The sequence below is a fragment of the Emys orbicularis genome, chromosome 3 (assembly GCF_028017835.1).
Source record: "Emys orbicularis isolate rEmyOrb1 chromosome 3, rEmyOrb1.hap1, whole genome shotgun sequence".
Classification (NCBI taxonomy): domain Eukaryota; kingdom Metazoa; phylum Chordata; order Testudines; family Emydidae; genus Emys; species Emys orbicularis.
In genome coordinates, this window is record NC_088685.1 from 206,825,076 (window position 1) to 206,946,971 (window position 121,896).

General features: G+C 43.2%; 1 protein-coding gene across 1 annotated transcript; it reads left to right on the forward strand.

Annotated features, from left to right (window-relative positions):
- The first annotated feature begins 30,120 nt into the window (after window positions 1–30,120).
- Window positions 30,121–120,540, forward strand: PAK5 (p21 (RAC1) activated kinase 5). The gene is made up of 10 exons (XM_065400816.1): window positions 30,121–30,150; window positions 32,956–33,037; window positions 48,749–48,963; window positions 82,786–83,583; window positions 96,065–96,556; window positions 97,740–97,873; window positions 102,641–102,767; window positions 114,801–114,926; window positions 119,535–119,669; window positions 120,385–120,540. Exons 1-10 carry the CDS (start codon window positions 30,121–30,123, stop codon window positions 120,538–120,540), a joined length of 2,295 nt encoding a protein of 764 aa, XP_065256888.1.
- Window positions 120,541–121,896: the final 1,356 nt, after the last annotated feature.

The following is a 121,896-nucleotide window of genomic DNA, read 5'->3' on the forward strand; positions in this document are numbered from 1 at the left end:
CCTAAAGGATTCTAAGTGTTTTGTTTTGTTCTCTTGCGTGGGTCTAACAAGGATATGTCAGTGTTTTGAAGCTAAAGGAACTGGCTGTTCAGGAAATTAAACTTCTCTGTTCATCACAAGGAAGCCTTGGTGGAGGCATCCTTCATAATTGTTCCTCCAACCAGCCTCTCTAGTGACTTAGCTCTGATTCAATCTCTATACTGTATCAGAGGTCTCCTGAGTGCAGAGTGTCAGATGGGCAGAATTATTTAAGGTGGTTTATGATATGGGCTGCTGAGGACACAAAACTCATCTCTACTAAGAAAACAGATTGGAGAGGCCAGAAATGAAAATGGGACTGTTTACATCACTACTCTCAGGGTGACTTTTTCCCCCCCCTAAGTTTTCATCGAACACTTAGGTTTACATGCATGTGGGGAGTGTGCATTTGCAGGGGATGAGCGGGGTTTGCTTTTGAAATCTGTTTGCAGTGGCAAGCATTTCCTACAGGCAAGATAAAGTTTGTGAAAGCTGTTAGATTGACAGCCGCGGAGATATTAATTTTAGATTTGTCAACAAAGGGCCTGATTTGTGCTGAGGTAAGTGAAAGGAGAATCAATCCCTAGATGTCTAAATATCAGGGCCAGGTACTCAGTTGTCTATATGATAGATTTCCTATCCAGGTAAAAAAAAAGGAAGTCAGATCAACTTCCCTTTAGAAATCACAGGGTGGGCTTTAGGTGGATAAGATACGCAGAATCAGGCTCACGAGATAGGCAGCAGCAACAGAAAAATTTGAGGTACCCCAAATATGATCTGTGTGGGACCACCTCCGTGGGTGATGGGGTAGTTCAGTCTCCCTGACCATTCAGTGCTTGGCTTCTATTGAGACTGCCAACAATTGTCTGAGACCATTAATTCACTTCAGGTAGGCCACTAAATATCCATCAGATGACTTCTGGTCCCTTCAAACTTGGACTTGATTCAAAACAGTGACCTAGAGGAGAAATGATTTGTACTCATTACCAATCGACTGAGCCCTCCAGTCTCCCTAGGAGCAAGACATTTTTTTAAATCCCTAATTTTTACAGTGTCTCATCACTAACCTAATTCTACAGCCTTTCTGCCTACGGAACTCCTGTTCACTCTGAGAGTTAAACACACCGATGGGCTGCAGGATCTTCCCACCACCATAGATCTGATCTGATCTGATCATATGTCATCCTCACATAGCACGTGTGCATGGCTAACCTAACATCTCATGCATGTTATGTGAAAGATTGATCCCACCTCCACTTTGCCAACGATACCAGTCTGCATCCCATTTGTTACATTTTTCAAACAAACACCTTCACGCTCTCAGCTATGCCTGCGCTCATGCCTGGGGTGAGCGCTCCGTAGTCATTTGCAAAGCCACCTTCCTCGCCTTCAAACCCCTCTTTCAAATCCCTTAAAACTCTCCTCTGTCCTGATACCTACAAAAAGCATGACAATGGTGAGGCAGCTGCTGTGTTGTGACCACTGCTTTCCATACTGACTAGTATTGTTTCATTGTTAATGATTTGCTCTTTGCTGCGGGAGCTGGGTGGCATGCTCAGCTGTCAAAACTTCCTGGAGCTTTGAAAGAGGAGGAGCGCATGTCTGTGTAGCAAAATGCAGAGCAGCCGAGTTCAAAACAGTGAGCAGAGTGGTCACGGCGGGCATTGTGGGATACTGGGGGAGGCCAGTTATGGCGATATAATGAACGGCAGTGTCTACATTGATGCTTTGTCGCTTTAAGTTTGCCATAGAAAGCCCTAGGCCTCTCGTCGAGGTGGTTTTATTTTGTCGCTGAAACTGAAGAGTTTTGTCGCCAAAAGTGGCATTGCAGTGTGTATACCTTCACTGTTTCGTCGCAGAAAGCTGCCTTTTGGAGACAAAATTCTGCAGTGTATACAAGGCCTTATGCTCCCTCTGTCTATTTGTTGTCTCTGTTGTGTCCTGCCTTATACTTAGACTTTAAACCCTTCAGGGCAGGGACTGTTTTTTGTTCTGTGTTTGTACGCAAGACTCTGACCCCCATGACTGGGGCAGTACAAATAAATAAAAATAACGACTGCAGGATTGTTAATTAAATCATGCTTATTTTTTAATCACCAACATGGCAAATATCATTTCACAGTAATTAATTTCAAATTTTATAACATTAAGGCAGGTCAAATTTGAGACCTAAATAAAATGGTTTTGGTTTCACTAAATGCGATTTGAGATTGCAATGTTTTAATAATGATGGAATTATCAGAAGCTCAGAACTGATTCATTAAATTGTCTTTCATCTTTTTGGACATCTTTAATATTTAATATTCTTCTCTATAGCAATTTACATTCACTGGCGTATTTTCCTTTCTTAAATTGCAGTTTGATCTCAACAGCCTCTGGCTGACCTAATGAGACTGTTTTAAATTATTCACTTTAATATGGAAAAACGACACGCATATAAATATTTGTACCATCAAGAATTCCAACACTGTTATTGTGAGACATGATGAGCCAAATCCTGGATCAGCCAAAAATGATGAACATTGTGCAATGCAAAGATACGCACATGAACATTTAGCAATGCTACTCTCTATCCTGCTTACCACTGGCTGGCTCAAGCATGCAGCTGGGCAACAGTAATGTGGTTGGCCAACAATGGCCCCTGTTTGCTTGAGTTTGGAGGCAAGGATGAGATGCAAAGCGGTTCATCCCACCTCCCTCTCTCATTTTATGCATGAAGGAGAGTCCATACACCCGGACATGCTCTGGGCTCAATCTTCAGCTTGGGAGTGGACAGTGAAGGCAAAGTAACCAGACGCCTATCATGGGCTAATCATCATTTACCTCAAGCACAGCTCAAAGCTCTCCAGCATGCCTGCTGAACTGGTGGATGGAATATGAAGGTCTGCTCCTGGGACTTACAGAGTCAGTGAGTTTGCAGCCCTCTCTTAGGGGCATGTCTACACAGCAGCTGGGAGGTGTCATTCCCAGCTTGGGTGGATGTGCACATGTAGATATGCTCGAGCTAGAGTCTACAAATATCCATGTGGCCACAGTGGCATGGGAGGCAGCTCGGGCTAGCTGCCCAAGTATGTACCCAGGGGTCGGGTGGGATTGTACTTGGGCAGCTAGCCAAGTCGCTGCCCATCCCACCGCAGCATGTTTAGCATGCTAGCTTCAGCAGAGCTAGCACATGGCTGTCTCTGTCAGCTGGGAATTACACCACCCAGCTGCAGTGTAGACATATCCTCTGAAAGGGCTCACTCACCACCCACGGGAGCAGTCTAGCAGTGGGATACTGCAACTCCTCTCTTTGGGCAGGTATTTTCATGAAAATTAGGTCGTGTCTCCTAACTTCTCTGGAGTAGGACCCGGCAACCTATGCTGGGAGAACTTCACTCATTTGTGACTATTCTTTGTGTACAATTGGTTCTGTAAAGAGTGTCCAGGCACAGAAGTGCCTAGCTAACAGAAATAATAATGATAAAGGCACAAGCCTGGGGAGCAGAGGGAGGCAAGTTAGGAGTGTGTCTGTGCTGAGCACATTTAGCGCAATGCGGAAACCTCCTGCATTCCTTCTACCATGCTGCACCAGCCTGTGCAGGACCCGCTGCAATCAAGACTACCAGGCACGTTTTGATGCTATAGCAATCACCACACCAAATTCATGTGACTAGTTCAGCCACCATTTCCTTGTGAATGAAATCAAAAACATTCTCACTGTGGAGAACTCAAGTGGCTGCTTTTCTGCTTTGTTTACACTAACCGTTACAATAATCAGATGATTAATGAGAATCTTCATCCCAACGTCATCTTAATGAGAATGCGCAGAAAAACAAAGATCTAGCACTAGTGATTAAACAAACCAGCTTGCTGTATATTTCGTGAACTTGAACAATTTAATTTGACTGTCCAGGGCTGAAATGCGAAGTAACTCCCTGCTCTCCATGTGTCAGTATATAATGCCTGCATCTGTAACTTTCACTCTATGCATCTGAAGAAGTGAGGTTTTTACCCACGAAAGCTTATGCCCAAATAAATCTGTTAGTCTTTAAGGTGCCACCAGACTCCTTGTTGTTTTTGTAGATACAGACTAACACGGCTACCCCCTGATACTTGATACATTTTCCTCTGTGGGATTTTGCAACAGTAACATAGGGCATGGGTTTATCATTATAATTTTCAAATGCAAAATACAGAATAGAGGTACAGATGAGCATTAATTAATGAATATCCGTTATTTTAACCTCAAGCTTTAGGACCTAGTCTCAAACCCACTGAAGTCAATAGGAGTCTTTCCATTTACTTCAGTGAGCTTTGACTCATCGTTACCATCATCTGCTGTCCTGCAGGAGAAGAATTAAAATATCCAGAAAGAAAGTGAATACAGCATTAAAAATCAGAACAAATGTCTACTGAAACAATGAACGGAACCTTCTTACTATCTTTCCTAGTATGTGAAGTTTCTTTCGCCTGAAGATATTGGGGGTGCTCTGTCACCTACCAGCCCACCTCACTTCTATAATACCTCTGCAGCAGAGTTAAGGAACCCACCACCTCTGAAAGGTCACCAGTTCTTTTGCAGCTTATTCTCTGTCTCTGTATACTAGCAATAGTTCCCTATCAGTCTAATGCTGCAGCAACTGCACTTTCTGTTAGATTTCCATTCTGGTATGTTACTGCCGCAGGCGGACTGGCTCCTGTGATTAAAACAATTTCAGTTCCCCTGTGCCAGACTGGTGCTGCACCTGGGCTAGAAAGGCCTATCAGAGGCGTGATTGGGATAGGCTGGGCCTAAGGAAGAGGGATCACAGAGGAGGGGAGATAAAGCCTCTGGTGGGTGCCTAGGAACGTTGTCCTAGATGAGCAATAGACTTTGCTGTGACTGGGAAGACAAAAGAAGCAGGATTACCAGAGGCCCCCACGAAGGGAGACTGTGAAACCCTAGGACCAAAGGTGAGCTGAGGGACTGTGGGTGGTTGGTTGTTTTTCATGTTGTCCTGCGTTTAGACAACCCACCTATTTAAAGGAGACTGGGAGAGGTGGTGTATGCCTGTCAGGCGGGAAATAGTGCTGCCATGTCACCTGCTTCTGGAATTAGCGCTACGTGGAGTACTACTAATTAGCCTTAGCGCTACTTGGACTTTTTGCTAGCAGCTTAGTCATTTTATTCCTCAGAACTTCTGGTTTATACCAGCTAGTCCTGGTGACTGGCTGCTTTCTTATTCATCACATTTTTATTCTTTAGAACACTTTCTTCTGACATCTCAATCTCTTCTGGTACCTCATCTCTATTATCAGACAGGAGTAGATCTGATATTGCTAACATTGTTTATAGTGAAGACTGATATAAAGACATTAGATTTTTCAGCATTGTTATTTTCCTTAATTGCTCTGTTTACCTCCTGGCTGTCCTCTAGATCAATCTATTTTCTCAGGCTGCTATTTATACTTAATTACTTGTCACTTTGTTTTCATACCTCCAGCTATTTACTCTTCAAGTTTGTCCCAGCCCTTCTAACTGCATTCTTACATGTGGCTTGCTGAAACTTATGCTCCAATCTTAGTGAGGCCACTTAAAAAAAAAAAAAAAAGTCTAAATTCTGATTAATCATCTGGCTTGGAAAAACCTCTTGAGCTTTGTCATTGAGCCATGTTGGTTTTCTTATTGCCGTCCATCACTATGCCTCAGTGGGTCACAGCTGAGAATACCAGATTCAGGACAAAACCCTGAGAAACAGGGTAGACACACCCCAAACTGGTAGTTATTCTATCATTCAATATACCAAGTCAGTAACAAAAGTGAACTTCTGTCTCATCAGGAAGTCTTAAATGCAGTCTCCTTAGGCATTCCACGCTCCAGCCCTTGGCTCACCACCCAGACACTAGAATTTATGATGAGTGGCTATTGAAAACCAATTTAATCAAACAAAGGGTTCTTCTGATCTCAAGAGATTTATTGATCTGGCTATGTGGCTAATAACTCAGACCTTACCCAATAATCATGCGGTTGCCAATCCTTTAGTACAGTGGTCCCCAACCTTTTTTGTCTGGCGGGCGCCAGACGACAAGCCACGGAGGACCGCGGCAGTGGATGAGCATCCGCCAAAATGCCACCGACAAGCGGCAACGTCAATAGGCGTCGCCGCCAAAATGCCGCCAACAAGCAGCGTCATTCAGAGGCGTCACCGCCAAAATGCTGCCTCTGGATGACACTGCTTCTCGGCGGCATTTCAGTGGATGCTCGTCCGCTGGCCAGTACGCGGGCGCACATAGATGCCCTGGCCGGCGCCATGACGCCCACGGGCACTGCGTTCAGGACCCCTGCTTTAGTAACTAAAATCTAAAGGTTTATTCACAAGGAAAAGAAGATAGTCAAAATGGTTAATAGATCATATACATACAATCATTGCAAAGTTCTCATCTCAGGTTTGTAACAGTGATGGAATACACTAATGGCTTGCAAAATCTCTGGTAACTTCAAAAAGATTGGAAGGTCCATAGATTAGAACGGGGGTGGCCAGCCTGTGGCTCCGGAGCCACATGCGGCTCTTCAGAAGTTAATATGTGGCTCCTTGTACAGGCACCAACTCCGGGGCTGGAGCTACAGGCGCCAAATTTCCAATGTGCCGGGAGATGTTCCCTGCTCAACCCCTGGCTCTGCCACAGGCCCTGCCCCCACTCCATCCCTTCCCACCCCCTCCCCTGAGCCTGCAGTGCCCTCGCTCCTCCCCCCCCAGAGCTTCCTGCACGCCATGAAACAGCTGATCGGGAGGTGTGGGGAGGAAGGGGGAGGCGCTGATCGGCGGAACTGCCGGTGGGCGGGAGGGAGGCGCTGGGAGCGGGAGGAGGGGAGCTGATGGGGGGCTGCTGATGTATTACTGTGGCTCTTTGGCAATGTACGTTGGTAAATTCTGGCTCCTTCTCAGGTTCAGGTTGGCCACCCTGGATTAGAACGTTCCTTTTTAGTTGCAGAGAATCAGAGCAGGAAGGAGGCAACATGGAGATGATTCATGGGTCTTCTGTATTCTTTGCCAGGTGCTTGAAATTTTACTGTCCCAAAACAAAGCCCACAGCACAGTTTTTCGGAAAATTACTGGCACAAGAGGCAGTCCAAGGTGTAGCGGGGTGGTTACCCCGCTCCTGCCCTGAAGGGCTTAAAACAACCCTGGGAGAGGGCTGTGGCAGGGAAAGCATCTAATAGGCTAATTGGGGAAGCAGCCGCAGCTGGACCACGCCCCAATCAGGCCTCAGCTGGCCCTATATAAGAGGCTGGGAGCCAGGAGCTCAGTAGACTCCCTTTAGTTTCTGAGAGGGAGGGACCTGGGCAGAGTACCTGAGTGGAGCAGGGCTGGGGAAAGGCCAGAGGGGCTGGGGAGCTCCAGGCTGGCAACTCCCCAGGCTGCAGGGCCTTGTCCAAGGCCCCCGTAGAGGTGCTGGGCTGCAGAGAAAGGCAGCAGATCCAAACCCAACCTTGCCTGTGATGAGTGACTTATATTGCAGTCTGCCCCAGGGCGTGGGGGCTAGTTGGTGACTGGCAGTAGCCTACGACTGAGGTGAGGTGGGGATAGTGGGTGGGGGGTCCCTGGGGGGGGGGGACCCTGAGAGAAAGGGGTTACTGCAAAGGGGCAGCACCCCAGATAATGGGGCACTGGGTCTGGGAGGGACATGGGGGGCCAAGCACCAGTGGGACACTGGCCTGCAGAGGGTGCTCTGGAGGCTGGATGAGCTAATTCCCAGAGTGACCAGCGGGAGGCGCTGCGGTGGTGAGTCCCAACCCTGTCACACAAGGTCACAAGGGCAAGTCACATGCCCTTACTTGGCTTGCTGACTCACAGGGGCAGCCATTACCCATATTCTGGCTGGGAGGTCCACAGGAAGACTTGCTGAGAGTGTATGTGTGTGGGCGGGGGTTATGGCCAGGGTGACCGTATGTCCCATATGGCCAGGACAGTCCCTTTTTTAAACCCTGTTCCAGACATTCTGACCTTTTTTGGCAAAACTGGGCATTTGTCCCATTTGCTCTTGCCAGCTGATGATCAGCTGGCAAGAGCAAATGGAACAAATGCCCAGTTTTGCCCCAAAAAATGGGGTGCGCTGCCTGGAGGGCATAGAGGAATGTTCAGGGGCTGCACAGGCGGTCAGCCCCGGGAGGGGACAGCGATGCCAGGTGGCTCAGCCAGCCCTGTGCGGTGTCCCCTATCTATGGCCCCTTGTGAGAGTTAATTGTCTTTAATGGGCCATCAACACAAAGCTGCCTGACTTCATTGTAGATTTTAATTGGTGGTTGTTACCCCAGGAACAAACACAATGGCGACACAGGTATATAGCCAATATTCATAACTTCAGATACACATGTGATACATGCATATAAACAGGATAATCATACTTAGCAAATCATAACTTTTCCATTGACACCTTACGTGATCTACTTTTGTACACATTTTGTTGCAATTGTCTAACAAGTGGTATCATTGATCTAAAGGTCATATTTCAATCAGACAGCATCAGACCTTGTTTCCCCCTTTTGTTCGGTGGTATGGCTGCTGTCTGTGACCGTTTCCTTAAATAGTATCCATGCCAAGTCTAACAATTTTCATGTCTTTATTATTGACTTTAGCGCCTCTTTATCTAGCTTCTTCTTTTCTTAAATCCTTCTCTCTAAAAATTAGTGATCATGGTAGGTTTTTAAACCTTTCATTTCCCCCCGGGTGTTGAACTTTAATTATGTTAAGTAATCTATGCAGTTGAACTTTATTATATAACATTAATTATAACTTCTTTAATATAGAATATTAGGTTTTCATTTTCCACTGTTAAGTATAACCTACACTAGGTATCAAGTATCAGAGGGGTAGCCGTGTTCGTCTGAATCTGTAAAAAGTGACAGAGTCCTTTGGCACCTTATAGACTAATAGAAGTATTGAAGCATAAGCTAGGTAGATCTGCCAATCCTTTCAAAAGCTAGAAAGATAATTGGTGTTTCATTAAAGTAAATATTATTAGGGTTTGATCCAGATCTTACTGATCAATAGCCAAACTCCCATTAACTTCCAGTATGAGCAAAATGGAGCTGTTAAGCCAAAGTTTTCAAAAGTGGCCTCTCATTTTGCCTGCCTCATTTCGAGGGCACGAAATGTAAGATACAGGCCTGGTGTTCATCAATGCTGCGCTGCTACACTTCCTGCTTGTCTAGTCTGGGAGCTGGAGGTGTTCGGCGCATCTGAAAATCAAGCCAGAGGTATTGAAAGTTGAGCACTGGCACCCAACATTGCTAGTAACCCTTCAGTTGATTTTGTGAGGTCTGGTAAATATTCGTGTTTTGTGGGGTCAGACTTGTGGAGAGGATTTTTTTAAGCTCTAGAATTAAGTCAGATACAGCTTTGGTGAGGCAATAGCTTTATTTAGAGTAAATCTGTTTTCTGCTTGTCTGTGCTGATTGCCACCCAGCTATGCCATTTGTCATGGCTGAGATCTTCTGTGAAGAAGCCAGAAGGAGTGCCACAGAGTTTCTTTTTATAGACTGCCTTTGAAATCAAGCCTTCGTCTCCTCTTTCTCCTTCTAATGTTAGATACGTGTTGGAATAAATACACAGCCTGCTACGGCTCTTAAGGAGCTCTGCAATGTTTTGCCGTATTAATGTTGGAAAATAGTCTGTAAACAGTTCTAAGTATTCCCAGCAAAGTGATTTCTGTATATATTGTTAGCAGTTGCACTGTCAGGCAGCCAGACAAAACTAGGATAAAATATTATGTGCTCTCAGCAGGGAAATAACCTGCTTCGTTTTGTCCACTGAGGCTTGCTCCTCTGTTCTGACTGAATTATGATACTATAAATGAAGGGTTACTGCCTCATGCTGATGCTGTGCAATTCTTATAAATTTCATAGGAGACTGGGGAAGAGTGTCAACCTAACCAGTCCTAACTCTTTCTCCCTGGACCCCTATGAGTCATCATACTGTAAATGGTAGTCAAGTCCTACCTCTAGAGAGAGAAGGTGTGTGAGGTAATATCTTTTATTGGACCAGTTTCTGTTGGTGAGTGACAAGCGCTCTCCAGTGGCATCATTGATGTATACACAGGGCTCTGAAGCTGTGACCCGAAGAAGAGCTCCGTGTAGCTCAGAAGCTAGCCTCTCTCATCAGCAGAAGTCGGTTCAATAAAAGATATTACCTCGCACCCCCACCTCTCTTCTCTCTAATATCCTGGAACCAACATGGCTACAATAACACTGCATACGTCCTACTTCTGTAAACCAACTGACCACAATAAGAGTTCAACCATCTATTGCAGCTCACGGCCGAGGGCTAAGTGGAAAAGACAGTTGCTTATTTTGTCCACTCCATAGTTGCTGGAGTGTGCAGTTTTTGTATGAATGTTCATTGGGAGTTACCAGACTCTGCGTGAACACACCCAGCAGAGAAAATAAAAAGGAGTTTTATGTGTCAGATTAATGTTGGTTTCTGAGCACAAAGCAATACTTGCAGAGGACCTCTCTGGCTTTACTAAATTGAAACAAGATGAATTCATCTTCATTATTCAAAACACTGTGAAAACTTGCTTATACTGTCATGAAACTAGGTTTTTTAACTTTAACTGTTCATCACATTCATGGTAAGTGCCAAAACCTGAACATATTATACTGCTAATTTTAAATAAAGCATGGGGTGCATGATGTTTAACTGATATAAATTCGGGCGGGGGCGGGGGTAAGGAATATTTCTATGCAAATTGCATCAAGTTTGCTAAACCTGTCTTAAGGAAGGTCTAAATTGCATGAGCCTTCTAAAGCAGTTGAAAACTGCAGTCTTTTTTTTCCAGGGGGAGACTTTAGTGTTGATTAAGAATGTTTCATTTATTAGAAAACCTAATCCAACTCCTGGATTATCTTTTTAAAAGAATTAAACTGGTATGATAGTTCAAAAGGAGATCTTCTCTGCCATAAACTACAAGAGTGCAGAACAACACAGCAGCAGAGCTCCGAATGTGAATTCTAGCAAGAAGTTTGTGTACTGAGTGTTTATGGTGTGGTAAAATGCTATATGGAGAATTTTGTTTAATCTTTTAAGCTTTAAATGATTATCCAAACATTGAACTAAGACTGGAATGCTGCTTCCTGTACCCTTTCTCCTCCCTGTCCTGAAACTGCGTGTGAAAGAGAAAAGGACTAAACATAAATATTTGACTGGTCTAGGAAATCGGGTTTATTGGATTTTTAACAAAGGGACACAATATCATAAGCCCTGTAGTTTGGCTGACTCTTCTTAGTTGACTCAGATGCTCTGTTGTATAGTTTGTGTACGTGGCACTCTGTCAATCACTATGGTCCTGTAATGCCATAGCTGTCAATGTATTGTTATATGGCAAAACTCTCTCTAACTTTATAAGTCCTATAAAATCTATGCAAATAGACAAGCTACAGTATGAACAGGAGTCTTCAGTTGCAGTAGTAAAATATTCCTGTTCAGAACGACTGCTGTCTCTTCCTTAGGTAAAGACCTGGCTTGTGTATTGGCACCACTGCGCATGGGAGTTACATTGCAGCCACCCAACTGTGTGTCCTTGGGCTGCATTGGATCCGCCTTTAGCTTAAGTGGTAGCAACCTTCGCTTTTGAAGCACAAAGATCTGAGAACTCTCCTGGCCGCTGTCATGAAATTGAGCGGTCCTGGCATGCAGCATAGTGACTACCATGAACTCCTAGTTGGCCATGAATTTGACACAATTGTCCTAATGTATTCACAAGTAATAGTTTATTACTGGACTGGAGTAAAACAGTTCTTTTTAATAGCTGCTTTTTAAAAAAAACAAATGAGACTTGCTCGTATCTGGGGCTCTGTTTCTTCGTTTTATCTCTGGATCACTTATCCACAAATAGCATAGTGGTAGAGTTTTGCTCAGATGAGTATTGAATTACAAAATTTAAGATGTGCAGTGACTAGTTCTAATGCCTTAGATATAGAAGAGTCTATGAACTCTACTCATGTATATCAGCAAGTGCTGCCGTTTCCCTGCTACTTCCGAGAGGGAAACTGAGTGTCTTGTGGCTCAGTCTGAGCGACACTCCCATAATACATGGGTGGTGGTGGGGGAATCCATGTATCTTGACTTCACAAGCAAAGCACAGTGGATATGTTCAAAAAGCTCAATTTAGCTAATTTTTGACCTAAAGTTTTTTTTTTCTTTTAAAAAATGCAGCTCCATGAAAACTGAAATGTTGTATAAACAGTTTAGTTTCAATGAAATCTTGTGCGCGTGTGGGGGGGGCGGAGGCGGATATGAAGACAAAACGCCTTTTTTCATTGAGAATGTTTTAGGCCTGGTCCACACTAACCCCCCACTTCGAACTAAGATACGCAACTTCAGCTACGTGAATAACGTAGCTGAAGTCGAAGTACCTTAGTTCGAACTTACCGCGGGTCCAGACGCGGCAGGCAGGCTCCCCCATTGATTCCGCGTACTCCTTTCGCGGAACAGGAGTACCGGCGTCGACGGCGAGCACTTCCGGGATCGATCCGGGATTGATTTATCGCGTCTAGACAAGACGCGATAAATCGATCCCAGAAGATCGATTGCTTACCGCCGGACCCGGAGGTAAGTATAGACGTACCCTTAGTAACATCTAAATTTCAACTCAACTGCCTGGTTCAAAATTGATTTTCAGAAATCAAGCTGGATTTTTCAACCAGCTCTGTCCAGTATATGGAGCCAAAACCTGTAGAAATTATGTTGTGGAAGCTGCATAGTGGTGCATATCATGCGTTTGCCTGTTACAGATGGTCAACAGGCTACATGTAAATTTACAGTAAGAATTCTGAGACTTGTCTGATGAGCTGTCAGCACAGATGATCCCGGCATGCCCCAAACATTCTGCCATTGTTATACTCTGATCATCAAGACATGAAGGCCCCTAAGAGGAAAATACTTCAGTTTTATCTAGGATGCATTGGCTTTATAGGCAGTATGAAGTATTGCAGATTTCCCAAACTCCACCCATTGCACCAGTTTCCTCCCAGTTTGTTCTCTTTCATGGCTCTGAAGCTGTTTAGCTTTGCATCACAACTCAAAAATGTTACTCTCTGGCACCCGGCCGTGTCACACTAGTGCTGGAGATTGTCAAGTATATTGAACTAACTATCCTTTACACCAGGGGTTGGCAACCTCTGGCACGCGGCTCATCAGGGTAAGCACCCTGGCGGGCTGGGCCAGTTTGTTTACCTGCCGCATCCGCAGGTTCGGCCGATCGCGGCTCCCACTGCCCGCAGTTCACCGCTCCAGGCCAATGGGGGCTGGGGGAAGCGGCGCGGGCCGAAGGACGTGCTGGCCGCCGCTTCCCGCAGCCCCCATTGGCCTGGAGCAGCAAACCACGGCCAGTGGGAGCCGCGATCAGCCGAACCTGTGGGCGCGGCAGGTAAACAAACTGGAGCAGTATGGGTGATTTTTTATACCCAGAATAGGGGGCAGATTAATAATGGGAAGCAAATGTCGAATGTTTCAAGCGGATGTGAGGAGGTTTATGCTAGAGGAACTTGCCCATATTGCCTTTTTCTTCCCCTTGCATTAAATCAGATGACACAATCTGTAACTCTTTAGTTTACCTCACATGTGAACATAGTGAACTGCCACTTCACATTTCAGGTAATCATGGTGAATTTGTATTAGCATGTTGAGGAGCTGCAGTGTATGAATTATAAATGATGCATGAATACACAAAAATGTTTCTAAATCAATACGTCACCTCTAGAAAAATGAGTGCCATGGAAATGCACATCTGGCTGAGTTTATCACAGTAGAAAATATTTTCAGAGCATATGAATTCTGATTTAAGCTAACTTTATTTTTCATGCTTTAAAGCAGTTCTACCAATAGTAATTTGCAAATATTTAAAATACACAGAATCCAGGAGAAAGAACAAGAAAAAGATAACTAATTGTCCAGGTAAATAGAATCTGAATCAAGCCACTGTTTATCTCCAATAAGGAAATCAGGCCTTGATCCTGCAAACACTTAACTTTAAGCATGTGACTACCTCATTAACTTCTTTAAGCAGATGCATAACTGTTGGCAGGATCAGGGCTTAGTTCATCTCCACACCTGGCTGCCCCCCATTGCTCTATTGTCTGACCTGTTATGATGAGTTTGAGCACCACGCTTGCAACTGCAGTAGTACCTGTGACTAGTGTGTAAAGCTCAACTAGCCAGATCCCAGACCGCTGACAGCCTAATAAGAACTGAAAGTCCACACATAAACTAATCAGAAGTCACTCCAGATCAGAGGACTAGTGCAGTGGTTCTCAAAGCTGGTCCACTACTTGTTCAGGGAAAGCCCCTGGCGGGCCGGGCCGGGCCGGTTTGTTTACCTGCCGCGTCTGCAGGTTCGACCGATCGCGGCTCCCACTGGCTGCGGTTCATCGCTCCAGGCCAATGGGGGCTGCAGGAAGCGGCGCGGGCCGAGGGATATGCTGGCCGCCACTTCCCGCCACCCCCATAGGCCTGGAGCAGCGAACCGCGGCCAGTGGGAGCCGTGATTGGTCGAATCTGCGGACGCGGCAGGTAAGCAAACCGGCCCAGCCCGCCAGGGGCTTTCCCTGAACAAGCGGCGGACTGGCTTTGAGAACTGGCTTTGAGAAGACTAGTGTATTCGGCTGTCTGTATGAACCACTGTTTAATAAACTTGCTCTTGTGTGCTGCCCTGATGGTTCAGATCTTGGGTTAACCTAAGAACTGTACTCTGCATGGATTTTACAAATAACAAAGAATTTGGGGGAAGGGATAGCTCAGTGGTTTGAGCATTGGCTTGCTAAACCCAGGGTTGTGAGTTTAATCCTGGAGGGGGCCACTTAGGGATCTGGGGCAAAATCAGTACTTGGTCCTGCTAGTGAAGGCAGGGGGCTGGACTCGATGACCTTTCAGGGTCCCTTCCAATTCTAGGAGATAGGATATCTCCATTAATTTTATTTATTTTTAATTGTCTTCAGCAAATCTATCCCTGCCGCAGAGGACTCTTCTCAGAGCTGCTCTGTGAAGTGATTTGAGCATCAAACTAGTCCTAGCTGAGCTTAAAATTGGACTCCCATAGAAGATGGACAGTGATCTGGAAAAAAGGGGTAAACAGTGAGGTGGCAAAATTTGCAGATACAAAATTACTCAGATAGTTGAGTCCAGTCCAGACTGAAGAGTTACAAAGGGATCTCACAAAACTGAGTGACTGGGCACAAAATGGCAGATGAAATTTCATGTTGATAAATGCAAAGTAATGCACATTGGAAAACATAATCCCAACTCTACATATAAAATGATGGGGTCTAAATTAGCTGTTACCACTCAAGAAAGAGATCTTGGAATCATTGTGGATAGTTCTATGAAAACATCCATTCAATGTGCAGTGGCAGTCAAAAAAGCTACAAATGTTGGGAATCATTAAGAAAGGGATAGAGAAGACAGAAACTATAATAATGCCTCTATATAAATCCATGGTACACCTGTATCTTGAATATTGCATGCAGATATGGTCACCCCATCTCAAAAAAGATATATTGGAAAAGGTTCAGAAAAGGGTAACAAAAATGATTAGGGGTATGGAACAGCTTCCATATGAGGAGAGATTAATAAGACTGGGACTTTTCAACTTGGAAAAGAGACGACTAAGCGGGCGTATGATGGAGGTCTCCATCTCATAACACAAGAACTAGGGGTCACCAGATGAAATTAATAGGCAGCAGGGCTAGCAATTAAGAAATACATATTTTGATTTGCAAACTAAACATACTTGATCTGGAACTTGGTGAGACACAAGAATACTGCCATTTCCACGGACTCCCTTTTGGGAGTAGATCTTCACTTTCAAGAAAGACACTCACTACAGGTGAGTGAAACATCTCTACTGAAAGCAACCAGCTGTGTACTGACATCGATGAATCCACACAGTGAACACCTTCCAGTAAGTGCTTTGTTTCTGATCCCCGGGAAGCCAGTTGCAGAGTTAGCTTTTGTGAACAGCAAAGCCATATGTGGGGTTCTCCATGTGGGCCAGGTAGGTCCTTGTGTGGCAGAGGGCTGATGGACTATAGAGACTCAAAGGGGCTGAGGCCATGCTTCAAGGGGAGAAGTAAAGAGAGAGGACTAAATGCAAAGGAGCATAAATGACTGATGTTTTGTGACCTAGAGGAGGAACTACTTGTACTTACTGTGTGTCCAGTAAACCAGACTCCAAGCAGGAGTGTTACTTGAACCATGTTGAATGTGAAAGCACACCTACAGGAAGCTAAGAAGGGGAAGCTGAGGGAGTAGATACATGACCTGATGGGGTAAACTAATCTTGTTCCACATGCTACAGTCTAAGCAAAATGCTGCTGCTACTAATCTCTTCCTTGCATGTCTGTTTGATCACATCACTCCCCTTCATGAATCCCTCCATTGGCTTCTCATCTGATATTGTATCAATTTTGGCTTCTTACCACCACCTTCAAAACTTTACATAATGTCCCTCCTTGCGTATTCTCCCTTGCCAAGCTTTGTGCTGCCTTTGTCCCCTCTGCTTCGCTCGTCCTTAGTCTTAAGGATATAAAACGTGGTCGGGGAGAGAACCTAACATCTGCTGTGCTGCTTGTAGTGAATCATGTTGGTAAATTAGATACAAATCTATTGTTGTTCCCCATTCCTTGACCTCTGTCTCTAGCTCATGAGCTTCTTTTGAGCAGAGACTACCCAGGCCTAGCACATGGTGGGCATTACTGCCAATAAATATTTATCCAAGTTCACGCTCCTTTACACCATTCTAATTGCACAGTATCTACACCATGTTCATTTCTCACCTGTTATTGTATTGTTCTCTGAAACATCTCCTGAGCATAGCCTAGCAAACCCTTCCCCTTGGGTTAGGGGGATAAAAGCTTGGTGTCTGTTTAGTAACCCAATAGATTTATGGGTATGGTGCTAAATGATACCACTTCCAATTTTTCTGACTCACTAGGCTAGTGAGAGTAGCCATAATATGCAGAAAACTTTACCTTGAAGATCACTTAGCAGACCACTGTGTAGATAAACATAGGGCTAACAGGAAACACATTAGTGGAAAGCAGATGGAGAGCACGGTATGTGGTTGGCATGGCCATTGTATTATGATTGTAAACCAGGAGGTGAGTTATGGTGGGACAAAAGAACAAGCATTTAAAACAATTATTTAGAAAGTCAGAGGGAATAAATATACTGAACTAAATGACTGGTAGTGACTAAGAAAGCTAAAGGGCAATGTATTCAAATCACAGCTATACCATTAAACAATGAGGGCATGCAGACAAAATGGAGTGACATGATGATTTGAGAAATGGAAGGCTTCTGATTTGAGGAAAATAAATAGACATGGTTCCTCTATGACCATCTGCTTATGCTGTGACTGAAGAGTCCAGAGAGAGAGAACAAGCCTGGTTATATGTTCTGAACTTGTGCCAAAAATTTCCGTATGGTTACCTTAATCTGTACAGAACGTTGCATTAAAATAATTCAGTAATTTTATGAATCCCATACTTTGATTCATCTCATCAACTCCATTCCAATTGCATTCTCATGTACATCTTTCTGAGCTGAGAGCAGCTGTCTCTTTGTTGCTTGCAGTTAGAAGCATTTGCTATACTTAACCAATTTTTTAATTTAAAATCTTGACTCTGTAACACATTTTAGTTCACCAAAGAACATTATGTGAGGTTTCAAATGAAAACTCCAAGTGTGTCAATGGTCTTTCATAGTGTGAAATGTGTATACACATACAATGTAAGGAGAGGTGTGTTTGTTAAAAAAATATAAATATACTGTGACAGGGTTAGGCCAGATGGCTACAGGAGAGTAGTGAAGGTAGATACAGTAGCCTCAGATTAAGCAGGTCCCTTTTCCCTGGGTAAGATAACAGGGACTATTCCAGAACAATCAGGAACCTGCTAGAACCAGTTAAGGCAAGCAGGCTAATTAGGACACCTGGAGCCAATTAGGAAGTTACTAGAACCAACTAAGGCAGATAGGCTAATCAGGGCACCTGGTTAAAAAGAAAGACCTCCCTTCAGTTAGGGTGAGGCACGTAAGGAACTGGGAGTGAGAGGACAGGCTGCTGGAGGACTGAGGAATACAAATGCCATCAGGCATCAGGAAGAAGGTGAGGACAAAGAAGGTGCTGGCGGGAGGTCCAGGGGAAATGGGAGACAGGAAACACTGTAGACAGCTGCGATCCACAGGGCCCTGGGCTGGAACCTGGAGTAGAGGGCAGGCCCGGGTTACCCCCATTCCTCAACTCCCTATTTGACACATGAGGAGTTGACCTGGACTCTGGGTCCCACCGGAGGGGAAGGTCTCTGGCCTGTCCCCGACCCACTAGGTGGGACAACAGAGACCGCAGGGATTGTTCTCCTCCTTTTCCCGCATGCTGGCCAGTGATGAGGTTAGCTGAGTGAATGGCAGGTTTGAGTCAGTGGGAAAAGTGGCCAAACTGAGGGCTGCCGTGAACCTCTGAGGCGAGCAAATCTGCCGGAAAGCGCAGACCTACCAAGGCAGAGGAGGAACTTTGTCACTATATATATATATTAATATATATAGTGACGAATTTCCTCCTCTGCCTTTATATATATATAAACATTCAAGGTATCAGTCACTAGCAGTGGTGTAAAACAGTTTTTTTCTCAGATGAGATGTCTGTTCACTTAACTGTCTGCTTGTAAATTGAGCCTTGTAAGCCAACACAATTGATGCTCATTTACATACAAAGTCAACAAAGATGTAAAGTCAACTGGGAAGCAGCACACAGGGAAAAAAAAACAAGCCCTGGGTGGTTATCCTGGCTGTGTACAAAGGCAATGAACTTTAGGGGTATAATGTATAAAGCAAAGAAAAGACCCCATAATCCTGCAGCTAAGAAGCAAATGGATCTTTGTTAATGATAACTGGATCTCATTTTGAGTTTTGGTTGAAAACTCTGAGGAAAGCTTTGGGTGAGAGAACCTTCTGGCTAAAGCCATTTAATGGGTTAAGTTTAGTTTCTAGAAAATGTTATGATTGTTTTATAGGTACCCATCTGTTTCCAATATCTTTCCTCACTATCTCATGAATCTCGAGTCTTTGATAACAAACTTACTCTTGTGTTCACTATCAATATATCTCAGTGCTGTGATGTTAAGCAAAATGCTGGTCCTGAGCTGAATCTTACAAGCTGATGTGTACACTACTCCTTTTGGGACAGCAAAACGGACGGTTGAGTAGCCAGTGTCAGGGGCTGGAGCTCACAGGGGAATGCTTCACAAGGACTTGGACTGGGGCGCACCTATTGTTTAACTGCAAGGCAAAGTAAGGCCTCCAGAGGTGAGTGCTTGAGTGGCTGATGGGCTGGTGGTATCAGGGAACTAACAGCTAGCTAAGAACAGACAAGACTTTTCACTGAAAAGGCGGGAGAGAACCAAGGTGATTCTCAGTCCCAGGTACCCTGAGAACCATCCTATTAACTTTAGGGAGTCCAAGGTTCTGTTAATCTTTTCTGGAAAACTGTGGATGGGTATTAAAAGCACTTACAACCTATTAAATTGTAGGAATAGTATAATGAGACACCACCTACCTACAACCATTGGTTAAGCCAGTTTGAGAGAAACTTTTTTGAAAGCTGAGCCTGCAGAGAAATGAAAATCAATTGCACTTCCCTTGAAACCCTGCCGTCTGTCAGAAAAAGCCTATATATCTTTCACACTCCCCAACAAGTCATCCTCCAGGCATTCACACTCGCTTGCTCTGGGAAATGCTGGTATAGCTCATCATAATATGAAACTTCCTTTCCTCTCATTTCCTCGCCCAGGAAAGCATGTAGCTAACAGCACTGACTTAAAGTATTGCTGGCATCTGAGAAATCCAATGAAATGAATGGGAAAGTTCAAACCTCAGAGCTAACATTTCAAGCTCTTGGCATTTCAATCTCTCAGCAGACTCAGAAGGATAGTCTGCAGCAGTGACACTGCCTTCAGATTTTGAAGATTTTATTTGTGACCATAACAGCTTGAGACTCTCCTTAATAAAAGCTGAGACTTTGGAGAACAATTGAGGCTTGTTTGTACTACCCACTATGTTAATCCTTCAGGCCTGCTCCCCAAGGAGACCCACCCCACACTCTGGGAAATACTGGGTTAAATATCTGATGGCAAAAAAAAGAAACTGAGATGATAAATACAATGGCACGTGATCCCACATGGAAGATCTGAATTCCTTAATTCATGAAAGGTGCCATTCACTCAGCTCACATCAAGCCTGAGTAATTGGGCTCTATACCGCTAAAGTGAGGGGTGGGGAATAAGATGGCAAAATCCATCCAGCAACTCCGGGCAAGAAGTGAGACTGCAACCCATCTCCCCATCTTTATAGCTGCTGCCCTAATGAATGGGCTATGCTAGTAACAACCCCTTCACGCCTCTTGCATGGTGTTAGTGCTATCCCTGTCTGCCCTACTACCTCAACGAGGTCAGGGGCCCCATCATACACATCACTATACACGTGTATAGCAAATGGCAGACCTTGCCCCCAAGGAGTTCAGGTGAGATCACCCAGAGAAAAAGGGAGAAGAGAAAGTGCTCAAAGGGAGGAGAAGACACTGAAAATGGGCAGAGGTCTGAGAACTAGGAGAGGGTGGTACCTTGAAAGACAAGGGGAGGACAGGATGTCAGAGGAAAAAAGCAGTGGCCAGGACGAGGCAGATGAAGTATGGTCCAGAGATGTAGCCAGTAGGGGTTTATTTCTATTGTTAAGAGTAGCTTCAGTGGAGTGATGGGAGCACAAGCCAGATGAGAGGATCCAGGATGGAGATAGCAGGAACTTAGCGCTCAGTGGCCCATTCAATGAGGTAAGAGGTGAAAGGAGATGGGGCAATAATTGGAGGGACAGGTGGTTCTGGTATCTGAGGATGCGGGGGCCTATGGTCAAGGGGTGAAGTGGAAGGATTAGAAGTAGAGACTAGGTGAGAGTTCGGTGCCTGCAAGACTGGGGAGGTGGAAAAAGTAACAGGTAGTAGTAAGGGGAGTGGGAGATTTGTGATGTCATCTTGCTTAGGTTTTCACTGACTTCAAGCTAAAGAGAAGGGCAGGGGCTGAAGTAGTTCTTAGAGGGAGATCTAAGGTGGTGAACTGGTGGTAGAAGCCATGAAACTCAATCACCTTGGATAAATAGAGAGACTTGGGCTGGAAGACGGTAGAATGTGCAGAGTAGAACATCCACATGGCTTCTTGACTCTCTCTTGCTCCTGTGAAATAAACACAAAGAAAGCAGATACTATTATGTTCCCTTAAAAACTGAAGAGTTTAAGTTTGACTCCAACAGGGTGTCAAAGATCATTGTTTGTTTGGGGATTTTTTTTCCCCTGTGATCCAGTTTCTTTGTTCTAATTACCAAGTGTCCAGAGCATTTGCCTCAGCTTTCCATTGGCATCTATTAAATTTACTATCATCAAGCTAAAGAGAAAATATCTTGTTTCCTGTAGCAGTTTAGCAGACCATTTCAAATACCGGAGTTCTGATTATTTGTATGTAATGTAACTTTGTCTCTCTAAATGAGAAAATAGCTGCTAATTGATTGCAACAAACTATTCATATGTCATACTGAATACTTCATCTCTGAATGTACCATTATTTAACACTAAACAATTTATTCATAATTAAGGAAGACTTTATTTACAGACACTTGCTCTTTGGGCTTCCAAGTGAGAAATGTCAGTCTTAATGCTTTTTTTTTTAACTTTGAATTTTTACTAACAGTTCACAACAAACAGCCTGCAAGTCCGCCTTTGTTAGGGTTTACAATATGTTGAGTAAGGGATGCACATTAAAATTGATGAGCCTTGATTTTCCTTTTCAAGAGTGGAGGTACTGGCAGCAAACAGAGGAAGCTGAGAACAATCATGTCATGTGATAGTTTTTACAAATGCTTATTCTCAGTGAGAATTTCTCCTCCCCAATTTAATGGAGTGACAACTCTGCATATGTTTAGAATGTCATGTGGCTCTAAAAATGGATCCAATATATGTAATGAGTATTTTCTGAACTTTCTTATTGTCCAATTGCATACTATCCTTACCACATAATACTTGGCACATTAAACATGTAAAAGTGCTAATGTGCAAACACTAGTTATGTAAACCAGACACAAAGCAGGTATTTCACTGATGGCCCTTTTCATTTAGCTAGTCTTATGACAAAAGAATAGCCACTCAGGCTTTCTCTACTAGGTTTTCTATAATTATTACAACGTTGAAGTATGAACATCCATTTTAAATAGCCTATTACATGTATATGTGTTTAGGTACATGATTACAGCAAATACATAGAAATGGGGATTGTTTTCATTTTGAAAGCAACAAAAGGAAAGAGAAGAACACAATTCTAGATAGCTTTTTTTTTTTTTTTCCTCCAGAGGCTCTAGGTGAGAGCAATCAAGTCCCAGGGCCAATTCTGACTCCCACTGAAGTCCAATGAGGGTTGGATCAAGCCATTCTGAAAGCAATTGAGTCACTGGAATGACCTAGCCAATAACATTCACATCAATGCTGCTGATGAATTAGAGCCTTGGGCACTAGCAGCACACTCAGCAATGCCTCTGAAGCAGAAGTTGTTGCAGACTTTGAAGATAAGTGGCAGGGGAAGTATGAGAGACCACAGTATTACAGTAGAGGCTTAACTCTGCTCTTATTGGGGCTGCATGGGTCCAAAATTTTGCCCCTGAATGTCCAATGGATAAGAGCTTTTTTCATAATGTTACCAAGGAGGCCTGGGCCAATAAATCAGTTCCTGTATAGGAAGCAAATTACCACTAGGGACCAAATACCCCCTGTTCCATTCCTTTGTAACTGTCTTATTGTCTGTGTTTTGAGTTAATATGATTGACTGAGTTTTAAATAACACTTTACAAAGGGTAGGTCCACTTGACAGCTACATCATATATGGCTGATCCTAAAAATTCAGACCCTGACTCTCCCCAAGCAGAATGAGTAACTTCCACTCACTTCAATCTGAGTTACTTCTATCCTATCCTACGTGGGAGAATTGAGCCCCTGGGCTTTACTATGATTCAGTTCCTTTCAGGCACAGACTGCAGTTAATAAACACATGGGAGGAGATTATATTACTTTGGTCTAAAGCCTTCAGCTGATGCATACTAAGGAGAAATAGTATGCTGCAGGCAATGAACTGTATTATTAGCACTACTAAAGTAGAGGTATTATAAAGTACAGCATGCTTTGCATAATCACATGAAAAGCCAGGCATGGCTCATTGTTGCTTTCATCACGAAGAAGCTGGACATCATTTAAAAGAGTACATAGATGCTGCCAGTATTGCTAAAATCAAGACAAGCTACTGGACGCCTTTAAAAGTCCAACGGGGTTGCATAGGGTGTAAGTGAAGGCAGACTCTAGCCCCATTGTATTTGGGTTTAGTAATTTAGTGGACATTGTCAGGCTAACAGCATGTGATGTGCCTGTAATGAACTCTTCTGCTGAATTATGCAGAGCTGATTACACTAAATGATCAGCGGAACATCTTTGTCAGGAAGGCCTCTGTGTTAGCTTTCCATTTCTTTAAACAGTTGGGAGCCAATTCTGCCTGAACTCGTGTGGCTATGCAAAGTCTCAAAAGCAAGGGTAGAACTGGTGTATTGTTGCATCTTAAGGGGCATGCCACAGAGTAGTGAAGATCTGTCCACGGCAAGGTAGACAATTGGCCTGCATGTGTGGAAGCAAGGGGAGGAGCAAGGGCAAAGCCACTTGGTCTGTGACTGTGCAGATCCACTGGCCAAAACTCCCCCGTAAGGAGCTGCAGGGGGAGCAACACTTCAGTACTAGCTGCCGAGTGACACACTATGCAGTAATCACACAGCTGCCCTACCTCTCAAGGTCATATTGGTGTTGTATGAAGCTTGTGACTTTCCCCTTCCTTTTGTGAGCTGGGGTGAAGGGGAAAAGTGCCAGGAACGTTCATTGATGGGGGGTTAATGGAGCCTACACCGTGCACACTAGTTGCTTATCCCCTACCCCAGGGACTGAATTGTGAAGCCTTCACAACTGTAGATGTACAGAAATCCTAAATTAATGAGAATTTTGCCACTGCCTTCAATGGAAGCCAGACAAGACCCTCAATGGGCCTGATCCAAAATCCATTGAACTGAATGAGAAAACTCTCATGGATTTGAGTAGACTTTAGATTAGGCCCTGTCATCTCAAAACTAACTGGTAACAATTCTGCTTGTTTCTGATATGTAAACAGAGCTGAAGCTGAGTTCTGGTACCAATACTGCCCTAAACTTCTTAGAACTATCTTTAAACACCACCTTTAACCACCTTTAACTTTCAGAATGTTGCTGGCTATTAGTCCCTTACATCCTCTGTGTGTGTGTGTGTGTGTGTGTGTGTGTGCAGTGTACATATATCGGTCTTAAAATCATGGTGGTGAATGTTATTCACAGGCCCTGGTCCAGGAAAGCAAGCACACACTGAAGTGCTGGATCAGGGTCTTTTTATTCACTGAGTTTTTTGCTCAGCTTTCCCACTAGCACCAAGAAAATGAGATTGAGATATAAAGATCACGTTAAAAAAAAAAAAAAAAGCCTGATTATTACAGCAGCATCTAGGATCCCCACTGACAGACCAAGAAGCTACTGTGCAAAGTGCTGTACAAACACACAAATCCTGCAGAACTTCATTTGCACGAGGAATCTTTTTTTTTTTTTTTTGAGAATCCCTCCAATCCCTCGTCTTCCTGCCTCTGCAATCTGGAATGGTGGGGTTTTCTTGTTTTTGTTTTTTGGCTTTTCTCTTAAGCTAAAGTAAGAATTGTATCTATTGAATGGCTTTGTTTTATGAAAAACACTATGCTGGTGAATCAAATGTTTCCTGTTTATCAGTACACATCAACCCAAGTATCATTTGGCTGCACAGACCACTATTATACTGGTTGATTTATGCAACATTGTTGTCTGAAATTGATGATGCTGTGCTAAATTTCCTTGTTTTGCAAGTGATGGAATAATAAGTAACCTTGTCGTGGGTGGGAGGGGAACAAGAGTTCTAGAGGGAAACAAACCAAGCACTGTTATCTGCAGCTCTGGGATTTTCATTATTTCTGAACACAGAACTGATTCTGACAGCTTGGTACTCCTCCAGCGTGCCATATGCAAAGGGCTGCTCCCTCCATGGGGCAAACAGCATGTCACACCTGTTCCCCTCTCTGTTCTCCCTCTACCCACCTCCTGCCCACAGGAGTTTAGCAGTTGGATCTGTGTAATTAGGGATTCCCTAGACCAGCCCTAACCTCATCCCCAAAACCTCTTTCAATGCTGGTGGGAATGGAATCCCATGAGACTCTGCTCCAGTTCAGTCACCTGCTCCACTTCCATTGTCTGTCAGACCTTCTGTGCCCATGGGTGGTGGAATTAATGGGATTTGCTCTTCAGATATTCCGTTTACTTGTACACATTCCAATTCTCCAACAAGTAGCTTCAAACCATCCTGCCCCCCACCATTTTTTTTTTTTTAATTTTAAGCAACCTAGCAGAAGGGCAACTAAAATGATTAGGGGTTTGGAACAGGTCCCATATGAGGAGAGATTAAAGAGGCTAGGACTTTTCAGCTTGGAAAAGAGGACACTAAGAAGGGGATATGATAGAGGTATATAAAATCATGAGTGGAGAAAGTGAATAAGGAAAAGTTATTTACTTGTTCCCATAATATAAGAACTAGGGGCCACCAAATGAAATTAATGGGCAGCAGGTTTAAAACAAATAAAAGGGCATTCCTTGCCTGAGGAGGTTGTGAAGGCTAGGACTGTAACAGGGTTTAAAAGAGAACTAGATAAATTCATGGAGGTTAAGTCCATTAATGGCTATTAGCCAGGATGGGCAAGGAATGGTGTCCCTAGCCTCTGTTTGTCAGAGGGTGGAGATGGATGGCAGGAGAGAGATCACTTGATCGTTACCTGTTAGGTTCATTCCCTCTGGGGCACCTGGCATTGGTCACTGTCAGCAGACAGGATGCTGGGCTGGATGGACCCTTGGTCTGACCCAGTACGGCCATTCTTATGTTCTTAATAATATTCCCTATTTCCCCTCCTCTAAGTGACACACACAGCCTGAGGCCTGGGTTGGACAAATGTAGTTCTGCACTAGCAGTAGGTTTAAGGTGCAGTGTCTCACAACCCTGAGGAGCCAAAAACAAGCTTCAAACCATTGGAAAGAGCAGATTGCCAGCTTCCTAGAAGACATAAATTTCCTTCTAGCCCTGAAGAGACCTGAAATCAGCTAGTTTTAGGTGGAAAGGAGCTATTTTAGTTCACCTTCAACACTTTACACCTGGCTGTGAGCACTGTACAGAGGACCTGTGCTAAGTCAGTTGTTAGGTTTTACAGGAGAGCTATGACAAATAGTCCCAATAACGCTTAGTAAAACTCAGTAAAATAGAATAGCTCTTCTGTGACATCATGGCATATAGAGAACAGCCTAGTACTGTAAAGTCTTTATCGCCAGTGGTTTGAAATCCTCACACTGAGTAATGCAGCCTTCCTAAACGCTTGCTTGTAAAATCGCACTCCATCAGAGGTCTAGAATACAGTGGTGAAATGTCCTGACATATATATACAGTATATTTGTGTGCTTAATTACATAGCTTCCCCATCAGTTCCTTTGTTCACCACCAGTTTGTGATGGTTTTAAATGAACTTTTGCCTCCAGACTGGTAGCAATGGAAGATCACGTGAGGGATGCTACAGTGACCCCTCCCAAAGCACAGAATTGGCTGAGCAGACTGGCTGCTTGAACAAGGTCTGGGTTCTGTTCCCAGCTCTGTCACTCACCTGCTCCGTCACTTCCCCTCTGTGCTGCTGTTGCCCCCACCTTGATCCTTTCTCCTGTTTGTTATCTGAACTGTAACACTCCAGGACAATCAGTGTCTCACTGTGTTTGTATAAGGTCTTGCACAATGCAGCCTTCATCTTAGTGGGGGATTGTAGGCACTGCTGTCCTCCTTAAATATTAGGAAGCATGATCTGGTGATTAGGCCGTTAAGCCTAGGACTTGGGAGACTTGGGTTCCATTCGCTGCTCTGCCACAGACTTTGAGACCTGGAACAAATCACTTAGCTTCTTTGTGCCTCTGTTCCCCATCTGTAAAATGGGAATAACCGCACTACCCTACCTCCTGGAGAGGGTTGAGGCTAAACACATTTAAAGATTGTGAAATGCTCACCCACTAGGGTGATGAGGTGGGCGAATTGTTTCGTGATGCCACATATGGCGATCAGTTAGACCCTGAGCAAGAACCAGCCAGCCAAGTACATGAGAGAGAAGATGCTCAATGCTACCTCCAGCACTGGCCCACCCTATCCAGCATCCCATCTCTAGTTGGGGCCATTTCTGATGTTTCGGGGAAGGGGGGGAAATCCCCAGCATACCATCCTCTCAAATCTGAAATATATGGTACCCACCTGTAATTTTGGGCCCTAAAAACTCTTTATGTTGGGTCCACTTCATTTAGTAACCATCACCTGCAATCATTTGGTATTGGTGGCTTGATAGGAAAACGTTCTTTAAAGAACTACATATTCTCTTCTTCCCCAAGAAATCGATGTGATGGTAGTAGAGGTGAAAGAATACATACATTTAAAAACACAAACGGGATGATAAAAAAAATGCTGTCCCCTCAATGCACTAATTCTCAAGTGCTGGGTTGGAACTTGGTTAGCTCAGTTGACCAGCAAGGGGTAAGAATCACACTAAGAATTTTTTTTTTTTTTTAAATCAGGGCCATATGTTTTCTGCAATAATCTGCGTTTCAAGGAGGGACAGTAACACTAACAGTAACTATGATATTTTGTATCGTTCACATAAACCATGTTGTGAAAGAAACTGGCACAAAAGAAGAGCACTCGGGCTTCACTGTGCAGATGATCATTGCTGAAGCCTGAATCCCTTCCATAGGGGGAATCTGAATTGAATACTCTGAATCAAGGGATACTTGCCTGTCAGAGTCCTGAGGTCTAGCTACAGTGTTTAGAATATGGCCATCATGCAGGCAGCTACCAGTCTAGAATTAGAGGCCACTCAAGAGGTAAGTGAAGCTTTTGACTTCTAGAACGACCCCCCTCTGTTTATTGTGGGGGGAGTTTTCCATTAAAGACGAGGTTTCTATTCTATTTATTCAGGTTCTTTCTTATACTGCACTCATCACCCAGGTATCTGCCGTTCTCCCCAGGCTGGCACTCCGTTGTCATGGGCAAGCATGTTTGAGGCCTTCCTTTGACACACGTTGACATAGTTGGATCTGAATTCTTTCAAGGCAAAAGACAGTAAAAGACCCTTCATCTTGGCCAGAGATTTCTGAGGCAAAAGTGCAAGTAGTTCCTATTAAAGATATGAAGAACGCAACCTCTCTGAAGTGCAATATTTCCTCCCCATCAAAAAAATAAGGGTTCTCAAACTACGGGAGAGGATTTTACCTGCCTTTGCACACTGCTTTACAGAGTTACCTCTGAAGTTATGTTTTTAGGCTTGGCAGGAGTAGATTTTTTTGAGGGGGGGGGTTACTATAGATCGGAGTAGGCAACCTATGGCACACGTGCCAAAGGCGGCACGCAAGCTGATTTTCAGTGGCACTCACGCTGCCCGGGTCCTGGCCACTGGTCCGGGGGGCTCTGCATTTTAATTTAATTTTAAAAGAAGCTTCTTAAACATTTTAAAAACCTTAGTTACTTTACATACAACAATAGTTTAGTTCTATATTATAGACTTATAGAAAGAGACCTTCTAAAAACGTTAAAATGTATGACTGGCATGCGAAACCTTAAATTAGAGTGAATAAATGAAGACTCAGCACACCACTTCTGAAAGGTTGCTGACCCCTGCTATAGATTTTGTTTTTTTGAGTATTTTCCAATTATAGATTTAAATTTTCAGTTGTGCAAAATTATGGGAGGGAGTGAAACAATTATTGATGATGCTGAGATTCAAAAAGTTAAACCATTATAATAATTAAAACACAAATTGTCAACACCACATCAAAATATGCTACGTACATATCCTTAAATCAAACTAAGTTCTCAAGCATCATTTTTCTCACTTTGCCCATCTGTACATTTCTTTTATCAATGCAAATATTTTTTCCTCAGTTTGTGCGCATTTGATAAATGTCTATTTCACCAATAGAAGTCAAATCCTTCCAAGCCTACGTATGCTCAACCCAAAAGGCCCCAGGTACCTTCCTCTAGACATTCTTTGCAAAATTATAATTGCGCCAACTCCCAGGATTCCCAGGAGGGAATACAGTTAGCTTGGTCAACCATAAAGATGCCTCCCAGGGATGTACTGACATTTTGACAGTTTCCCTGAAAATGTCATAGCTATATTAACTCTGGATTTGGTTCTTCAGCAGCTACTTTTGGCATTTATAAATCGATTTTTTCCTGGTAACCATCTCATCTGTTCAAAGCTGAGAGCTTTGTCTTGCCAACGCTCCTCATTTTATTTTGTTTTGTTTTTTTGTTTTTGTTTGTGTTTTCTTTTTTGCAGGCCCAAAGTGTCCCTTTGCCTCATTCCAGAAAAATCTAATTGTACCATTCAAGTAGAACATGCCGTTCCAAAAGACGGGAAAATGTTAGGCACAGCAAGATGTCTTGTAACTAACTGACTGAATGCTTCGTCTGAGGGACCATTCTAGGTGAAAAAGTAAATCTGCCTCCATGTGAATTTTAATCCATGGCCTTTGTTTTAAGGTGTCATGGAGGCAGTCTGGGATGCAGTCCACTGGATTGAGACCAAAAGTTGTTTCATATAGGTCATTGAATAAACATCAACTGATGAGAGTTTTCGATGGCTACTGATTTTAGTAGGACTGTACATTTTCATCTCTGGTAAATTTCCCATTACTAACATCCAGTCCAGTTCTTGTTAACTTTGTGTCATGTCATGTTGCTTGTTCTTGCAGTTTTTTGATGGCTACAGAAGCCTCCTAGAAAGAGCTGTCACTGCAGTAAGGTGAAAGATCTGGATTTCTCCAGAAAGCTTACTTTTATCAAAACTTACTTACATCAATATCAACCAGTCAAATCAAGGATGAGCAAGACCTATTAGTCAGAATGACAAATGGTGATGTAAAAATCCAAAATGTAGGTGACACATCTCATTTAGCCCTAAAATATTTGCATGCAATGGCTCTAAGACTTTTTTGAGATTCAGTCATCACTGAACGGCCTAATGGGAAGGATTAAGTGAACAGTGTTTTTATAATAATTCAGTGTTCTTCACAAAAGATTGTGGGAAGTTTTCTGGATTAGTTGGATGAAAGAGTGAGCTCTAGTAAACACTTCGGGAAGAACCATTATATTGCTTGACAATATATAGTAAGGAAAGAAAGGACAATTGACTTTCCAAATGCTCTTACAGATCAATAGAGTCAAATATCCAAGTAGTAATAACATAGTGTAAGCATCTGCACTTCACTGTAGAGTTTACAAATGTCTTTCTTCCAGGCATACTTTAGTAGGTACACTGTGTCATACTGCACAACAACCTGCAATTAAGATGATCAACCTGTACAAAGGTTTAAAATATTTCTATTACTATCACCACATTTGTTAGGGTTAATTTCTAATACTTTGGGTGGGGCTAATTTTTTAAAATATTGATTAAATGTGCAGGTACTTGCTGCAAAGCCCTTCGCCTGGAATGCAAACAAACTTGTGCTTATAGCAACCCTACAATAACTAATACAGACTGCCGCACTTTCTTAGAAAGCGTGTCTATTAATTTCTGATTCCTTAGGAAGCATGACTATTAATCACTGATTATCAATAGTTACCTATAAAAGTTGTCTTAATGGAAAGTGTACTCCAAAAATGGGTGGAGAAAAGAGAACAGATCCTTGATAGCCAACATAACACAGACCATCCTCAAAAGTGAAAAATGAAGGTAATCCTTTTCCAGGAAGGCTGAGATTACCTTTATGTATGAGTAGTATTACTGCATATATCTTAATGTGTGTATGTATTATGTTATAGCCCAGATCATCAAAAGATTTTTTGGCAACCTCACCAGGTTCAGACTATTGTCACAGAAGTGGTGTTAACTGTGTGCTGATATTCTGGTTGGCCATAGCACCCACTTCAACATTTGAGAAGACTGCTTATTCATGGCAGGAGAATAATCTGCATTATTGTTGTTTGCTTATCATGGTGCCAGAAAGCTGCAGCTGAGATTGGCTCCCCATTGTTCTAGGTCTTGTACAAATATCTAGTCCCTGTACCAAAAAATTTACTGTCTAAATAGATGAATAAAGGTGGGGGAGTAGGGGGAAGAAGTAGTATCATTCCCATTTCACAAATGGGGGAACTGAGGCATAAAGACTAAATGACTCGCCCAAGTTCACATTAGGGAGTTTGTGGCAGAGCCAGGAACTAAACCAGCATCTCTTTTGGTTCCTGTCTCTTACCTCTTACCTCTAACTCTTCCACATCCTGCTTGTTAGGGATGCATAGACACATGGCACACATGTCTTCAAACATATGCTGTGCTCCTGGAGTCCCTCTGTGGGTGGTCGGCGAGCCAGACTCAAGCTCCAATTTACCCATTTTGCTTGTAGCTTTACTTGCAGGCACCCTCCACTATTAGGTGAAGGGGGCGGGGACTCTTCTCACTAAGAGAAATTATAAATATAACCTATGTAATGTGCAGAATGTTTGATCTTCCCTGTGAATTGAATTAAATATACACTGAACTGTTATTTGCAACCTGCCTGGTCATTGGCACACTTGTAATGCTGTCTTTGTCTCTATCCACCAGCAAGTGAGGTGTAGGTGAAATGGATTTAGGTGGATTAAAATGAAAGCTTTAATTTTTAAAGGTATCCTAAATCCATAGTGCCATATTCTCTGCTGATGTAAATTGGTGTTGATCCATTAAGTTCAATGGGCCAATGTCAGCTTCCTCCAGCTGAAGATCTGCCCCTTAATGCGGAGAAGATGGCAGCTGATATATCAAATTGCAGTGCTTCTTTCCAAATAATTTGTCTGGTCTCTTGACAGACTTATGATTTCATACCTGTGCAACTATTATGCTATAATTGCTTCAATTATGAAAACGTTGACAATTTTTAATATTCAGAAGTAAAATGTCTTTCAGATCTCTGGCTTTGGTATTCCCTTCAGGCATTCCAACCATATCATATCTTCTTTCCCTGATAAATCCCCATCTTTATTCTTGACAGTGTTGCATCTTCGTAACGTAGCCTGAATTTTTCTCCTAATTCAAAACATTCAAATAAATGGTGACTACTCTCTGCTCCTGTAATGTATTTTTATAATGTAATATAATATAGCAGTAAGCAAAACATCCTTGGCTTATTTTCAGAAATAACTGGTGATTTTGGTGTGTCCAAATTTCAGGTACTCACCTTCTCATGATTGGGTGGAGGATGCTCAGCACTGCCTTTAAAATCAAGCTTCTTTTTTAGATGTCTTAAATTGGGCACTCAAAATCACTATTCATATTTGAAAATCCTGGATACTTTTTATTTAAAAAAAAATTAGAAACCAAATATTTAAATTTCATTAGTATGTAGAGCATCTTGACAATCAATAAATGACAGGGAACCTGCAGGTAACTTAATATATATATTTAAAGATAATAGAGTGCCTACAATATGTTCATTTAAACTACTTATGATGGCTCAGTTCAAAATTACTGTGCATTAAAATCCACTGAATGCCACAAGGCTTCTAAATTAGGAAAAACATGTCAAACGACATGTGGAAATGGGCTCTTGTGCAAGAGTAGTTTGCAGTGAGAAGAATGAGTATTGTTCCCTGGAGTAAATAAATCCCAGTTTGGTAATTCCGTACCAGCTTTTACTATTTCTCTCCAAGCACTTGTTGTCTTTTGGTTTTTTTATTTGTTCCATTGTGCATCTCTATTAGATATTGCTCATGGGCCAGCTATCAAGAAACACCCTGCTGTGCTGTGGTGTGGCGAATGAAGGCATTTTCAACCATAAACAAGGTATTGTGTGGTTTAAAAGAAACCCTGACAATGACAAGTCTCCGATGGCTTGTAATTGTTTAAATGTATCTTACTTGTATTGCTTAGAGATGCAGTGTCTTTGAGAAACTGACCAATTTGACAAAAGCTTTAAATGATCAGGCTGCTACAGTGTAGATTAGAAGGTGGTTTTTATGAAGCATGTCGCATGCTTATTTGGTGTGGTCTGTGAATCAGTCTGTTTATATCTTTTTTCCTAAGTCTCTCTTTCAAAACAGACTTAGATTCCTAAGTCCTATTGACTGTCATTAGAGTTAGGCACTTACCTGTATGGGACTTAGGCTCTTAGTCAGTTAGGGACTTTAAAAAGTATGGGGGTGAAATTTAATTGAGTTAAATTCAAGAGTAAGGCTTGAGAAACTTTTTATTCTCCTGGATGAATGTTTACTCACCTGTGGGATTATTTGCATGCATAGGAGATCGCTAGCATGATAAAATTCTGTAATATTGCAATATATTGGCTGGCTGAATTCATTATTTGCCTTTGATTTTTATTTATTTATTTATTTATTTTTTGGCTGCTGGATGGTTATTTTGTGATTCTCAGTCTGATTAATTGCTAGGGTGCCTAGAACTTTTTGTAAGGGGTGTGTTATTTGTTGCCTAAATTGCAATGATTGACTAATGGATAGCAGTACAGGAAACCGTATTATAAAGATGAAGGAATAGCAGGGCATTCACTGCCTATAGTATAATTAAGAATGCACTCAAATATCAATTGAGAGAAACAATATTAATGAGGTCTAAAACCATTGTCTACAAAGAAGTAACAAGATCTGCCTCTAGGTAACAAATGAACACTTGGGACCTACATTCATAATATTTGTTTAGATGCTTTAGAGAGTGTGTGTGTGCCTGGTTCCCGTGCAGATACTTTGGCTGGGGAAGGACCCAAGGGATATCCATTCCTTACACACCTGCACTAGGGCTGAGCACAGTAGTAGTCCCTGTGTTTATGGTGTGTAAGACAAGTGCCACAGTCAGCACTTACCTCCCCGCAACTTGTTCCACACTGGCCAGGCGTGGAGGGAAGCACAGTGCTATGTTCTCCAAGGATGGCTGCATTACCTGGAGCTCTGGGAGGCAGGGTACCTGTTTTTGAGGTGTGAGTCTGCCAGAGCTCCCCTTGAGGTGATGAGCCCCTCACTCTGCCCCAATATGGGGCGGTGCCTTCAAGTCATATTAGAGCCCCTACTTTCTCTTGTTCATGTCACAGTTGAGTGATATCTGAATCAGAGGCCACTCTTGACCATGTTGGCTCTAGTAGTCTTGTTTTCCATTTGACAGTTCTATCATGGAAACGGCATAATAGCTTGAGGTTTTGAGTGATCCATTGGACATTAGTTATGCCTGTGTGCAGCCTCTGAGGTGAGGGGGTGGTATTGCTTCAGAGTCAGGCTGTACCAATGCACAGGCATTACCAAGAGTTTATCTAGAGGCACATCTTTGACCCATGGGTGAAGTCTGAGAATAGGCTTAGCACAGAGGATTTCTGCAGGGCTAAGAGGGGCAGAATTCCCCTTCCCCCACCCCATCCCCCAGACAGGATATAGACTACTTCAGTGCAGCTGATGTTGCAGCCCATGGACTACACACACTCGCTCTGTGGCCAGCTTCACCCTGCAGTGAAAGCACAATGGTTCTGTTGCATCCAGGAACATCTGTCACCCAGTGATTCCTGCATCAAGCTTGCATCTTGTGACTGAGCTACAGCATAGTGTTTACAAATAAGGATAACATGGGTGTTACAGAAAGGGAAATCATTCCGCAGCTTCTCTCTCCTAACTACTGCCTGGGGAATTCAATTCCGTTTCCTTTTAAACTTATCCCTTGTGAGAAAGTTATTTTCAGTTTCTGGTCACTGTTGTAGTCAGATCTGTGACAAGATCAACCAGTGGTTGTCACTTTTTTTAGTCCTCCACTAGGTCCTCTCATCTTGCAAACCTCATCCCTCTTCCTCCTATATTCGCATTTAGGGCCCTGGAGATCAGCCTGTTCAGTCTCGCTTTCATCTCAGGCTCCCATTCTCCTCCTGTGGCTTCTCCTATCTCTCTCCGGTAATCCCCTCTGCCAGCTTCTCATACAAGTGCAGCTCTTCTCATCTAGCAGAGGAAGGTAGAACACGATCCAGTGGCTGGAAGCTGGAGCTAGATACGTGCAGGCATACATTTTTGAGAATGAGGGTAATTAACCAGCGGAACAATTTACCGAGGGTCATAGTGCAACCATTTTAAAATCAAGATTGGATGCTTTTTGCCTAAAAGGTATGCACGAAGAATTATTTGGGGGGCAGGTCTCTGGCCTGTGCGCTACAGGAGGTCAGACTAGATGATCACAATGGTCCTTTCTGGACTTTGAATCCATGAATTCCCCTTCTCTGGTAACACTACCAGAGACCCAGGAGATGGAGATACAGAAAACCATACTCACAATACAATCTGCTGAAGGGCTGTCTGTCTGTCGGCAGGAGTGTAGAGCTGCAAATCCTGCCCCGTGGCACAGCACACTTGTTGGTTGTTTTTTAACAAAACAAATATCAGACTTTTTTTTAAAAGGCAGTGGACATGCTTGAATCTACTGCCATTTTGAATACAAGCTTCTTAAGGTCTTCAGGAGAACCTATAATACCTCCATACTGCAGAGGACTGTATCTGCCTTCTAAAATGAGTGACATGTGGGACCTGATCCAAAGCCCATTGAAGTCATAGGGGAATTTTTCCACTGACTTTAGAGGCTTTCATTCAGGCCCATGTTTACATGGTCCATCTATTTCCTTTGATTTTCCCCCACACACACACACCTGCCCCCCAACACCCAATGTTTGTGGTGATTTTCACTTTAACTAAAAATTTAGCATTAATTTATAACTTTAAAAAAAATTGCATGTGCACAGTAGAGAACACGCATTTGATTAAAAAGAGACGTCAGTTTCAAACAGTGAGGGGAAAATACTGTCAAGGTTGGAGGAAGAAGAAAAACCACAGTGGGTGCAAAACCCAGTAGCTACGCAGAACCCTTTTACTGCTATTCTTCCCTGCCCTTATCTCAGCTGCAGAGCTGAGATTCAGTGGATTTCTTTGAAACAAAATTAGCAAACGAAGGTTATGTCTACACTACAGCTTATGCCGGCATAATTTATGTTGCTTGGGGGTGACTAAACCACCCCCGAGTGACATAAATTACGCTGGCATAAGCACTCATATGCACAGCACTATGTCGGTGAGTGTGCTTCTCCCACCAACATAGCTTCTGCTGCTCTCGGGTGGGGGTTTTTTATGCCAAGAGAGTTCTCGCCCATTGGCAGAGAGCGTCTTCGCCACACACACTACAGCAGTATAGCTGTCTCAGTACAGCTATGCCACTGCAGCGCTGTACGCATAGACATCACCTTAGTTTGACTTGCTTGACAGAACATTGTTTCAGGTTTAACAATAGCAAAACCAGCTCTGTGTGTGTTGCACCAAAATTTACTGTAGCCAAACATAATCCAATTAACTACACTGTATGATTGAATGCAAGATTACTTTTAAACAACAAGTATATTTGTCACAGCTGTATGGAGTTGCTCAGTTTAGCCATGATCTCATACTGGCACAGAATAGTGGGTATGACTTTTTGTTTTTCATCCCTTATTTCATGGGTCTTTGGTCTGGATCAGCACTCCTGTAACTTTAAGGGTGATTACATATTGGTTACTTGGCCCGTCATTCATTAACGTACAGTAATGTATGTTTTTAATGATAACAAGGAGGACTCCTTGTTGTTTTTGTGGATACAGACTAACACGGCTACCCCTTGATACTTGACACCACGTTTTTAATGATGTAATTCACTCCTGCCCTGACAAAGCCCAAGTGATCTGGTTTGGGGCTGGGATCAATAGACTAAAACTGATAGAACTCTAATAGTGCAGGGCCAGATTGTGGCCTGGACTGTACATAGGCGCATGGGGGGAGCACTAGGAGCTTTCCCCTCATTGCCTTGCTTGCATAAGGGCTGGACCCAATGGTGTGGGGGGGAGAGCACGGGATCCTGAAGGCACCAAAGATGGCACAGGGAGGAGACAAGCCATGCTGCTTATCCATACCTCCACTCCAGCTCACAGAGTGGGGATAAGCCTGCAAGGGGAGTATGCTATACCCGGTTATGGAGTGTAGCAGCTGGTGTGTTGCCACTGCGCACTCTGGAGCTCCCAGCGGCATTCTGCCTGCCTAAAGCAGAATCCCGCCCACTGCAAAGAGCTGTCCCTTTCAAGGCACAATTGAGCCCCTAATTAGTTACGGGGGAGATTTTTTTCCAAGGCACTCGGCATTGGCCTAACTCTGCTCCCACTGAAGTCCACAGTAAAGCTCCATGGCCGCAGAGTTAAGCCAATGCTGAGTGCTTTGGAAATTCCTCTCCATTCTGAATTATTTAAGATTTACTAATTTTTGTGGCCTTGCTGCATATCAGAATCTATGAGCCTGATTCTCCTTTCATTTGTATCAGCATAATGAGCCGTAACTCCATTTCAGTCAATGCAGTTACACCAGCATGAGAGGAGAATCAGAGCTTGTATCAATGTCTTAGCTTCGCTTTCAGTGTACTTCCCTAGTGATTTATGCTACGATGAATCAATAAGAGGACATTAGCTTCCCCTCGGGATTGAACACTTGCCCTGCATACATTCATCTGAAGCACTAGCTACACCATCTATCCTCACTTGAATTTGATTTGTTGCTCAAGTCATATTCTTTAGTTTATGATCAAGTATTGGAAAAGGGCCCTATTAATCAGAGAACACAAGCGGAAATTGGCAGGCTAATGGCGCACTGTTGCATTGTTTACTGTACAACAGAATGACTGAGGTCACTGTTACGGAAAGCCATTAAGAAATGAAAAGCTTATTAAAGGGAAACTGCTAGCATATCAATTGCCTGTTGTAAGCACACATTTCCTTACCTTCGCTACTAACAATGCCCTGGATTCTTAAGTTGTGGTTTTTGTTTTGTTTTTTTAAAGTTTCACTTTTATTTGCTACACAATTCTCCCAGGGTCTGATTGGGTTCCCAAGATGACCATGTGGATCTTCCCACTCCTGATTAGAAAGAGGGCTTGGCGAAATCCAGAGCAGAATCTCCTACTGAGGGCTGTCCAGGAGCCTGGGGGTATGGGTTGGGGGAAGGTTGGTAGGCAGTGGACTGGCCATGGACAGAATGGAAATAAGCATCATCTCCCCCCAACGTTTCCCCTCTCACCCAGGCAAGTTCTTGGCAAAACAAACAAAAGGAAGTATTTTTTCACACAATGCACAGTCAACCTGTGGAACTCCTTGCCAGAGGATGTTGTGAAGGCCAAGACTATAACAGGGTTCAAAAAAGAACTAGATAAGTACATGGAGGATAGGTCTATCAATGGCTATTAGCCAGGGTGGGCAGGGATGGTGTCCCTAGCCTCTGTTTGCCAGAAGCTGGGAATGGGCGACGGGGGATGGATCACTTGATGGTTACCTGTTCTGTTCATTCCCTCTGAAGCACCTGGCATTGGCCACTGTCAGAAGACAGGATACTGGGCTAGATGGACCTTTGCTCTGACCCAGTATGGCCATTCTTATGTTCTTAAAACTAACAGTCAAAGGCTGTAGTACACTTTTGGCTGTGATAAGGATCCGCCTTTAATGGGGCCAGGGGGAAAGGGCAGCTAAGGGCAGCCACTGGCTAGCAAAGCACTGGCCGCATGGACGTGTGCAACCAATGAGCGTGTGCAACCAGTCTTGTTGCCAAGGTCACAGCTTGGGTGGAGGCAGTGTGCCTCTGAACAGATGGTCTGATCTCTGATCTCCCAGGAGCTAGGGTGGAGCCTGTTCTGTGATAGGGCAAACCCCGCCCCCCAGAATGATGGGGAAGACATCTCAGCAGAGATTTCCTCTCTATTAGCCTTCCTGTGGAGGAGTGGGAAACTGGACCCTCAGTTTGAACAATACAAATGAATGAGATCAGCTCTGCTTTCAGGTGTTAAGTGAATCAGTGTTTGGGGTCTGTCTTGTGTAGAAATTTAAACTTCCACCTGGGGACTCATAACTGTGGGGACGTTGTTGTTCCTAGGTTGTTGTTTTTTATGACAGCTTGGAGTTGGGATCAAATGGGAGCTGACAGTGTCCCTTTAACCTTATATAAATATGCGTTTAAGCAGTATCTTGTACAGTCCCTTTGTGTAGTGTATAGCCATTCCAGCGTTGAGAGAGATGAATATTCAAAAGTGCACAGAGCTAATTTTCAAACACTAATAGCTAGCCCATTTTAATACTAAAAGGGACTAATGCTGATTACATGGTAATGACCCGCAGGGAGTCATTGGAAAAAATTAAACACTGGTGAACTTAATGTGTTGTGCTCTTAATAATTGAAAATGAGCTCAATTTTTAATGGCTAAAAAGAACATGTATTCTGGGGCTGAGATGCAGTAGGAAAAATGCCACTCTAGAGTGAATCTTTACAATCCAGCCATGTGTGTTTGAAGAAAATAGGTTTACGTAAGAACATAAGAACATAAGAATGGCCGTACTGGGTCAGACCAAAGGTCCATCTAGCCCAGTATCTGTCTACCGACAGTGGCCAATGCCAGGTGCCCCAGAGGGAGTGAACCTAACAGGCAATGATCAAGTGATCTCTCTCCTGCCATCCATCTCCATCCTCTGACGAACAGAGGCTAGGGACACCATTCTTACCCATCCTGGCTAATAGCCATTTATGGACTTAGCCACCATGAATTTATCCAGTCCCCTTTTAAACATTGTTATAGTCCTAGCCTTCACAACCTCCTCAGGCAAGGAGTTCCACAAGTTGACTGTGCGCTGCGTGAAGAAGAACTTCCTTGTATTTGTTTTAAACCTGCTGCCTATTAATTTCATTTGGTGACCCCTAGAAATATTGACCTACCCTTCCTGGCAGTGTAGCTGTACTAACAGTGCTGGCATAACATGGATGATTCTACTGGTTCACTAGGACGAAGCATCTTATTAGTGAATTATTGTAGTGAGAGAAAATTGGGGTTTCTGTAGTTCATACAAGTCTTGCAAAAGTTATTTTTTGGTTTAAAATTATCTCAGTGTATACATATTAGTAGGCTTCATGCACGTTTATGAGACAGGTGTTTTTGTTTTTTAAATGACTGAGTTCTTTTACCTAGGCACTGCTCTGACCTGTGCCACCTGGCACGAGTCACCAAGAGCCTGCCTGACAGCTGGGGACAGCATATACCCTCTCCATGCCACCTAGCCCTGGACTGAAGTAGAAGGGTGTTGGAGCTGGCTCCAGATCACTAAGGGGCGAAGGGGACCTTCCTAGTGCAGCTGATGTCTTTCCTTTCGGTGCAGGGGAGGGGCTGGGAAAAGAGAGTTTCTCCCTTGAAGTTCCAGACAGTTACTAATTTGCGGAGGAAGCAGGGGGAAGAAGGGGCAGCATTAGAGTGTCTTTCTCCCATCTCCTGCTCTACTCTTTCAAATCAACTGCAACCACTTCAGGTGGAATCTATTGCCCCTGCCCCTCATGAAGATGTAGGATTCAGCCTGGTGGGTCTTTCAGCCTTGGGGGGAGGGGGGGAGAGAGGAGGAAATGAGGTCATATGGGGGGCCCTGAACATTCACTATTAATGTGTATCCATAGAGTATAAATGTTTAAAATTATTTTTAATAAAGCAATTTAAACTAGAAGCCCCAGTAGCAGAGGGAGAAAGGACTCTGAGTTGGACCTACATTAATGGTCTGTAGCCTAGAGCAATCTTGTACTGTCCTAAGGAAAACTGTATTAGGAAGGGATGCCGTTTAAGGCACTGTTGGTATAAACAATGAGTTTCCACTTTATGAATACTCAATGACTAATTCTCTTCTGGGGTAAATTGGTGCAGCTTCATTGACATCTACACCAGCAGAAAATTTGGCCCTCAATCTGCAAAGAAAATATGGGTCCCCTCCTAATCCCATTGGTTTCACCAGACAGTAGGATTGAGCCCTTTGATTATATAAGTAACTCAAATGCTGGGATTCCTCCCATAGGCATCAGCTCCACATCTTGTGATCTGAGAGATGGTATCATTCAACCTTGCTCTGAGGTAATAAGCTACTTCAGTGGAGTTACTACAGATTAACACCATCATGCCCCTCTTTTCTCTGCTAGGAGACAAAGGCAATCTCTAATCTGTTCTACAATGTCTTGGCTTACTCCATAAATCAGGAAGACCTCATAAATCTGTGGCACTGCAAGCAGAGTATGCGTGTTATAAAATAAACATGGGTTTCTTGTTAAAGTTGGCCACTGCTAGAGTTATTATGGCACTTTTATTGATACCTTTTATTTTTATTTTATTGAGCCTTATCACCAGACTTAATGTCATCTTCTGCAATAATTGAAGGATTGTCTCCTTGACAGTCCTCCCAGATGAACATAAAATGAATAAATGCGCTGTTTGCAGACATGTTTTAGTACAAATGAAGTATAGTTATGATAGAAATATCCCCATGTGACTGGTTTTTCTGTGGACATGCTTTCTCTCCTGGAACTAGTTCAAAATCAATGTAGCTGTCATTTGGACAGAATCTGCCACCCATACTGCCTATCAGTAGCACCTTGCTCTGAGTGATCCTATTGAAATCAGTGGGATTATTCACAAGTAAGGTACTAGTAAATGTGAGTGAACTGGTCACCTACTTTTTTTGTTTCTTTTAACAACAGTACCAAATTCATGAATCCATCAAGTCCCATTTCCTCCTTCTCCGGGGGGAGGATTCACAGAGACCTGCAAGGGAGCCATTTATAAATATAGCATTAATTTAAAGGCAACAGAATGCCCATGAGTCTGTGGGGATGGTGCTAAGAATTAAATTAGTAACTGGGCACACTAACGTGGGTGGTGATACCAAGAGATAGTAGACTTCGTGGGACTTTTTTTTTTTTTTTAAGCACTTCACAACACTACCTTTGCCTCTGCTAATGGATCCTGGTTACCTGAATTTTTTATTCTTGGGCTCAGGATCAAATTCTGTTGTCTGCAAAAATAACAATGACGGGATTAAAATTCCGTGGGACCCAGAACTGACGTTTACCTGGACTATGGTTAACTTTCAAAATAGAGGGATATTTTGCCTGCAACAGAGATTTTGCGAGGCTTAAGCACAAACTCCTCCAATTATTTATCTTCAAGAGGTGGAGATGCGTCTAGAGTTTATTTCAAAAACAATGTATAAGCCTTAGGACTCTTGCTCTTCCATTTGCTTAGTATGCTCTCTGCTTCCCCAACTTGTTACTAAATAACACTGTTAACTCGTGTAACAGTAAGTATGGCAGAAAACCTCCCTTTAATTTTGCCTCTCCTTTCTGAAGTGTGTAGATGATGGTTGCCATCTTGGCCAATGCACCAAGAATTGAATACCAGGGCCCTCAAGAACTAGCAGCATGAGCTGCCAAAGCTCTCTAGCTGGGGGTGTGACACTCATGCTTTGTGGATTGGGCAAAGATGGGGGACCAGTTGCACACACTCACCAGTATATTACGTATAGATGGAATCTTCTGGTTTGACGGTAGAGGACATACATTCCAATCAGCAACCATGCCATTTGTTGATCTCATTAAAGAAAAATGCAACATGGAATTAGATGAAAACAAGCTCTACATGAACGGGGGGAGGGGAGTAACAAATTTCCCCCCCTTTTCCCATTCGATACAGTAGCAGGCTCCAATCAACCACAACCACATGGCACTGGAAGGATCAGAATGCATGCATTGCCAGAAAAGCTTTAGAGCCACTGGTCTAGATGGTTTTGATGGTTTTATCCTATGTTCACTTGTGGCAGGGGTAAAGCTGCCATTGACTTTTTAATGGAGCAAGTTGAGGGCCTAAGTCTAAGAAATTATTTATTAGTTTTGTATTACTGTAGCAACTAGTAGCCCCAGTTGGGTCCCATTGAGGTAGGGGATGCTGTACAAACAGAACAAAGACAATCCTTGCCCCCAAAAAGCTTACAGGCTAAGTATAAGAGGGTGGATGGGGGGAGTACAGTCAAACAATAACAATACTGGTCAGCATGATTGGCAGTGGTTTCAACACACTAGCAGCGTATCTGTTGTCAGGTTTTTGTAGATTTCATGGAAGAGGAGAGTTTCAATTTTGCAGATGTTTCTCCCCAGTGTGGGGGCAGCATGGGAGAAAGCACAAAGACACGTGTTAAATTTTTAAAAAGTGGGTGATGGAAGCTAGTATCATGGGCTGCTCAGTGGTGGGAACTGAGCTTTTGATACTGAATGAAAAATGGTAAGTAGGGTGGGGATACGTTATGGAGGGCCTTGAAAGTGAAGACAAGTAGATTATGCTTGATATGAAAAGAGGGAGCCAATGTGGGGGATGCAAAGAGGATTGCCATAATCAAAGCTACAGGATAGGAAGATGAGCTGTGTAGCGGCATTCTCCATGGACATGAGTGGGGCACAATGGCCGTTGTGAAGGCCAGAGAAAAGGATATTGTGTAGGAACGTAATGTAGAAATGCTCTCTAAAAGATCCACCATACACCAGTCATTGGCTTCTGCACAGGGCGTCAAGCTGGAACAGGTTTGCATGTGATTTCCTACAAAGGAAAGCTGGGGTATTTCAAAATAGAAAGAGTACATGCAACCTCTCGCATTATCTGAAAAATTCACATCAGTTGATACTACCTGAGAATCCTGCTAGAAAAGTCAGTGTTCACGTGACAAAATGTTCTTGCACACCTGATGCATGTAATCCTGGAGCAGGCATTGAACTGCACGACTCTCAAACCCAAATTTAGCCTAGCTATAAATCTACCAAAAATTATGGTCTCCGTCATAAAGCCTGTACATTTGTGGCATTATATAAAATATTAATTTTTACCTAATTTTGTGTTCTCTCTGAGAAGCCAGGAAAGATTACTGAGGAATTTAAAAAAAGGGGGAAGGGGAACTTTTTTTTATAACAAAAGGAGCTTTGCTTTCCAGGATGAAGAAGCTCTGCTGGCCAATAAATGGAACATGTATTGCTTTTCTATTTATCTCTCAAGAGCTACTCCAGTCTCTGATCAGTTCCATAATACGGAACTCTTTGGCTTGGTATGCCCTGACCAGATGCTCTTTAAGGGCTTGTCTTCACTCCGGAGCTAAATTGGCACTGCTGCAGTCGATGCAGCAGCATTGATTTAGCGGGTCTAGTGAAGACAAGCTCAGTCGATGGAAGAGTGCTCTCCCGTTGATTTCTGTACTCCAACTCAATGAAAGGGGGAAGCAATGTCAGTGGGAGAGCGTCTCCCATCAACATAGTGTAGTGTAGACCCCGCGTGAGTAGATCTGAGCTACGTCGACTTGAGTTACGCTACTAACGTAACTCACATTGCATAGCTTAGCTCGATCGGCAGCTGTAGTGTAGACCAGGCCTAAGAGTCTGGTGGAAATGAGCCCCTCTTCTGACCTCTTTAGGAAGTACAACGGCAAGAGTTCTTCCTTTTCCGTTCAGGTTTCTTCCCTAACTACAGAGGAACTTGGCCACATTACAGCAGGGCTCAAGCCCTTTGCACCTTCAGTTCTTCAGCCACAAGCGTATCTACCAATTTGCAGCAATATATTTCCCCTACACTTTTGCCCTTGTAGCTAAATTAGCCACACACACGAAAGGGTAAATGCTGCTTTACGTGTACTTAGTGACCATATCTGTGCATGCTCAGTAGGTGACTTTCACAGAGGCATAACTCTTGAAAAAATAAAGGCTCTTCTCCTGGCTGAGGGCTATTTCCATGCCAGATTTTAACTTTCTACCTCCAGCCATTTCAGCTATTGTGTGACTCAAAAATCATGTCATTAGAGCTGGTCAAAAATTTTCCAATGGAACATCTGTCTGGGTGAATACTATCTTGTTGAAATCAAAGTTTCATGGAAGCCAGTCTATTCTGACTGATTTTTAAAAATGGAACTGAGTGTTCTGATTGCAAATGTCCATTTTTAATGTTTTCGGAATGAAACATTCAAACTTTTTTGTTTCAAAATATTTCATTCCAGTTTTTGTTTATATGTATGTATAAATAAAATAAAGTCAAAATTAAAATGAAATGTTAAAATTTAATTAAAACAAAATGACACTTTTTGGTTTTGTTCTGGAATCTTGTTTGACAGGAAGTTTAATTACATTTTTTTATTTTTTTGTTGTTGTTCCATTTCAGAATGGAATTTTTTTTGAAATTTCATGTATAAAAGGAAAATCCAATTCCCACACAGTTCTAGCTGCAGTATCTTTTTTATGAGGTTCTCTTGTACTCAATATGGAAGGCACTGCAGTGTTTCCAACTCTCATGATTTTATTGCAAGTCTTGTGGTAGTTGATGTCTTTCTTAAAGCCCCAGGTCCTGGAATCATGTGAATGCCTGAGAATCTCAGCTTTGATTTTAAAAATAAGTACGTTTCTAGCCCAGAGGGTTTCAGATAAAAGCTTAAAACCATTATTCAAGTGCATTTGAAAGCTTCAGCCGTCAAAGAAAATGAACCCCAATTTTTATTTTTATTTTAAATCTTGAGATTTTTAAGCTATTAGTGTTTGTGGGGAGGGGCTGACTTGTGTTTTTTTTATTTTTTTTATTTATTTATGTATTTATGTATTTATTTATTTATGTGAATGCTAGAGGTTGGCAATATTGGCATGGCTTTTGTTTAAACTTTTTTAAAAATTGCCAGTGGCTAGAAACCAAAAATGAAAAATGTCAACCCAAAACCATGGGTTAGGATAAAAATATTTTGTGTTACTGTAGCACCCAGAAACTGGAGTCATTGACCAGGGCAGCCTTGTGCTAGGCACTGCAAATACACAGAACGAAAGGATGGATCCTGCCCCAAAGAGCTTACACTCTCTAAAGATAAAACAGAGCTGACAGGTGGATCCAGGTAGTCTGCTCTTGCTGTCAATAGGATTCCACTGACATGGGCTCCCGCTTGTTATTGTGTTTCTGTTTTGTTTGTTTTTTAATTTAATACTGACCAATAATGAAGCAATGGCTGAAAACTTGGAGAGTGCAGGTTTACAGTTAGGCACCAGTGGAAACAAAATAAGAGATCAGAATGCTAAGAATTGGAAAGGATGGGAGGAGCAGAGTGATAAGACTTCACAAAAGGAAGCTAAAAATGACTGTAAGTAAGATCTTAGCAGGAGAGAGAGAGAGAGAGACTAAAGGGCACTTGATTTCAAACAAGACACAATAATTAGAGAGAGCTCAGAAGAGAGGAACAAAAGCGATGAAAGGTTTGGAAGATAAGACCTATGAAGAAAGGTTAAAAGAACTAGGCCTGTTCTATCTAGAGAAAATAAGCTTAAAGGAGACATAATTGTCTACAAGTATGTAAAGGGAAGGTGTAAAGAGGACAGGCATCAATTTATTCTCAAGTCAAGGAGGATAAAACTAGGAGTAATGGGTTTAACCCTTAGAGGGCCATGGAGGAATCATAGAATCATAGAATAGCAGGGTTGGAAGGGACCTCAGGAGGTCATCTAGTCCAACCCCCTGCTCAAAGCAGAACCAATTCCCAACTAAATCATCCTCCTATTTGCTATGTACTCTTTACAGAAGACCTGGAGACTTACATCCTATTTCCAAGCAGCAGAAACACTGCCTTTTTCTCCTCTGTCTCCCTCCCCTCCTCCAGCCCCACAGCCAGTTCCCAGCCCAGGGCTAGACTAGCTTCCAATGAGCCCAATGTTCTCCAGACCTCTACCCATCTTCGAGCACTGCTGGCCCCACCTCCCCGTTAGCTCAAGCTGCCGCCCCTGTGCTTGCTCCAAATGCTTCAGGTCTTGCTGGTTCCCAGTCCAACAGACGCGCTGAATACTGGTAGCAGAGATAAGTGGGTTATTTCAGGACCATAGTCTTAGGTGGAGGAGAGAGGGTTTGTCCAGCATGAGGCAGCAGGAATGGCTCCCTTCCCCCCCCCCCCCAAAAAAAAAATCCCAAACCTATCCCACTCCCTAGTTGCTTGGAATCCTTCCTCTTCCCTGGTATAATGGCCCCACAGCAATCTGGCTAAAGCCCTAGAAACATCGCCCTTCTCCAAGATGTCGAACACACTGTAGGCTGGAATGAGTCATTAGGCTATGCTCAGAGTAAGTGGTGGTGTGGAAGCTGTCCTGCCCTGGCAGTAGCCTGGGTGAGACTTGTGACCGCTGCACCTCCCTTGCTGCGGGATCTGGAGTAAATTACTTCAGCCCTTTACAGGGTGCAGTTTATCCATCTTTCCCCTGTGCATCGGGCCGCCCACTCCTTGACCCTCTCTGGCCACCCCTTGCAAGTACTGGGCAAGCAGCCTCTGCTCACCTGCTGCCCCTGCTCGCCGTGGCCAGAGCCACAAAGGGTTAGGGGTAATCTAGCCCCGGGAATGATTAGTCAGTCTCTTGAGGATTAAATCATAGCAGCAAAAAAAAAAAATGTTAAATATCCCAAAAGGCATTATCAGAACAAACCCTGGAACCAGTTGTCCGGGGTAGCTGTAAAATCGCCCTCACTGGAGATACACAGGGCTAGATCGAACTCCCATCCAAGGGCACTGGAGATTGTTGGAGAACGATAATGAACCCAGTCCTGTCACTGTGCAGCAGGTAAACAAGATGACCCAACGGCGTGCTCTTCAAAGCAAACGCTCCAGTGGTCACGGAAACAGCCAGCTTCACCATGCAGCTGAGGTGGGGCCTTGGGGGAAGGGGTGGAGTGGGGGGTGGGGCCTTGGGCAGAGCAAGGGTCGAGCACCCCTCTGCAAATCAGAAAGTTGGCTGAATCCCCCCCTCACATGCTAGCCAGCCGTGCAGGAGACAGCAAGCTGCTCCTGCAAAGGGACGTGGGAGCAGGTGCTCAGCCTCAGTGTGCCTGATGTTTCCTGGGCTCCCCCAAGGGCTGTGCAGCTCCACTCTCTCGTTTGCTATGGGCTGTGTCTAAACGGCACCGTCAGGCCCTCGATATTCTCTTTTCGCAGGAGATCATTTCTCTCCAAAAGGCGAGCTGCACTGCATGAGTGCAGATTTTGCTAGTATAGGCGAAGACGCTGAAGGGTGGCTGGAATCGGAAGCAGGATCTCTGCTTGTCTGGCATTACTGAAATGGCGAACAAGCAACGAACCCTCTTCTAACTTCAGCAGGATGCAATCTAAGTATGGATGTATTAGGACCTGATGCTCGGCTGGTGAAAACAGTCCTCCTGCCAAGATTTAAGCCTGATGAGCATCTGGCCTATAGTTCTGAGATGCAAGTTCTTCTATTTACTTCTGTTCCGTATTAGGTATCATCATTATCATGACATAGCTAATCACTTTGAGGATAAATACAGAAAGGACTATGAGGCGTTCAGATACTACAATAACTGGGGCCAAATCATAGAATATCAGGGTTGGAAGGGACTCAGGAGGTCATCTAGTCCAACCCTCTGCTCAAAGCAGGACCAATCCCCAACTAAATCATCAGACCTCCAATAGATCCCGGTGGGATTATGTGCAGAGTAAAGCACTACTCCATGTGAGTAAATGAGGCAGAATTGGAAATTTTGAATCAGTAAAACTTAACATCCGTTTTATACTCCGCAGGTAATGATGACAGATTAAAAAGTTGAGACAATGTCAAGATAAATTACTTCTTGTTTCTGTTCTCCCATACCTCCCCTTCCCCTCAGGTTTTTCCACCATGTTTGGAAAGAAAAAGAAAAGGCTTGAAATTTCTGGACCGTCAAATTTTGAGCACCGGGTTCACACTGGATTTGATCACAGAGAACAAAAATTTACAGGACTACCTCAACAGTGGCACAGCTTGCTAGCGGACACCGCAAACAGGCCGAAGCCTATGGTGGACCCTTCATGTATCACACCCATCCAGCTTGCTCCCATGAAGGTAGTGTACAGGGTCTGGGTTTCCTATTGTCTTTGAGCTTTTCATGCAGGTTCCAGCTCTTGGCAGTTTTACAGGAGTAATGTTGGTACATGTTCTCCAGAAGGACTGAGGGTTCTATTTCTTCATCACCAAATGCATATTTGTTGGCCCAGGACCTGCTATTAATAGGGTACAGATGGAATGCTGGGCCTGCCTGGAGTCCCACAGACTTTGTCGCGGATCAGTGCAGGTACAGCAACCAAGTTCAGAAACTGGGCCGTCATTTATTGCACTGTAAATCAGCCAGTTTCCTTTCCTTTCATCCCCACTGTAGCCATGAGATTAAATCCTGGACCTTTTAAGTCAATTGGAGCTCTGCCATTGACTCCAGTATAACCAGGATTGATGTGTATATTGTATTTGTATTATCATTATTACAAATACTAATAGTATTGGGGTAGCACACAATCGGGATCCAAGCCATAGCATGCTAGACGCTGTCTAACCCAAAAGGAAGATATTATCCACATCCCAAAGAGTTTAATCTGAGACATGCAGCATATAAAGTGTTAGTGGAGAGCTATACCCCAAATCAACTATTAAATACTTCGAGGGAGAGAGAATACTCTAGCAAATGTATTTTTAAAAACAAATATAAAAATGACCTAAAATAGATTTTACATGCATAAAAATGTCATACCTCCAATGGGCAATACATTGGCACTGTCCAGGGTTACGTGACAGTGTCACGTGTCAGGCCTGGCCTACATGGGGGCGCGGGGGATCGATCTAAGTTATGCAACTTCAACTACATGAATAATGTAGCTGAAGTCGACGTACTTAGATCTACTTACCGCAGTGTCTTCATTGCGGTAAGTCGACTGCTGCCGCTCCCCCGTCGACTCCGCCTGCGCCTCTCGCTCTGGTGGAGTACCGGAGTCGATGGGAGAGCGCTCGGCGGTCGATTTATCGCGTCTTCACTAGACACGATAAATCGACCCCTGTGTGATTGATCGCTCCGGAGGTAAGTGTAGACATGCCCTCAGAGTGGACAACTGCAAGTCCCTTTTCCAATTGTATAGAGCTCCCATTTCTAGCCCTGCAGGGCTGCAAGATATCAGATCTTAAACCTGGCACTGGAGTTATTGTCCATTTTGGGCCTTAGGCAAGGGTAATGTGGAGAGAAGCACCACACTTGGGGAAGGAAGATTTAAAAAAAAAAAATATTAGGGCAGCTGTGTGAAGATCCTTTAGAATTTAGACATTCTAGACTAAGCTCGGGGAAGATGGGCAGAGTGCAGGTGAGACAGTCAAAGGGGCATGATAAATGCATGTTCAGTTGGCTCTACAGTATCACACACCCGACATGTGCACGCATGTGTTTTCTCTCTCTCATATTCACACATGCTGCTCTTTCTTTCTTACTCTTACTCTACCACTATCCTAGAAGAGAAGTTCTGTGACTTAAAATTCTTATCGGCTTCTTTCCATCCATGAAAAAATATCAATTCTGAGAGTACAAATCATTCATTTGTATTTGTTAATCCTCCTTGCCAAAATCAGGTTTACTGCCAACTGCTGTGTAATGTGCTCTCTACCTGCGTGGTCTGGATTGTTGAAAAGCAAAGAAGGATTTCTGGTGTGATTAAAATAGCTTGCTGTTGTGTAAAAGAAGCACTGGAGTAATGGAAAGAGCAGAAAGGCATTTGCCTGCTAGATGTGCATAAGAATAAGGACAATCGCATTCCACAGGATGCGCCATATATATGATCCAGTGGGTATTTGGCCATAAATTAACAAAGATGTTATATAGAGGAAAAATCAGATTACTATTTTGCTGCAATCTCGTCCATTTTATGGATTTCTTTGGGATGATCCGTCTTTAGGCTTAAAATCTTTTAAAATGTATTGGATTTGTCAGCTCTGCATAGCCCGTCTTAATTATGGGTCCAAGCCAGCCAAAGACTTCCACATGTGAGCAGCTTTGCTCATGTGACTGGTCCCTTTGAAGCCATAGGCACATATGTGCATAAGTGTCTGCAGGATTGAGCTCTCTCTGACTAGGTGAAGAGTTGTGAGACAGTGTACAAAGACAAAACCTGATGCCATTGGGACGGTGAGAACCATTTGCAATTATTTTAATAGACCGACACTATCTTGTCTCTCCTTGTATTTATGAAGTAGTTGTTTTTATTAGTCCTGGAAATCATATAGGGTCCAATCTGGCAATGGGGCTGTGGATAAACTCCCATTGTATACTGCAGGAGTTCTATGCACAGTGGACTTGCTTTCATGTTACCTGGTGGTTATCCACTTTTTTTTCTCTTTCTCTCCCCTCCTCCCACCTCCTCAACAATATAATTACTGCACAAGATCTTATCACCATATTCCACCCCCCACCCCCCAGACAATCTATTTGAGGACTTAAGTAAGGTACTTCTGAAAATTTAAGTCCCATTTTCAAAATTGACTTTGGCACAGATCCCCAAAGGTGCCTAATTCCCATTGATTTCAGGGGGAGTTAGGTACCTAAATACCTTTGTAGATCGGAGTCTTAGTCACTTAGGAACCTATACTTTCAATGAGATGGAGGATTCTAGGTCACTTTTGACAATGGGACTTCGGCTCCTAAATCACTGAGGGACTTCTGAAAAGTTTATCCCTTGTCTACACTACAATTAGCACATTTTAACTAATATGTTTTTTCTATTTTCGTGGAAACGTGCCCACAATATAATGTAGACTCATAGACTCATAGACTTTAAGGTCAGAAGGGACCAATATGGTCATCTAGTCTGACCTCCCGCATGATGCAGGCCACAAAAGCTGACCCACCCACAACAGAATATTCCAGCCTGCGACCCCTGCCCTATGCTGCGGAGGAAGGCGAAAAACCTCCAGGGCCTCTGCCAATCTACCCTGGAGGAAAATTCCTTCCCGACCCCAAATATGGCGATCAGTAGAACCCCGAGCATACAGGCAAGATTCTACAGCCGGACCCTCATTTTACCCGCGATGGCACGTTAATGCCTAATTGACTAAAATCACGTTATCCCATCAAACCATTCCCTCCATAAACTTATCAAGCCTACTCTTGAAGCCAGAGAGGTCTTTCGCCCCCACCGTTTCCCTCGGAAGGCTGTTCCAAAATTTCACCCCTCTGACGGTCAGAAACCTTCGTCTAATTTCAAGCCTAAACTTCCCCACGGCCAGTTTATATCCATTCGTTCTTGTGTCCACATTACTACTAAGCTGAAATAATTCCTCTCCCTCCTTGGTATTAATCCCTTTGATATATTTAAAGAGAGCAATCATATCCCCCCTCAGCCTTCTTTTGGTTAAGCTAAACAAACCAAGCTCCTCGAGTCTCCTTTCATAGGAAAGGTTTTCCATTCCTCGGATCATCCTAGTGGCCCTTCTCTGTACCCGTTCCAGTTTGAGTTCATCCTTTTTAAACATAGGAGACCAGAACTGCACACAGTACTCCAAATGAGGTCTCACCAGCGCCTTGTATAACGGAAGCAGCACCTCCCTGTCCCTACTAGAAATACCTCGCCTAACGCATCCCAAGATCGCATTCGCTTTTTTCACAGCCACGTCACATTGCCGACTCATAGTCATCCTGCGATCAACCAGGACTCCGAGATCCTTCTCCTCCTCCGTCACTTCCAACCTATGCGTCCCTAACTTATAACTAAAATTCTTGTTAGTCATCCCTAAATGCATCACCTTACACTTCTCACTATTAAATCTCATCCTATTATTGTTACTCCAATTTACAAGGTCATCCAAGTCTCCCTGCAGAATATCCCGATCCTTCTCCGAATTGGCAATACCTCCCAACTTTGTGTCATCCGCAAGCTTTATCAGCCCACTCCTACATTCGGTTCCGAGGTCAGTAATGAATAGATTAAATAAAATCGGACCCAAAACCGAACCTTGAGGAACCCCACTGGTGACCTCCCTCCAACCCGACAGTTCACCTTTCAGTACTACCCGCTGCAGTCTCCCCTTTAACCAGTTCTTTATCCACCTCTGGATTTTCATATCGATCCCCATCTTTTCTAATTTAACCAATAATTCCTCGTGCGGCACAGTATCAAACGCTTTACTAAAATTGAGGTAAATTAGATCCACCGCATTTCCTTTATCTAGAAGGTCTGTTACTTTCTCAAAGAAGGAGATCAAGTTGGTTTGGCACGATCTGCCTTTCGTAAACCCATGTTGTAATTTGTCCCAATTGCCATTCACCTCAAGGTCCTCAACTACTTTCTCCTTTAACCAGTTCTGAATCACAAAATGATGCTGGGCTAAAAAGCCCCTTTAAAATTTGTGAAGTGTTGTTTTAGGTCACAAAGGTGATATGGTAATAAAGGCATTGTGGGTTTCTACATTTATTCTCTCTTTAATTACTTTTGTATCGAATGTGCCTAGTTTGTAATGCAAAAAGTATATTGCTAATGGTTATTCCCCGGGAGCTAGAAAGTAATGTAGATTCTGCAATCAGAACTTAAGTGATGGTTTGTTGATGCTTCCTGAGACAGAATTGATTGTTTGCTTTGAGCCTAATCCAAAGCCTAATCAAGTAAGGGAAAGACTCTCATTGGCTTCAATGGGCTTTGGATCAAGCCCTGTTACATAAGGAGCTGAGTTGGGAAAGCAAATAGACAGCAGGGATAGCCGTCACTCTTTGTAGCAAGGTGCCACCTACCTGAATCTGAGCAACAATGACAAATGGGCACAGGAGATAAAACCCCATACATCCTGTGAAGCTCCATTCCAAGTAGATGCCTGATGTATTGTATCTATATCTGGTAGAGACCTGAAGGTTCTGTGCTTTTTTTTTATACTTTGGGAACACTTCAATAGCTTGTCAAGTGTACTTGGATTTTCAAAAAGCCTTTGACGCGGTCCCTCACCAAAGGCTCTTAAGCAAACTGAGCAGTCATAGGATAAGAGGGAAGGTCCCCTCATGGATCAGTAACTGGTTAAAGGACAGGAAACAAAGGGCAGGAATAAATGGTCAGTTTTCAGAATGGAGAGAGGTAAATACCAGTGTCCCCCGGGGAGCTCTACTGGGACCAGTGCTGTTCAACATATTCATACATGATCTGGAATAAAAGGGGGTAAACAGTGAGGAGGCAAAGTTTGTGGACAATAGAAAATACTCAAGATAGTTACATCCAAAGGAGATTGCAAAGCGTTACAAAGGGATCTCACAATAGTGCGTGACTGGGTAACAAAATGACAGATTAAATTCAGTGTTGATGAGAAATGCCTATGGGTAAACATCATCCCAACTATACATACACAATGATGGGATCTAAATTAGCTGCTACCACTCAAGAAAAAGACCTTGTAGTCATTGTGGATAGTTTGCTGACTAGTGCTGCACATTAAGCGGATGTTTTCAAAAAAGCTAACAATGTTAGGAACCATTGGGAAAGAGATCAATAATAAGACAGCAAATATCACACTTCCATTGTATAAATCCATGGTACACTCATATCTTGAATACTGTGTGCAGTTCTGGTTGCCCCATCTCTAAAAAGATATATTAGAAATGGGAAAGGTGCTAGGGTGACCAGATGTCCCGATTTTATAGGGACAGTCCCGATATTTGGGGCTTTTTCTTATATAGACGCCTATTACCCCTCTCCCCCGTCCCAGTTTTTCACACTTGCCATCTGGTCACCCTAAAAGGTACAGAGAAGGGCAACAAAAATGCTTAGGGGTATGGAACAGCTTTCATATGAGGAGAGATTAAAAAGACTGGGAGTATTCAGTTTGGAAAAGAGACAACTAAGGGGGGAATATGATAGAGATCTATCAAATCACAAATGGTGTGGAGAAAATTACTAAGGACGTTTTATTTACCCCTTCACATAACACCAAAACCAGGAGTCACCTAATGAAACTAACAGGCAGCAGGTTTAAAACAAACACAAAGGAAGTACTACTTCACACAACGCATGGTCAACCTGTGGAATTTGCTGCCAGGGGATGTTGTGAAAGCCAAAACTATAACTGGATTAAAAAAAGAATTAGGTAAATTCACAGAGGATAGGTCCATCAATGGCTATTAGCCAAATTGGTCAGGGATGCAACCCCATGCCCTGGGCGTTCCTAAGCCTCTGGCTGCCAGATGGGAGGGCTAGATGACCGTGAATGGAGCACTTGATGATTGCCCTGTTCCGTTCATTCCCTTTGAAGCATCTGGCATTGGCCACTGTCAGAAGACAGGATACTGGGCTAACTGGACCATTGGTCTGACCCAGTATGGCTGATCTTATGCCAATAAAATAGCTGGAATTCAAACTGAATTCACTGTGAGTACTTCAAAATTCATTCATTTCAAACATGTGGTCAGGAATAATGGAATTCCCGTGCTCAAGCTTAGCACAATCATTCAAATATTTGGTCAGTACAGATGACCCAGATAGCAGTAGACTGATGTGTATGTCAGAAGTTATATGAATTCTGAAACCTATGCTTCCCGGGTCCCCATCAGAAGGAAAAATTCACTTGTGAATAAGTACAGAAATCAAAATTTCTGACAGGATGCAGAAGTTAGATCTAGCAGTGGAAACTTTCCTGGAGAGTAGGGACTTTGTAAAGGACAATGGGGTAATTCAACACAAGCTCCAAGTGCAATACTTTGGCTAGGAGGCCCGGCCCGGCCCTTCCATGTGCCAGGTGTGCAATTCCTGTGAGTTCAGGGACTGCAGCTGTGGTAAGTCCTTGCATAGACCTTGCAGTGTGGCTTCGTGCATTCGACCAGCCTTTTAAGGCAATTTCACAATCAGACCTGTTACCGGCACTTAGGCTGTTAGAATTTCTATATAATCTTCTGAGGAAAGCCAGCTTTATTCTAAATAGCAGGAGGTGACTCATGCATAAGGCTGCAAGTCTGTCACGGATTCCATGACTTTCCGGAACCCAGGGCCAGTGCAAGGAAGTTTCGCGCCCTAGGCGAAACTTCTACCTTGCGCCCCCCCCCCCCCAGCCCTGCGGCAGCTCACCGCCCCCCCCCCTCCGCCCAGAGGCACCCCCGCGGCAGCTCCCCACCCCCCCCCGGCCCGGGGAGCCGTGCGGCAGCTCCCCATCCCAGCTCACCTCTGCTCTGCCTCCTCCCCGAGCACACCGCCCCCGCTCTAATTCTCCTCCCCTCCCAGGCTTGCGGTGCCAAACAGCTGATTGGCGCTGCAAGCCTAGGAGGCGGGAGAAGTGGAACGGCGACCGCGCTCTTGGGGAAGGGGCGTCGGAAGGCTGTAAAAAAAAAATTGGGGGCACCGCTTTTTGGTGCCCCCAAATCTTGGTGCCCTAGGCAACCGCCTAGTTTGCCTTAATGGTAGCACCGGCCCTGCCAGAACCTCTGTGACTTCTGCAGCGGCCGGTGCGGCTGACCCCAGGGCAGCCCAAGCAGCTGGCCCCAGGGCCCGCTACACCGGCTGCTGCTGGGGGGGCCCCTGGGGCCAGCCGCTGTCGGTTCTTTTCAGCTTCCCCCTAGCGATCATGTTTTTTACTCCCATGCTGCTTTCTGCATTCAAACTCCTCCTCTCCACCCCCAGCCAAAACAACCCAGATGAATAAACAGTGTATTTGACCTAAGAGGCTTCATAGTGCAGTATTTGTTCAATATACTTTATAAACAATAAGCTAAAAATATCAAGACTTTACACTGAATTAGTTGTCTGCAAATATACCCAGCCAACTGATTTTACTCCTGCTGCAGCATGGAGCTTGGCTGAAGCTAGATGGCCTGACCATGCTCTGCAGCTGTAGAATACTACATGAATCCTGAGAGGTTTCCTATCTCCACAAGAGTCGCTGTGTAGGCAAAGCACAGCTGCTGAAAAGTCACCTCTGGCCTCTACCTACCCAGACCTTTAGAGAGGAAGGCTAGAGGGACTGCACATTTGCTCCTTGGGAATAGTGTAGCAAATAGCCTTAAATGGACTACACACACTAAGATGGTGCTCCTGGCTGGCAGTTTTGAAATGGAACTTTCAGCTGGGAGAGAGGCCTGGGCAAACATTCCCATCTGTGATTCCTAGTGTTATCTCCCTCCACCTTGCCCAACACACACACACAGGGCCAGGTGCCCCTCTCTACTTCATGACACCTCTGTGTGGGGTTGGAGCAGGTCTGCAGCGTGGGGAAGGAAGAGCAGCAGGGGACACAGAGGGCCATATTGGCGATAGGTATCTCATTTACATTTCAACATAAACCCACCTCCCACACCAAAGAGCATCTCATCCCTCACCTATGGAGCAACTCCACCATGAGCCTGTTCTACTGGGATCAGCAAGCCTGTTATTTACAGCTCCATGTAACCATGGTCAGGATTTGTGTCCCCTGTCTGATATGGTCCCATTGTAAATTTAATTGAGTATAGAATAGGAATGTTTATTGATACGTGTTGCTAGTTTTAATTACTAAATTACTATAAAGCATTCAGGGAGACACTTTTTCTTCTGCAGGGATAACGTTTCACTGGGGGGGGGGAGAAGGGGGAATGACTTGCTTTGCTACACATTTAAGGCCTGGTATTACTTCCTTTATCTTCAGTCTTCTGCCTCTGCAAGAATAATACAAATCCGCCACCTAGTGTGCAAGAATGTGTTTTACGTTGGCATTAACTTGATAGGAGAGTGAACAGAGCTTATTCTCCAGTTTAGCAGTCTCACAGGAAACCTGTCGGTGCATGAACAAAACTAACTGAGTGAGAAATTCACATTTCAAAGACCAGTATATTTTCCATGATTGGATTGGTATGTTTGATACATCTACTATAATCCATATGAACACGCTTATAAACAAGGATGTTGATCTAGAGGGTTGGTTTGAGGCATGCTGAATGGAATTAGTGTGAATGTAGGTGGTAAAAGTGTTAATAGAACACTGTCAATTTTAATTGACTCATTTGGGAACATTCCATTTGAATATTCAGTACCCTTTAAATAATGCCCATGTTCTTAATTCCTTTAAAATAATTCTGATGTTGGTGTTTATACAGCAAGGGAGAAACTGCCTGTCTAAGGTACCTTCCCTGCATTGTGATCCACTAAGGTGCACTGGTGTATGTGTGGAGAGTCCATTTAAAGTCTGTGAAATGCCGCACAGACACCAGGATCTGTATTATTGGTTCTCAGAGCAGCATCAGGGCCAAACTGACTGTACAGAAGAGAGAGAGGGTGTTTTAGGTGGTGTTTGTCACTACAGTAGGTACTAAATGTTTAAACAGAAAAGTGGCTTTTAAGTTGATCCTGTCCCTCTAACTCAAGAAGAGTGTACCAAAGCAGGAAGACTGATCCTTGGGCTGTTGAATCACTAGGAATGCTTATTTTTCTGGCCCATTTAACCTGTGCAGACTGCAGTGAAATTCCGTGCAAGGAATGAAATCCTGGCCCCATAGAAGTCTATGGCAAAACTCCTATTGACTTCAACGGGGCCAGGATTTCACCCCAGGTTCTTGAACATCCCTGACTGCCATGGGCTAGGGCCTGGTAACAGGTAACTGTATTGCTGGTGTTGACAAATTATATTAGTTATTAAAGATCTGAAGACAAAATGCAGAAGGATTACAAACCCTTAAGAATAAGGGACCAGATCACAATTATCTTGCAAATCTGCAATTGCATAATTTCTCTCTCTATGCATCTTGGACCCAATTTTGTGAACATGCAGGTCCATAAATTTACTCCTGTGAATAGTTTGTGTTGGGACAATAATGTACAGATTTGAGAATGAACTTCCAGGGTAAGTGATTGATTTTGTGTTAAATAGCAATATTGACTAGTACAGTATCTTAAACATCTCATAACTAGAGCCCTGCAAATCCCTGGATATCCACTTCATATCCAGGGACCATTTTTGCAGATAGTGGATCGGGTGCAGATACAACCACGCAGGGCTCTACTCACCAGCAGTGCCTGGCCCACAGCGTCTGGCTCGGGCAGCCCCAGGGGCACAGCACGCTTGGGGCCGGCTGCCAGCAGCCAGTGGTTGGGGCTGGGTGGCAGGCCGGAGTCAGGGTTGTCCAGCACCTGCTCGTTGCGCCGCTTCCGGTCCAGCAGCTTAGGCCCCTCGGGCAGCGCCAGTGTCCCCACCATGCCCAGCCCGGCAGCACTGGCCATGCTCCCGGCCCCCTGGTTCCTAGGCAGCTGGGCCCGCCCCCAACCACGGAAATTGGAGTGGGCGGGACCCTAGTCCCCCACCCTTCCTGCGCTCATGATGCAATGCCCCTTCTCCCCAGCCACCACACCACCTCTTCTCCTCAAGACCCTGCCCCCATGCTGCCCTTTACCCCCAGTCTCTGCCCTGGCACTGCCTTTTCCCTTCAAGAGCCCCCCTGCCACTTGCTCATCTCCACTCCCTTCCCGCCTTCCCCCATCGCTAGCCCTTGTGAGACAGCTTGCTGCTGTGGGTGTGGATACACATAAAAGATGGCTAGTGGACAGCAGGTCAGATGCACGTTGATTCTGGCGGATGCGGATCCACATTTCTATATCCGGGTGGGGCTCCACTCATAACTTCAGTGCTGCGGATATTTAAAACTGAACATTTCACATTTTAACCCTTCCGTCAGATAGATATTATACTTGGATAACTACTGCCTGCGCCTGGCTCTTTACAAGTGACTAGAGGTGATGAGGCTCTTGGAGGATCTTGGAATCTAAGGCCCCAATCCTGAAAACACTTATGCACACACTTAACTTTATGCATGAGTAGCCCCATTGAAGTCAGTGGGAATATTCTTATGTGATTATGTGATTGCAAGGTTAAGGCCTAAGTATCTGATCCTGAAAACCCTTATTCATGTGAGTAAGCTCTACTCACGCAAATAGTACCCCTGATTTGAATGGGACTATTCATGTAGGTAAGGAGTTGCTGGATCAGGTCCTACGGTGACATAATAACATAAATGAGATAATACCGATTACACCTTTGGGTACAAATATTAACTGTAACACAATAAATGTCATTAGTAAAGCACAAGACATGGCTTACTTCATCATGATTTTAAATAACTTCACTGCAGGGCTAGATTGGGCAACCCTTCATCATGTTGGTGACTGATTACTCAGATGAGAAATACTCATGTATCCGAGTAAAGGTTGCACAATTTAGCTTTCCATCTCCTCTTTATTGCAGGTTGTCAGTGCCAAACACTAGGTGGCAGCAAGTAATCTTTAGAAATTCATCTACCTCTACCCGTGTGTCTTAAAATCATACATGCACTGCTAGTGAGAAATCTGCTTGGACATTGCAGAGGGAATTTGTCAGTGATACGTTTTATCCTCACTCATAATCCTTATAAATTCTCTTTTACAGAGAGCTATGAAATTGTCCATATCAAACTACTTGTATTGCAGTTGGGCTCCACATTTGGGTGATTTTATAGAAGACCTCTTTTGGGGCATCCATTTTGCATTTAAACAATAACAAAAAGCACCTGATTCTGCATCTGTGTTCTTATACATTCCTTTGTCAGGCACCTTCTTTGTTAGTTCCTAGTATCACTAATAACGGGGGAATTGATAGTGCCTGCTGTAGTTAAGGGTGGCAAACAATTTCAGTTATAATGCTGTTTCCATGTAGTCATAACATGCTGAAGTCCATGAGAGCTCTGCATGCAAAGACCAGCAGGATCAGGAACAGAATAAAGTTATTCCAAGGCTTATTCACCTCTGGAGCAAGAGCTCACCATTTAAGTGTATGTATTTATTCTAGTTTCTTAGGCTAACTTGATTAGACTTTAAGCTTTGGTGTGCTATAGAAATTTGATTCATCCTTGTTTGTTTTCTTATTGTCCTTCCGCCAACACAAGTTCTAACTATAATAGCTGGGCCCTGTGTATTAGGAAAGAATGATCATGGACAGTTTATAGAGACTGTTGAATAAATTGTCTATTGGAAAACTTGATTCCATAGTATGGACACTGTAGGCCAGAGATGATTCATCTCTGAAACAGATCTTTGAAGCGGGAGAGAGATGCAAGGGCAAAATCTTTAGGTTTTTGATCGCAAAGATCACATCCTACGGGCTTTAATTAACTATCAGGATTGCACCATTAAAAGAATAGCAAAAGCTTATGAGTTTTACTGAAATAAATAGCTTTTTAGTACAAACAAAACAATAATTGCTGTCTGTGTGCTAATTTACATTTAATAATTCCCTGGGTGTGAAGCGTAAATTTCCAGTAAAAGCTCTAGTAAAATGTTCATAGTTCAAAAAGCTGCAGAGTAATTGATTTAAAACAGTGCCCATCTAGCACAATGGGGCTATGATCTTTGCTTGGGGCTTCTCGCTGCTGTTGTACGAATCATAGGTGATATCAGCATAGCATAAGCAGTTATGCACATCTTAGTTATGTGTTTTATGCAGCAATATCGGTCGCAAGTCCACTATCTCTCTTGTTACTCTCTTTGCAGTCCTAAGTGGTGCAGGACGGAGAAGGAGCAGCACGTTGTGTGATACCTTGTCAGACAGACAGATTAATTTATTAAGGATGTCAGGGTCAATCTACTGCTGATAATGGAATACCACTGAAAGTGGTTCAATCCAGCAAATCAAATCAAATCTAAATTATGCCAGAAGTGTTTCAGCAGCTTCATGTAAATTAGATCATATTATGATACTATGTATCATCTTTCTACAAGTTACGTGGACAAAATTTCTCTGAAAAACTGACCTTTTGTTTCCTTAGAGAATGCTCACCAAACAGAAGCCACCTTTTGGGTTTTGTATGAAAGAATAAGTAAATAAAACACAAATGCAGATGGATCTTCATGTCTATAGAATCTCCTGCCTTGTAAATTAGACTTATCTGTTTAGATTTCTGCCTAATAATTTTTACTACTGTGTTACCAAAATTTCAGTTGGAAATCATTTACAGATGTACAGTACTATTTATTTGTGGCACTGCTATTCCTGATGCTTTGCATCTTACGATGACCATCTTCCAAAAACTAAGAGTAGTGTGTGTCCCAGAATAAGAAAAAAATAATAATCCCACTATTGGATTTACTGTTCTGATGAATTTACTTCAGGCATTTATTTTGCTAGTAAAAATCTCTAAATTCTCTGAAGTAACCAAAAAAAAAAAAAACTGTTACAGGAGATATTTAGGAAGACCGTAATATTTTCAGACATTCCACTAAAAATCATGTGAATATATTAATACCCTGTGGGTGGGGTATGTGTGTATACACACAATTTTCATTAAATATTTAAAAACGGCTGTGAGGGTCCTTAACTCTGCATTTCCAATATTAGATTTTTGGGAATTAGGGTAGTGATCAATCGATCGGGGATCGATTTATCGCGTCTAGTGGTCCGTCCATCTAGCCCAGTTTCCCCTCTCTCTCTGACAGTGGCCCAAGCCAGATGCTCCAGAGACAATGAACAGAACAGGGCGAGTATAAATAGCAGTGGAGACCATGAGCCATTGCTTAGGCAAGTAAAGACACATGAAGAGGGTAGGAATGTACTCCAGTATACACCCTACATGGCTCTCTACTTGCTCATAACCGTGCCTCTCCATCTACAATGCTATTCTTAGCAGTGTGCTGTCCTGCTACCTCCCCGCTGTTGGAGCCTTTTCTCACCACAGTGAAAAGCTCTGGCAGTGGGCAGCTGCTGAAGCCTTTTCCCCGCTGTCTCCCCTCTGCTGCGGCTTTTCACTAACATGTAGCTACAAACTGCAGTGTGGGCACAGCCTGCTTTTCACTGAGGCGTATAGCTACACATATGCTACATGCTGCCACCAGTGGTGTGTAGTGTAGATGCCAGCCGTAGTGTGTACAAATAGGGCAGTACACCCTTTAAACAGGCTGTGAGCCCTCTAGTGGTGCTCACTTTGTTTTATGTTCCACAAGCGGCCAGAAACCAACCAAAGTGGCAGTATGTGTGTAGCTAGGACTGGCACATTTGTGTATAATTAGTAAACATGATTATTGCATAGTTAACATGGAACCAGTTGTGCCCATGTGGGGGTTTTTTCACATTTTTTCTGTTGTGTAAAGAGACAACATACCTGTATTTAATACTTGCTATTATAGCAGAGTAAAAAGGTTGTCCTCTTCTGTGATTTTTAGGGATTATTTGAAGAACAAAACTTCCCTGGACTTCTGCAGGGCCAGGATTTCATCTGCTGAGTTGACTAATGCTCTATAAAATGTCATTGTGACAAACAAAGCTGTTGTGTAGTTTTAAGAGCAAAAACATCTTTGGAAACTTTGTGTGGGAGCAGGGGAGTAAAACAAAAATGTTGGTTTGCGGTTATCATGTTAGGTGTCAGCTGGTGCAGATATGAATGCACTTCACTATAGTACATTTTGTAAAGAAAACAATAATATATTTGTTTCTTCACTTTTATGTTATCATAGTGTCAATTTTTTTATTTTAATTAAAAACAGAGAGAGGACCATGATGAGGGCAGTGTAAAGAAACAGACTCAAGCCCATGAGTCCTCCTGAAGAAATTCCCCACCGCCAAAGTTGTCCGTAAAAGCAATGATTTTTGCAACATAAAAGATCATAGCTCTCGCATTTTCCAAAGTGTTTCAGAAAATTCAGTCAATCAGCAGCCTAAAATCTTTCATTAGTTTAAGAAGAGAATGGGATTCATTAATCAGGTGAACAGGCTTAAAAATGTTAATATGCAAGTTTTCGGAATAGCTTGAACCTCATTTTGAAAAATGTCATATGAACCAGTAAGAAGGCTTACAGTGTAGGTGCTCATTAAAATTACTTTTTACAGCCTGTACTCTTGATGCCTGTTTAATTTGTGCTCTCCAGAAAGGCCAACATAACACATCACTATATTCCCCAAACCCATCATGAACAAATTTAAAATATTTACTTTGTAATATTTAAATAATTTCTAAATAGCTCTTTGTTTTAGATCTTCACAAATGATAGGTGCCGATCTGACAGCCCTTTATTCTCTTGTGACTCACAGATTTTTAAAGCGGAAGGTCCTGCTGTGATCATCTAGTCTGACCTCCAGTATGTCTCAGGCTGTAAAAATTCATCCTGTATTCTCCCCATCTGAACTCTTGTCTACACTGCCAAATTATATCATGTTAATGCATATGTTAACTAACAGGCTGTTAAACATGACTTAGCATTGCTTAACGTTGTAACAGTGGGTCATAGTTAAGCATAGAGCTGGTTTGGAAATAGATATCTCCCTCCCTACCCTCCCACCCCACAAAAACCTAAATGTCACCATAGCCCCCCATTGGACTTATAGTTTGGTGGCCTCATGCTCTCATTCTCCTCTATAGGTTGGACTTCCTGGCCAGTCTACATCTCCCATGATCCACCACACTCGCCTCTCTTAGTGAGGGAAGGTGGTGCATCCTGGGAGATGAAGTGTGGCTGAGGACACCAGTCAGTAGAGGAGAACATGAGCATGAGGCAACTGAACTACAACTCCCATGAGGTACTGTGGTGGCATTTTTTTTAACTGAAATTTTTCTGTTTTGGGGTGTTCAATTTGTGACAGAAATCTAAATTTTCTGTGGAAAGCAGACAGTTTTCATGGAAAAATTTCATTTCAGTCAGAAAACCAACTTTCCATTGAAGAACAGTTTAGAGTGATTATTTTAAACCAGACCTCATTAACGATGAGCTTCTGATACATTGTTAAACCAGGCTGTCTACAGAGAGGGCCTGGTTTTCTCTAGCCCTGCACCTTGCGTAGTCACTTACACCCGGGAAAAGTGGCTGTAAAATGCTGCTGTACAGTAATGTTCAATGGCCACTTTGCACTGGTGTTAGTGACTACATAAGGTGCAAAGCTGTGGGGAGTCCACATTGTTTAGCATTATGTCAGTGAACACATGTTCTAAGGTGTAATTTTCCAGTGCAGACAAGGCACTGCTCGCCGTGATTAACCACCGCACTACTCCAGTTTCATGTCAGTGCAACTTCATTGAATCAAGCCCACAGCAATCCAGTGGGAGTATGTGTGAAAAAGGGCTGCAGCATCATGCCCTGTAATTCCTCATTGGCTAAAAAGAACGGGCCATTGAGAAGCAGGCTCCATGTTTATTTACTCTCCGTTCCACCTCTTTTTAATAGTTTATCTCTTGCATGGTTGTATGTAACTTCTGAATCTAAACACATGTAATAAAAGAGAGACTATAAATGACAGAACACAGATGACTTGGATTAGGACACTGTTCAAGGATTGCAAATCATATCAGAATTGTAATTCTTTGATTTATTTCCTGCTCCTAGATCTGCAGTAGTAGGTTAGTGCAAAGTAACTATAATGAAGCATGTTAGTTCTCACAAATCCCGTCTTTAGCACATTAACAATAGAAAGCAAGACTAAATTGCTGGGCTGGGATCCTTAACTGTTGTAAACTGGAATAGCTCCCTAAAGACAATAGAGCTACACTGATTTACACCAGCTGAGGATCTGGTCCCTGATCCTGTAGGCCTGACTCCTTAATGGGATTTTGTCTGAGTAAAGTAAAACAGAGCTTTATGTGAGTAAGGCCTGTTATATTGTGCCCTAAAACTACTTAAATGAAACACACCAAAGAAAAAGGTAAAGTTAAAAACAGTGAATATCCTTTTATTATGGAAGGGTTCTCAGTTTTTCTTTTCTTTTTCCAGGTTATCAAACATTCTTACCAATAGGTTCACTCATGTTGCATCTGTTTCTCAAAAACACAATGCTAATGGCAGTATGTTCTACACAGTAACAACTACAGAATGAGGTGGTACAGGGAGGGGAAATCTAAATGAAAATAAATTTAGCATGCAGCTTGCTTTCTGAAACAATGCAGGCAGTTTGTCCACCTTTGGTGAGGTGCACTCCACGGCAGAAGCCCTGCACAAGACCTATGCACCATTTACAAACCCAGTTCAGCCCTTTCTTAAGGCTGTCACCCTTACAGCAGGATCCAGCTGATCCGCAGCTCGCCCCAGGATTGAAGAAGCATAATGGTGTCTTTAAAGCCACCTCTACGCCACTCTTCCACCTGTACCTGCCCACAGCTTGGCCAGATCAAAAGATCTAGCTTTTAGGGTACGTCTACACTGCCCTCTAAGCCCAGCTCTGTGGACTTGGGGTTTCGAAGCCTGCACTTGAGCATCCAAACTGCATTGTAATCCTGGGTTTACAGTTGCTGGACCTGGGTCTCTCAGCTCTGCTCCATACTCCACTGCACAGACTTTCTGTGGCTTGACCTGCATCCACACTGCAAAATGACAGGGCTTGGAGCCATGTCACAGCGGAACTTGGGCTCTGACCCACCTCCCTCACGGAGTGCTAGGACCTGGGTCCTCTGTGCGTGCTGACCTGAGTTGGACTGATTGGTGTGAGGAGCAAAGGGGGACTTAAGTGAAACCAGGGTCAGACCTTGGGCTTAGTGTTCAGTGTAGACACCTATCCATGGGCTATATCTACACTTCAATAAAAGGCCTGGGGCTGGCCTGAGTCAGCCAATTTGGGCTCACAGGGCTTGAGCTGCGAGTCTAAAAATTGTAGTATAGATGTTTGGTCTTGGGCTGGAGCCTGGGCTCTGAGACCCCATGAGGGGTTGGGCCTCAGAGGCCAAGCTCCAGCCTTAGCCTGAATGTCTACACAGCAATTTTGACTCCTGCAAGCCCAAGTCCATTGATCTGGGATCTGGAACTCAGTGCAGCAGGTTTTCATTGCAGCGTAGATGTGTCTGGAATTCTTCACTGGGGTGGAGTTTATAGGCATGGAGATTGTCACTTAGCAGAAGTGGCAGGTTTGCAGGGCCTCCCAACCCTGGGTGAGCCACTGGAGGCCAGGACCACCCATGAGGAACCCCCAGATTCTCCCTCTTTGGCTAAGAGGTTCAACGTCACAGAGGGAGAACAACCTCGGTGAACCCAGTCTACATTAACTTAAGTGAGAAATCCCAATAGGCTGAGGGAGAGAAGCTGTTGCAGAGAGCTGTTGACCTCCATCCAAGTGGGAGATCCCAGTTCCCATGAAGCAAAAATCAAATGGTTTCTGCAGGGTAGAGGGAACATCACTGCAAAGGTGGAATTACCCCTCCCCCACTAATTCCTCCAGTTCTGATTTTATTAAACATTCAGCAAGCAAAATATCAGCAAATGATAGATCAAAAAATACTTTGGAGATTAACAGTTAGTTTTGTCACATATTCATATTGTAGTTCTTTGATTTTAGGCTTTGAAGGAATGTTTGAAATGTCAGTGTTGAAAACATCTTCCTCACCTACAGGTTAATATGCACCAGAGTAAATTCCGTTGGCTAATTGTGTGTGCGCGTGCACAAACATACCACAACGGTCATTTAAAAATAATGAAGGCTGCTAAGGACAAATTACACCCAACTCAAACCCACAAAAGCCATGAAATACAGAATAATGCCATGCAACGTCTACTTCTGAGGGAATTCTGCGCCCAAAAAAAAAATTAAAAATTCTGCGCACACTATTTTAAAATTCTGCACCATTTATTTGTCCATAAATAAATGTGGAGACTCCAGCCTGGCAGCAGGGAGCACAGGCCACTGGCTACACGGAAGTGGAAGATCACCCTGCAGCCTCCCTAGGTCAGGGCCTCGACAGTGCAGCTGCACTGGATCCTGACACCGCGCAAGGGCCGGGCGAGCCCCAGAAACACCGTGGGGCCCGGCCCCCTCCTCACCGGGTGTGGGCAGGATCCAGGTGTGGAGGGGCTCAGTGTGGGGGGATCCAGGTGTGGGGTGAGAGGGTTCTGTGTGGGGTAATTTGGGCAGCTCAATGGGGGTCTGGGTGAAGGGGGGATCTGGATGCACAGGGGCTCGTTGTGGGGTTCTGGGTGCAGGGGCAATGGGACTCTGAAGGGAGGTCCAGGTGAAGGTAGTTAAGCCTGAGCAGGGGGGTCTGGCTGCTGGGGGACTGGGGATTGGTCAGGTGGGGGTCCAGGTGCAGCTGGTTGGGACTCAATGGGGTGGAGGTCCGGGTGCGGGGAGCTCATCTGGGTGGTCCAGATGCATAGTGGGTAGGACTCATCAGGGTGGGGGTTTGAATGCAGGGGGCTCAGTGGGGTGTGGTCTGGATACAGTGGGAGGGGGTCAGTAGGGGTCCGGATGCAGCATGTGGGCACGACGGGGACGGCCAGGGGCGGGGGGGGGGGGTGAAGCCCAGCGGAGGATTGAGGGGGAGGGCTAAATGCACAGGAGTTGGGCGGACCGGGGAGGAAAAATCGCAATAAATCTTTTTGAAACTGTCTAAACTATTCTTAAAAACAACACCTTTCAATAGCGTACAGGTATGTGCCACGTACAGAATAATGGCAGTATGGGGTGGTACTTTATAGGTGTGGTGTTGGTACTCATGTAGAGCTGGTAGAAAATGTTCCAGTGGAACAGTTTTCCATTGTAAAATGCTAATCCGATTCAATCCAAACTTTTGCGGCAACGTATTGGTTTTGTCAAATATTTCAACCAAAAAATTATCACAACTTTTTGTGCCAATGCAGCCAAAACATTTCATTTTGACTCTCTTGTATCAACTATTATGTTATGTAATATAATATAGACTAATAATAGAAATGCTAAAGTTGAAACTCAGCACTTTGGCCTTAATTGAAATGAAGTGCTTTGATGAGGTACATATCCAAAGCTATACTTTGAGAGTCATTGTGTTTAATTATTATTGCTCTGTCTGTTTTCCCTCGGCTTTCAAAATTTCTGTAACATGTTTTTTTCAAACCAAAAAAAAATATTGTTAACATTTAATATTTCCTTGGGAATCTTTCAAGTGCCATTTAATGACTGTATGTGTGTATTTTTAAAAAAAGAAAAGCGAGAAAGAAAAGTGACTAAACTGTAGACACTTGACTGGAAGTTTAATACCAAACGTTTTGTCAAAGTTACTATGTTTTAAAATGTCAAAAGAATCATCAGCGAATGTGATTATAATGAAATGTTGCTCTTGTTGTTATGGCAACTGACTTTAAAAACTGCTGTGAAAAGGTTGACAAATTATACAGTGCAGTTTTGGTTCATCTTTTTTTATAGTCCCCCATCACTTAACTTTTAAAGAATTTTAAACCGTTTGCACTGGAGTTAAGTCACTGATAATATTATATGTTGTCTCAGATGTTTATATGTACATTTATTTCAGTGCATCAAATACCAGTTACTTTTCCAGACTCAATAACTTCATTTCTACATTAGTCACACTTTCTGTAATTAAAATGAGAATGTCCCATCATTCTCTTAGCTGCTGACCTATTTTACATTGCAGCCAATATTAGGTTAATCCAATGTGACAGTGTCCAAGTTACACACATGTAGGAGGGTTTTGTTAAAAACACACTGCGAGGTCCTCCCTCTGCTCCCATTGAAGTCACTTAATTTAGTGGCAGTAGAGAACTCAGTGTGCCAGATTGGAGATACAAGCTGAGGATCTGGCCCATTTAATTCTGTCCCTATAGAAAAGAGCCACCAAAATGTACTGAGCAGAGAGGGATCAGAGGTTATCTCATGCCATAACTGTAGTATTTGTGAGACACCAGCTTCAGAATCCTGTTGGAAAACTTTTTGCAAAGTGCTTAGCTGGTAGGTCAGTACAAATGATTTCAGGAACAGGAAATATTGCCAGGCATCCATCTTGGACTGATGATCAAAAAGACAAAAAGTCGGTGCTTGGTCCTTGTAATATTGAATAGATGCATGAGCATGATTCACCAAAGTTTCTCCAGGTTTACTCTGACATTATTCCATTGAAAGCAACAAAATAACAATGACCTAGATCTGGAGAAATGCAGAGGTGAATCAGGCCCGCACAGCTGTAAAATAAGAACATAAGAATGGCCATACTGGGTCAGACCAAAGGTCCATCTAGCCCAGTGTCCTGTCTTCCAATAGTGACCAATGCCAGGTGGTTCAGAGGGAATGAACGGAACAGGTAATCATCAAGTGATCCATCCCCTGTCCCCCATTCCCAGCTTCTGGCAAATAGAGGCTAGGGACACCATCCCTGCCCATCCTGGCTAATAGCCATTGATGGACCTATCCTCCATGAACGTATCTAGTTCTTTTTTGAACAAAAGTTCTACAAGTTGACTGTGCATTGTGTGAAGAAATACTTTCTTTTGTTTGTTTTAAATCTGCGCCTATTAATTTCATTTGGTGACCCCTAGTTCTTGTGTTACGAGAAGGAGTATATGACACTTCCTTATTTACTTTCTCCACACCGGTCATGATTTTGTAGATCTTTATCATATCCCCCCTTATCATATCCAACACAGTTGGATAGCACAAGTGAAACCCATATATACCACAGTTATAATGATCCAAGTTGAGAACTTGAAGCATAATGGTAATGAAACTAGATTGACGTGGGTAGGGCATGACCCATAGTCAAGCATTCATAAAGAAGTTCCAAAGAATGCCAATGCACTGAGGCTTCTCTTAACTGATAATATTTGTTCTGGGGACAAGTTGGGTGAGCTAATCTTTTTTACTGGACCAGCTTCTGTTGGTTAGAGAGGCAAGTTTTTGAGTCACGTAGAGCTCCTCTTCGGGTCTGGGAAGAGTACTGTGCAGTTTGAAAACTTGTCTCTTTCACCAACTGAGGCTGGTCCGGTAAAAGGTATGACCTCACCCACCTTGTCTCTCCAATATACTGGGACCAACACAGCTGCGACAACACTGCAAACATTATGTATTCTGGTCTATTGTACCATACCCTAGCAGCTAAAAGTGTAGTGTGTTTTCCACAAAGACTTATCGTTGTAGGTATCTATTGGCTCTTCTGTCACAATACAATAAAGAAACAGTATGCTACATAGTTATTAGCATCTGTCATCATTTAAATAATATGGCAAATGATAGTGGGTGGACAGAGTAAAAGATGTTTCTTGTACCAGTGACAGTGAGTCAGGGCTGGTAGTGCACCCATTACTGAGGTGACATGTACTGCACAGTCTTCAGGGGGAAATGATGGTTCATGCTTGGTTGCTTCTCATCTGCCAGCTAGCTAAGGAGCTGATGCTGATTCTCTAGTATAACTGTGTCTCCTTTCGGCATGGAAATTCCTAAACAGCAGCTGTCCCAGAATAGAATTAGCTAAATCTGATGAGAATGGCAAGTAAAATTGCAATGAATTGGGGTGGGGAGATGAGGGAGGAGAAGAATAAAATGAAGTTTTCTGTTAAGCAAGATGTAGTTTCTACTCTTCACACAGTGCCTCCTGTTTCATTTTGGGGGTGGGATGCAGAAGATGCTTATAAAGGGATCCTACTGTTTTTCCACTGGTCTCTTTATTTAAATAAAACAACTGGATTGGGTTGGTTCAGTTTTGCCGTCCTTCTGCTCAACATGTAGTGCAAAGCCACTAGTGCAACTTGTGAGGAGCCGTAGGATCCTATGAAATTTAAAAGCACCTTAGCAGGTTAGGTGCCTATCTCCCATTAAAATCAATGTGGGATAGGTACCTCATCTGTTTAGGTGCTTTTAAAAGCCTCACTAGCTGCCTAGCTGCATCTTTAGGCACCTACATATCTTCATGAATCTGGCCCTGAATCTCCTGTCGGTGGTCCCGGGTGTAACTACTACTTCTCTGCACTCCCAAAGTGGAATTTTCAAAAGAGCTCAGTGCTGGCCAAACTCTGCTCCCGCTGAAGTCAATGGATGGGTTTTTATCATGGTGCTTGGGGCGGCCAATGAAAAGGGGCAGCCCATCCGGGTCTTCGGCGGCGGGTCCCTCAGTCTTCGAATTGCCACTGAAGAATGAAGCGGCACGGTAGAGCTGCTGCCGAAGTGCCGCCGATCGCGGCTTTATCTTTTTTTTTTCGCTTCGCCGCTTGGGGCGGCAAAAAAGCTGGAGCCGGCCCTGTCCACAGCTATGGAAGTGATGGGTAGCAGGATTTGGTGCAAACAGAGTTAGGCTGGAGTAAGAACTGTGGGACGATCCATAGGCCATGTGTGAGTGGCTACTGATTACATTGTACACGTAAACAACAAACTGGACCCTGAGATCAACTACAGTATTGGTTAAAAACAGGTGGTCCAGTGTTGTCTAATGTGTTAACTGACTCAGCACAATCTGTCCTCCAGGAGGCTTCAATGTACCATCCCCACATGCAACATTTGTTGTGTTTTATACGCCTGCTCTTTACTATATTTTGTGTTGATCGCACACATCATAGCCTGGAGCTGGTGAATTAAATGTGCACTAGTGAAATCCACCACTCCAAATGATAATATAAATTACCCAGTTGATAACAATGAGACACCAATATTGTTCTTGTGAAGTGACAAGGAAATATTTCCTCTTCCCAAGGTGCCCCGTGCTATCAAATTCTTACACCTGTGAATATAATTTAATTTCATGAACAGGGCTTCAAAGACTTGATATCTTGCAGCATGAGAAGAGAAATTGTCAACTCTTCAGTTGTGTCTACTTAATTTACCTTTAATGGCATGTAACTCTAGATTTGCTGTAGTTCCCTTTTCCTAAGAAAAATTGATTTTCAGATATACACAGATTGTGTTTTTATTACACACATTATATGTTAATAAAAATAAGGGAAGTAAGCTAGGAACAAAATCTGAATTTAGATTGGCTGTTTATAAGGTGACATTTTATAAAAGGATATTTATTTGCTCTGTGTGTCACAGAGAATTTAAATCCACAAAGACTTTTTTTAAATGATCTAGAAGAAGAAAAGATAATATATACTTAGTGTATAAAGTATAGTAGTTTAAAAAACAATAAACGCAAGGTCATATTAGGCCAAAACTGTTAATTACCCACTTCATTATTGTCAAGGTTAATACAGTATTTGAGACCAGAAGCTGTTTTTCATCTGCTCTTTGAAACAAGGCGAGACAGCTGTTCTTACGGACAGATCCATTATAGCTTATCACTAGAGGACAGACCACTAAAGGAACACCATGAAATATGGCTACTGTCACTGGCAGCCAGAACAAACACCAAGACTGTTCAGGAACCAATGGAAATGAAATGAAAACTACTTGAACTTAGTTGACTTTAATTCAACTAGATTGGGTTGCATTGATTTTATTTCATGACAGCTACAGTGGCATAAATTTCACTAGTGCTCCTTAATCTATTGTAATATTCACCTATCTAAAATGGCAGAGTGTTTTGCACTGATAAATGTTCTTTAATAAACATTGGAAATTGATGGTAACAAACCGCAACCATCTTTTGTGAAACTTACTTAAGCCAAGTTGTACGATACAATATGGTTTGATTTTCATTATTCATGCTTGGCTAGTTATTGTACAAGATTCCATTATATGAACTCAACAAAAGAGCGAAACAAATGTAACATAACCTTAGCTGAATCAACCTTAACAAATAGTGCATTGTTTTTAACTATAGAAGTATCTGCATTTCTTTACCTGCAGAATCTAAATTCCATTGGTCTAAAAAGCTCTGAAGACTAATAGGACTCAAGAAAAGATTTTTTTTATACATATAAAATACATATACAGATCAAGAATAACGTGTACTCCTTATTTGGAAATATTGTGGGTAGATTTTAAAGAATGAGTTAAACCTAGTTTTGTTTTGGGGTTTTGTTTGTTTTTATTTCCAGTGTGATACAACTTGAAATTGCAAGACTTTCTCATTACACCTCTACCCCTATATAACACTGTCCTCGGGAGCCAAAAAATGTTACCGCGTTATAGGTGAAACCACATTATATTGAACTTGCTTTGATCCGTTGGAGCGTGCAGCCCCGCCCTCCCCGGAGCGCTGCTTTACCGCGTTATATCCGAATTCGTGTTATATCGGGTCGCATTATATCGGGGTAGAGGTGTACTAGCAAAGAATATACTTGTACTACCACCACTTTTGGTATAATCTCTTTTTCCCCCCCTAAAACAAATTAAATTTTCAACCTTTTGTAATTCCTGCTGTCATATCTACATTGCATGAGATTCTCTTTTTGTTAACTAATATCTACGTGGCACTACTGCATAGAGAGAATAGCTATGTGGCCACAACAGGGGCCAACATTCGCAAATTTGGGAACGTAAGGTTAGGCACCAGAATCTCTATTTAGGCACCTAAATGAAAGCAACTTGATTTTCAGAAGTGCTGAGCACCTACAGCGCCTTCCGTGGATTTTGTGGATGCTGGGTCTGCTTTTATTAAGGATAATAGGATTTTAGGTGCTTCATCTAAAACCCTTTGAAGTCCAATGGGAATCTTTCTATTGATTTTAATGGGCTTTAGATCAGGCCTTTGGTACCTAACTTTCGGCTCTCAAGTTTGAAAATTTCGGCCATGGTTTATATCAAGTTAGTGGCTTGTTTCCACTTATGTAGTGCAAAAATTTCTGCTTCATAGCAAACCTGCAGTACATCACTCAAGCACACAACACAGTCTTCTTCAGGAATACTTAGTGTCCTGACATTATTCAATTCTGTAAAAACAGCTTATTTAACTTTTGAAGAAAAGATTCTCTTTATTTATTTTTATTCATTACTGTAGCATTCCTAAAGATGGATCTTTGTTTATTTTTTAGCCCTAATAAATAATTATGAATAAAGTTTATTTATCCTCCTGTGAGACACACGACAGTATTCTTTGTTACTCTTCACAGCGCATATATTAGATAAAGGTTTAATGCTTCATTTTGGAATGATCTGCTATTGGACCTACCAGAAATATTTTTAAAACGATCTTCCTCAGTATCTTCAACTTTCATTCAACAGGAGCAACACTTAGAATTTTTCTTGACATAATATTTGCTCCTGCAATATTACATACGATACTGTCCAAAGATCACATATTTTTCCTCTTTAGGAAACTATATTTATATACTAATTCATCTTGTGATTTCAGTGGTGTGTTTTTGACCATAATAATAACAATACTTTGCACTTCCAGGCAAGAATCTTAAAGCACTTACATTAATCTAGACTCGCAACATCCCTATGTGGTAGGTAAGTGTTATCCCCATTTTACGTATAAAGAAACTGAGGTAAATAGAAACTACAGTGGTTGCTCGTAAAAAGGCAGTGGTTCCCAATAGTCATCCCACAGTTTCCCCCCTATATTTAGAAGAGGAGATACCTGCAGTATCTCAGCTATAATTATCTGTTGACAAGTTTTGGCATTTTAATGGTGACCACTGTGAGTGACTTGACACAGTGCACGTAGGGAGAGTCAGGCATAGAACCTAAATGTCCTGATGTGCAGTCCTGTGCTGTAGCCAGAAGACCACCTTTCGTCATCTGCAGGAATTAATGCTGCTTCAAACAGAATTAACTCCCCCAGGATATCTGCTTGGATACCTGCAGGTACGCCTTCCACCCCCAAAGCCCAGTGGAATTCTTTCTTGATGGAGCCCCAGCAGCGAGGTATCTTTGGGTTGCAAAGGAGGGAGAAATCATATTACCCCCCTCCCGCCCCCGGGGGAGAGTTTTACTCACAGAAGTTCCCCTCTGCTCCTGCTCATTCCAGGCACTGAGAAGGCAGAGTAATGGACAGTCCAGTCTACTTCAGGGGAACCTCCCCTCTTTGAAGAGTAGCCCCAGGGAGATTATTAAGTCAGCACATCTATCCTGAGCCCACATTGATGCAGGAGAAATTGGATGGCACTTGAGTATTTCAATCGTGCATTCAGTTATAAGCATTTTATTGTCGACTGTGCTGTTTGATTATGTGATAATTAAATATGAATGATCATAAAGTCACCCTGCCAAAGAGAGGCTATAGTTTAATGAAACGATTCCTTTCATGTTATTGAATTGCTTCAAAGTCAAAAGAAGCCATCTATTTACTTTTTTATTTTCCTGGTGTTTCAATGTCGCTCGCTTCAAAATAGCAACCTGGACAAATGATTATGGGCATAAATCAGAGCAGGGATCAATGCAAGGTCATGATTGCTTTGCATTTAGCCCAGCTTTACTGAGGTGGCCTTTTCTGAATAACAGAGAAGCACATTGCTGTTGATTTTGTGGAGATTCAGCCAAAAGGAAGTTGAAGCAAAGAGAGGAAGAAAGATAGACCCTGTGTAAAGGCAAGAAGGGCCTTACTTAGTCACATCTCTCTCTGAATACAGCGGGAGCTTTGCTTGAGGGAAAACATGAGCAAAGACTTCAGGATTGAGTACAAATATAGAAATAGACGAGTGCACAATGGTCCTGCACAGACTCACCCATACATAGCCAACCTTAATTCTGGCATTTCCAAACTTTTAAGCCCTTAACGTTGCAACCTTAATATTCTTTTAACACCATTTTTGATGTCATATTGTTATATACAGTAACCACACAAAAATGCTTCATAATTACATGTACACACTATAAGGTATGACAAGATACCTGGGCACTCTCTCTACTCAAAAATATACAAGTATATAAAATGTTGCTAGATTTCTGAACCTCCCTTTTGCCGTAACGTCTTTAAGTTATCAGCACAATAAATATGGGCAACACATAGATCTTTGCTTTGAATGATCGATAGATTCATAGATTCATAGATTCTAGGACTGGAAGGGACCTCGAGAGGTCATCGAATCCAGTCCCCTGCCCGCATGGCAGGACCAAATACTGTCTAGACCATCCCTGATAGACATTTATCTAACCTACTCTTAAATATCTCCAGAGATGGAGATTCCACAACCTCCCTAGGCAATTTATTCCAGTGTTTAACCACCCTGACAGTTAGGAACTTTTTCCTAATGTCCAACCTAGACCTCCCTTGCTGCAGTTTAAGCCCATTGCTTCTTGTTCTATCCTCAGAGGCTAAGGTGAACAAGTTTTCTCCCTCCTCCTTATGACACCCTTTTAGATACCTGATCATTCAGAATTCACAGATTCATCTGCAAACAATGTAAATGGGATATTAGGAGTTATATCGTGACTAGTTCTGGTTTATGTTTTGCCAGAAAATTAGTATCCAGGTTATACTTTATATGATGTTGCATCTGATCAAGCTACAAACTGATGCATTGCACCAAATACATAAGACTCAATTTAATTTGCTCTTATTCTAATAACCAGCTCCCTGTCTGAATAGTGCATGCTCTGATCCAAGCTATATACTGGAAGACTGAAGCAGAGTAAATAGAACAGTGTCTACCTAGACGTCAGCAGATACTACAGTTCATAGTTTTTCCAGATAATTTGCTGATAATCTAGCCCATTTTTAATCAGCACATTGCTATATTGTTTGTCTTGTAGCTTGTTTTCTGATCCCAAAACGTTTTTCTGAAGGTCTCCACAGTTTTCAGTGTTGCCCAACGCATTAGAAATGGCTATTGTTCCATATTCCCAGCACAGGCAGTTATAGCTGCTTGCCTTGCTATTCCTGTATTGCATTTGTCAGCTTTACAGAATGGATTTTAAGCATGAATTTGACAGCGTAATAAATAAGTCCAGATCTTGCTACCCTTACACTATCCTTCCATTGAATAGCACCGTACTCTTCATGTAATCATAGGAACATAGAAATTGGATCAGACCTGAGGTTCATCTAGCCCACCCTACTGATCTTAGTGGAACTACTCAAAGAGTAAGGTGCATTTCATTGTGACTAAGAAATCTTAGGGCCAGATTTTGCCACCCACACTCATATTGAGTTGCACCCTATTTTGCAACTAAGAAACTAATCTGGAAAGACAAAAAATTGCAGTATCTGCTTAGGTGCACCTCAGATCAATGGGGCTGCTAACAGAATAAGGGCCTACCTAAAGTGAGCAAGGATGACAGAATCAGACCCTTAGAAATTAGAGATGGAAGGGCCTAGTAGTCATCTTGTCCATCCCTTACCTCTGACAGATTTCTGTGTACTATGCACCGAGTGTTGCCCTCATGGAGTGAGGTATTGCTCATCATGGTTAACGATGGCGCAGTTGGCCCTTGAGTAACTACTGAGGGCTAGGTCAAGCTTGTCAGGCCCATGCAGTGTAATTCCTCCCTGAACTCCCTGCACAGAGGGGGAGCATGCTTACTACTGAACCCTTTATGGGGTGCACCCTTCTCTCCTTGTGTGCTGATTGCACTCTGCGGGCTAGTGCAGGGTGAGAGATGGGACCATGTCCCCACCTGCTCCCTGTGGGACACCATGCACTCCTGGGGAAGTAGGGACAGAGCAGTCCCTGTGATCCCCTGAGCACATGGACTGCAGTTGTGCCTGACCATTACACCAGCTATGCAAGGGTCAGCAAGAGTCTCCTTGCACCTCACATATACTGCACACCTGTAGTGGTGCTGGAACAATTTTTATAGCGAGCATACTCAAGGCGGAAACCATGTATTTGGGTAATTATTACTACTTCAAGCCAGGGGTTGCGGCAGCACCTATGCACACCTGTGTATAGATCAGGCAAAATATGGCCCTGAGTCAGGTGCAACAGAGAGTATCTAGGGAGAGTGTCACTGGGAGAAAACCTCTCACCATCCTGCTCAGTGGTGTGATGCCTGTTGTAGTGTTCTCAAGGGCCAAAAAAGTTAAAGGTGTTTATAAACTCTTTGATACTTAGGTTTGGGATTCTATTTTACAGACTTGGTGTACTCGGTTTCTTGGCAAACACCCAAAACCATTCATTCTAAAGCTGAAAGTTTATTGATCAAGCACAAGAAAGAACAAGAAACTAAAACAAGCATTTATAATGAAAATGGAATTGAGTGAGTATGCAAAACAAACTTAATTGAAATCCATTAAAGTCTCTCTCCTTTTGGAGGCGAACTATCAGAGGCTCTTATTTTCCTGAACAACTTTTCTTTGATGAAAAAGAACAGGTTAATGTTACTGTCAGTCCTGATGTGAAAAAAGTATTCCCCTCTCCTGTTTTTAACAAACAGACAAATACAAGGTGAAGGAGAGACGGGATAGAAAAGATGGGGAACATAAGGCTTTGGTTGCTGTTTTGGGAACAAGGGATGGCTGGTTAGTTACAAATGGATGCTTTGGCTGGCAGGTCAACCACAACATCTGTTGCTTGGATCCTGGTTCACATTCCAGTCAGTGACGTCATCTGGTTGGGTCTTTTCTCCTTAGACAGGGCAGGATTGTGGTCATCTCATCTTGTGCTGATTCACTGCAACTGATTTCAGGATTCAGTGAAAAGCCAAGAGGGTGAGAGATAGATTAGAAGGAAAGAAGGGTGCAGAAAGTAACCCAGCAGGGAAGGGAACAGAACAGGACCTTACGCACCTCTGCAGCGTTGGCAATTAGGTGTCTCCAGTGATGGGCTGAGGACTGAGTGTCGTGGTGATATGATGACTTTCAGGAATCAGAAGTGAAAAACTTCTGCTGGCCTTCCCTTCTGGAAGAAAATCCTTTGGTCTGGTCTGCTCCCTCTGTCTTGGAGTCAGGGAAGATGAGATGAGAGTTGGGATAGATTATATTTTTTTCAAAGTCTGTTTTTAAGAACCTTGAAAAGGGGGGGAAAGGGGGTGGTATAGTTCTTCCGCTCATTATTTTTGTCCATCAATTAGGCCTAATATCTGCCACACCCATTTTGGTTCATTAATTTCTATTTTCACATTATCTTTTTGTTTTACCAAGCATGATTTCAACAGTCCTTAAACCATATCCCTTTTTGTTTGGACATATCCAGTATCTCTATCTGCTTTTCTTTCACTTGATCATAGCATTAATTATTAAAAACAATTGGACCTGTTTTCCATGGTTAATTTCCAAGAAAGCAAAAAGTTATAGGTTATTGTAATACGTTATGAACTTGCACATACTTTTTACATTTGAACTTACAATTGGAGTCAATTGTTAGGCCCAATAATCACAACGTGCCTTTGGGTATGTCGCCCCAAAGTGGCTGCGCTATCCCATTACCAATACTGCTTTGCACCTCCATTGCACGCACCTTCCATCCAGTGCTCTCAAAGCACTTTGTAAACTAGAACTGGCTGGAAATGTTGCAGGAACATATTGGTTGTGACCAAACTTTTATGGTGAAGTTTTCTCAGGATCAGGATGGAATTTCTGATCATTCCCTGTTCCTATCGATGTGTGAGGGGAGACCTTCTGAGTGCGTTTCTCCACGTATCAGTGCAGAAGGAGAGAGGGAGGTCAGTTGCTTACCGTTGACCACTCAAAAGGGGATTGTAGGGGCAAAACAGAATGGTGGGGCCAAAAAAGAAAAGAGCCAAAAAAACCACCATCCTTAAACCTTGCTACTTCCACATGGGGACAAATCCTGTCTCTCCAAGAGAATAATTTTGACGCGGTTCAACTAGGGAAACCTCATAGAGTTTATCTCCCTTTCCCCCACAGTCCCCTCCAGCAGGAAAGGGTGATCTGGGCCATCATTACTAACCAAGTAAAATAAAAATCATGCCCCTAAACATTTGTCAATAGGCCCAGTGCACAAATCAAAGGACTTAATGACTAAAGCCCAGCCAAGCACTGCGAGACCCCAGCGGACACTTCCCTACTGATACAGCACCATTTATCACTCCTTCAAAGCCTACAAATGCAACCCTAGGCCAGTAAAAGTGTCTCCGCACCATTAACAAATTTGGTATGTAGACAGACAGATATAGCTATGCCAGGTGTCTATCTCATCTACTAATATCTATCTTATCTGTCAGTGTCAATATCTATAGATGATAAGAAATATATAGCTCTACCCAGAGCACCATCTTCCGGGTCTTCCAGAGCATTCTTTTGTTGTCTGTCTAGATTATAAGCTCGCTAGGGGTAAGGACTGGCTATACAATTTCCAGAAGCACCTATGTCCTTCTGAAAGTTGACGGGAGTGAAGCTCCTAAGTGAAATAAGTGCTTCTGAAAATGCTAACCTGTGCCGACCAATAATACTCTTTATCCCCTAGTAATGATGATAGTGGCAATAAGATGCCCATTGGTTTTTGTTCTTCAGTCAGTTTTCAGGCCCTATGCCGGTGATCTAGGCCAGCTTGAATGAATATTTTAAATTGGGTTTTGTGCGGTATCATACCACACAATTTGAAGTCGTTCAGAGAGCATCACAATGGCTACATTCCTTTTATCTACTAACTAAACTTCCGCAATTCAATGAGCGCCATCAGGTTTCTCCGTATGACTCAGCCTGAGCTGCACAAGGATGTCGGGAGTTGTGCACTTCTGGGAAAGCCTCCTCGGTCTGTGTTGGAATTAAACAGGGATTGGGCTCAGTGCCCAAGACTGTATTTCAAACCCACTCGCTAGCAGCTCCACTTAATCTGAAGCCAGGTCTACACTTAAAGCCAGGGCACAACCTCAATAGCTAGGCTGTGCACTGAGGAAGTCAGTGGGGATCAGATGTTGGGAAGGAGACTTTCCCACCAAGACTCCAGAGCAGCTGTTGCAGTCTGAGTTGCAGTGGCCCCTTCTGTGGGCCACCTTTGTGCGGGGATGATCCACGTAGTCAGGGATCCAGTAGCCCCCTCCCCTCTGTGTCCCTTGTTGATGAAACACCATAAGTCCCCTGGAAGCCGTGCTCTGTGGCACACACAAGGTGGGGATCATAAAGACACAGAATGATAACACAAAAGTGCTGCTACAGGATATCTCCCTAGGCTGGCTAAGTTCTAGTTATAAACTAAACAAGTTAAAAATAGAGGCCCAGCTACTCAGCTGGTGTGAATCCCCAAAGCAAATTTGATGCCATTTAGAGCCACACTGATTCACACCAGCTGGCCCCTGATCAGTCCATCTCATTCTCACAGGAAACGTACACACATCACAATGGTTCTTTCTGACCCTCACAGTAGGAGTTGATGATTAATCAATATTACTATCATTGCTATAATCATATGCTACAATGATAGCTGTAATGAGTCAAAAAATAGTTCAATCACTGATAGGTCAGTGCAGAAATCAGGCATAACTGACTTCATGTGTGCCCTTACGTGCCAGTCATGAGGCCCGTCATCCTGGGTTGGAATTAGTAGGGAGCAGGTGTTGCGTGGTTGAGTGATGGGAAGCAGTTTGGGGAGAGGGAGCTCATGCATTCTGTCCCAGCAAGAGCTGTGGAGGTCACTCCATCCCCAGGGCTGCAGAAATGGGAACAGAAGGGAGAGAGGGTGGATGACTATGCAGCATTTAGGATATAGGAAAGGTTACCACAGCCTGGTCAGGCCATTCAGCTCCCACACTGTGGGATGTCCCAGGGCCCTGATTTAGCCCTTCAAAAAATACTTGGTTAATTAAAGATACTGTTGTAGCCAGGTGGCCTGCTGAAAGCTGTGAATGTCCCCTCTGTACATCACATAAGAGATAAGTATTTAGGTTTAACACTTTATTTTTATTTCCCCCCTGGTGTGTCTAATGTTAGATGAACTCCAGTGTAATTACTCAGGGTGGTCCTATTACATTCACAGATATTGTTTTGAAAGAAAATAGTGCCCAATAAATTGCACACTACTTTCCATTCTGACTCTTTCCCACCGTGAAATGTATAAGTGAATGCAGACTGTGGAATGATTTTCTTTTAGCTTATCCTTATACCGTACACCAGCTACAGACTATTAGCCTTGTCTGATGTAGATGAGCGGCAAATAATAGTCCCAACATTTTCAAAAGTGACTAGTAATTTGAGGTGCCTCCATTTTTTGAGAGCTGAATATCCTGATTCTGAAAATTTGACCCTTTTTAAGGTGTCTTAAGTTAGACACCCAAAATTGAAACATCCAGAATCTCTAGTTTCTTTTGGTAATCTCAGCCGATAATTGTGTCTCTTCATGATTCTGCAATAAAGTACTTATTGGTAAAAATACATTTTTTCCTTCAAATGAGCTACCTGATAGGAGAATAGAACATAACCTCTGAATGTATTGCTTGCTAGATCATTTTGGTTTTATCAATCAAATATTAAATAGAAGACTGGATTTAATCAAAGCAATTTTCTGTTCCCAGACTATCGTTAGAGGAAATAAACCTCAAAAGGATACTTCAATCAATGGCCTGCTAGAAGAATTTGACAATATCTCAGTGACACGCTCTAATTCCCTACGGAAGGAAAGTCCTCCCACTCCACACCAAGGAAACTCAAACCATGTACAAAGCCACCAGGAAGAAAATGGTTATATCACATATTCTCAGTATTCCAGCGAGTCGGACACCACGGCAGACTATGTCACTGAAAAATATAGAGACAAGAGTCTTTATGGGGAAGAGTTAGACAGATACTGCCAAGGTAGCTTCACCCCAAAACAGAATGGACACGTGATGAAAACAAAACCCAGAGACGCCTATTATTCAGAAATTAAGCCCCTGAAGTCAGACATCTCAAGGTTCCTTCCAGATTACCATACACACATGGAAACAAAAAGCAAACCCATTGAGTACAGTGGCCTAAAGTTGGAATATCAAAGGATTCTTAGTGGATCGTCTCTAGACTACAGAGAACCTTTTCACTACGCTCCATCTAGAACTTCAGTGCAGAGTGAGTGCTCAAAAGAGAGACTGGAATACAGTGACAGCGACTGGGGAAATGGACCAGACAAGGATGACTATGACAAAAGACCGAAGTCGTCCTATGTAAACCAGATAAGTCCTCAGCCAGCCATGAGACAGAGATCCAGATCAGGTTCGGGTCTTCAGGAACCAGTCGTGCCATACGGAGCAAGTGCTTTTAAATCAAATCAGCAAGGGCATTCGTATAGTTCATACACCTACCCTCGCTTGTCGGAAACGGCAGGAGGCATTCCAAAGGTAACATTAACATCAGTAGGTGCTGTCGGTACAGGCCATCGCTTTCACAGGTGTGACCAACAGTTTCCAAATGTGGTTGTATAAAGCTGAGCACTTGAATCCATAGTTAGGCACCTACGTAACAATGGCCTGATTTCCTGACAGGCTCAGTACCTATAGGTCCCATTGATTTCACTGGGAGCTGCAAGCGCTCAGCAAGTCAATACCTTTGAAAACCAGGCTGCTTTTCCTTAGGTGTCTGAATAGGTGCTTCACTTTAGCCCCCCCACCACCACCACCACCCAGTTTGTATATTTTGGCCATAATCTTTTATTTTTCCTCTAAAACACGGAGGAAAGAACTGTACAGTAAAGGATTGTCAAGGGTTACCAATTAAAATGCTACATCTTTTAATTGTTAACCCTTGAAATTCCTGAAGTTATGGTGTCACGCTGTCTGGAGTGGTTCACGACTGTGCCTCCCTCAGGACAGACTGTCAAAAGCAGGGCAGACCCCCGCCCCCCCCGGACAGTCTATCGTTAGATTTCACTGACCCAGTACCAAATATGAACTCCCAGAGTACTACAGTAACCTTAGAATCATAGAATATCAGGGTTGGAAGGGACCTCAGGAGGTCATCTAGTCCAACCCCCCGCTCAAAGCAGGACCAATCCCCAACTAAATCATCCCAGCCAGGGCTTTGTCAAGCCTGATCTTAAAAACCTCTAAGGAAGGAGATTCCACCACCTTGAGTCAGAGACTGTTCCCTTAGACACTCCAGTCTATCTTGCCACCCAAACAAGCTGGACTATGTGATAAATGGTCACTTATACCAAAAAAATCACAAAATATTCAGGTTGCACCCAGTCCCAAAAGACCAGTCACTCACCCAGGTCAATTTGCATCCTGGGTCTCACACCAAAAACAATGCTGGTAGCCAATTCTATAGTAAACTCACTAAAGGTTTATTAACTCAGACAAAGGAATGAGAGTTACTGAGATGTTAAAGCAAATATATGTACAGTTGAGTCACAGTCTATAATTTCGAGGGGTAGCAGAGACGTAGTAATCTGCCAGTTTCCCAAAAGTCTTTTAGGGCTAATCAGAGTAACTCTGGGGATCTCTGTTTTCTCATTGGTTATTCTTCCCTGTTAGAATCCACAGTCCAGAGATGAAGAATTTTTCCTTGTGTCCATACTTAGAATTTCTTCTTGCAGAAAACAAGCTGACAGGATGACTGCCCACGGGGGTGGGGGGTGTCTTTCTTTGATGACGGAGCGCATTTAGAGTCTTCAATCTCTGATCATCACACACAATAACCACTGGCCTTTAAATGTGCAAGAATTAGCACATGCCTGTTACAGTTCTTCGTTTGCATTACACAAGGCGTCTTTCTCATTTGATGGGTTATTTAGTTACAGAGATATAGACAATGTAAATGTTTGCTATTCCATTATAACAGGATAGAGCTATGTGAACACCAGACATGTAACATCCCATTAGTTTTCATGAAGTTTAAACACCAAATATACTCTTATACATTTAACATTCACTTTGATCTATACCAGGGGTAGGCAACCTATGGCACGCGTGCCGAAGGCAGCACACGAGCTGATTTTCAGTGGCACTCACACTGCCTGGGTCCTGGCCACCAGTCCGGGGGGCTCTGCATTTTAATTTAATTTTAAATGAAGCTTCTTAAACATTTTAAAAACCTTATTTACTTTACATACAACAATAGTTTAGTTCTATATTATAGACTTATAGAAAGAGACCTTCTAAAAACATTAAAATGTATTACTGGCACGCGAAACCTTAAATTAGAGTGAATAAATGAAGACTCGGCACACCACTTCTGAAAGGTTGCCAACCCCTGATCTATACTAATACACAAGTGAATTGGCCTGGTTTCCAGCTGTGAGTGTGTTAGTTCTCAGCTGACACCTAGGCCTTGGCCAGACCTGACACTTGGCTTACCAGCGTCACATATAGTTCTTTCCTCAGTGTTACACAGGGAAAATGGCCAAAATATACAAACTTGGGGGCCTAAACTGAGCCACTTAATTCCACATTCAGATGCCTTAGGGTACGTCTTCACTACCTGCCGTATCGGCGGGTAGCGATCGATTTATCGGGGATCGATATATCACGTCTCGTTAAGGGTACGTCTTCACTACCCGCCGTATCAGCGGGTAGCGATCGATTTATCGGGGATCGATATAGCGCGTCTCATTAAGACGCGATATATCAATCCCCGAACGCGCTCCCCATCGACTCCGGAACTCCACCGGAGCGAGCGGCGGTAGCGGAGTCGACGGAGGAGCCGCAGCCGTCGATCCCGCGCCGTGTGGACCCCAGGTAAGTCGATCTAAGATACTTCGACTTCAGCTACGTTCTTCACGTAGCTGAAGTTGCGTATCTTAGATCGATCCCCCCCCCTAGTGTAGACCTGCCCTAAGTAAAAAGCAGCCTGGTTTTCAATGGTATTGACTTGCTGAGCACTTCTTCCAAGGGATGAGATCTGTTTTATTGTTGTATAATGTCACATTTTAATGCTCACAACATGTGCTGGGTTGAGAGCCCTGGAAAATTGATTCTATCTACCTCCTGAACAGAAAGCAGCAGTCGAAGCTCTACCACAAATATATTGTGACCGTATGCCGGAGGGATGTGAAAGGCTTGTTCATTCTCCACGCCCACCCACTCTTTAGTTTCTCTGCTGATGCTGCCCCTCAGAGTTCTAATTAGTGCCCGGGCCCATTAGAGGTTAACCAAGGAGGTTTAGCCCCAATTAAATTCAGGCAAGCGTTTTGGGTTTGGGTTTCAGGGACAGAAGAGTTCCCAGCCACTAAGTGTCGTCAGTTGCCCCTTCTATGCTCATTTGTGTTAAGCAAAGTCTAAGCAATGTCATTTATGTCTAAGGGATTTTTGGGTCACCTGTGGCTAACTCAAGCACTATGCTTTTCTTAACCTGTTTGTTATATAATTTTTTTAACATCGGCTTTAATAAAATTTGTAAATTTGCAGGATTGGTAAATGGGACTGTAGACAGAGGTATATTTTAAAAGGATCAGTGCACTTTGGCTCTTTGGAAAAAGTGCCTCCCTGCAAGATTCATTGTCAGCTATGCGTTCCTTAGAACACTGAAAACATTCCTACAACCTTGGTGCACTTGATACTCGATGATTCACCATTCTCTGCAGCAGTTACAATTCCCAACTCCATCAGCAACTCCAGGAACTGAACAGCAGTTTTTTTGTCTACGGATGATTGCTAGAGAGTTTCCTCTTCAGAGAGGCATTAGAGAGACAATGGTTTATTAAATGAGTTTACTAAATGAGAATCGGGTCGTGAATCAGATATCTTACCACTGAGATTGCCTTTAAAGTATAATTAAAAGGGAAAAAAGTAAGTATTGAAAAAATCTGCAGACACAAATGCATGGCTTTAAAAATATATTCAGGAAAGATAGTCATTACAGCTAATAAGTCTGAAGGGTAGATTTAGTTCAGTATTACTTGCAGCTGTTTCATCTGATATACCATGTACCTCAGATTCATCCCTGGTGTAACTCAAGTGAATTCAGTGATGTAACACTAGGGATGTATTTGGCCCTATGTATTTAACTCCAACTTTACAATGGGATCCAGGAAGGTGGCTCTTCACACATGCATACTGTCTCATTAATTTATCGCATCGGCCTGGTGGTCCAAGTAGAAGGTATCATGTCTCCAACAGTGGACCGTACTACCTGCTTCAGAGAAAGGTAGGGCAAGTTTCTTCCTCACCTCCTTCAGTGAGAGGTTGGTTTGTGCCCTTTGGGTTTGATCCAAAGCCCAATGAAGTCAAACTTGCCCTGAACCAGGGGGTTTATATCCTGTATACATTTTGTTTCCTAGCTGATGTAGCTGTGGATGCTTATGTAAACATTTAATCCTTTTTTTAAGTATACTAATTTCTTGGCCTTTATGATACCTTGTGGCAATGAGTTCCAAAGATTAATAATGTGTGCTGTACTTTTACCAGCTTTAAATGTGTCACCTTTCAGTTTCACTACATATCCCCTTGTTCTTAAGGCATGAGGCGGTAAACAGGATACCAATCTCTGACACTTTACTAGCTGGGTTCAGTATTTCCTTCTATGTAGAAGGCTGATCAACAAAAATTTTGCTTCTCTGCAATATTCTTGTCCGACTTAAGCATATCCCTTTGTTCCCTGGCTGCCTCAAAGACCCACCTATTTTCTCGCAGGTTCCCTGCTTTTGGAATACACATTTCTTGTTATTTGTTTATATGTCTGGCTATTTGCTCTTCAAATCCCCTCCTCACCCTCCTAACTTCCATTTTACATTTTTACTACCAGAGTTTGTTCCTTTCCCTTGGCTTCACTTGGGCTGGATTTCCATTTCTGAAGGATACCTGTTTGGCTTTTACTAATCTCTTGCATCTTACCATTTAAACATAAGAAACATATGAACATAAGACCGGCCATGCCAAACGTCCATCCTGCCCAGTATCCTGTCTTCCGACAGTGGCCAATGCCAGGTGCTTCAGAGGGGATGAACAGAACAGGCAATCATCAAGTGATGATTTAATCTCTGCTGTTTTATGTTACCTTTTTGCTTCATTTTTTAGTTTTGGGGTACACATACCTCTAGATACTCTATTGTCCTATGATACAGAAGCCTCCATGCAGAGTGTAAGGATTTTAATTTACTCACTTGTAGGGTCTTTTCTGGATTACCCATCTTCACTTTTTTTTTTAATTCCCCTCTTAAAGATTAAAGTCACAGTGCTAGTGTATGATACAGCCTCTCCCATGCGGATGTTGACCTTAATTATAGTGTGGTTACAAGTATTTAATGGAAGTTGGGATTCCCTCCGAGACCTCTTTCCACTCGTCTTCCCAAGAACTCAGTTTGACTCCAGAATTCGTCACTCGGGTATCTTTATTTGGCATAGAGCAATGCTATGCTGAGTTGATCAGACTCAAACGCGGGGGGTGGATGCAGGGTACATCATAGCTCCGAAGTTACAGAAACTCTCTCCTTATATACATTGAAACATCTCATTGCATTTACTCTACATCGCATTATACATTTTAGGATTGGCTTGGTTACTTGGTACAGGATCCCTGTACCGCATGCTCTGTCCACGCGCTGTCCATGTTTCGACTTCCTCTTTATTTTATCTCTTCATTCCTAACTTATTTTGTCCCTTGTTATCTAGTTCATAGTAAATAATTCCCTGGGTGTTCGTTCTCTTATCTTAGCTGGCTCAGACATTCCGTCTTTTTAGCCTACTGACCTATGTATTTCCCTTATTTAGCACAAATGTCCTGTTTTCAGCCTAATAATTCATTTACCTCCCTAATCCTATCTTCCACAAAATAAGGCCTCCCCCCATGTGTTAATCACTCACGTTAGGCCAGGCTTCAGCTACTGTGGATCAACTATAATTACTTCTTGAATCAACTCCTGGGTGAGATGTAGAACTGTGCTGAGAGTAACCTCTCCTCTTTTGTGCTCTAAAAGTAGCTGTTTCAAGGTGCAATTGTATAAGGTGTTGAGAAATTGCTCCCTAAATCATATCTTGGTGAGACATTTGATCATTTTATATTGCAAGTAGCTGAAGTTGGCTATTATTAGATTTAGTTGCCTCTTTGATCTCCTTCAACAGTCTGAAGATCAGCAGTATAACCCTTCTAATGTGTGTATTCTTATGAGTTGACTTTACAGTAGGATCTGTATGGACACAAATGCCCTCTCCCTGAAGAAATGATATCTCATTAGGTTCAGTGGAATCTTTTAGGTATTCCCATACCTCCATAACCTAATATATCCTTCCTGCATGGTTGATACTCAGGTACTATAGCAGGGGTGGGCAAACTACAGCCCGAGGGCCTCATCCGGCCCTCCAGACGTTTTAATCTGGCCTTCGAGTTCCCGCCGGGAGTGGGGTCAGGGGCTTGCCCCGCTCTGCACAGCTCCTGGAAGCAGCGGCATGTCTCCCCTCCGGCTCCTATGCGTAGGGGCAGCTAGGGGGCTCTGTCCGCTGCCATCACCCCAAGCACAGCCCCCGCAGCTCCCATTGGCCGGGAACTGTGAACAATGGGAGCTGCAGGAGCGGCGCCTGCGGACGGGACAGCACGCAGAGCCGCCTGGCCATGCCAACGCGTAGGAGCCAGAGGGGGGACATGCTGCTGCTTCTGGGAGCTGCTTGAGGTAAGCGCCACCCGGAGCCTGCACCCCTGACCCCCTCCCATGCCCCAACCCCCCACCCCAGCCCCGATCTCCCTCCCGCCCTCCAAACCCCTCAATCCCAATCCGGAGCACCCTCCTGCTCCCCCAACCCCTCATCCCCAGCCCCACCCCATAGCCTGCACCCCCAGCCAGAGCCCTCACCCCCTCCCACACGCCAACCCCCAATTTTGTGAGCATTCATGGCCCACCATACAATTTCCATACTCAGATGTGGCCCTCGGGCCAAAAAGTTTGCCCACCCCTGTACTACAGTATCCCATCAGTCTTTGTCTGTTTTCCAGAAATGCTTATTAGACTAAGGTCTTCTTCTATTGTCAGGTTTTCTAGTTCACCTAGTTCCTCCTGTTGGTATACAGTCCTTTATTGATTTTGTGTTTGACCATATGCCTATTTTTAAATTCCTTTATGTGACACCGTGTTATTTTTTTCCGGAATCCACCTGTGTCATCCCATCCTGTCCCTCCTCCAGTGTGGTTGTAATTTCTGCCCTATCCATCACTGCCCAACATAGGGTAACTTTGGTATTATTGCCATACCTAACAGAAGTCTTTGTCTAACTTGACCGCTCCTCAACACCTGGCTCGTTTTCCCCAGATCCTGGTTTAAATTATACCTCCTTCCCCACCCCCAATTTCTTGTAGATATTCTGTGCCTGCAGGTTAAGTTAAGGTGGAGCCAATCCTTAAGTATAGGCTCTCCCTTCCTTTTCCCAGTGGCTAATGAATGTAACCCCTTCCTTTTTTATGGCATCTTCTCATTCACATATTGAAACCCTGACATTATCCGTCTAACTCACCTTGTGTGTGGCAAAGGAAGCATTTCAGTGATCTCTACTGGAGAAGCCCTAGACATTAGTCTTATTCCTAGTAATCTCAGTTTATTTTACAGGCCTGCTCTCCGGATCTCAGCCTGATGTCACTGGTACTGATATGAAGCATGATCACAAATTCCACCCCTTTACTTGTTAGAAATCTGTGTGGGCATAGGGCTGCCAACTTTTTAATTGCAGAAAACCAAACACCCTTGCCCTGCCCCTTCCCTGAGACCCCACCCTCGCTCACTCATTTTCACCAGGCTGGGGCAGAGGGTTGGGGTGTGGAAAGAGGTGAGGGCTCTGGCTGGGGCCAGGGATGAGGGGTTCAGAGTGTGGGAGGGGGCTCAGGCCCTGGGCGCTCCAGTAAGCATCCGACCCACCACCTTTGGATCTGGCAGGTAAGTCACCAAGCAATTCTCAGTCACCACATAACTAGCTATCATTATTTCTAGTGATTGAATCTCTCCTCTCACCACAGCCTCCCTGCACCCTCATCTCCTGGTGGGACTAGGTTCATGACAAATGATCAGCCAGTTCTACCTCTGTGGAAAGGGGGGGTCCCCTTTTAAGATGTTTGTCCTTAGTTTTCACTTTGGTTCCCTCCCATAGGGGACCAAATTCTTCAACGGGGGGGTTGGGGCAGCCATTTCTGAGATGGGCCTTTTCTACAGTGCTCCTGCTTCTATTAATAATTTAGCAGTACTCCACACAGGTGACGGGTCTGCCCACCTAGATCATGTTCATAGAATATCAGGGTTACAAGGGACCTCAGGAGGTCATGTAGTCCACCCCCCTGCTCAAAGCAGGGCCAATCCCCAGACAGATTTTTACCCTAGTTCCCTAAATGGCCCCCTTGAGGATTGAACTCACAACCCTAGGTTGAGCAGGCCAATGCTCAAACCACTGAGCTATCCCATGTTACAGGATCAGGGACTTAGTTTTCATCTGAATAAGCAGGTGTTTCTGCCTAATACCGTATTAAATATCTGTAATTTCTGGTGTTACAAAATATGCATTACTGTCATCAATATGAAAGGTAAAATGACTTTAACCAGCTTGTGATACCCTTTTTGTTACAACCAAAAGGCCTCAGTGCTGAAATGAGCATGGACACATTTGAGTAATATTGTGAGTCAGTGAACCAACCCACACAGCAGCAGAAGTGTATTCCATTACAGTGCAGTGCTTTGATGGATTTCATGTCAGAACCTAATCTGCCCTGTTGACCTGATCTTTAATGAGGCCTGCGTTGAGGGGTTTTTTATGGTCTTTTAAAGGGGTTCCTTTGGGAGCCTAATTGAATACAATAATATAAATAGAAGCATTAATGAAATAGTATCTATTTGATTTTGCAGTGATGTGAAGAACTGCATTACGACGCGGCTAATAAGAAGAAGTTAGCTGATTTAATGGCTTTTCCCTGTATATTTTTGTTACATTTCATTGCATTCCAGAAATGAATGGTTTTGAATTGTACTGTAAGCTGGGTTATCAAATGCTAAAAAATGTATTAGCAAGTACATTATATTTTTCAGAAGTTTTGCTGAACCTATTAATTTTCATTTTCAAATTCCGAAAACACATTGCAGCCTTAAGTTTAGATTTCAAATAATTGACTTATATGGATGTATTGATCTAAATGTGTAAGGTGCCTCCATCACCAGAGTATCTGGGCACCTTACACATTAATTAGATTGGCAACAGCAGAGTCCCTAGTGGTCTCTAGCCGTTTGCAGTTTATAGAAAACCCTGCTTGATGGATCAAATGGATCCATTGCTATAATTATTTGTATCTTTACCTTGTATAAAAATCTTCTCTCAGGAAGTTGCTACTTTAAGTAAGATGCTGTCTGGTGTTTTTGTGCATGCTACGTATTATTGGTTGCGACAACTCAAAAGAGTCATGTTAAAAAGTCACAGAGAGGGAGGGATAGCTCAGTAGTGGTTTGAGTATTGACCTGCTCAACCCAGGGTTGTGAGCTCAATCCTTGAGGTGGCCACTTAAGGATCTGGGGAAAAATCAGTACTTGGTCCTGCTAGTGAAGGCAGGGGGCTGGACTCAATGACCTTTCAGGGTCCCTTCCAGTTCTAGGAGATGGGATTAGATTAAAGAAGACAACTCCAGTTTCACATTCCAAAGAGGAATATTTAAGCAGCCCTTTGAGAGCGTGCAAACCCTCCTCCCATTCAAAGCTTCATGTGAGATGAAAAGATGGGCAAGTGTCTTACACAGAACGTTGCAAAACACTGATCTAATTTTGCACTTGGCGTTTTTTTCCCCCCACTGAGTAGATTTCAGCTACAAACTCCTCCTTTACCGTGCAGCAGGCTACGGTGATAAATTGATGCTGCGGCAGATTTTTTTTTTTTTTCAGTCTTAGCATAAAATGGTCAAATGATGTTCCACTGCAGAATTCAATTTCACAGTTCAGTTGGGTCCTTGATTACGCTGCCAAATTCAGATTAATGTGCACTTAACTAACATGGATCAGGGAACTCCTGGCTGACAGCCAGCAGTAATAGTAGCAACTGAGAGCTGTGTAGAGTTTTATGCCCTGTCCACCCCCCGTGCACCGCCAGTGGAATTGATTGATTAAATGAATTCATAGGTATAATTATTTGTAATTGTGCTACATCATGAGCCCGTGTCTATGCACCCCTCCCCCCCCCCAGAGATGTTACACACATTGTCATGGGCTATTTTTGCTATGTTGTAAGCAGATTCATTTCCAAAAATTGCTTTCGTGTATTTTTGCCCATACCTTTTGGGTTTGAATAGAGCTATGGATGAGCAAACATCCTGTCTGAGAATGTAAAAAATTCATTTACTTTACATAGAAGAAGCTTGAAAACACTTTAAGGCAAAGGAACTTTTAAGTGGAAATAGGAAATGTGTCGTTAGTTGTTTTTCCATCAAAGGAATAACGCGTACACTTGTGGGGGGTTTTTAAAGCCTCCTATTGAGATAATTTCTTCCCAGATTGTCTCTGGTTTCAAAGGAAAATTAGCGGTTGTATGACACTGCAGTTAAGTAGTTTGTCATTCTGGAAAATCATTTAAGAAATGGTAAATTAAATTAGTCTCCTTGTTGCTTGTTCTGTCTTGCTTGAAGGAAGCCCGCTTTGAGAACGATGAAGACCAAACACCCATTTCAGATAGGTTATAGGCTCACATACTCACTACTCTCCCCCGCACCCTGGGGCAAAATCTTAGTTTAAACTTTCCTGGTTTCTGCTTATTGTTTGTTTAATCTATTCTCGCGTTTGCCCGTTATAATGATGCTCATATTGTTGGGAAGAACAATAGGTGCAATACCAATTTTGGGGAGTTGTAAGAAAGACCCTGAAGAATTATAATGTGTGAATCCTATAAGCAAGGCATTTGAAATGAATGCACCATTGTCATTTGAGCCATATAACCCTACATACCTTATCGGGTGCTGTCGTAGGAAGCTAGGACCAGTGCTCGTGTGCAATGCTCTATCTTCCCTACACAGTTACGGAAGTGTCTGCTCCACAGTCAGTGGGAAAGGGCAGGTAACTAGAAGGGGCAAGAGTTGGGCCATCAATGGAAGAGATTTTAAGTTGGTGGCAGTGTCCAATTTGCCCTGCATATGACTGAGATCTATCCAATCAAAATATGTCTGTCTATGCTACCAGCCCTCATTCCCTTCAATAGTGGCAGTCATTTGGCCACATTATCACATTGCACAGGAGTACAACCAATGCTCGCAGGGCCTTATCACCCAGACCTTTGGAGTGGGAACCACTTTCCAGCTCCCAGTCAGTCCTGGTTTCATTCTAGGAGTGGTCTGTATCTGTATATATGTAAGTAGTTAATAGTCCAGGTACCAGGAGATGGTGGTCAAGAATATGTAGCATAGCTTCTGGGTTTTGCAGGACTTATAAAATTTGTTGTGCACTGCAAATGGCTTCCTCTGTGCATCTCTTTACCTTAGCTCTTAACAGGTTGCAATGCAGGTAAATTGGTGTTAGCATGGCAGTAAGGATGGCAGTGTGGCACAGACATCTGCTGGGTAATGGATGCTGGATGGCAGCTACACAAAAGTCTTTCCAGTGCCCCTGATCACAGTAATCACTGCCAATGCACCCATTGTGTTGTGAACAGATATGGTGCCTGTCGGAACTGTTGCACTGTGCAGCCTGTATTACCATCTAAAGTGTCTGTCACAGTTCCTGCATGTCCTGTTTGTTCTTTGCACCTCTGCCAACCAGGTGAGGGTCGATTCATTGGCTGCCCTGTGTGATGTCTTTATGGTCCCCTCCATTAACAGTGCGCTATGAAGGATTCAGGAACTAGGGCTTGATTTCCAGCCCCGGTGAGCTCTCCTCAGCACTGGAACTGATTGGGAAACAAAGGTAGCTTTACATTCACTTGCTCCTCCTGTTTTACTCTTGTGAAAGCAACGGGAGGATCAAGAAGAGGGTGGCTGGAGAGGGGAGGAGCTAACACAGCAAGAGACTTAAGGAGCTCAAGCTGTTTAGCTTATCAAAAAGAAGATTGAGAGGTGACTTGTTTGCAGCATATAGGTACAAGAACCAATGGCTGGAAGTTGAAACCAGACAAATTCAAATTAGCAATAAGGCCCAAATTTTTAACCGCAAGGGCGACTAACCACTGGACCAAACCACCAAGGGAAGTGGTGAGCCACTAGGTCAAGACTTGGATGCCTTTCTGGAAGGTATATTCTAATCAAACACAAGTTAGTGAGCTCAATACAGGGGTAACTGGGTGAAATTATTTGGCCTGTGATACACAGGAGATCCGACTAGATGATCTAATGGTCCTAAAATCTACATTTTTATTGTGATCAGAATGTACCCCAAAAAAGAATGTACCAAACTGGTGATTTTAAAAAAAATCTCTATTCTCAGCAAGAGGGTACCAGAGTGTCACTTTAAAAGAAATAGGTATTTCGGTTGTAGAGGACATTCCCCTCAAAATTATACCATCTGTACGAGACATCATGATACTGGGTATAAACAGATTGCTTGTGCTCCACTAATCCTAAAGACTATAATAAATAAAGCGATAGTTAGGGATTTTTACTTGTCACCTCGGCAGTCTGTGGACCATCAGTGATCCTTGGAGTTCCTCCTGGTGGTCCAGAGGGTGAAACAAGCTGAGAACCAAGCAAGGGGTGAGGAATAGCAGTGTCAAGTGGGTCTGTGATTAGAGATTTCTTTTACTAAATGTCCACAAAAAGAGAAAGTTAGAAAACCAAGTAGGAACCTCAGAAATGAGAAATCACAGTGGAGGTGGCCACGCCATGGGACTGAGGAATTGAGGTCTGACTTCATTGATAACGTAAGGTTTAGAATGCTCATAATACCTGCAGTTATTTTCAGCCATTGATCAATGCTGAATACAACATGTTAACTTTGCCTTGTTTTAATTTTTGCAGGTGGATTACGATCGAGCACAGATGGTAGTTAGCCCACCACTATCTGGATCAGATACCTACCCTAGAGGCCCAACAAAGCTACCTCAAAGTCAAAGCAAAGTTAGCTGTTCAGGTAGTAGCTTCCAGTATCCTTCAGTCTATCACAAAGCCTCTCATTATCACCAGCCAGCCCTCCAGTCAAGCTCTCCTTATATTTCCACGGCTTCTTACCCAAGCTCCCCAAGTATCACGTCAAGTGCTTATCCCCCACCTAGCTGGGGTTCATCCTCCGATCAGCAGCCCTCCAGGGTGTCACACGAACAGTTCAGAGCTGCCCTCCAGCTCGTTGTCAGTCCCGGTGACCCCAGAGAATACTTGGACAACTTTATCAAAATAGGAGAAGGCTCCACGGGGATCGTTTGCATTGCCACTGAGAAGCACACCGGAAAGCAAGTCGCAGTGAAGAAAATGGATCTCAGGAAACAGCAGAGAAGAGAATTACTCTTCAATGAGGTAAGCCATTTTGGATGAGGGGACAATTTTGCAGGTTACCGATCACAGAGAGGAACAAAGTGGAAACCCCCTCAGTGCCCAACGGATAAGGCTTTGGCCTCCGAAGATAGGGATGGTGAGTTCAGTTGTAACTTCCTGAGTCGCAGTCTCCATTGGGGTGGCCCCTTACTATGGGCAGGTCACAAACTGACCATCAAGCAAAATATTTGTCACTTTTGTAAACAAATGTAAAACTTCATTTTATTTTCTATTCTGCCTTTCCTTTAAATATCTCACTATGGGCTTAGTCATAGCTTTGTCAGGAGCCCAGCATTGTTGCCCTGAACCTGGAGATGCTCTGAGTCAGTCGCCTGGTTCCCCACTCCGCTGGGAAGGGAGGTCAGGGCTGTAATCTGTCCCAGCATATGTTCCTTGGCACCCCAATGCAGCCAAGGCTTTGCCCATTCCCTGCCTTATTGTGCCCACACCTGCTCAGTAGCAAGAATAGAGCGGCTCTGCCCTGTTACCTGGGGTGTGGGTAGCCGTGCAGGGGCAAAAGGGAACGAACGCCTTATGGCCCCTACTGCTGCTTTAGCCAGGTCACAAGTGAGCTGTATATTATTAGGGTGTTTTGGTTTTTAATTCTCTGCACGTTGACCTTGGTGGCACCACGAAGAAGGCTTTGCTTAACTGATTTGATACAATCTCTGTTGTACTAAAAGGAGAAGCAACAGGCAAAAAAAGAAAAAAAAAGAAAGAACCATTCCTGTTTTTATATTCAAAAGAAAGCTATTTTCCACTAAATGTGATTTAGAAATTATATTTCCTCCATCTTTCAGAAATGATTTACAGGGAAAGTTCTGGACATGTAAATATATTTGTTAGAAAAACATGGTGTAATTAGGCATAAGGATTTAGCAAGGGTGTTACATCATAACATTTCTTGAATCATAGAACATCAGCGTTGGAAGGGACCTCAGGAGGTCATCTAGTCCAACCCCCTGCTCAAAGCAGGATCAATCCCTAGGCAGATTTTTGCCCCAGATCCCTAAATGGCCCCCTCAAGGATTGGGCTCACAACCCTGGGGTTAGCAGGCCAATGCTCAAACCACTGAGCTAATTCTCCCCTGTGCAGAAGTAAAAGAAAAATGGTCCTGAATCAAAACGTTTCCAGTAACTCATGCAGTGTTTGTCTTTTGCTTAGGTTGTAATAATGAGGGATTACCATCATGAAAATGTGGTTGACATGTACAACAGTTATCTCGTGAGCGATGAGCTCTGGGTTGTTATGGAGTTTCTGGAAGGTGGTGCTTTGACAGACATAGTGACGCATACAAGGTATGTTTGGTTAGCATCATCTGTACACTGTTTTAGTGTTGAAGGCACCTCTTCTTTCAAAGGTGCGGCAAATCCTGTGCTTCTACTAGGGCAAGAAGGAATATCTGGCTTTGTCCTGCCCATGCTTACTGCCACTGCCAGTTTATAGAAAGGGGGAAATGGTAGCAAAGGTGGGACTAAGTGCAATCCGTGCCTGCTTTGTCCCAGCTTACGCTCTCGGTGACTCAGTGGAAACTGATGAGTGATTTAAACATGGTTTGGTATTATCAGCCTCTGTCTAAAAGCAGACAGGTCTGCAATGTAATAAATTCATACTCCTGACAAAATGCAAAAACGATGAGAACTTTACTATGCATTTAATCTAAAAAAAAAAAAACCTGTCTCTGTCAAAGGAGTCTAGAAGCCAGTTAAAATATCTGAAAATGCCCAGCTGTGCTCAATATACAACAGGTCCATTTTTCTACTGATCGTCTCTCTTTAAGGGTGAATAGAAAGTCCTTTTTTATATGCTAAAACCTCAGGTTGGGGTTCTGTGTTTCTCATACAATAACTGTGTAGCTTAACACCTAAAACAGTGCCGGGAACACCATTCCTTACACGGCCGTAGTAGGAATGAGGGGGGGGGGGTCTCACCAACCATTCCAAGGGAAATATGGAAATCTTAACTTGGGCCTTAGCAGAAAGGTGATGGAGAGAATGATTTGCAACACTTATTAATATATATGTACATATTATGTTAGAGTGAAATCCAGCCCAGTCCCCTTCTCTCTTGTTTTTGCTTTCCCCCCCTCCTCCCCCATCCTGTTTTTTCTTGTCCCCATCCAATCCAGAACTTTAGGGCTAAATTGCCACTTTTATGACGAAAGCCTGGCTCCACTGAAGTCCATGACAAAACTCCCCTGGACTTCAGCAGGGCCAGAATGTCACCTCAGAGCCAGAGCTGTATTAGGGAGGGGAGCTGGTGTCGGTGTACCACCTGAATGATGTTGACAGGAGCCATTATGCCTGCATGGCATAGGAGTAAGAAAAATGCCTTCAGAGGTGCCGGACAACAGCATACTATTGGCAGTGACTGTTACATTGTTGCAAAAGTTTACAATGAGCTCCTCCCAGGGCTGGCCTTCCTCCCCTGGCCTCCCCGTAGCCTGCACAGCCATGTTCCCCCAAAATTGCTCTACGTTTCCATCAGCAGAAGATCTCCTTTCCCCCTTCACTTTGCATTGTAGAGTGCAGGCTGTTGTTTGATGGCTACCTCCGTCATGAGAACCCTGAGAGGAAAAGGACTTCCTGAGCCCTCTGACCCACAATGCACCTGTGTTGGCACGGCCATATTTTGACCCTTCAGCCATAGGCTATAACTCTGCTCATTCAACTATTGTGGAGAAAGGGACATAGGATCAGAGCAGTGTTTCATCCAGCCCAATATCCTGTCTCTAGTACCATTCTTTACTAGCTATAGCTGAGCAAGATGCAGTAAACCCTGCTGTAGGCAATTACGGGTTAAGAGAAAACTAAACAAATGGCAACATAGGTTCTTACTGTTGGGAATTCTTTCTCTGGCCACAACAGCAACTTAGGGCCTTGCCTAAACACAAAAGTTGTACTCCGTTAACTACACTGGTATAGCTAAAGTGGTACAATACCCCCTAGTGTATAAATGTGCTGGTACAGTTATTCCCATCCAGAAAGGGAAATAAGATAGACTGGTGTAAGACCCTTCATGCCAGTATAACAGCACCAACATTAGGGGTTGTACTGGTATGCTTATTTCAGTAAAAAAATCACACCCCCTAATCAACATAATTAAACAGATACCAACGTTTACATGGAGCTACTGACTTTATGCCTTTCTTCCAACTTGCCTTCTGAAGGGACAGATTTGATTTTGTGTAACATATTCCCTCTGTTTGCCGCCCACCCTTTTTCCAGCACTCAGAAAGAAGGTAGGCAGGAGAAAAGTGTTTTACATTTAACCAGTAAAATGGCTTTCTCCTTGAATCGAGACCACACAACTAGCGCATCTATGTGGAGGAAATTTAGCTATGAGCAAAGAAGAGGACTCCCAGTTTAGCAACGAATATCAATTCGGTCACAAAAATTATCTAACAATTTAGTGACATGTTCAGGTCACGGCTAAATAGGAATTGTAAAATAGATACTTCTTTTTTAAGTGCTGCCTCAATTGACATGCAAAAAAATCACAGCCATTGTAAGTCATTTGTTAACGACGCTGCCCCAAAACTTCAAAACCACTCTGCCAAATTCCTTTGACAGGAATGTAATGGCAAACAGATGTTTACAGAAAACCGCTACTTAAGAGCTGTCATCGTTTTTTTGCAACCACAAGAGTCATTCCTTAAGCTTTTTTACTTTTTCTGACCTTCCCTCAACAATTTTGCTGAAATGCTGTAACATTTACATAGCAGCGTGAAAGCAGAAGTCTCCTTGGTGGGGTTTTTTTATATTAATGTAATAGAGGGAGCTTTGGCCAGCAAGACAGGAATCATGCTCTTTATTGGTTCATCTAGAACAGAAGGCGAGTGGTGAGTCACAACTGAAATATGGATTGTTTCTACATCTCTCATTGAATGACCGCTACGGGATGTTCTGTGGATGAAGGCCGCTGTGACAGAGCACACAACAGAATGGCTTACAGTTCATTAACTCCCTTCAATTTCGTTGTTATAAAGATGGTATAGCAATGTGACAGGCTTCTTTTTCCATGAATATTTTTTTGTAAATGATGACTGGATAAGTATATCTTATCATATAATTTATGAGGTGCTTCTTGAAATATCATTTTAAATGTTTATTTGTAATGTACATAAGAGCAAAGGAAATAACCCTAAATGATTGCACACAGGATGTGAATCCACACATTTGCTCTGAAATCCAAGAATCATTTCCCTTGTTCATTCTCTTTCATGATTCCATCCCAATTGTGATTTGTCCTTCTTGGCAACTGGTGGACTTACTGTATATCAAAGAACTTCAGTTTCTTCAGAATGGGGAATTGACTAACTAAATACATTACATTGTGCTATACATTATATGTATTTAATGCCGCACACCTACTTCGTTTTCAAAATTTTTCCTTGTGCTTAAACTTCCAAAAAGTATAGCGGCTCCATTTTTTAAAGAAACAAAAGTGCAGTGCTGTCCTGGTAAGTGACTATCAAAGTGGCATCAAAGCATTCCCTGTGTGTTATCTGTCAGTGATTTGCAGATAAAATTTACCTTATTTACAAGTAAGAAGGTTCCCAGCCCTGCTAACTCAACACCTGACTATTTCCTTCTCACGCATTATCACCAGTAACAAACGACCCGTTGGTCAAATTAGGCCCTCAGTTACACCTGTGCAGCCCCATTATCTTCATACCCTCCAGCATGCTCTCCGTGATACCTCTGTAGCCTCACTGGCAAAAATGGATTTGCACAGATGTAACTGATTGGAACTGAGTAAAAAATGTAGTAAAAGTTGAGAGTGTCCAGAAAAGAAGACAAGCCAGTTGACTTTCTTCTCTGTGTTGACTCTGCAAGACTAAGAGTTGCAAAAAGAGATAAAATTTTACTTCTGCTATTGAAGTCCAGAGAGATGACTTGGACATTGCGCAGGGAGCAGTCTGTTCAGCAGGGAGGTGTCATTTTTGCACCGTCACTTTTCAGAACAGAAGCACACTTTAAAGGCAGAATGAAGGCTCTGCTTCTCAAGATTATTTCCACGTCTCAGTATTTTATTTGTTGCAAGACAGGGGTTCCTGGTCATTAGGGACTGGTGGTGCTTAGCCCCACCAATATTATCCCACTCTCAGTCAGACTATATACACTCTCTGTAATGTAGTTACTGTTCTTCAGAGTGAAATACCACCTGCGGTCTCAAGTGGTACTGGAGCTTCTTTAGGCAGCTGTGGCTGCAGTACTGCCTACTGCCACTGGGGCCATCTGGGAGGGCTGAAACTCCTCCAGCTTTCAGAGGTCCTAGCAGCTCCAGGACATCTGGGGCAGAGTTAAGGTTGTTGTGCGTGATCTGTAGTGCATAGTAGTTGAGTTGGTAAGGTGCAGGCCTGTGGTTGGAGGAGCAGTGGGTATGTACTGTTAGGTAGTTTAGCTTTTCATCTCTGTGCTGTTGTGATTTTTGTGTCATGTAGAGCAACCTGAACTGTTTCACAACAAAGTTATTAGTCTATTAACATGAAAACAAAGTTTCTGATCCAGTGGCAGTTAACTACATAGAGTCCTGTGCAGCTGGAGACCAACACAGAGTGACCAATGGCTCTTGAGGGACAGGGTATGAGATTGTTCTTCAGGCCTCATAATCCCTCCTTCTCTCCAAGAGTGACATCATCATTTAGGAGCTGACCCAGAGGAAAAAACTTCCAACTCAGGCCACCATGTCACATTGGCTGGAGTTCAGTGGAAAGAGTTCAGTGTGATTCCCCTATTATAATTCCAGTGAGCCTAGTTTCTAGATATGGCTGTCTAGCTGGACACAGTCTGTAACTTTGACCTTGGCAAGGACAGAAAGTGATGAACAGTCCTGAGAGGGAAGGACGTCTTAGAATGAGAAGCAGATGGGGCGGCAAATTTGGGCTCGATCAGTTCCTTTGAGAGACTTGGCTGCTGTCTACCACTGCTGAATATTGACTTGAATGGGGCTGTGCCAGCTTACATCAGCAAAGGTTCTGGCCCATTGTCCTTATCTGTTTCTTCCGTAGTTTATTCTTCCTCTTTTTTATACGTCTTCACTCCTTGCCTTCTTGCCTTTAGAATGAATGAAGAGCAGATAGCTACAGTTTGTCTGTCTGTACTGAGAGCGCTGTCCTACCTGCACAATCAAGGGGTTATTCACCGCGATATAAAAAGTGACTCTATACTTCTCACGAGCGATGGAAGGGTGAGCGTTTAACATTTTCACTCCTACTGTATCTTTAACTGTGACAATCCGAACGTTCAATGTAACTATCCTATAACCAATTTAATGAAAATCCTATGGAGTGTTGCAGACATCAGCTGTTGAAAGCATGATATACTAATCTTGGCTCCACCTGCTATAGAAGGTCCATGCCTCACAGCTCTTCCCACAAAGGAATGCAGGAATTGCCAGACCATATCTGAACAATAGTCCTTCTAGTCCAGGATCCTGTCTCCAACAGTAGCCAATTCACCTCTACCCCGATATAACGCGACCCGATATAACACGAATTAGGATAGAACGCGGTAAAGCAGCGCTCTGGGCGGGCGGGGCTGCGCACTCCGGCGGATCAAAGCAAGTTCGATATAACGCGATTTCACCTATAAGACGGTAAGGTTTTTTGGCTCCCGAGGACAGCGTTATATCGGGGTAGAGGTGTACCAGACTGAGACAATGTAAGTCATTGCAGCCTATAAAGGGTTAATAGATTTCTTCCCATCATGTGGCTTCTCAGGGGTGGAATACATAAGGCAGAGGAAGCTGGATGAAAGGCCTCACTTGAGAAGGAGGTGTCCTCTTTCTCCTGGCTGGCTGAGGCAGGAAAAACCACGGAGGATTGTTACCAGCATTTTCAGTTGACTTGTTTTGTTTGTGACCATTATTTATGAACAATAAACAAAGCCAAGAGGAAAGGGCCATAAAAAGGACTTGGGCATAGAATCTGATTCCCTTCCCTGGCTGGTGAAACAACTCACTAGCTTACACAGATGTTTTAGAGGAAGATCTAAAATCCCCATTGTATAGCACTGAGCTGTGACAGAGTGCTATTGTGCACTAGTAGCCTACTGATGCACATGCTGGAGTAGCATGTTGCTGTTAGCGTGTGGATCATTCATTTTACATTTCACTTTTATTTTTTATAAAACCTTCTTAAAAAGCAGTTGCATGGAGCATTATAGAGATATCCTTCCACTACAAAAAGTAGTTCCTAGTAAAAGGTGTAGGTGAAATTATATGTTTATTTGCAATATATGATTCAGTCACTTGATGTCTGTGTGCAATGTAGAGAGTTCCAGGCAGAGTAAACATGGTAAACATGGGAGACAAAGCTGGAACTCAAACTCTGTGGAAGCCAGATTGAATGTGTCAGTAGTTAGTACTCTAGTTCTTTTCTTTAATAAACACCTCCCAAATAAGACGGTCTGGAACTTGATACACAGTTGTAACAGAAAAGTATAGCCAAATACAAACTGTGTACAGAACTGTTTCAGAAAACTGGTTAGTGGAGCTGAACGCAGTTCATTCTTAGCTGCACTTGCAGTTAACCCACTGGTTCAGCTGCACCTGTGACTGATACCCACTGTCAACAACAGGTAACTTTGCTAGTCTAGACGAGGCCTGTGGCAGGGATCACTGGGCCCAGAGAAGGATTTAATGCTGTTCTGTGAAGCAGTAACCAAACCCTGTTTTTCAGCTGTACTAAGGTCAATTTGGAGGTGTCAAGGTGCCACACAGAATGGCTGCTGTCTGCCCCTTCCCTTACCTAACTGGCTACCCCCTTCCTACTCTTTTCCGAGCAGCCGGACTGACATGCCATTTGGTGGAAGGGGTAGCTGTGGGAGTCGGACATTCCTCGCAACCCCTTCTCCCCCTCACATGGCTCCTCCACATCACTGTGACGCAATGTCTGTGGCTTTCGTTTATTAACCATGCCTCCGGGAGGGAACTATTCAGTCCACATATAAAATATTAAGGATTCTTCAGGATAAAATGTAAGCTATTGATATTGTACTGGGCTACTGGCACAGAGCTTATCCTGTGCTACAAATTCCAGGCAGAGCAATATATCCGACTTACTCTTTGTATTACAGGAGTGCTTAGGGGCCCCATGCAGCATAATGCATCCACATGGTGCTAGGTGCTGGATGTGCACATAATAAGAGAGTCCCTGCCCTGCAGACCGTACAGTCTAAATAGACAAGACAGACAGACGGTGGGGCAAAGGGAGAATTATCATTTTACAGATGCCCAAGATGGTACAGGAAGCCTGTGGCAGAGCAGGGACTTGAACCTAAGTCTTTGGACTCCAAAGGTGAATTCCTGGCTCCATTGAAAGCCATAGCAGAACTCCATTGACTTCAGTGGAGCCAGGATTTCACCCTTAGGGCTTGTCTACACTACCCGCCAGATCGGTGGGCAGCGATCGATCCAGCGGAAGTCGATTTATTGCCTCTAGTATAGACGCAACAAATCGTCCGCTGAGCGCTCTCCCGTCGACTCTGGTACTCCACCAGAACGAGAAGCTCAAGCGGAGTCGACGGGAGAGCGTCAGCTGTCGACTTACTGCAGTGAAGACACCGCGGTAAGGAGATCTACGTACGTCGACTTCAGTGACACTATTCACGTAGCTGAAGTTGCGTATCTCAGGGTACGTCTATACTTACCTCCAGGTTCGGCGGTAAGCAATCGATCTTCTGGGATCGATTTATCGCGTCTTGTCTAGTGCTCTCCGTCGACGCCGGTACTCCTGCTCCACGAGAGGAGTACGCGGAGTCGACGGGGGAGCCTGCCTGCCGCGTGTGGACCCGCGGTAAGTACCTTGTAGTTCGAACTAAGGTACTTCAACTTCAGCTACGTTATTCACGTAGCTGAAGTTGTGTATCTTAGTTCGAACTGGGGGGTTAGTGTGGACCAGCCCTTAGATTGAGCCCGCACGGTAGTGTAGACAAGTCCTCAGTCTGGCACTTTAATCACAAGAGCTTTCTTCCTGATTTGGTTCCTTTTATTGTCTTCACCTACCAAGAGGTATATTCTTCCCTTTGTAGGCACAGGTCACTCCCATCAGAATTAAATGTGCCTGCATCAGGGAAGAAAATTCCATACATGTGAAAGTTGTTCAGTCTCGTCTATAATAGTGTTGCTGAAATACCATCTGATCTGCTTCCAGGACCTGCACACAATGCCTCATTATGCTCATTACTCTAGTACTTATTATCTGCAATGCAGATTTCTTCATGGCTATGTTGTGCCATTATCTTTTTTTAGAAAATCGTCTTTTTTTTCTGTACTCGGATGAGCAATAGATATGCAAAAACTGTTACACGCCTACAAAAGAGCTTCCAAACTATGCACTATTTCATCTCTTCTCCATGCTGTAAACTGAAAAATATGTTTGGCTTGGACAACTTGGATATTATTTGCTTTGTTTTGTAAATCCCTACAATTTATTTCTGCATTCTGGTTTTATAAAAAAACAACTGCCCTCAAGAAAAAATAGCATCTCCATTGAGGCCAAAAGAAAACAAATCAGCACTGATAATAAAATGCTGGTCTACACAATGCATCAATTTATTGAGCTTCCTCTTTAACTCTTCATATAGCTGTTCAGGTTCATTCCTTAACCACAAACTGCAGACCGACATGGTAGGCGAGTGGCAGACACCCCCAAGTCGGTCGACTTAATGTACCCTCTCTACACACGTACACACATCGTACGTCATTTGAAAGTGTATTATGTCTACTTTAAGAGAAGGTATGATGTGGAGCTGTCAAGTGGTGCCATTATCATAGAAATGGGGATAAACAGTGATACCATCAACACGTTAAAATGACCGCTTTGAAATATTTGCATTCAGTTTTATGACTCTTAAGTATTATCTCAAGACATAAAAATGGAGTTTGTTGTGAGCCCAAAGCATCACAACAACAATCTAAAACAAAATCTAATATTAAATTCATACAGATATCATTGAAATGAAATAGCACTGGTGACATTTCTAGTCCACATCATTATCATCATCATGTTCATCATTATGATCACTGTCGAGAGTGCGTGGGTTACCACAGTCTTCATTGCCTTGGCATGTACACAGTTGACTGCAGGGAAATTGTTCTGACTACAGACGCATTTGATTGTGCAGCAGTCCCTATTGATCCAGGCACAAATAAGGTTTTGTGGAAACACAGTTGCCATTGGGCCCTTGAAGACTACAGGAAGTTGTTCATCATCCACATTTTTCCATCCATGTTGCTATGGTGATCCAATATCTGGTTTCCCTATGTGCGAAGATATCCTGATTTTTGTTTGCCAAGATACTCTTTTGACCTGCTCTTCAACATTGTCCTGACATGGTGAGAGTTTGGCTGGTGGCTTGTCCTTCTTGATGGCTAGATTGAGGCAAAAGCAATTCAGGTCTCTGTGATCTCCTTTTCTTTCTCATTGTGGTCATACGGCATTGCTACCAACTTTCTTGCTGGAGAAATTGCGGCTTGTCTGTCACTCTGTCCCAGTTTGGCCAGATCTCTGAAGTGGTAAGCTCCCTTTGTTTTGACAACATTAAGCCGAGTTTTTCCCAATGCCAAATAGGGTTGACACAGAGTCACATCCTGTTAATGTGCATATAGCAGGAAGTATGTTGCAGACGTCAGGAGTGAGTGCATCACAAATTGCATGCACAGGCATGAATCATCGCTTGACAACTGTACTGGTAATGGTGTCTGTGTCAATCCACATGTTATCTATATGTTCCATATTTGAAAAGTCGTGAACAGCCAGGATCAAAACATCTGTATCAGGTGACCAAACTACTATCGTTCTTTGACATCAAGAGATCCAAAAAGCCATACTGGCACATAGAGCACATATAAGTGACTTCTTTCCCATGCTTTAGTGATATTTCTTATAATGCTGGACTGTCTGCAGACTGTTCTTGAAATACCACTCTAGCCACTGAATGAAAGAATTCTTTTCCATCAGTGGCCTCTTGCACTGATGTCTGTACTATTATCTTCTTCATGGATGAGCTTTCCACCAGCATGAAGTTGTACACAGCCATTTGGAATGTACACACCTCCCTGGAGTCTTTCGACTTCCGTTTTTGCAGCACTAGCGATGAGCTACCTCTGCTCATCGTAACCAATGCAGAATCTATGAAGCTGTAGAGTATGTCAATTAAACTCATCGTGTAGCTATGCAGGAAGGCTTTTGTGCAGTGGTGTGATAATTTTGGAATTGTTATATGCTATGCACTCTGCAGTTGAGAGGCAACTTCTTTGAATGTCTTCTGAAGGATGATACTCATTGATGGCTGAATAATATGCCTCCTTATCTATCAAGCAAAGGACAAACTACTGCACCAATAGAGGCACCAAAGTAGCTGACATCTGTAAACTACAGTCACGTGGCTTTAGATAACATTCAGAGGCTTTCATTTTGGCTATTTCAGATCAAAGGATTGAAGCAGCATTAAGCTGTTCATCGGGCTCACTCTCCAGATGAATATACTCAAAATGTTTGGATGACTTAAATTCCTGCTTCAGATTACTAGCAGCTTGGATAGCATCTGCTAATGTTATCGTGTTGTGTAGAACATGGTAGACTAGCCTTGCAGAACCACGGTGCTTTTTCTAATCTTGCCTATAATTCACTACTGGAATAGCTCTCAGTTTCTACACCTGAGGGAAGTAGGGCTTTATATCTTTGTAGCAGCGTGGATAGGGGAAGAGTCTTCTTTTTGTACATAAAATCATGGACGAGAGAGAAGATCAGCTGATCAAATGCACTGTCATACGGTGACTGTATTGTTGCAGTGTAACTAGATGGGTTTGCTTTAAGTTTTGTTTTAGTCAAGTAGGAAGAAAGGCACGTTGGGTGGTAAACGGCATCCTTAGCAATCAAATCTTCCACAGATATTCTGCGCAATGTGTCATCATCTCCTCTTTGAAGTGCTGCCTCCCTTCGATTGGTGGCTGTCACAAGTGTTTTTATTTGATGAAGTTTCTTGTATTTCTTGTGTGTGTGTTCTCAATTGAACACTGGAACAGGATCAATCACTGAAGGACGTGCTTGCACTGGTGGCTATAGAAGCAGGTGAATATGATGCTCTCTGATCAGATTAAGAGTCTGTCTTTTTTTCCTGTGTTCAATACAGCTCTGACGTGCCAAATTTGACTTGCTGATGTATTTATGAAAGCAACCCACGTGATAGAAAACTCATCCAGTAGCCATTGCTCCTGACTTCTGCTGCCAGCATCACAGAATTCTGTCTAGCACCAGTGGCTTTTGGCAGTTTTGCATTCTTTTGATTTGCTGGGCAAATAACACGTTTCAAAGTTGGTGAACAGTCTTTTTCTCTTTGATGTAAGCTTTAGAGGACTTATATCCTCTATGTTTTCATATATTGTAACTTCCCTGTAGAGGTAAAATTCGCAAAGTATGTTGTTAGCATTATCACCACCGCTACCACCATTTTGTACACATATACAGACTTGTGCTAATTTAGATATTAATTAATTAATATATGGAGATATACCTATCTCATAGAACTGGAAGGGACCCTGAAAGGTCATTGAGTCCAGCTCCCTGTCTTCACTAGTAGAACCAAGGACTGATTTTTGCCCCAGATTCCTAAGTGGCCCCTTCAAGGATTGAACTCACAACACTGGGTTTAGCAGGCCAATGCTCAAGCCACTGAGCTCTCCCTCTCCCCAAACTATATGTTAATATCAAAATTGCCATTTTGGTTTAGTGAGCACCTTGACTGAAGCCCAGTGAGAAGTTGTGTATTGTCATCTCTAACACTAATACTGTGCATAAGTGTCACCTTCAGCGTGAGACTGATCTGGTCATCACATTTCAATTGAAAAACATAGAAGATTATTATAATCACTTGTGAGGTACTTTGACCATTAAGAATATGCAATGTCGAAGCATTTCATGTTAATATGTTGCAAAATGTTGATATTTCCCATCTTTGCCACATACTAAGCAGCTTCATCATTTTAAAAAAAAAATACCGGCCCTACAAAACCAATACAAATCTTTGAATAGATTGTCCTGTGGTAGCTTTGACCAATAAACACAAACTTATGGTGTAGAAATTAACTTAAACTGTAAAAACTGAAGTCAGTCATGCTACTGTGTTTCTGGTACTGCAATAAATGACAGTTTCTCTTTTTGGGTAGTATTGTTTCACCTTGCCTACGGGCTCCTGGTACCACTTGACAGATCCACATCAGATCTCAATGTAAAGCAAAGATAAAAACAGCTTTTCAAATGACATACAGTGTGGGTATGTGTAGGGTGGGTATATTCAACTCCAAAAATACAGCCCTTTTTGGAGAATTGCCTCGTGCCAACAGTGAACGCTAATAGAGTAATGTGCAAAGTTTTCCATCTCTGACATGCAAGGCAAAAGGTCAGTCCTGGAAATGCAGTTATACGGTACTATGGGTAGCAGTAGACATTATCTGAATGCAGAACAGCTTCCAATAAAATTGGGTTCTACCATAAATAAATGAAAACAACCTGCTTATTTAGCTTTAAGGACTCAATCTTACTAACAGGAGTATTCAATAAGCAGTTTTATTTTCATGGAAGCAGCATCTCTTATAAACAGAGGCAATATAAATCCAAGTGTTTAATATTGAACAGCACATGTATGCGCGCACACACACAAACATGCACATTTTATCTCTTCATAAATTTTCAGCCATGCATTTTTGAAAACAGACCGTTACTGCTAAATGTTGTATAAACAGAAAGCTGATTTACAGATGTGTCAGCTATAGGGCAGCAATTTGAGACCTTCACTAGAAAAAAGCCCCAGGAGTGCGGAGGGTAGTGAGAAGACTTTGTAGCCTTCAGCCCTCTTAGAAAATCCCTGGAGATGAGGCTGAGGGTGTAGCCAAAGAAGGCAAATTTGGACATAGCCAGAGGGCAGAACGTAGCCACAGGACCCCCCAATCCAGCCACAAAACTACCCATCTGCAGGAGTGGGAGAAAGCAATGAATGAATGCCAGTGTAGCCATATTTGAGCTGTCATCCCAGCTTTCTTCCTGGCTCAGCCAGTGGAGGACAACATGCTGTTAGAGGCAGGTAAGCAGTTAAGGAGCCATAGTTCCCAGGGAGTGGGAGAATGGGGCATGTCAAGGACATTTTCTTACATGCTACATTCTCGAGCCAGGCTTTTGGAGAGGATGTCCAACCAAGTACTCCTCAGAGCTCAAGTAGAGAGATTCCTGCAGGTGTTCGGTAGCTTGATGATGCCACTTACATTCATATAGGCCTATTTTGGCCTAGATTTCAATGAGTTTCCTCCTTTCCACGTGCATGCTTTGGTGAGATGGCTTCTCCCATAGAGGCTATTTATCCATTTGTGATGTTCCCCTGGTGTTATCTGGACTGGTGATCAGCTAGGTCACTCCAATCCTTGACTCTGGGAGCCAGCCTGCTCCTGCTCTGCTGTGAGAACCCCCACTCCTGGGCTGTTCACGCACAGCCTCTAGCATGTAAGCTGCTCTTGGACTGTGCAACCGAAACTAGCCAATATCTCCGGTCCCAGACACAACCCTAGGAACCGCTGTCTTACAGTGTCCAGTTATGCCCACTGTACACTGCAAACTTATATGAGTTCGTCAATTTAACAAAGAAATTTATATATACCAGGCTTGTTATCCCAAGGGGAGTCTCTGACATGCTTCAAGCCAAACACACTGCTTCAGGTAAAATAAACAAACAGATTTATTAACTACAACGATAGATTTTAAGTGATTATAAGTCAAAGCACAACAAGTCAGATTTGGTCAAATGAAATAAAAGCAAAATGCATTCTAAGCATCTTAACACTTTCAGTGCCCTTACCAACTTAGATGCTTCTCACCACAGGCTGGCTGGTTGCTTTTCAGCCAGGCTCTCCCCTTTGATCAGCGCTTCAGCCGCTTGGTGTGGTGTCTGTAGATGTAGGGGGAAGAGAGAGGAAGAGCATGGCAAACGTCTCTCCCCTTTATCATGTTATTTCTTCCCTCTTGGCTTTGCCCCCCCCCCCCTTCAGGGTCAGGTGAGCATTACCTCATCGCAGTCCCAAACTGACCAAGGGATGGTGGGTGACTCATTTGAGAGTCCAACAGATCCTTTGTTGCTGCCTAGGCCAGTTTCCTTTGTTCCCATGAGGCTGGGCTGGGTTTGTTCCATACATGCCCTGATGAGGTGTGAACTGCCCCTCTGCTCCCAGAGAGTTTAGCCTGGGCTTGTTTTAAGCCATAAGGACACAGTTTCAGCCTCATAACTATATACATGAAATTACAACCTATAACATTACTATAACAACAATGCTCAGTGCATCATGAGCCTTCCGAAGACACCCGACATGACAAACTTTGCATTGGATACCACACAATCATATCATAAGGATGAACATGGGGGTGCAGGGTATTCCCTCAAGGTACAGAACGTTACACCATTGCAGTGTAAATTACCTTTAAGAGCACTTTACACAAGTATAGAGGAGGGGGGAAAGGCCCTGTCTTGACAGGCAACAAAGGCATGGTTTTCAATCACGTTAGCTCAGTTGCGTTAGTTTGACATGCTTGAAAAGCTTGTTAAGACTCAGGCTAACAAATCTGAAGGCATCTCAGCTGGCCATGTTGTTGTCTGGCCTCCTTCTTAAGAAGATTTTGCATTTAAGTTAAGCTAATGTTCTTGAGTTAATAAGACTGAAAACCACACACTTCTTTTGACCATCAAGACATGGCCAGATGGAGCCTTATGTCAGGGTTGCCTCAAAAGTTATGCTTCAATACCATTAAATGTGCAGGTGACTTGCCTTTCAGGATATGTTGCTCCCAATGGAAGTGCTGTTTTCATTATTATTGTCCTAGAATACCACCATGGTAGCATGTGGGTTTTCCACAGTGAACTTAATCAAAACAATCCCACATGCACATGGGTGCAGCAAAACCCACTCCAGGACTGAGTGAATGGCCTAAGTGTAGATGCATTTCAACCTCCTCAGGGCTGTTCTCCACCAGCTTGTGGGAGAACAACATATTTGTGCATGGAGTCACAATGAGCACTCAATAGTAAATGGAGGCAGCACAAGTGGAGAACTAGACTACCACTATTCTGTGTAATCAGATCTAAATTTCAAACCAAATATACAACACTACCTAGGCATTAGGATTTTTACTTGAATTTAAAATCAGGCCTGCCTAACAGCCTCATACTGGTTATGTGAGTGGCATTTTAATGTATATTAAAACAAAGACACAACTAGAGTTGTCCAGAAAATGACGATACCATTTCACAACTTCTGAGGTTTCTAAATTTGGTTTTTGTTCCACATTGGAATGAAACCGAAACCTTTGGAAGGTTTCCTCAAAGTACAACTTGGTCATAACATCCATTTTCAGATCAGGTTTTTCCATCTCGCTCTCATGCTCTCTCTCCCTTTAGAAAGTCGACCTTTCACCTGAGAAATCATCCTGTTGAAACTTCCATGGGTATAAGGTTTCATGAAACATTTCAGTTCTGACACGACAACATTTTTCAATGAAAAATCATTTAGTTGAAAAGTTTCCAATGAGCTGTATAAACTCATGGAATGTGTAAGGCTATGCAAGGGCACAGTTAAACATGAGACTGGAGTTTTCAAAGGAACCTACAGGACTTCCAGTGGATTTTGGCACCCAACTCCTTGAGGTTCATTGGGCACATGGGTAAGATTCAGGGACGCTAAGAAAAAGAGGAACCCTGGCACAACACAAAAGAAAATGATCAGAATGCCTTTAGACAGTCACAGCAGCAGCAATGCTTCAGACCATGAGGCGAGACACTGACTGTTGGGGCAACCACATGTTGGTGGTGGACAACCAAATCTGAAATCTACGCTGACTGTGGAAAAGTGATGTGGAAAGTAAATTTCCCAGCCTGGCCTCAGGTGTAATTTTAAATGTCTTTCAGTATTACCAAGTAGTTGTTTGGGTATTGTGATAGTCAATGAGTTGATATTGACTTAATGTAAGAGCCCAACTAGTTTATAGCAGTGGTTCTCAAACTTCTTTGATTGCGTACCCCTTCTTTGTATCCGTAGTCGCTTACGTCCCCCACCCCCGCAAGTACATATACCACCACCCAGTTCTGAGGGCAGAGTGGAGAGCAGTGACTGCTGGCCAGGCGCCCAGCTCTGAAGGCAGCACACTGCCAGCAGCAGCACAGAGATAAGGGTGACAATGTGAAAAGTGATGTTCAATATCGCTTTTCACAGCAGACTTAGCGCCCCATTGCCGCCCTTACTTCCTTCTGCGCTGATAGCCGGAGCGCCGCTGCAGGAGTTGCGGGGGGAGTGCCTGAGCCCAAGTGGCGGGGCTCTGGTTGTCAGCTCTGGGGTGGCGGGGCTCTAGCTGTCCCCTTTATCCCTGCCTCCCGGGTGTGCACGACCCTTATACATGAGCCCCAGACACCTGGGGCTGACAGCCGGAGCTCTTAAAAAAAAAAAAAAAAGCACACAGTTCGTGCCTCCCTTGACACATTCCCGTGCCTCCCTTGGGAGGCTCCCCCCCATAATTTGAGAACCGCTGGTTTATAGTGACTGGAGAGGCATATTGACCTCAGCTTTGGGTTTTGTATACTCACTGAGATGTTTCTTTCTATTCCAATATACCACACTTCTTTAATACAGTGTAACAAGGCCATTTAGTTGTCATGATGTTGGTAAAAGAAAGTTCTATGTTCTTCACTAGGTACTTAATTGATATAAATACAACAGTGTTCCATAAATTGGCAAATTTTACAGTGTTTTTCGTAACTCAACAAGTAAATATGAGAGAACGTTGACACCGCAGGCGCTACTCTACAGATCTCTGATATTCACATCATGTCTCTGTTTCAAGTCGTGATGGCAGCTGCCATCTATATTTGGATGATTTGACCAAAAATAAGGAAATACTTTTACTCTGGGTTTTATGTGCCCCTTAGAGTAATATTTGATCAACCCTTTAAAGCATTTATCACCTCTACATCTAGGAAGTTATGTATCTATAATTGGAAGTGTCAGGCAAGCTTAATAATAGTAGTGCTACCAGCCCTGCCTATAATTCTACACTCTTTGTCCATTTCTAAGGCACAAAATCAGCTTCATTTTAAGCAGTTTATAGGTATTAATGCAATTCCAGTACAGTAATTCCATAACAGTTCCTATTCGCCATTCATGTTGTTTAATTGCATTATTTATTGTTAGATAAAATTATCGGATTTTGGGTTCTGTGCCCAAGTTTCCAAGGAAGTTCCGAAAAGGAAATCTCTTGTTGGAACACCATACTGGATGGCACCGGAGGTGATATCCAGACTGCCTTATGGAACTGAGGTAAGCATAACAAGTGCATTGTTCCCTGCTGCAGTGTCCAGCTGATGCAACCGCTTCCTCACAAAACAAGTACAATTTTAAGTGACTTCATCGCTCACTGTGTAGAGATGTATAGTTTTGATTATGTTTAATATAGTAAAAAAGCATGCACTAAATTGTAATCACTGCATGTGCAATAAAGTAGCAAAAGACGGTACCTCAAAGCAACGACATTATACAGGGACATGTCATAAAACATGAATCCCTGGGGATGCGATCAAACAGTAATAAATAGAATTTATGTTTAGAATGTTATACAATGCAGCCTCTATGTGTATTTTTAGCTTAGGTGATATAATTAAAGGGAATTGCCATAATTTTCTCATTAATGAATGCATTGTAATACTCTTTTCACTTATGCCAGGGGGCTGATTTTCAAACACAGGCATGTGCAATTACATGTAGAGCCCTGCACGGATACAAATTCATACCCGTGGATGTGGATATCCGCTGATATAAATCGGTATCCACGGAACCACAGGGCTCTCCCAGGAACTACAGTGGCAAAAGGAGCAGAACGTGGGGCCAGCCTGGCTGAACTGCCCTCAGCCCGCCCCCAGCCCCACCCCCGTCCCTTCCACGGAACTGTCTGCCTCTCCTGTCTGGGGGCATGTGCACCGCTTGAACACACTAGCATGACCATGGACAGCTGCGGGTAAGACTGGTGCCTGCCCCAGTGGGCGGGGGTGGGGATGGTACAGTTGCACCAGAGGAGCTGCGGGCGCAGGGCGCTGGCTCCTGGGAGCGGCGGCCCCACGTACTGCTCCGTTGCTGCGGTTCCCACAAGAGCCCTGCGGTTCCGCAGATACCGATTGATAGCCGTGGATATCCGCATCCGCGGGTATAAATCTGTATCCGTGCAGGGCTCTAAGTACATGTACAAAAATGCAAGCCTAACTGTGCATGCCGTATGCACGTTTAGTTACCACCCTTGCACCTGTGACTCAAGCATTGGCATGTATAAACGGCCAGTTACACATGTCCACTTGCCATTCGTGTTGTTGTTTTGGTTTGGTCATTATTTGTAGTGTGATAGCAATATGAGCCCTGGACCTAAACGAGGACCCCACTGTACTGGGCATGTTACAAACACAACAAGAAGATGGTCCCGGACTCCAAAGGACTAACACTGGGTGCAGTTAGCCAAATTGTGATCAGGGTGGGATTTTTAAAAATGCCCAGCATTGGCCTCACTCTGCTCAGTGGTAACGAGCTAAGCCAGGGTTCAGCGGTTTTGAAAATCCCACTCACATTTCACACGCATTGCAACTAATTGCATCCACTCACGCCCTACTTTCCGTTCAAAACATAAACTAGACAGTGTTTTACTCCGCTCTCCAACTTTCTTGCCATTTCTTAACAAATGGGATTTCCTGCCATAAACATCTGATGTCAGGTGCTGATCTTTCCATGCCCTTGTGCAGAATCTGAATGATTCTTCATAGGAGGGCCCATTATACCAAGCTGTAGACCAGGGGTCTCAAAGTCCTGGCCCGCGGGCCATCTGCGGCCCAAGAACCTCCCCACTGCGGCCCGCGGAGAAGAGACGCATGCAGACACATTGCTGGAATGTCTGCTGCAGGCACCGCCCCCCGCAGCTCCCATTGGCTGGGGGAGAGGGACAGAGATACTATCACTAGTCGCCAGGCAGAGTCAGCCATGGAGGCAGCGTCACTTTTTTCCACAATGAATATAAACAAGTCAAAATACCAAACACAAGTATCTGATGCCCACCTTGCTGCAATCCTGAAGGTTTGAACTGCTCAGTCACTGAGGCCAAACATCAACAAACTGGCAGAACTGAAGCGTTGCCAGGTGTCTGGCAAATACTAAAAACTCTCTGGCAGGCGAAGAGTTGTATAAAGTTGTATGACAGTTTTATTATTTCTAAGAAATTCAAAATAAAAAATACAATATAAACCTTTTCTTTTCTGAATACCATCTTCAGTGACATTATTGGCCCACTGGGAGGATTTGAGGACTGGCACTGGCCCTTAGGCAAATTGAGTGTGAGACCCCTGCTGTAGACAATTTAGGTGAAGTCAGAAGCACTTCATGGCTGACCGTGATCCTTAACTGTCCAGATTTCGGTGAAGAAGTCAGAAAATTGCAAAATGAAGTGTGCAAAAACCTCAATCTAAAGGTTCTAGGTTCATGCCTGAAGAAAATGCTGAGTTATGTAGGAGGTTTACTTGGATAGCGATAAACTCCTACAGAGGAATAATAAGGAGGTTTAGGATTAGGTCCCAAATGAAAATGAATAACCAGTACATAACACACAGAATAAAAGATAATTGTTAATGCTCTTCTGCACTGGGCTCGAATGATGGAAGGGCAGTTTCACCCATAACCTTTGCTTTGGTCTGGTCTGCAGACTTCAGCTTTGAAAATTTGTCCTTCAATTGTATATTTTATCTTCCCTGAGGAAAAAAGCAGATCCTGATTTTTGGTCCTTCAGGGCAGAAAATTTCAACAGATCCTACGTATATGCAGTTATGATTTAGCTGTGGACTTATTTTAAAGAACTTGGCAATTCTTCATGAGCCATTCTTCATGCACCATATGGCTGTTGTCTGACAAACAGGCATTTCTATGCTGGCTAGACCATGCAGTCAGACTTTCAGAGTTACAGCTCATCAGTTTTTCTGAAGAACTGATGAAAAAACCTCCCATCTGGTTGCGAGGGCTTGGGGCGGGGCAGGGGGAATAGAATCTAGTGCAAAGCTCTCAAAACATTATACGTCCACACTATCATTTGTGATCCAATGTATGAAAGAAAATAACCTGTATGTTATTTTCCCACTTGGATGCTTATGTAGAAATATTTAACAATTTTAGAAGATTTCTGATTAACCCTAATTTTTGTCTGTTACTGTGAATGAGGGAGGCTAGTTCTCTCAAATGAAGCACCACAGCAGCATGGGTTACATTTACTCTCAAAGAGGCTGCAATTCATCTCAAAGTATGGTCAACTCACCCATTAAGATGAGTAGCAGTGACAATTTCTGTGACTCAGGGAACTATTTTGAGAACTGCCAAACTGTCAGGCGAATAGACCATTCATAGCTTTTATTGGGGGACCTTCAGATGAGACTAGAAAGGAGTTGGCTGTACAGACTCACAGGTGTTATGTGATGTTATAACCCATTTGTTACTGAGTCACAGGATTTCAGAACTGGAGATCACTATGGATTTATAAAAAAAAATTATTCCTTTCTCTGAGTAATGACAGTGACTCACAGTTTCCCATCCAAAGAAGTGACTTTTAATGCTCCTTTTTTACTCCACATGATAGTAGGATTTAGCATATTTTTATTTGATTTTATATTATCTATGATAACAGCTAAGATGAAGACATAACTGATGCACACAAGCCGGGAAATGAGTCATGCTTTAAAGCTGTAAGCAAGAGGCTGTATCTACACGTAATGCAGAGTGGGACAAATTCTGTTCTATGTTAGAGCGGTGTAAAACCAGAAAAATGCCACTGTCATCTCTGTTGCTCTGGATTTACTGCATGTAACTGAGAGCCAACTCTGGCCCAATGTGTGTGTCGCTCAGTACACAAATGATATTGGGCCCGATGGTCATTGACACCAAGGGTAGGTCTAGACTCGGAGCTGGAGGTATCATCCCACAGCTCGCATAGACATATCCACACTAGCTCTCACTCAGCAAGCATGCTAAAAATGGTTGTGTAGTCACTGGCAGTGGTGAGCAGCAGCGCGGGTTAGCTATCCCAAGTACATACCCACAAGCTTCAGGTGGGTATACACTCAGCATGGCTAACCCAGGTCCCCACTCACCACTGCCCATGCTACAGTGGCTACACTACCGTTTTTAGCACGCTAGCTCAATGCGAGCTAGAGCAAGTATGTCTATACAAGCTTTGGAATCAAACCCATGTTTAGACATACCCTTTGGCCGCTTTACACTGTTCAAGCAGTGTAGAGGGGCTTTAAAATGTGCCTAAGGTATTTACTCCACTTTAAACCCCCTTTACACTGCCAGTAGCATTAATGGAAATGAGAATCAGGCCCATTATTCTTCAATACGGAGCTTAGTAGGCTTAAAATAGCTGGTTTTGTGGCAGTTAAACTATACTCGGCTCTTCAAATATTCTCATAAACATACAGTGTTCTAGATGCTCTATAGGACAGATCTTCAGCTGGTGTAAATCAGAGTTTTTCCATTGCAGTCAATGGCCCTTATCTGGATCTGACACATACTAGTGTAAATCTGGCCCATGCTGGTGGAAATCTTTATTGGCCTCAATCAACTTTGCTGATTTACACCAGCTGAGGATCTGGCCCATAATTTATTGCCAATTCCTTTCAGTCTATGCTTTTTTCTCAGTAGCAAAATGTATTAACAGTTGGTAAAAAGGTAGCAGCCATCTCAATGGAGCATCAGTTTTTAAGCAGAAGTTCCCATTAAAACAAACAGAACATACTGCATAAAAAGCAATGGTATTATAGGGCGGGGAAGACTGAACATCTCAAAATGCTCATCCTTGTATATGTGTTTGTCTATTAGTTGCACGGTTCAACAACTGTTGGTCCATTGCAGGTGGATATCTGGTCACTTGGTATCATGGTAATAGAAATGATAGATGGAGAACCACCTTATTTCAATGAGCCACCGCTCCAAGCAATGCGCAGAATCCGAGATAACTTACCCCCACGAGTGAAGGACATACATAAGGTGAGCATGCTCATGTTTATATGGAGTCATGCACATATTAAGGTCAACCAAATCCATGACCTAATCATGATGGTGTAAACTAAGGGCTAGATTGTGACTTCAGGCACATCCCTGAGCATTGGGTGGTGCATAAACTGGGTATAGTAGTAGTCTGTGGGGCTATACCAAGAGTAGATTACTACCCACTCCATCCTGTGCTGGCTTAGTTACTCTGGACACTGAATTGGGAGGGGGATGGGCTGGAATCTAAGCTCCATTCATTCGCCACCTCTGCCCACCCACCAACTCTGGGGATAGAGTAAGTGGGTGAGCAGCCCTATGTATTTCTCCACATCCAAACTCAAACTCCAAGTGGCCTGTGAAGGGGAGTCCTACTCTTTTGCATGGCCTGATAGAGTCAGCATTTGGCCCTCAGTAATAAGAAAAACTGACCAGGCTTACTGCTGTGCTAATTCATTTTATACCAAGTCATGTTAAGTGCCATGTTCTGATCTCTTGCCCCACTCACGCCACATGACTTCTTAATGTACTCATATAGGGAAGATAAGTGCCCTTTCAGTCCTATATATGTACTAACTGTAATTCCTGTCGCAATTCTGCATGCTCTTAACCTATATTTTAATTGACTTTCCAGCAAAGCTGGTTTGAAAAGCCACTCAGGCGTGGCAAGTTACTTACTTTGTCTGCTTTTCATAACGTCAATGTGATGTTGCAGGTTTCCTCAGTGCTCCGAGGGTTCTTAGATCTGATGTTGGTGAGGGAGCCCTCCCAGAGAGCAACAGCACAAGAACTATTAAGACATCCATTTTTGAAACTGGCAGGCCCTCCTTCTTGTATTGTGCCACTCATGAGGCAATACAGGCACCGTTGAATTCAGTGAATTTTCAGGCGGAGGCGTGTACAAAAGTTGGAGAAAGACTTGCCAAGGAATCCAGAGCTTGTGTGGAAACCATGGGGAAGTGCAACACTACAGAAATTTATCAGAGTCAGAACAGCTCTATGGAAATAATACAGTGTACAAAACAATGAGGTGCTCTCCTGGGTTATAAAGGACTTGCGACGTTCCTTCGCCTCTAAATCAAACAGTCATCTGTTGGCTTCTAGCACTGTCTCATGAAGCACGTTTTCCACAGGTAGTCATCTCTTAGCCTTTCAGCCATCAAAGCAGACGGACTCAATTACACATGTGGTTGTGGGGGAGGGGGCGAAAGATAATAGATTATAGCACAACCGGGATAAAACACCAGAATTTTATTGAAAAAGTAAACGATATGACACTTCTATTTAAGAAGAACACTTTTCTGGCAAAAAAAGCACTTTTTATCTCAATCATAGCAGTGTAATGTATTTTGAAATGAATTTGTAATTTTCTGTATAGTACTTTTTTGATAATTTACAGTACTTTGATGTTATGTACCCATCGTGCTAGTTGAAGTAATAAGAGGAACTTAGCAAGCATTTGAACAAAACCTTTCCTACTTTTTTATCCCTTTTGAAGACAGAAAAAAAAAAAAAACCTTTAGGAACTTAGAATGTTGGCAGATTTTCCAGGAATTTAAATAACAGACACAGAGATGGGAGCAGACAGTACTGATAAAAATGATGCTTTTCCCATCACACCACTGAAATTATAGTTTTAAAGATTTGAACATTTCTGGAATCACTAGATCGGATGAGATGATTACAGTCACACAATAGAAAGAAGTGCTTATGTTGAATGTTATAAATTATGAGTTTTTGTTTCATATCATTATTTTCAGAGCCATGTATCTTAGCACATCAAACTCACGTACATTTGTTCAAGAGATGGTTAATGAGAAAGGATCATCTACTAGCAATATGGCAGATTTTTCATTTAGTCTATACTGACCTCGTTATCACAAAATAATCCCCATTATTTATATCATGTGTCAGAAGTCAGAAATTGACTGTAGAGGTCAAGTTACCAAGCGGGTATTTTCCAAATTTCAAACAGACTGTTGTAATAATGTTATGATGTGTTTTCCATATAGAAAAAGTTGTGCTGCTGTGTAGACCTTTCTGAATGTTGATAGAACAGTTGACTACTACAATAAATTTTGTGTTGCTTGTTGGATGAACTTGCATGTTAATTGTAGGCCTAAGTAGATTTGCCTTTAAAATTTTTAGAAGTGTGTCATGATTATTTCAATTATAAATAAATTTTATTTATTAATGATTAGTTCATTTTAATTATGCATAATACAAA

What these genes read in the sequence shown, in the direction of transcription:
- PAK5 (XM_065400816.1), top strand. Translation starts at nt 30,121, where the DNA reads ATGACAAATGGTGATGTAAAAATCCAAAAT. An exon ending in GACATAGTGACGCATACAAG is followed by an intron (nt 97,874 to 102,640) that starts GTATGTTTGGTT and finishes TCTTGCCTTTAG; the next exon opens with AATGAATGAAGAGCAGATAG. An exon ending in GACTGCCTTATGGAACTGAG is followed by an intron (nt 114,927 to 119,534) that starts GTAAGCATAACA and finishes GGTCCATTGCAG; the next exon opens with GTGGATATCTGGTCACTTGG.